Raw genomic sequence first — 144,179 nt, forward strand, 5'->3', positions numbered from 1 at the left:
TCCGTTTTAATATTCTTTCCGACTATAATCCAGTTCAAATCCAAACCCTGCTGTTCAGCTGTTACTGAAACATCGTCTTCAGAAACACCGAGCAGGGAAATGCTGATTTGTTTTGATCTCAGGGGAAATAATGTAACTTGACGACAAGCCCATCGACAGCAACTCTTAATACACAGCTAGACAACTTGCAGAAAAATCACCTTGCTGCTAGGCTGTGTACACATGTTTAATTGCTTTTAATTCTTGAACGCTGATGCAACTCGTTTCAGCTGTATGAATAGTAGGGATTTTTTTTGGCTCCATGGTTGAATCAAAGGAGAGGGAAGTTTGGTTTCCAGTTCTTTAATCCTCTTTGTTACGTGGCCCTTGAACACTCTTTTTATGGCTTTTATTATGGGCAAAAAAATGTAGTTTCAAAATGAAAAGCTGAAATGATTCATGCAGATATTTCCTAAAGATAAGTTGGAGGAGGGAAAAAAGGGTTAAAATGCAGCATTTGGGCATAACTCCAGTATTAGACTTTCAGGTAACTTCTGCCCAAACCTGCACCATTTGGGCTGTTAATGTGCATTTTGCCAGGCAGAACTGGAGCAGGCACAAACGCAAGGCCAACATGCACCACAATGACCTCTGTTTTTCCCCTCCCATAATCACAATGCAGTTTTCACAGTTATTCTTACAAACGTTGACTTTTCGGACTCTGTGGCCTCTCAGGGTACTAACATGACCATGCTGGGAAGAGCTTTCCTACAAGCAATAATTTCCTCTCAAAACAGGACTTTTCTTTCCAGCAGTGATTCCTAGAAATGCGCGGGTTTGACCGGGACTGATGCGCACTGTCAGCAGTTTACTGGGCTACCTGCTGGCCAGCCAGCTTTCCCAAAACAAAGTATTTATTCGGAACAAAAGCATTCCAGAACAAAAACTATTAGACCAGCGATGCTATACCCACCTCTCTCTGGAGGTGATCACCTCTCTTCTCCCCAAGGCCCAGCCAGCTGGTGGTATGGTTGCCTGTTGTGACTGGACAAGGGTTGATGGTTTTAAACTAGAAGAGGGGAGATTCAGGCTGGACATGAGGAAGACATTTTTTACACTGAGGGTGGTAAAACACTGTCCCAGGTTGCCCAGAGAGGTGGTGGATGCCCCATCCCTGGAGACATCCCAGGCCAGGCTGGACGGGGCTCTGAGCAACCTGATCTGGTGAAGATGTCCCTGCTCATGGCAGGGGTGGCACTCGATGGGCTTTGAAGGTCCTTCCAACCCAAACTATTTTATGATTCTATGGTACCGTCATCCACCATGAACCAATGATGGGACCATCATGTCCAAAGCATTTGCCATCCATTGGCTCCCCAAATCAGGTCAAAGCATCCTCCGCCATCAGGGAATAAGCCACAGATGGATTTGTTGCTGTAATTATTTGTGCCTTTGGGGAACTGTAGTCATTATCCTGCAGTATATTTAGTTCCCATTTGAAGCTTCTTCTAGACTATCTATTGCGCTTGAAAGTTAAGTCACTAACCCAAGGCAGCTCCAACGCCAGTTAAAGTCAAGGGCTGGATGCCTCCTGCTTCCACAGCACTTGTAACTGAAATGTTGGCATTTCATTGGAACAGTCCTGAAATACCCCATGGTGCCAGGGTCTTCAAGGTACCTTACTGTCCCCACACTGTCCCTGCTGCAGGCAACAACCCACCCTCTGGTGAGGGGCTGTGGGCCATCAGGGAGGAGACTTGGGAACAGAGATGAGCAGAAGGATGGAGGAGTTCAGGGGAAATACAGTGGGGAGGCTTGCAAGGGCCGTGGTACAAAGACATGAGCTGTCAGCAAGGTTCTGAGACCTTGGAGCAGCTTGCTACAAAAGGAGACTAACAAATAAAACCTGAATTTTAATTAACATGTTCTTTCATTCATGCACAGAATTAAAAACCCATCCATCCTCAATTACCATCATCTTTTATCTTTTCTTTTTTTTTTTTAATTAGGAGTTTCGCTGTACTAATTGTTACATTTGTCCATTTTCATCAAATCAAACTAATGACAGCCAGATGGTTGCGGCTCTCAAGATGCCTCGCTCAGGGCTAATCTGCGCCCTCGGCCATGCAGAAGCAAGGAGCAGAGTCTGTGCTCTTCCTCCAGTCACCAAAAGGACAGGATTAAAAAATACATAGTTAGTCAGCAGGAGGCAAAGATGGTGAAGATGACCATGACCAGCTCTCCCCACCTTGCCGCGGTTAGATTAGCCACCCTGTTCAAGCACTGTAGTCAAAAAACATGCACAGGGGTGGATGGGGAAGAGCACGTTAATGTCTCTGGAGCAGAAACAAGGTGGTGTGATCTCTTCAGTCACTCTGAAGGATGTAAACATTTGTACATGTCCCCTGCCCATGCTCTCCCCATGTACTGTGTTGATGCTGCAAGCATCCTCTTGCACACCCTCTGCCTCCTCCTTGGTCTGTAACCTGCACATGTGAAATTACTAAGGGCAAGATTTGTACCCACGTCTTTTGCTTTGCAGTAACAGTCTCGAGTTGTTGTTCCAAGCAGATCCTGATAATACATCCATATTAGTAATTACAGCAGTTTATTTAAGAAGTGGTGGGTCAAACCTGTTGTGATCACTTGAATGATACTTGGAAATTATTACAGGGTGCACCCATTGTAAGTTAGGATAATTAAGGCTGCTGTTATTAACACTCTGCCCTTCCTATTGCCGGTTTAATTTCCTCAAACATTTTTACATCCTACTCCTCATCCTGCCTTGGGGGTTTGTAGTAAAATTCAATAACCATTTTCCTTTCTAATCTTTCTATTAAAGCACCATCTTATTTTTCCATCACAACTCAGGAGGAAGTTGAGCCTCTGTGCAAACTCGCCTGCTGTTAGCGCATCCCTCTGCTTGGGGCTGATGTCCCAGCCGGAAACCGGGGAAGCTTGTGCAGCTCTTTCATCACATCCCGCAAGCAGCTGCTTTCAGAAACCCTCCCAGTTACTAGGAGTGTCTCCGAGGACTTTAAGGTAGGCTTTAACACCCACGGATTTTGGGAGGGTTGATGAGTCAAGCAGTGGAGCAGACTTTTCAGAGTCATCTCTCAGATAGGAGTCAAAAATTCCCCTGCTCATACAACATTTTCGTCCCCAGTGATGGACACTGGTGTCCGTTTGTCCATGTGTTTTTATTTTGGACAGGATAGCAGCCACTTGGTAAAGCCTGAAGGAGGGCCGAACTGGAAGAGATGAGGAAAACTGTTCATGTCAATACACTAGACTGGAGGTCACTGTTTTCTAGCTGCAGTTTCATAGTCTGTGTGACCTGACCTTATGGGTCAAAGGGCAAACAAAATTCAACACCGTCTTCTATTTGTTAGCTAATACTTAACCCAAAAATTGGAGTCGGCAGCCTTGATGAGCTACAGCTGTGCTGGAGATAACAGGTTTAGCTTCAGAAGGCATCCAATGCCTGAAACATAGAATCATAGAATAGTTTGGGTTGGAAGGACCTTCAAAGCCCATCCAGTGCCACCCCTGCCATGAGCAGGGACATCTTCACCAGATCAGGTTGCTCAGAGCCCCGGCCAGCCTGGCCTGGGATGTCTCCAGGGATGGGGCATCCACCACCTCTCTGGGCAACCTGGGACAGGGTTTCACCACCCTCAATGTAAAAATTTTCTTCCTCATGTCCAGCCTGAATCTCCCCTCTTTTAGTTTAAAACCATCAACCCTTGTCCTATCACAACAGGCCCTGCTAAAAAGTCTGTCCCCATCTTTCTTACAGGCCCCTTTTAAACACTGAAAGGCCACAATAAGGTCTCTCCAGAGCCTTCTCTTCTCCAGGCTGAACAACCCCAGCTCTCTCAGCCTGTCCTCACAGCAGAGCTGTTCCAGCCCTCTCATCATCTCAGTGGCCTCCTCTGACCCCTCTCCAGCAGGTCCATGAATAAACCCAGGGGACGTGGTATTCCCCTGGGGACATTGGGGTGGTGCTGAGCTGACCTACTTGGCTCTTTATGCAAACCTCCTGTGGCCTTGGGATGCCGATGCATTTCCCTCTGGCTGGTCCCAGTTTGGATGCTCACTTTCCAGCCTGTATAGCTGCAAAAACACCTGGGTGTTTAACTGTGTGTTGCAAAGATCTCTTTCCGCCTGCCAAAAGCTGGCAGCAGCTGCCCAGGCTAATTTCGCAAGTCAGGTGTTTGTCTCTGACAGGCAACTTTTCATACCTTTACGACTAGACATTATTATATTGTTCTTTCATTTGATAACTGCTCCAGTAATGGCTTCCATTTGCAGTAAATCTCTTGCACTGTCTTTTTTCCCCCTATTACACATAAGATGATAACCTTTGTGGGAGGCTGTGCACAGAAATTCAGAGAAGCTTTAAGAATTTGGGAAGGAGGGGAGGTGGGGGGGGAACATGGTCAGCACCAGCAAAGTGCCTAGTGGGAAGATGCTTTTGAAGAAACTAATTATACCCCAGGGCACTTGGAAGAACCTACCCAGCATACAAGTTGAACTGAAAAATGCATATTTAAATGGCTTTTCAAGTTAGTAAGTCTTTGGAAAGGTCGCTTAATATGTGGAAAATATGCCTGTGACACAATAACAGATGAGTCTGAATGTGACTCAACACAAATATTTGGCATTTTTTTACCACCACCACAGAGCAGAACGTGTCCCAGGTAAATGGCTTTGCAGAGAACAACTAAAGTACTTCAATAAGCTCTCCCAAGCACACAACCCATTCAGCTTTGTTTTCTCCAGTGGTGCAGCCCTTGTTTTGCAGTAGGCAATGCTGAAGCTTGCCCAGAAACCTGGGCTGAGAGCAATCAAGACACCAAAGCCATGAAAGAACACACCAAAGCCATGAAAGAACACCCCAAAGATCTTCTCTGCAGCTGCTCTTGGGTATGGCTCCTCTTCTTCCTGAGCTTTTTTATACATATTTTATACATAGTCACCTTGGAGGGTGACAGCACAAGGAGAGAACATCAACACCCAGCAGCACCAGGAGCTTTGCATTTTTCCTCCCCAGCTGCAAGAAGGTTTTGGTGGCCCAGTGGTGGAGCTCTGTCTAGCTCTGACTTATCTGGCTGCCCATTTGCTCTGGAGTTGAGCTGCAATTTGTTGGCAAACTGCAGTGCTAAGTAACTGAACGCATCCTTGAGAAAAGCAGCCAGCTGCACAGAGGTGTGCTGAGCTCAGACAAGTAACCACAAACCAGTGAGGGGTCTGGAGCACAAGTATGATGAGGAGCGGCTGAGGTACCTGGGGCTGTTCAGCCTGGAGAAGAGGAGGCTGAGGGGGGAGACCTTATCGCTGTCTGCAACTACCTGAAAGGAGGTTGTGGCATGGAGGGGGTTGGTCACTTCTCCAGAGTAGCAAGTGATAGAACGAGAGGAAATGGCCTCAAGTTGCACCAAGGAAGGTTCAGATTGGATATTAGGAAAAATGTCTTCCTGGAACGGGTTGTCAGGCACTGAAACAGGCTGCCCAGGGAAGAGGTGGAGTCACCATCCCTGGAGGTGTAGATGAGGTTCTTAGGGATGTGGTTTAGTGCCAGAGTTAGGGTATGGTTGGACTCTGATCTTTAGGGTCTTCCAAATAAAATGGTTCTATAATTCTACCTGTGTGCTGCAAAGCAGGTAACTAATGGGGTGTGCAATTGCAGGAGGAAGAGGAGAGACGGCAGCTCTGAATGGCAGCACTTTGGTACCGAGCAGCAGTTCTGTGAGCGTGTGTTCAAGCTGGACCATGCAGATGAGGTGTAACCCATCATCCCACGTCTCTAAGTCCCCACGAGTGACGAGGCAGAGGATGTGGTGGGACCGATGCTCCAGTGCCATGCGCAGCCTCCTGCACCACTGGCTGTAGCAGAGCAGGTTCAGCTGGGTGTGCAAACTGTGCTGCAGGGTGGTGGTGACGGCTTCAGTTTAATTCAGCGTTGATATCGGTATTAAAGCAGAGCCTGGAGCTCTTTGGAGGGAGTCATGGTCCAAGCCCTTGTGCACAGCTGAACAAGCTGGGCTGGAAATACAGGAAAGCAGGAAAGCCCCAAAAAAGGCAAAATCAAATGTTATTGGGTGGAGCCCCTAATTTGGGCAGCCCTTGCTGCCTCTCAATAGAAAGTGTATGCGTGAAAATATCTTGCAGGACTTGATCTTCTAATTTCTGGATGTGCTGGGGTTGCAGCCCAAAGGTGTTTCCCTGCTACAGGATTTCAAATTTGGGCTGCAGAACAGCCTCCTCTAAAGCACAGAAAAGGGCTTCTCCCCACCACTTGCCCACCTGAATTACCCCAGTTGCAAAAGGGCCTTTTACCTTCAGTCTGAAAATAGGATGGAAAATTACAGTGGTTATCTACAGCATGCTTAAGTTCACTTCAGACAAGGAATATTTTGTTGGCTTCCCAAGTCCCAATTAAATCACCATTTACACGCTATAATTTAAAGTGTGTACTCTGCTGGTAAAATCCATAAGAGCTATAAAGTGTGTGTGTGTGTGTATACAGTCATTATTGTTCCTATTTAGTTTCTTATCTATTTTAATACCTCGAATATTAAAATGGGAAAAGCAAAGTACTGATTATCCACAGATATGCCTAATTTCACATTGTGAGAGTATCTGCTAAAATAACACGTATAGAAAATAGGTAAATGAACGTTCACGGGAGACTAAAGCTGGAACACAGCAGTGATTCCAGAAATAATTGTTTCTTCAGGGGGAAAAAAAAAATACAACAATCCACCCTAAAGCTTCAAATAAAACCTTTTGCTATGCTTTTAAAAATAAATGCTAGCAACACATTTTAATTTCCCATGTGGTTAGATACACTGGTGTTATGAGAAATCCCTTATTTATGAAGCTCTTGGATAAACCCGGGCGCTGATCCTGGAAATGCCTCTATCTCTGGCGATTATTTCTTCAAAAATACAAAAATAAAAGAGCTTTTCTTTTTTTTTTTTTTAAACTCAGCGACCCTGTGAGCAGCAGGACAGGAACAGCTCATGCAAGGAAGGATGTCTGGCATTAATTGTATGGTGTGATTTGCTTTATTTGGGGAAAAAAATATTATATATATATATAAAGATGTGAGGGGAAGGGTGGTTCATCCCGCCTGTTGCTGGCCCTGGGATGAAACGTGTGTGCTGCGTCCAGCGGAGTTTCAGCTGTAGGGTTTATTTTCATGCCCTTAGAGACGAGGTGGTGAGTGAGAGTGGACGAACAAATGCGATGTTTTATATGGAAAAACATTTGGTCGTTATAACTTTGCAAATCGAAAAGTGCGCTGCCTGAAGGGAGAGGTGAACTCTTGTCCTCAGATACTGGTGCGCACAAACCCCCACTTTTTTAGGGGGTGAATCCTTGGACCAGTCGGATGCCACAAGCCAAGAACACGCTGTTTCAAGGCAGTAATGAGAATTCTAATTAACAATGTGCTGTTATTATAGTTTTCTGTATGCCTTTTCTATTTTTTTTTGTGCCGAAGCCCCATTTTTGCTGAAGTTCTCGCTGCTGCCGGGTGGGTCCCGCGGTGCCCTCAGCTACAGCGGGGCCTTATTTTTGAGGTAAAAATCCCCCTCCGGACCGGGGCGCTGGGCCCGCGCGCGTCCCCGCGGCCGCGCCCCGCCCCGCCCGCGCGCTCCCGACGTGTGTGGGGGGGGGGCGTGCGCGGTTTGCGCGTGCGCGTCCTCGAGGCGGGGCCGCGCGTGCAGCTGCGAGGGCCCGCGCCGCCCCAGGAGCGCCCTCAGGTCAGTGCGCGGGGTGGGGGGTGCGCGAGGCGACCGTTATGGCCGTTACGGCCGTTACCGGGCGCTCGCGCCGTGCTCCCCGGGCGACAGCGCGGGAAGCGGTGAGGGGGAGCCCGGGGCGGCCCCGTTGGGCCCCGGGCGTTGCGGGACCGCGTCCTGCGGAGGGTGAGGGAGCTGCCGCCCGCCGCGGCGCCGGGGGAAGGGGTGCGGCGGGGTGGGGGGCGCCCGTTCCCGGTGACGGGCGGGCCGCGCTGTGGCGGCGGCGGGGGATCCGGCGCTGGGGCGGAGCGGCCGCACCTGAGCGCCGGCAGCGCCGCCACGAAACTTGGGAAGAGGGGGAGCCCGGCTGCCGCTGGGGCGGCGCTGAACCGGCGGTCACCCGGCACAAAGAGGCCCTTGGAAAGCGGCCTTGGCCCGATCAGAATCATTATGTGTGTCCGCAGTCGTTTCGAGAGGTTTCATTCTTACTTCGTGGGGTTTTTTTGTTGTTTTTTTTTTAATCCCCTCGAGTGCGTTTTCTGCAGAAGTGGGCTGGCTTGGTCGTGTTACCAGGGGTGAATGGGCAGGATAAACCGCTTTAGCAGTCGGGTGTTTGGGGGTCAAGGGGGAAGGGGCTCTGTGTGTGGAGGTTGGCACTGCCACTTGGCCAAAGTCAAACTTCTATAAACCTGAAAGTTGTTGTTGGTCTTGTTTTTGTTTTTTGTTTTTTTTTTTTTCTGCTTAAAGTAATGCCTCTTTAAAAGAAGTTGTATTTTAAGTATCAGTTAAATAAAACTTCCTAGAGGGACAATTAATAATCATACCAGTTTGACATAAACACCACCTCCTCTTCCCCATGTTGATGACCAAACTTCCAATGTACATGTGTTTGAAGACCGAGTCATTTCACTTAAGGGCCCACCCACACCTTTACTATTTTCCTGTTTGTTTTGTTTTAAGAAAGTGGTAACCTTCAGATGAAGTTCATAAATTAATTTGCCTATAGCGTTTCCTGAGTGATGGTGAATCTAAAAATAGGAGAGAGTAGTGGGTTGTTCTCGCTTGAAGTACAACAATGTTTGAAGTTACGATACTTAAGTGTTCTTAAAATGATGATTACTAACGTACCAATGGAGACAACAAAGACTGGCTGTGTCTTATCTGAAGGGTGCTGGTGCGGGTTTTCTGTATTGTCTTCACTATACTTTGTTTTCAGCCTGTAGTCTATATGTCAAACTTTAATCTGTGTTCTGGGCTTTTTTTTGTGTGTGTGCGTGTAGAGAGAGGTGATGTTTGGTTATAGGTATACAGTACTATGTTTGATGCTACTTTAACTGGTTTGTTGGGCTTCAAATTGCTTTTATTTCAGTGGGCAATAACTGGTCTCACCATTTCCTATAGAAAGTAGGCACAGTATGTCATAACAGAGTATCTTGGCTTCATTGCAAATCAAAGTGTTTTGTTGGTTTTGTCTGTTTGTTTTTTAATCCCTCACATAAGTACACTGCAGCCAACTGCACAATAACTCCTTGTGTTTCCCCTCCAGTGGTTCTAAGCTCTGCCTTGAAGGAAACACCTTTCAGAAGTGATGTGGAATTCCTTTAGCTTGCCTTTTAAGGCTGAGAAAAAATGATGCAAGTTGCAACAGTAATTTTTATCATTTGGAGCTTGTGAGCAAAATTTTTTTCTAAAGTTAGTAAACAGTTGTTACACTTACGATGAGTACATCAGTGCTAGGGTAGGCTCAGTTAAACACAGGTCTGATGGTGATAGGCCGTGTGTTATGTTTTCAGAAGAAACTTAGGTCTTTGTCTGTTGTGTGAACTTGTGCAAATGACATTAGTTTTCGCAGCGGAATGATGTTCATGCCCAGTATTAGCTTTCTATGATAATTCAAGATAGTTCTTCAGTGATATTCTCGTTAGTAACTCCTTGAACCTCACAGGCTAGTGTTTTGTTTTACATGACCAGATGTTCATGTACCTGAGCTGGCATGGAAGCCCTGTTATGTGAGGCACTATACAAATAAGTGATAACCAATAGTTTCTGTCTCAAAGAGCTGGTAGATGCAACAAAAAAGGAAATTAGAGTTGAGAGTCTTGGAAGGAAAAGTTTAAAAGCTTTTTGTGGTGGAAGTTGTCTTCAGTTAAATTTTCTGCCATAAAGTTGAATCCCAATCCTGTACCTTAATTACAAAACCAAATTTGTATGTATGTAAGAAAACTGAGGGGACGAAAGCTTAAGTAAAAGGTCACTTCATTTGAATTTGCAAACTTCCCATTTTCCAGTCCTGGCTTGTCTTTTTTTCTGATCCTGCTGCCATATCTTGAATTTGATCACCTGGCAAGCTAGAGCAAAAGAAAACCAACAGAGGAGTCCATGTCTGGAAAGTGTTTGTATTTCAAAACACTGGTGAAGTGGTTGGTGATCTGTGAATGTCTGCTGGTTGCCCTGGGTAGGTAGGGTATAGATTTGCAGAAGACAGATTTGGAAGGCATCTTGTCCAGCCCTGTTGTTTGGATCCTGTGGTTACCTGATATCCTGAACAAATATTTCACCAGAGGATCATGTACCACTTCAGTACAGGACTGAATGACTTGTTGAGAACATCCTACTGTGACAGGATATTCGTGTACCAGGTTACACTCTGAATCCACTCTAGATGCAGTTTTTCCTCTTCACATCCAAGCTGATTTAAAGGAGTAATATTCTTCAGAAAACTACATTATTTGGAATTATGGCTTTGCTGCCTCCCTGTTTGCTGAAAGTGTGCTTGGTTGCAAGGGTTTTTCAAAGTAGGAAAGGAAAACAACTCTTTGGTCAGGTTGTGAATTTGTGCCCGACATGTAGGCTTGCAAGAGCTGGTGGAACAAAATGTTGATGGAAAATCTGATCCATAATATGCCACATGCTACTTAACAGCCTGTCACTTTGCCCACTTAGCGGGGGAGGAACGTGCAAGCCATACTCTTAAACGCTGGGGAAGAGCTGGAACCAGCCATGTATTACTTAGAGCAGAAGTGTATGCAGTGGCTTACACTGTCCCTATCTTTCAGTATTTTACCTTCCTTTGGAGTTCTTAACATCCAGTTCAACACAGAGATGAAAGAAATTGCTGCCCTGTTAGGCAGCTTGCTCAGGTTCTGTCAAGGAACGTAGGTCAAAGGAATACCACGTGACGTTAGGGTAATATAGTGCACTTTAAAGTACAAAGTGCACCAAGGTGCTTTCAGTTTCTTGGTGCTATTTGATTTTTGTTTTCAGTAATACTCTCCTATCAGACCAAGGTGATAATACTCCATGTGTATATGAAGAAAAAGTATAGGCTTTCATACTATATAAAACTTTCTAATACATAAAACTAATGCATATGTACATTTGTTTTCCATGCAGTCACTTAATTGTGCTTTTATGTTTGATTACTTGCTCCTTCCTTTATTGTTTTTTTCTTTTTCTCTGCTACAGTTCTAGTATGTCCTACAGTCTCTGAAACAGAGTTGCTGTGAAAGAGAGCAGGTGTTTAGGAGATCCTAACATTGCTAAACAAATAACTCTTAATGCTTAAAAGTATATTCTGAAACCAGAATTTTAGGAGTACGTGTATGTTCATCTTGAAAATTGATTGCTACAAAGTAGTTGCCATTTACTTGTAAAGAGGAGGAGAAATTAATCTAAATACCAAAGCATAACTGATCTAATAGGCAAGTGTGACTGAAATATTTGCAGCAAAGTAAATCTAATTTTCTAAACCAGTTAATATACAAATTTGGTAACATCTTTATCCCCCAGTGGAATGGCCATTCAAACAGCAGCTGCATGTGCTATGGCAGTCTGGAAACCAGGGCAGGTAACAAGATCACAGCTGTTAATGTGTGGCAAAGGAAGATTAATTCAGTACGGTGTGGTTGAACGGATGTAATGTTTGATTCCATTCCTTGAACTGGATGCAGCTCAGGTTAGCGGCAATCGGTGTCCCCTACCTAAAAAATGGGGTTATTAAATAATTGTAAAAATATCGCAAGAATTGTTGTTCAGGGCTTTTAATTCTTACCTTTGAGAAGTTGAGAGCCACTGTGTTTGAGAATTCATTTCTTACCAAATGCTGGTTTTGCCAATGAAATGACCTGTTCCTCTTTCACTAGCTGGGCTAATCTTCCTCTTTTGTAATTTAAAGTGCAGCAGAAAGAAGAAGCTGTACCAATTTTTCCCCTTTTTAAAACTAATTTAAAATACTCTTCCTGTATGATTCCAGGTATGCTCTTCTACTGCACATACAAGTGTGCCGAGTTGCTGATCTGCTTTGCATCTTGAAGCCACATGTTTTACATCTAGTCAAGTTTAGAGAACTACAAATTGGCATGATGTGGTTTTCCCATGACAGACCCTAATGATGTTTACATTACAGCACCTCACCAAGCTTTCCAAAAGCCCCCACCCTTTTTCTTAGCGTTGTTGGAAGGTACTGGTAAGCATGGCAGTCCAGGCAACTGAAGTTCGCAGGCCACAGGACAGGTGTGGTGTGTGTCGTAGCAATATCCTCTCCCCCTTTTTGTCCCACAGGGTACTTCAGTGCTATGGTTTGATGTGGTGTACATAGGTTATGTGCACATTAAAAACGTAGTCTTTGAATTATATGCCAACCTAATCAACTGCAATGCAGTCCCTGTGTGGATACCCATGGGGTAGTTACTCTTCTAGTGCCAGTGGCTCTTACAAGCAAGAACTCGCCGAGAAAGTGTCTTTTTGCAGACTGTGTGTAGGGAGACAAAGACATTTGGGAGCTGCTGATGTAAAGCATCAGATGTAGTCATCTTCCAACCTGTTCTTTATCAGAGCCTATATTAATTTAACTATTCAGTTTAAAAAGAATAGTTTCTGAGCCAAGCTAAAATTAGCATAAAGGTTAGTCTGCGTAGGCAAGATCTGTCTGTAAGATAGGAAGTTCTGTCTGTAGTCATCTGATCCTGATCTCTCCCTTGAAATAGGCAGCATGTGAGTACTAATTGTAGTGGTGGTTTTTCTGAAGTGCACCAAGATCACTAGCTTCTTTCTCACAGGGCACTGAACGATCATTAAATGCTAATGACTTTTGATTACTGTTGACCTCGGTCAATTTAGAATTAGTGACCTAGAGACGAAAACCACTGTATCTCATTACCAATTTCCTGAGCTATCTGATCTTTCCTTTGTAAGTCATTTTTGGTAAGAGGCAGAGTAGAATTAAAGTTGACCTCTGTCTTAGAAAAAGGCTTGAAGGCTTTCAGGTTTGCAATATCCTGTTTAGAAATAAATAAAAAAAAATGGCAGCCATTAAGAACAAACTTATTTTTTGACCCTGCAGATTGTCAAGAGCAGAACTCAACATGAGATGAGATGAGATGGACAAGCAAGACTAGTAGTGATGGGGAAGAAATGTATAATTTGTCACTTTTAAATTAGTAGAAAAACAATTTATCTCCTGGAAACATTAATTGAATTTCTCATTTTGTAGTTGCAGGCTTTCTCATCTCAGAGTTTGTTTCTGATTCTTGTTTTTACTTTGAACTATCACAAGGAAAATGAATGTTTATTCTATAAATTTCAATTTCTGCTCTGGGATATTTTCTACCTGTAGTTCCCAAACTATGACATTAGGGAATATGTCTCAGCAGGCTGATAAAATCATATATTTCATGTTGTAATGAAGCATTTCACATTATTTATTTCCATATGCACAGAAGAGCATGTTTGTGTGATAATTCAGCGTAACGGGATCAAATATGTTGTTCACTGTAGGTTGTTTAAATATCAGCCTTTATTTAAACGGTTGTGGTTTATATGGACTGTCGTTCGTGTAGCAAGCATCGTATTGAAATCATAATGAAAATACAAGATAATTTTAAACATTTTTTTTCTTGCTTGCTTTAATATACTTGCTGTATTTATTTTGACCCAGCTTGGAATAAGACCTTTAGTTTTAAGAACAAACCTCAACAGTGCAGGGAAGTCTTTCGTGTTATGTTGTGTTTACGGCATAAATACAAAGTTAATGAACCTCTCACTGGGCTTAAATTGAAAACTTCAAGCAGCTAAGCAAGAAAGTAACAGGAAAAAAATGTCAGTGGAAGATGTTGTACTTGTTGAAGGATTAAGTTCATGGTGAGCTAATACAAGTCCACGCCGAAGGAAAGTGGATGTTTATTCACAAGTAAACATAGGGCTAAATGTTATTCTTAAATATAAAGTTTTGGTTTGATTGCTTTGTCTCGAAAAGGATATTTCTGTAAAAAATCAAAAGGAGGCAATGAAAATGATTGCAGATTAAAAAAAAAAAACCAAAAAATTAAGGCTGCTTGGTAAGGAGACTAATAAGAAGGGACATGCAAAGACATAGCCTATATGCTAGCAAATAATACAAGAATGAAAGAGCAAAAGTCATCTGAATACTCATTCTTTGAGCTTCTGTTTTGTGTAAGTTTGTATTTATTAATACCTGTTGATTAGGCTGCTCAGGGCTTTCTGCTTATGTTTTCTTTAAAGCGTTAAGGGCATTTAGGAAAAAAAAAAGGTAAAAACTATCTTAGTGAATAATATTGTGCAAAATATTTAAATCTTTGTACTTTAAGTGCTAAGCAGAGTTGAGAAGAATATTTGCCAACAATTATGTTGCTAGTCTGGTATAAGAGCTATAGTAAAGTACAGTTCAGCTATTTTGGACTTTGGTTTAAAGCTTGTAGTGTTGATTCAAGATACAGTTCTACTCTGATACTTTCTCAGCTCTGGAATGGTGATTGGGAAGGATTTTTCCAAGTGACTAAATAATTCATAGATAGGTAAACAGATCTAGGCTCCTCAGCTCTGTGGGTTGGGTTTGTTGAATTTTTTGTTTATTTGTCTTTTGAACTCGTGCATTGCATTTTTAAATGAGTGCATGCAGTAAAATTGAATGGAAATCAGCAGTGGACAGGTAGATTTGTTAGATAGTAACGTTACGTGTTTATTTTGGTTAATCAAGGTGTATCATCTGAAATTTGTTTCTTTGTAATGGGAAATTTAGAACTTAAACAGAAAATGTTAATACATAGGTATAATAACCGCCAAGGGAGAGACTTGGCAACTTTACAAAAAAGAAATATATGCATTTTCTCATTGCCTACTTGGAATTTATTTCTTTATTCTTGATCTGATTGTAACAGACATTTGGGAATTTTAATGAAAGCTTGTTTTTTATAGAATTGTCCAGTTTGCCTTACTACATGAAGATCGGCCCTGTATGTGAGATACAGAAAAACACAACTTACTAGAAGGAGAAAAAAATAATAAAAAAACTTCGTTATATTTGCTATTGTGGCAGGAGTGATTGATGTAATGTGAGGAATAGTACTCATATCAACCCTGGAAATGAAATGATTTCTCAATTGGAAGTTACCTTTAGAAAGGCATAATTATAGTAGTGTCATAATATTAAAAATTGTACTGAGAGTTGGGCTATAATACAACTCCTGTGCCAACATTCACAATGGTGTCAAGGTATATTATGGTCCTAAGGGATAAAGGAAACTGGGATTGCAAGCATATTGCACACATTTGGATTTGAACAGCAAAATTGATGCTTCCGTTGTTCACAGTATTTAGTCAGGAGCTCATTTCTGAGGGCTTGTAACCTGTTCCTAATAATTTGAAAGGGGCATATAATTTGATGTGTAGTATCTCAGCCTCGGAATATAGTCCTTTGCTTAATTCTTCACCTCTGGTGTTTTGGATTTTCATTAGGCCACTGTTAAGATTTAAGCATGGAACTTCCTATACCATTTAATATTTCTGTTTTGACAACTTGCTTATAAAATAGAGATTAGTGTGTCTTTGAAGAACTGTATTTCCCATTTTCTAAGTTGTATATAGAGAGTTTGGTTCTATTAATATGTAATTAATGAATAAAAATGAGGGTTACTGAGAGAGATTAGGAGCACATTGTAATACTGCTTCAGAAATTGATAGATCCTTGGGTGAAAGAAGGTCGATTTCCATGATCCTCTTCCTGGAGACAGGCTGATTTGAATTTGGGATTTTGCCTAGTCTCTCAACAGGGGGTAGTTTATAGGTTGCTTTTACTGACTGCTAATGTAGTGATTTGTAAATTCATTAACAGTATATATAGCAAAAGAAGAAAACCGTGTTCTAGGAAAATGAATTGAAGTTGCTGCCAAAATGGAAATAATAGTGGGTACAACTAGCTCTAATTCTTTGGGGTTTTTTTTCCCCATTTCGTATGCATCTAGTGATTGGTTTAGGAGACTGTTCCTGAGCTGATGAAGTGCAGTGGGAGGTGGTATAAAGCCTGTAGCAGGTTTGTAGTTTTTTATAGGAACTTTTGGAACCTGTTGTGGAATAGGCCATATTTTCCAGTTATAGCAGACCAGATTTTGGTGTGTGGCTGAAGAACAGACAAAGATGGTAGTTAGGCTTTTCATTTACTGGGGTGGATTTTTATCCTGACCTCTTGTCTGCTGGGGACCTGACTTCTGGATTTGGGCAGAACATAATTCAGCTGCAGCTTCTCCCTCTTTTCCTTTCCCAAGAAAGCACAACATGCTATACATTCATTGTGTTTTATAGAAGTCAAGGTATGGTGAGCTCCTACCTGTTCATGTTTACAGTCGGTCTTTCCCAGACTGTATTGCATGGTCAGTCCATCTGTTGTTTTCTTTCTCTTCTGTAGACCTTATCTGATGTGAGTATAATCATTGGATCTGTACTGGTCGAATGATTTGAAAAAATGTGTGAGGACCTTGATTGTTAAATACTTTGATAGTCTATAAAATGGGTTTATTGAATGAAAATCAAATCTCTCATATGAATCTCCTAACCCCTGCTGTCTTTCGCCTTCTGCTAACTGCAGTGCTGAGAACCAGATTTTCTGAAGAGTGCATGGGTTTTCTGTTATCTCTAAGGGTTTTTCTGTACAGTGGCAAAAGGGTTATTCTTATAACTAGAAGAGCTAGAAATTTACATAAGGAAAAAGAACTTAAATTTTGTGCTGAGAATACCTGCTGTGTCCCTGTTTATACTTTCAGCTGTAAGCAGTTATAAACATCCCATCTGTGGAATGAGTTTCTTTTCCTTTACCCCTTCTTTTGCCTCTACAGTTAAATATGGCTTAGATTGTTAGTTTCCCTTCCAAATCAATCTGTTGCAGATAAAAAAGGAAGCCAAAGAAAAAAAGGGGGAAGAAAAAAAAAGGAAAGCTTGCTAGAAAATATTTCTTTGGAAATTGTATAACTTGCCTCTCAGTGTATTTAGAAACATACCTGATTTTCAGCCACACCAGGCAGAGTCTACCATTTTCTTTTAAATTACTGGTGAAGGTGATGCTGCACTAAGATGTTGGGTTGTGAAATGTAGCAGCTGAGGCATGGACGCATCCTCCTGCTTCCCTTTCATGAGCAGCAACACCAGACAGAGGGGACAGATGTGTGTCTAGAGATGGTATAATTTCAAACCACTGCAGCAAAGTCTCTAGGGGGCTGACAGCCAGGGTGTTTAGTTGGTGCTTAATATGGAGCATCTCCCAAGGAGACCTGGTAATCTTTGAAATATCTGCATTTAAGTTTACAGTTTTGGGTTTAAAGACATTCAGAGATTGCATGTTATAAAGCCATAACTGTGATTCAAGCTATTGTGATGGTGTTTCAAGAAATAGCCTGAATAACATTTCTGTGCTTCAGTTTAAGTCAGTGGCAGATTTCTGTCAGGGATTTCAGCAAGGTCAGACATTTCTCCACCAACCTTTGATCACTTTAATGTCACTGTTGTACTCTTGTCCAGCAGAAATTAATTAAGGCTAAAAGTGATTCAATTTGCTTGAAAGTAGAGAGAATTATTTTTCTTTAAAACTTGAAAATAATTATGAAATTGTATTTTAAGTATTCTTACCCCCCATATTCTAAGATATGAAATGTTGACACCTAATACCTGATTTTTTTATTTGCTTGCCTTTTTTTTTTTTTTTAACATGGCTATGCTTGCTTTGCTTTTTTTTCTTTTTTATTACACTTGACCTACTATTATGGAAATCTGATCTAAATTTAAGTTCAAAGTAAACTAATGACTGAAAATTAGTCTTCTTTCCTATTTAAATAGTTTTGGTTGACATAGCTTATATCCTGTTCATTTCCAAAAGTATTTGTGAATAAAAACGGAGTGTGTTTGCATCTCAAGGAGTGATTTATGCCTGAGGCTCTCTAAATCATTCGGACCTTTCATTTAGTGCTTTGAAATATCGATTAAATATATTCACTCTGGTTTGCTTTAATGTGATTGCACATCTAGAAGTTTTCTTCTGATGTGGTACAGCCATGTCTGGTGTAAGCTGGCATAATTAGCACTGCTTAGTGATTGGGGACCCCTGTCACAGGCTGTTATGTTATCTAGAAACATAAGGAGTTAAAACTAAAGCTGTGACCTCATCTCTATTCATGTTACACTGGAGTAGGAGCTGCACTGAAAGGAATTGTTTAACTGCATCGCTGTCTTTGCTGCTGCTAGCTGATTGCTTTAATTTGGTTCTGATAGCTATAGCTTGCTTTTGCTGAGCTGCTGTTATGGTAGGGATTTGTGGGAATACTAGAGACATATGAAGTCATGCTAATATCGACTGCCTGTGGAAGTAGCTCCCATGGAAATTTTTAGACTCAAATACGTCTTTCTGCCTGATTTCAACTTTTTATTGCTTCCCCTGTGAAAATTCAAGTAGCATCAAGGAGAGCTAAAACACAGATGCTTCTGGCCAGTCATGCACTTACACAGTGGTGCATGCCGCGTATTACTTTGTTAGTTAGCAGTAGGTATGGCATGACGAGTGCAACTGCTGTCGCTTTAATGTGGGAGCGGCGTACGTTACAATAGGTGTCACTGTGCGGCTGGCTCCAATCGCTATCGGTGACTTCAGCTATTGGCTCCAACGCTGGCTGACTCCATCTGCAGGGCTGCAATACCTACTCTGTTCCCATCCTTCAACGCACAAGTTCAGCTCGCCCAGCAGACTAGCAGCGCTTACTGCAAATTGCTAGCCCTCGTCAGAAGGCTGGTGCTACAGCCACGCGTGTACCGTCTCTGCAGGGTGTAGTGCTTTCAGGAGATTCCTGATCGGGAAATCTGGAAAGAAATGAAACTGGCAGGAATGATGGGGGTGTATTTAACAGTTCAAGTACTGGATCAAACTTAAAGCTGGTTTCTTACTTGGTGCACTGGAAAGGTCACCTTGTCTTGCTGGGAAAGAAGCAAACTCTCAGCTCTGCTGCTTTCAGTTTAACAGCTTCCACGTGCATTTCTTAATGTTCCTAGCTAGTTAGGCTATCTAGCTTTACAGACAAGTATACTCATGGTAGATGAGAAAGGAAAGAACATGAAATGTCTCACCTTCTTCTTGATGCTTCCAGAGACGGTCAAGAACAGATCCAAGAAGAGCTCTAAGAAAGGAAATAGCAGCAGCAGCAGCAGTAGCAGCAGCAAATTGCCTCCAGTTTGCTATGAAATCATTACCTTGAAGACCAAAAAGAAGAAGAAGATGGCTGCTGATATTTTTCCCCGAAAGAAACCAGCCAACACTAATACAACGGCTGTCCAGCAGTACCACCAGCAAAATCTCAATAACAACAACACTATTCCGGCACCTAATTGGCAAGGACTTTATCCAACCATCAGAGAGAGGTAAGTTCAGGGCAGTTTATTTTTGCTGTTTGAATGGAGTGGTGAAAAGTAGCAAAATGTTTGTAATGCATATGTTTAGTTATGCATTTATTTACTGAAGAAAACACACTTCTCTCTCTTTTTTTTTTTTCTTTCCCCCTCCCTCTGTGTGTGCAAAACAAGTATTTTGGTAATAGAAAATAAGTTAATATCTGTTTTCCAGGCAGTGCAGCTGCTTGTCTTGAATACATAAAAATGTTGCTGGAAGCAGCATACCCGTAAAGATTTCTTCTTAGACTATAGTAGGAATTTTTGGTGATACATGGTCTTGACTTTGGTTTCCACTTTTTGAAAAGTTCTCCTAAGTTTGCATTTGGGCTGTGTGTGTGTGGTGTTTAGATTTTTGGGTTTTTTATTGCACACACACACTCACCTTCCCATCTCTGCTTACTTTTTTCTTTGGTATATGATGATGTGTAAAGTAGCTTAAAACAAAGTGTGACCTGCTTCTCTTTACTAACATGCAACGTAGAGTTGTTAAGAAATCTAATTTTTTGGGTAGGGGGCAAGTACAGTGTTACTGGGTGCTATAATTAACATGCTGCCTCTGTTTGTAGAAATGCAGTGATGTTCAACAATGACTTGATGGCAGATGTTCATTTTGTGGTCGGGCCACCAGGTGGGACCCAGCGGCTGCCAGGACACAAAGTAAGCAACAGCTGCATTATCAGCTCAGGCGGGGATAGCCAGAGAGAGCTCCCACGGTTACGCCAGGACGTAGTGTAGGAGACTTGGCTCTTAAGGGGCAGGCATAATTCTGTATTTTAAAAGGCTACATGTAGTGGAATAGTCTGTCCCTTGCTTTCGTTTGTGGTTTTGGTTAAACAACACACTTGTGGTAAGGCAGTCATTGTAAAGTTATGAATATTACTTGATGCTGCTGATTAATATTACTCTTGAGATTTTCTAGAAATAGTTAACTTCTCAAGTAGATAAGAGCGTTTTCAAGTAGCTAATGTATATATGCCCATGAGAGTAAAATGCAGGGAAAATGTGTAATTCAGTTCTTAACTTTGATTTTGTGTCTTACTGACGTGTGTCTATAAAGTCTGTCAGTGTCCAGTATGCTTGAGTAGCTCTCCCACATTGTTTTTTTTGGCAGTGCTTTCAGTTTAAAGCATGAAATAAGATTTCACTTTCTCAACAGTATGTCCTGGCTGTTGGGAGCTCTGTATTCCATGCGATGTTTTACGGAGAGCTTGCTGAGGACAAAGATGAAATCCGTATACCAGATGTTGAGCCTGCTGCTTTTCTTGCAATGCTGAAGTAAGCATCATTCATCTGCTGGATGTGTTTTCCTTTATGATGTATACATACACTGGTAATGTCGTAGTTAAAGCATTAGCCTTGCATATAAACAGAAAGAAAGCAGTTGCTGAAAATATTCCAATTTGTGTTTCAGGTATTTTAAACTTTTACCGTATTTTGCTCTCCCCCTCTACTTCCAGGCATGCATATATTAGGCTAATGTAGGCAGTTATAAATAATGAGTTTGACAGGGGATCTTTGGGCACGTTGTATAATGTAATGCCTATTGATCTGATTTGTCACTACATGTTACACAAAGGAGTGAAGTTACTAAAAAGAATTGTCAGCTCTAATAAAAAAACCCTATTCTACTTTGCAAGCATAGTGAAAAGTTAAAAATACACCAAAAAAACCCCACCAAAACCTAGAACTGCTGTGTTTGTGTATTGACAATATTCTAGCTCTTTTATAAGCTTGCTGTATGCGGGTCTTATCTTAGAAAAACAACTCTAAGTTATTGAATATAGTCTCTCAAAAGTAAATTTCTCCTTATCTATCACATTGATGCATTTGGAAAGTAATAAAAAGGCTGTTGACATTAATAGGGGATTTTATTCTAATGGGGAAAATCAGTCAGTTCACATGATCATTCTTTTTCTTCTAGCAAATTGCTTAAGACATGCTGTCTTTTCCTAAATGAGCATAATGAAGCAGCTTCCCTGCTGAGTTGTCCTTGAATGTATCTATAAACTCCGATTGTTAAAGAGAAATGTCCTATCACAGAAATGCTGTGACTTTGAGGATTTTTTTTCCCTTCAGCTTTGGTAACTGCCATTGCTTTCTGATAAAAAATGTACAAAAAATACATTGGTATCTGACAGTGATCCTTTTAATATGCTGCAGATTTTCTTCCATGTAATGGTGTGATCACTAGGTAGCAGTGTATTGTGTTTGGTAGATTGTTTTAACTAGCTTGTGATTACAGAGTGGTTTGTGTTTTTTCTTTTACGTTTCAGTGGCACTGTATATGAACATTCTAAGTCGCATCTAGAGTTTGTTGCATAGAGTTTTTATAGGTTATCATGAACATCAGAAATGTTCTTTGCAAATATCAATAACTGCCAGGAAAAGCTGAAATCACACAGATGTTCTGTAGACCTGGAATATAAAGTTAAGATATGACATTATGTAAGTAGGTGTGTTATGGATACCTGCTTTGGGCTTTTCTGGTTCTGTGGGTGTATTCTGCAGAACTGAGACTTGTGCTTTACTTTAATGCAGAATTTTACAAGGCACGTGGATTCTCCTGCCCTCCCCTCCCTCCACCCCTTTGAACAGTGAATCTGTTACACTGTGGCTAAACATAATTTGCTGTATAAAAACTGAATGATTTTTGAATTTACAATTAAGAAACATGCTAAGAGAGCAAACCTAGAAAAGAGAGTATCAGTACTGACATCTAGGTCTTGGCATATTATTTTAGCCTGTGGCAGTTTAGGAAACTGTCTCTAAGAGTCTGGTCAGAACCATGGAATTCTTCACTTTTTCAGTTTTTATTTAAAAAAATGAAAGACCACAAGAAGTTTGTGGTCCTTGTGGGTGTTGAGCTGACCTTGCCAATGCCAACTTCAGCGTGCCTGAACCTGCAAGGTGTTCCTGTGCCTGCAGACAGCCCTGGCGTTCGCAGACATCAGGGTGCAGGGAAGGGATGTTGCTCGGCAGTGCAGCGTTCCCGTCATCTCAGGGTCCAGTGCGTCTGCTGCACTGGCGGGAACTGGGGGGAGCCACAGTCCCCTCACTCCTGTCTCCCTGGGAAATCATTCCCATGAGCGTTGCTTGCAACTACTGTGAGCAGTGGATGGCAGAAGACTCATTATACTGTTGCCACACAAGGAAAAGACTTCTTACCTATCGCAGAGCAGCCCTCTCCTTCATATGCTCCTCTCCACAGTCAGGAAAGTTGCATCACGATCTTTATAAGAAAATAAACTGAGTTTGATTATGCGTGTTTTGATGGGGTTTTTGGTGTTGTTTTTTGCTGGGGTTTTTTTGGCTTTTTTTGCTGCATTTTCCCCATGGACAGTGAATTCTTACAGCATAAATATTTTCTTTTACCGTCTAGTGGGCATTCTGATAAAAAACATCAGATATAACATAGAAAATAATACCTTGACTGATAGATACTGATTATTCTCCCAGTAAAATTGATTTGGCTCATCTCTACAGTTTTAAGAATAGAGTTAAATTCCTAGTCTAGCTGAGAGACTGAATTGGTGGTTTTAATGTATCATATTTTACCTTAATCTTGACTGTTCAAGTTAGATCCATGGTCTCATCCCAGGATGAATGTGTTACTAAACAGTCAAACCTTGTGGTCTAGCAGAATCCTCCTTTTGAGAACAGGGTGAAACTGGAATATCAGTAATTGTAGCCCAGAGTCAAGGTGCATTGGCAGAGTAAAAATTGTGGAATATTGCTGACAGCTGATCTGTGCTGTCTGTTGTAAATCAGTGGTATTAATTCTTCACTTTCATGAATATTAAACTAGCAACTTTTGTACAATTTCAATTTAAAACAGATGTCATCAGTCTCTGCTGTACTAGCAGGTGAAGAGAAGTAATAGAAGGAAGAGTTGGAGAGCAATGAAGGGGATCATAAAATATTAATGAAATGATACATTGAAAATTTTTTGGACAGTAAAGGAGCTAAGCATGTAACCAGTGATATATACATGTGGCCTTTGTTGTTACAAATAGCCCAGCTGAAACCAAGTAATAAAGGCATTAAAAAAAAAAAAAAAGGTTTGGGTCTATCTAAGTATTTTTCTTTCTGTAACCTATTACATTTCATTATATTGCTTGAGCAATATCTGCTCTGAGCATGTTTTCTGAATGTGGCTTGGAAGGTAGTACCCTACATGTGCAAAAATACAAATAAAGATATTTACAAGTAAGATCAGTGTAGGTCTTAATTCCACTTTATAAGCACATCTGTTCTGCAAAAAATTCTTTGTGTTGGGAAACCTTCTAACTAGAAAATTTTAATTAGTACAGGGTTGCATGCAACTTCAAGTTTACTGGAGGAAGATGCTTTTATCAACTATAACCATCAAGAGTTGCTTATCCCTATGAAGAGGAAAATTGCATTTGGCACGGTTTTAGCACTTTGCATTCACCAGCTGCAAATGGGGCCCTGAAGCATGAGATATTAAAAAGAACAAACTGTACAATGCTTCATTTCTCTGAGCAATGAATCCCAGCAGTTTAGTGACATAAATAGAATTTCACCTTCATCTCCTCTACCACACTAGCATGTCAGTAAAGCTTTTTTTCCTCCTTATGCAATGAGACTGAGAGAAAACACTGTGCTAGTGGAGCTAGGATGTTGTAAGCATTAATAAACCTGAAAATTAGAATTCTGTGCCTTTCTCTTTTCCTATATGCTTCATCACCCTGTTAAAAAAAAAAAAAGCCCCCCCTAAAAAAGTCCCACAACCAGGTAGTTATGAAAATGAATAGCACCTGATATACTTCCATAGCATTTCTCTTGCTAGACTAGCTATTTATTACCAATAAACATATTTGCATTTCTCTCTTTATATATACACCCCAATAAATAATCATTCACCGTCATAAGACGTCCAGTGCAAGTACTCTTTGTAACGTGTTCCAGACTGCTGTTAAACCAAGTAAGGTTGCCACTGAGAAGCTGCTGCCTGGGGCAGATAGCCTCTCGTTAGCCAAAGCATGTATGGAAGGAAGGCAGAGCTGGAGGTGCCATAGTTTGTAAACATAGCTATTATTTAGATAACATGTACTCCAAATGTCAAGTTTTATTCACCTTATATCTAAGCTTGTTATTTTTCATGGTCTTACATGAGTGATGAATTTGGTTTGTACTTACTTTCTGGATTAAATCAAAGTTCCCCAAAAGCATTGCTTATTAATTTTAATGTGGAGCCATTTATATATTCTTTGTTTATAATTTTCACATGTTGTTGACAAATTACATTTTTGCATTAATCAGCAATGTTACATGCATGTGTTTTATTTCAGATACATATATTGTGATGAAATTGATTTGGCTGCAGATACCGTACTGGCCACTCTTTATGCCGCCAAGAAGTATATTGTCCCTCATCTTGCCCGCGCCTGCGTCAACTTTCTAGAGACAAGTCTAAGTGCAAAAAATGCCTGCGTGCTGCTTTCCCAGAGCTGCTTATTCGAGGAACCTGACCTGACCCAGCGCTGTTGGGAAGTGATTGATGCCCAAGCTGAGCTAGCTTTGAAGTCTGAGGGATTCTGTGACATTGATTTTCAAACACTTGAAAGCATTCTCCGAAGGGAGACTCTGAATGCCAAAGAAATAGTTGTTTTCGAAGCAGCTCTGAACTGGGCTGAAGTGGAGTGTCAGCGACAAGAGCTAACGGCTACCATAGACAACAAGCGCAAGGTCCTCGGGAAGGCTCTGTACTTGATACGCATCCCTACCATGGCACTCGATGACTTCGCAAATGGCGCTGCTCAGTCTGGGATTCTGACTCTCAACGAAACCAATGATATCTTCCTCTGGTATACGGCTGCCAAAAAGCCAGAGTTGCAATTTGTAAGCAAGCCCCGGAAAGGCCTCGTTCCTCAGCGATGCCACCGTTTCCAGTCCTGTGCTTACCGCAGCAACCAGTGGCGCTACCGGGGCCGATGTGACAGCATCCAGTTCGCTGTTGATAAGAGAGTGTTTATTGCTGGCTTTGGGCTTTATGGCTCCAGCTGTGGATCAGCAGAGTATAGTGCCAAGATTGAACTGAAACGACAAGGAGTTATCCTTGGCCAGAACTTAAGTAAATATTTCTCAGATGGTTCCAGTAACACTTTTCCTGTGTGGTTTGAATACCCAGTGCAGATTGAGCCTGACACCTTCTACACGGCTAGTGTGATTCTGGACGGTAATGAACTCAGCTATTTTGGACAAGAAGGAATGACAGAAGTTCAGTGTGGGAAGGTGACTGTTCAGTTTCAGTGCTCTTCGGACAGTACAAATGGCACTGGGGTACAGGGAGGGCAAATTCCCGAACTCATATTTTATGCTTGAATGGAAGTGTGTGGAGACAAAGCATTTTGCTATGAAGAACCTATCTGGTTCAGGCCTACTGACGCTTAGCTTTTTATCTGCAGATATGTGATCAGTACAGGTAATACGTAACTAAATGCTGTGGGCAAGTTACTGGCTTGCTATACTCGTAGCATTGTTGGTGATTAAGTGTTAAATTTAACTTTAAACTGGAAGCCCTTAGGAACAAGAAAATTTTAAAGGCTTTGTAAGAGAGGTGCCTGTTTGCTGGTGGTGCTGACCCTTTCTGTGATGCACCTGTGAATCACCAGAGGATGTCCCCCTCTTGTATCTCGCTAAACACTGTCTTCATTGATCCATTTTCTCTTTCTCCGTTTCCTTTTTTCTGCTTGTAATTATTTGGGGAGATAGGGGTAGAAAATGAAGAGCCTTTTCTATAGCTCTTTCTTCTGTCTGCTCTTCAGACTTAAGAGATGCCAATAATGAGCTGCTTTTGATGATGTGAACTGAAAGAAGGACTTCAGCTGTAAGCAGAAAAAGCTTAGGTTTAAACCTTCATCCTGTGAGGTTCTCCTGTGGCCAGCTGTTCGAGATGGCTGCGGGGGAAGACAGAGAGAAGCAAGCAGTTTTCAGGCAGCTACGCAGCATGCTGACCATGTCCACAGTGCATGGATATGTTTACAGCGAGGGGGAAAATGTGGGCTGAGCAAGTTATCCTCAGAGTTTATTTTCTAGGAATCCCACCTTGAAGGCAAGGAAGTACTAGTGCGTGTTCAGATTGCATATGCAGCTCTTGCAACTACTCCCATAACATAGTTTTTGCTATGTTGATTTGCTGTTTAAGTGGCTTTTATTTGAACCCTTGCTAAATAAATGGGAACGGATATCTGTGATCCGATGCAGGATAACTTTTTGTTTGGTTTGCATGAGGTTTTTTTCTTCCTCCTAAACATGGTAGAGGCAGATTATAGAGGAACAAAAGAATGTAGCATTCCTGACTTGGACTTTGTTCTGTAATATGGGATTTCTTCTCTCTATTACCATACATTATCAGTGGAAATTTAGACAAAGATGGAAGATTCCCAGCTGTGGTCATATTACACTTAGTGTACATCATCAGGTAACAGTGAGGAGTAGGAAGTCTCTGATGTGTTAGTGTTGGATCTCTTGCAACTGCTTATGGTTACACATCAATGAGAGGATTATGTGGTACAGAATATTTTCCTTGTCTGATTTTTTTTGTTTGTTTCCAAATTTCCTGTTATACGTCTGTATCAGTTTTAGAAAAGTATTCAGGATTGGGACTCCCTTTTTCAGGGAAGGCAACCAGTATAAATAAGAAATACAGGTAGTATTTAAACATAAGAAAATCCTTCACCATTGCATTGGGACAGTGGCTTCTCAGAGACACACTACCTATGGTAAAGCATCTCATTCTTATTTCACCTCTGAAGTGGATTCTGTTTGTTGTGTATATTTTAACAAAATGAGAGGACCAAATGATTCTTTAGACACACTGAAGATTAATATTATAGTATATCGATGCATTAATGTAGCATAACCCTAAATTCACTTGTCAGTTTTGTAATAAAAATGTTTTCCTCATATGATTTCTTACCAGTTTAATACTATTACTCAAAGTGTTTCTTGATGGTTGGAATCCTGGCCCCTGGCCGTCCTAAAGTGCCAATACATCTTTGCAGTGTCCAGAATACCATCTGAAGTAAGGAAAACTGGAGCATAGACGTCAAACAGTTTATGGCCAAAGCCCAGATCTTCTCTCTAGGTAATAAAAGGAGAGCCAGGTAAAAAATTGCCCTGCAAGATCTATGCTTTTCACCCATTTTAGTATTTAATGTTTTATATACATACATACCTATATGTGTGTGTACGCAGCATTCTTTCTGAAAAGTAAATACCCTCAAAATACATAGAAAAATGTTTTGGTTTTTTGTAACAGATGTACATAATCCAGACTGTTAGTGAAATATAAACAGAATGCTCCATGGAAAACTCCCAGCAAGAGATTTTAAAAAGCTCCAGTTAATTATATTTAGATCTGCAGCCTAAAATAGACAAGAGTAAAAATTGTATGGACTAGAGGAAGAGTTGTTGAAGAAACTGGAAAAAGGAGTTCAAGATTGTGATGAGGTAATGGTCATCTACTTTTAGACAATATCTTAGCAGCAGTTCCATTTATTTAAATACTTTTGAAAGCAGAGAAAGATGCTAATCAGCTGATTAAGTTTTCTTACAGCGTTTCATGTAGATATAATTTCATCTGAGTGATGATCAAATTGGCAAGTTGCTTGCAGTTGCAAGCTGCATTTTGAGTTGTTGGAAAAAAAAAATCAGGTGCCTCAGCTGGTGGGACAAATCTAAGTACTGCATTGATAGAACTAGACGTGGGTTCTCACTTTTAATTTATTTTTGGGTTTTACTCATTTGCAAATAAAGGTGATGTATCTACTACATTGACTGGCTGGAACAGGAATTAGATGAGAATACTGTGGAGCCGTAACATGTAGAAAATGAGCTATTATTTAATTATTATTTTTATGTGCTATTTTTATGAAACCTTTTGACAAAGTATGATGAAAGCTACTTCTAGCTTAATTCCTCTGAATCCGTTCCAGGTTTTAGGAGCTGGTGCATGTAAAGTTTTTCAATATGGATCAATAAACATCAATAAACGAAAGCACCCCCAAACACATTTTGATGCTTGATGCCAACAAGTACTGATGTATAACAAGGCAGCTTGCACCAGTCACCTTAGGTCATCAAGGCACTTAAATAGGTGTCTAGATGTGGATTTGGTTGGTTTAGCGGTGGCATCCAAGTTTGAATACATTGATTGACATTTTGCAAGCATCAGCTCTATGTTAACCTGGAATGTAAGCATAATGTCAGTAGAGATCCTTTTGTAGATTCTGTCTTAAACTGTACTGGGCCATCTTTGCTACTTGTATGTTTGATTTTCCTGGTGAGGGGAATCTGTGATAAGAGAGTATAATGTAATATACTTTCTGCATATCTAAAATAGTATTTAAGTAAACATTTTAATTTCTACATACTTATTGCACTGAACTGTTTGGTTTGTTTTGCTTTGTTGGTTTTTTTTTTCGTTTTTTTCATTTGTTGTGATAAACTCAACTAACTTCAGGTCCCAGCACCCGTTTGTGCTGGAGCAGTGTTTGACCTTAGCAGGCTTACAGCATTATTTATAAAGGACAGATATATATAAATATGAAGTACCTCATGTTGAATGTTATTGTACTGTATCTTTAATGTCACAGTGCAGATCTTGTCAGACTCATGAATGTGTATAATTGCGTTAAACATACAAATAAAAATGGTTCTTAAATGGTTGTTTCCTGCAGTATCTTTGAAGCATGAACTATGAAAGCCTTTACTTAGCTATCTCTTTTTGCAGTTTCTATTGTTGTACAGTTATGCACAGATATTTGAGCTTATGTATTCAGAGGTCTTTTTATCTCCAAAGAAGTAGAAGTCTAAGGAAAAAACAAGGAAGAACAATGAAAATGTTAATCAGTTACATTGTAAAAAGGTTGATGGTTAAGCTAATGAGCTAGAGTGAATTAATTCATTTATGTGCTTTGTGAAAGACCTTGTCTACTAGCATTAATATTTTAATGTTCCATTAATATTACTAAGTATGTGGAGATGAAGGGGGAAGGTCTCATGTTTATTCTGAAAGACAGTTGGCATGGGAAAGGCCGTGATTTTCAGTTTCTGATACAGCAGAATAAAGGACATGGTGAGTGCCAAGAGGTTGTTCTCTGCTGAAAAGTTAATTACATAATATTATTCAAAATTCTGACTATTTTCTTACTTAACAATTTTCTTCCAGGATTTGAAACTTAATTTCAAATACTTTTATGGTCAGTGAAGCTGATGCCCCACTTCCATGATGTCTATCTCCAAGACCTTTCAGATATTGCTAGCTAATGATAAGAAATACTCCATAGTGTGGTAGAGAGACATGGAAATTAAATCGAGGAAGTCTTCCCCAGCAGAAACGGTACCTTCGGACTTGATCCAAAATTCTGATTAAAGCATGTTTACAGGCATCAAGCTTGTCAGTTTTGGTAAGTTGTTTTTGTAGAATTCTTACTGCAATACTTGGGACTGCGTTGCTACATTCTTGATCCAAATTCCCTTATGTGTCTAGTGCTTCTCATTTGTTTGAAGCTGGCTTCAAACAGGAACTGTCCTATGCCTTGTTCTCTTCTAGTGATACCAGCTCCTAAATGTGTGGTAGATACAGGTGTGATTTGGTGCAGCAAGCACCACAACAGCAGCAGTATCCCTAGGTGTGTTACAGGAGATGAGTGCTGCTAGCAGCCTTGGTTTCTCTGATAAATGGTAAGAGCTAAGTGGACAAGATGAATAAAGGATGACCTGTCTCATCCAAAGAGATATTCTCTATTTCTGACTGAAATCTGGCAGAAGTGTGAGGACACTTGCTTTGGAAATTGATGTTAGGTAGAGTTTGTGTCAGTCTCTTGCACTGTGTTCAGTGTTGCAGAGAAGCATGTGTGTGTTTACACCAGAAGAAAAGGAGTTTGAAGTGGAAGGAAATAGGATGTTTCTGGGTTTGGGAGGAAGATGACTCCAAGAGCTGAATTTGGTTGTTTGTCTCACAGGTAAAATCCTGCTTTGTGGAGAAGGACTCTCTGGTCCCACTCAGTTGGAAGCTCCTCAGGAGCTGACAGCCACTGCCTGTCATGAAGGCCATGTCCCATCTAAAGCGGACTCCTTGTGAGTGCTTAGCTCTCAGGTGTAGGAACTCAAGATTTCTTGGCCTCTGACAGGCAAGCCTACTTATCCTGCAAGCCTTAATGTCCTAAAAGAGCCTGACTAGGACTGCTGTAATCAGGAGGGTGTTTTTAGACCTCCCAAGCTCAGCACTCAGTGGAAGCTGAGATCCTGAAGCTGAGAGACACCAGCCTATGGGCAGTATTTGGCCACCATGAAAAGCAGCAGCATTTAAACCAGCCTATTCTACCATACTTGCAAGCAGTCAGTGGGAGGAGGAATACCTGCTGATTTATTGAAGGCAATGAAAGGAGCTGCTGCTTCACGTGGCAGTGTGGCCATATTCAAAATAAAATTTAAAAAGGGATTTTTGGCAAGCTGCTTCATTTCCAGAAGTCTGAATTTATTTTCTCAAGACTTCACCTTAAAGTGAGACCCTGGCCCAATTGAAATCAGTAGGAGTTACCCTGGTGACCTCAATAAACCCAGGATTTGCATTTGCGGTGTTCAGTTTGTGTGATTATTCCCAAAACACAACATAAAGCTGCCCAAGAAAGGGAAATTAATTTTGAAATCCCACTGTAATCTGATTATCTAAAATACAGGTAGAAACCTTTCTATTAAATCTTACAGAACTCCTGCTCATCAGATTTTATATGACTACCCCCAAGCTTTTCTGCTAGTACACTTAATCTTCGGCCATGAATCTGTAAGCAGAACAGTAAATCTGCATGAGGTTTTATGTAGATTTTTACAATCTGTGTATGGAATTCATAGCATATAAGATACATAGCCAGGATAAAGTATATTTTAAGATTAGAAGGTGCGTGTAAATTGCCCATGGTCTATTCAGCGTGAAGGAAAAATAGCTATTTTGCTTTAAGGCACTGGTATTTTGAAAGAACTTCTTGAAGTCTGCCAAGATCTGGATAGCATCAGAAATGCATTTATATTAAGCCTTTAATTGTAGCATTTTAAAATCAGCTTTCTAATTGTTTGCTATAGACAAAGATAACATACTTGGCCTTCAGGGATCCTCCATCCTGCTCCAGTGGGGTTTACATTTGAAGAGATACTAGCAACTGCAATTTTAAAGATCTCATTTTAAAGACTCTTCACAGTTAAATTAAGTACTGCTTGGGGAGTGTCAGCATTTCAAAAATAACCATGGCTGGTTTTAGCCTAACAGCAAACACAGGCTTGCATGGGGAGATATCTTCAGTGGTGGCGCTGTGGGTAGGTTAAGAGGAAAGATTGCTACTTCCCTGAGGGGAAAACACCTTGTTTTGACTTCCACTGACCACAACCATGTGGTGAACATCCTGTGTAACAGTTCAGCCATGTAGAACTGGAAGGCATAAAATGCACTGGGGGACCACTGTGTTGAAGGCAGCTGTGGGAGCTCCTGGATGCAGGGCTGTTGTGAATAAGCTGATTTCATGAGCCAAAAGAGCTGGCATCCTGTATCGTAATGCTCTCAGTGGTGCAAAGTTGTAGCTGGGCTGCTGAATGGCATGTGATTGTGATTTTTCACAACTGTCAATTCCATTTTGCCTTTTTTTGTTGGTTGTTTGCTATTCTGGGAGGGGCTCCAGCTCTCCTCTACCCTGAACTGCCTATTTCTAGCCTGTGCCAGAGGTTTGCACATGATGGAAGCCCAGTGATTCTCCTTGTGCCTAGGCTGAGGGGACTGGGAGCACCTGGTGGAAATGACTGGCTGAGTGAGGGTGGGACATCCCAGTGCTTTGGTGAGCTCCTTGCAAGCTCTCCTGGATGTGCTGAACACTGACCTACCGTGGCAAGAGGGGGCAGGATAATTCTTACATATGTGTGTGGATGTATGTATTTCAGTGTTCCTTAGCTTCACTTTCTATAGCCAACTGCTAGTTGTGCTTAAAAAGGCAAAATGAGCATTAATTCACTTTTTTTGTCAGGTCTAAGGATTGTGATTCTGCAAAGGCTAATTCATGCACCTGTCTTTACAAAGTCAACAGTTCCAGTGGGCTTAGAGGAGGTAGTTGGGGACAGGACTCATGTCTACCTCAAAAGCATACATGGAAACATCTGTTTTCTTCTCTAATGCCTTATTCTTAGGAAGTTGTGACCCAATAAAATAAATTAATGGAGAGCTGGAGCTTGGCATATCTGGCTTGTTTCTGTAGCAGGACTTTATATGATTAAAAGAACAAGAAACTGTATTTAGCTTAGAAACACGAAATCCTGCAGAATTTCCAGGGCATGGGGGTAGCACAAAGAAGGCACTTCCAGATGTTAAGATATCGCTTGTTGATTGCAGCCTTAAGCTAAGGTGTGACATATTCTTTTTTTTCCTACCCACCAGGGCATGCTAGTAGTGGTATTCGCATCAGACACCTTTAGCGCTTAGGGAGAAGTGATGCTGAGGGAGAGAAATGAAGGTGAGAGATCTGGAATGCAGAGGAAAAATACCTAATCAGAAATAAGAGCTCTCATCAGGCACAGACAATAGACAGTAAACTGGCTTCAGGAGAACTCTTGAGGCAACACAGGAGCCAAATCAACAGACAGAAGGTAAGAATACAGCCATGGCAACTATTTAATTCATTTTTTTAAAGTTGCTTATGCTTGAGACTGTCCTAGACCCTACAAAGAGAGAAGTTGTTTTGCTGCCTTGGGATAAAGCCCATACATATTTTTGCCTTTGTTCTCCATGCTTCATATTGTATTTTCTTTACAATATAAGCTGCATAAGCTGTTTTTTCTCCTCAGTGTCAGGGCATGAGCAGGCTGGCAGACCCTGCTTAGGAAAATAATCTTCAAATATAACCTGTAATTGTCACATGAAGCACTCTCCTTCACCCCTCAGTCTTTGTTGGCTTGTAATAAGGTGGCAAAGAACAGGAGTCCGAGACATAGTTGGGAGAGGAAGCTTTTCCTGCACCCCCAGTGTGTTTCCAAGGATGGCAGTAGCAGTTTATCAACTACTCGTACCAGTTTGATGTGAATGAGGCATGGGCTCAACATGATGCCTTTCTGGTGAATTAACTGGGGCATGCAGGATGGCCTTTGGAAGTTCTGTGATTTCTGTGTCACCTTTCTGCTAGCTGTGGGGGGGATGGATGATCCCAGATCTGGCATAAAGCCTGCCAATGTTTTGAACAAATACGAACTGACGGAGTGAGTTCATACTGGGATGGCATTTCATGGCATTTCTGAGCTGATATTAGGAGCTTGACAAATCACTGAAGTGTAGCATGAGACGTTTAAAAGTTGGAGTTCCTACCAGCTCGTGGTGGTCATTTTTGTTCCCATTTTACAAGCAGAACTCCCCAACAGAGCAGTCACAGTGATCATGGATATCACTAGCTCTGGGGTACTGGAAAAGGGGAAGAGGCTTGAAACTGAAAACTGCAGCTCCAAAGGGGAGTTACAGAATGGTCAGTAAAATCAGCTGAAAGATTCTGTGTTCTGATTCCTTCCTAGGATTTCCCAGTAACTCAGTCTGCACTGACAGGATTCTTGTCACTGGTTGAAGGTGGATTTCATGTAATGAAGCAAGGCTCTCAGGGGCTGAGAGCAAACACCTACTGTTTCCCACCTAGGAAAATTGGCATTCAATACTCCATATCTGCCTTTGTAAAGAGAGTTTCTTTTCAGCACTGCCAAAAAAGTGAAATTAATTGAACTAGAGCTTGGAATGAAATGTGTGTCTTGATCTGGGAGACAGGCTTACAGAATGAAATTTGAAAATATGCAACACAGGAAGGAACTAGCACATTAGGTTACAGTAGGACTGATTAATTAGTAAGGATAGTCTATCCATAATTTCAGTGATCTGGGACATGTAGGAGTGAGGAAGGTATGCATAGAAAAAGCAATATCTGAATAGTCAGGCTGACATCAGGACCCTTCAAAGGAAAAAAGACAGCCAAATTAAGGGAAAAGAAATCTCCTACCCTTGCTTTCTGCTATTTGTCATGCTGTTCAAGTGATTGTGTAGATGATGTGCTTTTGCTGAGCTCCTGTTAGGACACCATAGTTAGAGAAATGAATTACTCCAGAAGGCCAGAATGAGGTCTTTCAAAGGTCATTATCAGAACTGGTTTCTCATCAATACACTACTTGATTGGAGGAAAAGACTCAAAATTGCATGGCTTTGATTGCTGAGGGGGAAGCTTCTAACTGCTTCCTGCTGTTCTGTCATTTTGTGCTAACCCCAAATGGCCCCATTAAATTGATGTCCTGTTTCCCATTCACTGCCCATAAATCACTCTTCTCCAGTTAATATAGGAAACATTTATACATGATAGGAATTGGAGTGGCTAAACAGTAAATCTTAAAGCCAGTCAAGAGCTAAAAAGCATTTACCTAGTGGTCAAGGTGTTTGGTTTTTTTTTTTACACCCTCAGCACTTCATAATATTCAGTTATGAACTTAATTAAAAAAATACAGAATCTCATGCCTGCATTAAGAGAATTTTTGCACAAATACTCGTCCCAAACAATGCAATGTGAGTCATTCTGGTTTCTAAGTGATAGCTAATTTCTTGCAGCTAATCAGAAGATAAAGGCTGAGAGCGATGCAGCTGTTTGGCCAGTCGGGTGTAATCGCTGACACTGTGTGATGCTCAGTATTGCTGCTGTGGCTTAGATCAGCAATGAAAACAGCACAACAGCTCTGTTTTCTCAGGACAGCAGTCCTAGGAGAGACTGCCTGGAGGCTTTTTGACCTGAAGACGAGCTGGCAGCTGAGCTCCAGAAAGGTTTTTCTTCATTTTGGATGTCTGAATTTACAGTCTTACAGATTTGCTCATACATATGCTCTTCCATCCAGAACTGAGTCACATCTCATGTCCTTCCATTGACAGTGTTTTACTGGGTAGCACAGGAATCCCCTAATAAAGGTCTCAAAGTACTTTGATGTAACTGGAGAGGGCACAGTGGGTGAGCACTTTGTAGACTATGATGGGTTTTGTGAGCACAACCAAAGAATTAACCCTTCTTCTGCTGTTGCCTTCACTCCTCCATATCTCTGTTTCCCCTCTGCTAAAATGGGAGGGATGAAATCCAGCACCACTGCAAACTGCTTTGGTAACTGCTGATCAAATCTGCTCTATAGGCAGCGGGTATCAGGACAAGCATGGTAAAGCCTCGCTTTCCTCAGGCAGCCGAAATCGCTGGTGTGCTCTGTCACTGAATGATTTCCAATATCCTTAAATGTCACTAAACTGAGAAAAGTAGCATTACTGAAAATCAGGATGAAAGTGGCCTCCGATGTGAATCCTTTCTAAAATCTTTGTAATCCTCAACTGCTTTAGTTCCAACAGATTTTCCCATAAAATGAACTGCCAGCTAAAAGGTAAATATAAATGTAAAATATCCCCAAAGCAAACATGTTACTGGCTTTTAAAACAAGTCCATTTAAATAATGTGAAAATACATTAAAGAAACTGAATCTATTCAGTTTTATGTTTAAAGATGAATTAATGCAAATATCACAGGTTTATCCTGTGTTACTCCCTTAAGAGGGGTCACTGGGGAAGCAATTTGTTTCTTTTAGCTAAGACAAGGAGCTTTGAAGTTAGGCGACTTGCAGAGACAGACAACTCACTATTTAATCTTGAAGGAAAGTGTCAAATCCAAGTTGGAGTGAGTTGTTAACTGCTTGTGTGTCTGCATTATTTAAAGCTCTGTCAAGAAGAGATCTTTGGCATGCCACCAACCAGCAGTACAAGGGACACTGGAAATGGCACAAGGAATTTCTGGAAGAAATTTTTTATTGGCTATTAATGATGGACATGCAGACCTGAAGAGCAAGTGTCATGAGGAGGGCCTCTATGCCTTTATTAAAAAAAACAAAACAAACCCCAAACCTGATTGCTGCTAGGCAAAGGGCTCTCAACAATTGCTTTTTGGTGGTAGCAGGTGAGGATGGTTTCAGTGAGGACAGGTTGCTGGGAAAGCCACTGCAAGTGTTTTTTTTCCACAAAGACAATCTCCATAGTTGTAGGGATGTTCACACACTCCTGTTCCCTTGGCTGTGCTCATGAATTGCTTCTGGAGCTGTGCTGTAACTGGATTAGGTAAATGACCTAGATTTATTTTCTTTTAATTTCAGCTTGAAATAATTTGCTGATTTCATGTATAGAATCACACTATGATCAGGTTGTTGGCACAACTGTGTGGGCAATGAGTTGCGACTGGTTAGGTGATGAAAGCAGGTACTTCTTACAGGCTGTTACCCTGCACAGAAAATTCTCTTGTCTGGTTTCAGAATTTTCCAGTTCATAGAAAACTCCACCTTCATCCCAGAACTGTTTTCCAGAAGCCAATTCTTTTTACTGTTTAATTACAAATCTGACCCTCAGCTATCAATCAGCACAGCTCCACTGAGCTGGTATAGATGAGATCTTCACAGTGTCAGCTTTTAGCCTGAAGATACCAGCCTTGGGGTATCAACTGCAAGGAATATCTCTGCAGCATGAATGGCCTATAAAGCAATTCAGGGAGGTCAGTATGCATCTGAAGGTACCTCTAAACAATAGCTAGAGGGGGAATATAAACTGTTTACTACAATTGGATTTGCACTGAAATCTACTAATGCAAAATTCATAGCCAACGTGAATTAATTTGCTCCTGATCACTTCTTACAGAAACTCCAACTTCTCCCCCCTTTCCCTAATGATTTCTATTTGACAGCTGTGGATTTGCAAATAAACTGCAGTAGCAGAGTAGACATTAGCATTTTGAAACAGCACTAAAAAACATGAATTGAATTGCCTTTGAAACTTTAAAGTTGCTGCTAGTTTATACTGAATTAACCTTGTCATGTTTTTACGGGCTATGCTTAATTTTTGAGCATCTTTTATCTTATTTTCACCTGTGTGTGAGAGAGAAGTATTAGCCCTGTTTTACAGATGGAGAAATGAGGCACAAGGCATCTGAGAAAGTCCTGAAAATGATTCTGCTCTGTAGCACAATCTTACTCACAGGAAAATGCTCTCTTACCCTTTCATGTTAGTTGGATCAGCTGCAAGATCTCAAATATTTCCTGGTGTGCCACAGAATTTAGGTCAAGTTCCCACTGGGGACCAGGCAGTGAGTGAGGTGTGTAATCTTTCTCCTGGCTTGTACCACCACCTCTGCAGGAGAGAAGAGTAGGTAGAGCATTGCGTTTTTGGAAGATTCTGTCTCTGTTCCTCTGAAGAGTGAGCAAAGGGCTGTAGCTGAGTTAATGGCCTCTGTAAATGCACTATAAAGTCAGTTTATGTAATGACCTGGAATTTATATCTTTGCTCATGAAACAGGAACTGATGGCTGTTTTAATGACTAGCATGTAGTATAAATACAATACTGAGCTAAAAACTTTTCCTCAGATAGTCCACACATGCTCGTGAAGTCAAGGAGAACTGGGCTGGTATCCAAGGACAGAAGCTGGTTGCTTATCTACTTAGGATTGGTTGAAAGCATTAGGAAAGAGATGTGAGAAAAGTAAATGTGCCTATTTACCACGTGGAAGAGAGCTGCCTCACAGAGTGTTAGCTGCAAAATGAGTAGTTAAGGGTTGCTGTCAGTTGTCCCTCACAAAATTGCAGGCTCACCTGCCTTCTCTTCCCTCATCAACCCAGGAATGAGCTCTAGGAAATACCTTAAAAGGACAACTCTCCTGTAAGGAGGTCTAGTCCAGTGTACCCTGTTGAAAAGGTCCCTTTTGTCTCAGGAGCTGAAGATACCTGTTATTTGTGTAAAGAATTACAGTAAGAAGGATTAAATAGTTCATAATATTTGCTGTAGAAACCTCTAAAAAAATGTTGGAAGGAAATGAGGTAAAAAGATGTTCTACTGATACAGGGTTTTTTTGTTTGTAGTTTTTGTTTTGTTTTTTGAAGCCTGCCTTGTTCTAGAAGCTTATGTAAGTAGCTCATGTAGCAGAACATCCTGGTGCTAAATTCTGACTTTGTTTTTGCTTTTTTGGTACCATTAGCTTTCAGTGCTACTGGAAGAGGCCCAGCTGGGTTTACTATTGAGTTCTGGTAAGCTAGAAGAAAATCTATAACACCTGGCTATGAACCCTGCAAAGGTGTGGACGGGAAAGCAGGGAATTTCAGTGGTTCCTTGCTTGTGTGCAGGATGTGACCAAAAATGAGGGCTAGTTCTTCTCAGGCTATTTGCAAAGAAGCAATGCAGAGGAAGATCACCTCCAAACACAGTTAGAGTTGAGTACAATACATAATATCATACAGAATCTTGTACTCCAGAAGTAGGATATCAGATGTGATGTAAGTTATGGGGCTGGCTCAGGACTGAAAATAGTCTACATTGGACCATGGGATCTAATACAAATTGTCACTACAGACCAAAGTCTAATTCAGGTTTAGAAATCTGTGCGGCATGAATTATGTTGCTGTAGTTTACCATTTAGTAGAGAGCTATTATATTAGTAGCATAAATCAGGCACTGTGCAAACTGAATGGGAAAAGAGAGCTCATTTCTCTTGGCTAAAAGAGATCCCTCAAAAAGATCACAGGAGCTGTGAGGGGAAGAATAGAGAGTGGTAAAGGGCTGCAGCTGGGCGGAGGCCTTGTCAGCCAACGGACCACCTTCTGTAAGTAAAGCCTTCACAGCAGAATTAAACATACATCATGTCTGAGACCTTAATAAGTGGTTTCCAAAGAAGACATGGCAAAAAGAGGTCAACAGAACAGGCAGGTCCTGCTGGCTGAAGTGGCTGCAAGCCAGGAGCAGCGGGAGTGTGGGTCTGCACTTACGCTGTAAAGTTACAAATAAAGGAATGGTGGGAAAGGGAAGGTGTAAATGACGAAACAGCCAGAGTTTGTTTCATGTTTCTCAGGATTTAAAGCTAATCACAAGCTAAGTTTACCCTCATGATTCCTCCTCCCACACCATACCTCCAGGATCTTCTAATTTATAGCCTACCAGATTCCTGTGCTTTTCACAGGCATGATGTGCGTGAACGGAGCAGTCTAATATCTCAGTGGCTCCAGAAGCCTGACAGTGTTTTCACATTGCTTCTCACTCTAATAAATCAAAGCGTTTAGAACGACGGACTGCATAACCAATATAAGTCCTGTGGTAGGGAACGGCGGCTGTTTATGCATTTTTATGGCTCTGAATCTCCTGGATGGCATTCCTGCTGACTGGAGTGCCTTGCAGCAGTTATATAATTGCAAGTAAAAATTTCACTGGTTCGCCAAATTACTGAACCAGAAGGGTTTGCTTACGAAAGGACTGGAGGGAAGAAACTCGAAGGGAGACATAACGACAAGAAGCTGTATAAACTGTTGGGCTGTGATCAGCATTTTGATCATATTAGGAATTTGTCAAAGGGGAGAGGGGGAAAGATGTGTGTTGAGAGACGAGTGAAAAATTAACCACATATAATTTAGTCAATGAATTTTGCTGATTGGGGATTATCTACAAATGGGTTTGTGTGTCAAATATTATTCAGCAGCTCTTTTCAGTGAATAATATTTGAGTTGTAGCTTTATCCCGAGGAGTTCATTTGGGTATTTGATAATTAAATACTGAGAAAGAAGTGAGAGTACTCGCACACCAAAAAGTAATCCTATAAATGGTGCATCTATAGTGTCATTGACTTCTTAAGGTGTAAGACAGGGAAAGTTTGTTTGATTGGATGCTTGATCACTGCCTAGTCTCTGAAAAGGACACTTCAAATTTTGAAAGCAATGAAATTTGAGGCGTTTGGAGTGAATTACCCAGTCCCATCATCGTGGGATAAACGCGGCTTTTGAGGATCTGAATACCTATCTCCCTGCACATGATTATGTGTATGAAACACTCATCTACAAATCTGGTACAGACAACTAAGCTTATCTCTTTGCCTTATTACTACAGTTACTCTTACTTCCCTCTCATCCTTTCATTAAACTGCTGTGCGCCTCCTAGGTTACATTAGAGCTTATTCAAAAAGGGCAGTTTCTGACAAAATATTTGCAATAGAGCCTATGCATCATTCTCAAATTTAAACATCTTAATAATGATCTTTATTATTAATTTCCAAGGCTCTGAGGAAGATGCTGATATTCTTTAACCTCCCATCCTGTGTAACCTCGGGCAGATCAATTGCTTAGAGAACTTTTGTTATCTCCATCTTACAGCTAAAGCCCGTTTCGATGAAAAAGGGACTTGTAGTCATGAAGCAAAAGTCTCAGAGACCTGCACCCCTAAAACTGCAATAGTAGTGAGGGGAATGTGTGCTCCAGGGGTCTACAGTACGTCGATCCGCAGATCCAGTGCCATAGCAAAATACAGAACGCAATGAGCTGTGTTGATGAAGTAAAACTCCAAGTCCGAAAAGGAAGAGTACTCATTGTTTAGGTGAAAGTCTTTACCAAACAAGATGTGGGTTTTTAAGGACCAGCTTTTGTGGTGACAGGTCAGTTGCGTTTTACCTGTTTAATTTAAATTAGCATCCACAAGAAACCTCTGGAGAGCCCTATGCAGCTCAAGCCATGACAAAAAAATTGTCCTGAATTCAGAGTACTTAGCATTGCTTTGTTTCATTATTAGTGAAATAGATGGTACATTGATTCGTGAAAGCAGAAGTTTAAAATAAAATAGAATTCCATATTCTAACTCTATTTTGCCTTGTAGCTTTTTCCCCATGGAGTTCACACTCCAAGTAGCACAACTGGCTTTTCAGAAAAACACGCTCTGCTCAGCTTCTTTGCATGTGTTTGCAGCTCACAAGCAGATTGCTAATGTTCTTTTTTTGTTTGTTTCAGTGCTTTCTTTTAGTAGGCGATGCTTGTGACAGTTTGATTACTTGGAATTTGAGGTGAAAATGCCCAGCCAAAGAGATCAAGTTGAGAGAAAGATCAGTGGCACATTAAAATGGGAAAATCAGGCTTTTTGTGAAGAATACAATTGCTTGTTCGCATGTTGCTGAAATGCAAAGTTACTTTTAATAACGCTTTAAACCTCAGCTTTTTCTAATAATCTTCATAATCCTTCACCTAGTATTGCCAGGGAGTAATTTGTGGCTGCAGTGTGTATGACAGGGAGAAAAGGAAAGCTGCTTTACAGAACATCAAAGGTTGGTGCCACTGAAGTTCTATGCAGCCATTGCTAAATCTTTCATGCTTGAAACAATGATGAAAAATGATTGTCAGCTATGAAACCAAAATTATATCAATCTACTGCAGGGTTGTGGTTTTTTTCTTCATTTGAAAACATGACCCAGCCTAGCACAGTTCACTTACCAACCTCAAGTGTTCTGTCAGGATTGAAAAAAAAATAGAACTGAGTCAGAAAGGGTGAATGTATTTCACGCTTCACAAATATATGTTGGGGGTGGGAAGGAGAGAATGCTGAAAAATAAAATCAAGCAGGTCAGTGCCCAAATACCTCGTTCTGATTGTCTTTATATAACACGTGTAACAGACAAAGTAGCTGCTCTCTGAATTTCCAAGGGGATTATTCAATGTAGAACAGCTGAAATGGAAGCTAAATGTTACTGTAGGCTTTAGTTCTACCACAATACTGCTGCAGGTAACTTTTCTAGCTGCAAATAAGGCAATCCTTAAAGCTGGGTGCTGAGAAACAGAAGCTTGGGGGTGATTGTGCTTTTCATCTCTATCAAAATCTGGTCTTAATGAATATGTCGTTAGCTACTTCCATACCAGCTCTTTCCTATGCAGAGGCTTCCATTATGTGGTTGCACACCCATGGCACAATGGGCTGTGGTACTGGGGTTGCTGGAGGAGTCCTGTGAAAGAGAAGTCCTCAGTCCTAGAGGGGGAGAAGACAGGTTGATGCCAGCCTGTTAGGACTGAAGCACATTGACCTGCTGTTGCTGTGCAGAAAAGCTGAATCACTCAGCACCTTGCTGCTCTGTGAGGCTATTTGTATGGTTCATTTTGGGGACTTGCAAGACAAAAAAAAAATCCCTTCACCAGTCATGGCAAGGGGACTGCTCTGGTTTTGGCTGGGATAGAATTATTTTTCTTCTTAATGGCTGGAATAGTGCTGTGTTTTGGATTTAGTATGAGAATAATATTGACAACAGACTGATGTTTTAACTGTGCTAAGCAGTCAAGGACTTTTCGGCTTCTCATAGCAGCCTGCCAACAAGAAGATGGGGAGTGCATAAAAGGTTAGGAGGAGACTCAGCTGGGACAGCTGACCCCGACTGGCCAAAGAGATATTCCACTCCATAGGATGTCATGCTCATTGTATCAAGCTAGGGTAAGAAGAAGGAATGAGAGAGGACGTTTGGAATGATGGCATTTGTCTTCCCAAGTAACTGTTATGCATGATGGAGCCTGGCTTTCCTGGAGATGGCTGAGCACCTGCCTGCCGGTGGGGAGTAGTGAATGAATCCCTTGTTTTGCTTTTCTTGTGTGCGTGGCTTTTGCTTCGCTTATTAAACTGTCTTTATCTCAGTCCACAAATTTTCTTACTTCTTCTGATTCTCTCCCCTGTCCTGCTGGGGAGGTGAGTGAGCAGCTCTGTGTCATGTTTAGCTGCCTGCTAGGTTAAACCATGACAGAGACTTTATCTAGACAACATCTATTCAGCATTGCAGGTAATTTTTTGTGGTTGTTGTTGTTGGGAGGAAACAGGAGAGATGCAGCCTGGCTGTTACACTCCTTGGACATGAGGGAGAGGTCCCATGGGCACAGTGCTTTCAGTGATCCCTCTGCAAAGGCTCTCCCTCCCTGGGCTGTGTGCTGTCCAGCCAGAAGCTGAAGGGAAACAGATTCTTCTCTCCAAGCTCTGTTTTCTTCTCACTGATGAATATTTGCTGATTTTCTCAGCCGTTTGCTTAGCAAAGTTGTGTTCTAATATCCTGATTATAATTTGAAGCTGATTAGCATACATGCACACAGGCAGCTTCAAACATATGGGAACCTTTCAGAGATTATGTTAATTCTGAGGAGATGCTACTCGGCGATCAGTCACAAAGTCTCCGGTATAAATTGGTATTTCTCTCTGCCTCTGCTCTCCTTCTCATGGTTGCTGCATATTTTCTGTACCACCTCTGGCAGAGTAGTTGGAGGTCAGACAAAGAAAGAAATGAAATACACTCTAGCAAGAAAAGGTTATAAAGATAAATGGTACCATTCAAATGTGAGGCACTTGCGAATGTGCTGCACAGTAAGAATTGCTGCATGTTGATGAGCTGTGTCACCTCACTTGTTTGCAATGCTTCTTCATCTTCCATTGTTTTGCTGTGGAGCCAATGATAAAGATGACATTAAACCATGTTATCCTGAAAATCCAACTGCTTAATTTAGACAAGGCTTGTCCTGCTCTTTGGCTAGAGAAGGCAGCCCTTGCCAGAGCCTTGCAGAACTCTTCTTTGAAAAAGAGAATCCATTCAAGCAGTTAGATTGGTGGATATTGTCATCTCAGTATTAACTCATCTGTTCAGGAAAAAAAAAAATCTCTACATTATCAGAAAATCTCTTTGCTCAGGAGGCTCCCTTGGTAAGATCTGTCTGCTGCTCCTTCAGGGACCCTGTATCTTGGTTGTTACGATGAAAAAAATCAGCTTGTCCCTGCACGTAGCATCCTTCAAAGGTGATGCCCATGTGGTGGGGGTGTGCGTGGCGAGAAGCAAAGAGGTAAAGCAGTGTGACAAGACCAGAAGCCAGCAGCTGGTATTATTTTACTTGTGCATCTGTATCGTAAGGTTTTATATGATTAAATTGTTCCACAAGGTAGCTGTAATGAAGTTATAAAAAAAGTCTCATTAATGTTCCAGCTGGTAGGCAGCAGAATGTGAGATGCAACTGATGGTCAAATGTACACACTAATCAGTCATGAAAAATTATATTTCATTCACTTGAGTTAACTTGAGAGAGACTTGAAAGGTTTGGTCAAAATACCCCCCAAATTTGAAACTTTTTTTGGCCTAATTCCTAAAATCTGAATACTCAAGAGCTTCACATTTGACATTTCAAGTCAGAACACAGCTGATCCTCATGGCTTAAACCTCTAATTAAACAAATGAAGTAACAAAATTATCTCCTCTACAGTGATACTCCTTTTATCTCCATAGCTTTCCTTGGAAAGTACTATAACTTTAACTAAGAAGCTTCTGCTTTAAGTCTCAAAGGGATTTGCTTTTTTCTTCAATAAGATTTTACAGAAGATGTGACTCGGACTTTTTTTTTTAATCTTCCTTACAAAATGGCTGATTTTTAGATATGTCCTCTTTCTGTATCACCAAAGATTGGTGCTTTGGACAGCATAGCTTCCTGAATTTACTCTTGGTGAGACATACATTTTCATAGAGAAAAAGACACAGTCTTGTGCATGTTGTGTGTGCACCAAAATGAGGTACCATGTTTCAATTAATAAAAGGTGTTTTTTTTATTTTTTTATGAGGTGGAAGCAATCATGAGAATACTTGCCCTTCAGAATATTAGTTTACCATGTTGTAATTTGTTTGTGCTTCTCTCCTGGTAGTTTTTAGGGATCTTGCATCCTCCCCTCCCCAAGTACATTGCATCCCCTTGATTGCTACCCCTCACCCTGAGTTCAGGTTCTGATGTTCACCATTGCTTTTATGACAAGTATAAAAAGGTGGTGGAGCATCTTTCAGGCATATGGGAAAGAACTGGTCTCCACCTCGTGTTCAATGGACGTAATAAATCATGGAAAAGTTTTGCTTCTTACTGTTGGTCTTCTCTTCATCTAGGTTTAGTTTTGCAGGGTGAGAGCAGAAGAGCACACCTAGAGATTTGATCCAACCTAACTTTGAGACAATATCCTAATATTGCGTGGACAACAATGATACAAGTCCTATAATACAGTGAATTTCAGGCCATTCAGCAGTGTGATGAAAGAAAGGAGCTGGGGAAAAAAAGAAAAATATCACCACTGGACGATACAACATTCCTGAAGTGATTATACAGAACACTTCATAAAAAGAAAAAAAATGAGGTAATCTGTCTTAATCAGGTCTTGTGCTCAATGTATTGTTAAGTCCTTAACTGAAACAAGTTTTCTTTCCCTTCCATTATACTTCTTTTTATCATTAGCTATTGTTACTGAATGTTGTTGCTTCTATAAAATCAAGTCCTTCAAATCTAGTTGAGTCTTTGGCCACAATTACATTGCAGCAGTGAATTCCACTTAGAGTTTTTCTCTCCCAGTTTTTCTAATTACCAAAAATACCTTCTTTTAAAAAAAAGAAAAAAAATGATATTTAAAAAGATTTTTTTCATTTAAGAAAAATTAATTTAAAAATCCAGGGTGGGATCTTCCTGTACTGTCTTTTCAGAAAAATTCAGATTGAAGAAGATGCTTAGTTTGGAAGATGTTACACAGAAAGATAAAAGCCTTGAAAATCTATTGGAGTTTTTATTAGAAACTGGTTGTGATTCTTAGAGAACCAAACAGAAATAAAGGATCAAAGACAGAGCTTCCCTCTGCTAGACGTCATCATATAAGTTGCAAAACTGGGGTAGGAATAAAAGGCTTTGCCCCCTCACTGTTACATCAAATTCAAGGTTAATACTCTGAAAAGGAAATAACAAAAATAAGGAAAACTATCTCAAAGCAAGGAAATTGTGCAACAAAGGATATAGAAAGACTGGAAGCTCCATATCAGACAGACGTATGGATTTTCTAATTCAGTATCGTATCTTTTAGCAGGGCCCATTCCAGTCTTGTCAGAAGATGGTTCAAGAAACTTTCCAACCTGTACAGTGTTCCTGGCCCTTATTGTGTAGAGCTTGCTTTCTGCTGTTCCACGTGTTATATTAAATATGTATGCATGTGTGCACACATACAAAACCCCCTCTAGGTGTTTTGGTTTGCAATGCATTATGGGTTTTTTCACGCTTTTTTGGAAGCCAGCTAAACTGCTGACCTGTTTGCTATTTTGTAGCATAAAATCCTCAGGCTAATAATACACTGTTGAAAAGAGCCTCTCCTTCAGTCATCTCTAAATCAGTTGCCTTTCATTTTATTGAGTGCTTTCTCATTATTATTATAGTGGAGGGTGTCTAGACATGCTCATGTGACCTTCATGAATTTTTCATATTTGTTTCTATTTCCAAGCCATTCTAAGAAACTGGTTTTTACTTTTTCACTTCAAATTTTTCTGTCTTGAGTACTTCAACAACCGATTGAAATCTTATTGAGAGACAGGGAGGGGAAAAAAACAATCTAATTTAATCATATCAGGGTCAAGCAAGTTTATTTTTTCAACCCAGAGAACTGTCTTCAAACTCATCCCTGGTGGAAGGTCCGTGAGTTCAGCACTGCAGGTGAACGATTCCAGCCCAGAATGATTTCATCTATCTAAAAAGGGAGTTAAGTGTTTGTCAGTTTTGTCTAAACTGCCAGGTTTTCCTAGAAATAGTGTTCCAGGTTTTCATAAGCCTGGAGACATTTTTGTCATTTCAACCTCGTTTAGCTTATTATATCCTGCCAGCCATGTCTAGATAAACCGCAATGAAGGCTCCTGCCTCCAATATAAGCCCACAGCTACTCTGTCAATAAGCCTTCAGTACCATGACCATTATAAAAGCCCTAACATTTGATCTGCCATTGATGACAGGCAAGTTTCAATTTGTGGTTGCTAGCCTGCAAAGATGATCTACAAATGGCATGTTGCAGGCTATTATTTTGTATCCTGCAGGATGGTGTTCACGTTCTTTCTCTTCCCTTCAATGTGAAGGTCATTCCTCCAGATCAGAAATTACTATCGCTCTTAAGTGACATGGGGAACTATACCAGAGGCTTAATTTAGAATAAAAATACAGGCAGTAGAATAATGTTTCGTGCCCATTTCTTTTCTGTGATTTGACCAAAATACTAATTTCTCACTGAGCTGGAGATAATACCGATTCTTAAGAGTATTTGGGAATATGCTGCTTTATTGTTCAAATTGGTGGATCAGTCCTCAAATGATTCCTGCTTTATTTTTAGTAGGAAATATTCTCTCTTTTCTTCCATTCCCTTTTTTAAAGCAGCAGTGTGCTTACCGACCACCTTTTTGCAGCTTTTATTTTTACCAAGCTTTCCTGAGACTGTAGCTGTTCAATATTTCAGATCCATGTATCCTAGTATTGATAGATCTGGCTCTTGGAAAGTGTGAGTTACAATGATTAGTTATCTGATTAAACCAAGAAAAAGAGCTGCCTTGAGGGTTTCAAACAAGTGCCCTTCGGAACATTTAATTTCATGATCTCCCTAATCAGTGTTTTGTAAGTTCAGTGTACATCCTATGCACATATTTTAAATCAGTACAGATTGCATATTGGTTTATATTGTTATCACAAATTAGCAGTACAATATCAGTTTCTCTGATGCAGGGAACTCTGAACGGGAATCGCTTGCATTTCTGTGTGAGCGTCCTGGAGACAAATATAATGAAATGAATAGCCTTTTAATTTAATTGGCTTCCAATGTGAGTCTGAGAATAGAAAGCACAATACATCACACAGTTACTGTAGAAACGGTTGAGGTCAAAAGCTCAGCATGTAGACCCTACATCAGTCACCACTGCTCTTGTGCAGTAATTTTTTTTTAATTCTCACTGCATCTCCATCAGACCCCAGGAAGCCAGATAATTTGGCGTTAGTTTTCCAAGTGGAAGTGCTGGGTCATCTGTCACTGGTCAGATCATGCTATGGAATCCATTTTTAAAAGGCTGACAAAATGAAAAACTGCATTGTATCAGTGCTCTTATATATCAGCCACAAGAATAAGATCAGGCCAGAAAAAAAAAAAAAGAGAGGGAAAATCTCTGTTTCCTTCTTATAGAAGAAAAAAAGAGACAGAACAAGGCAAGAAAAAGTGGTACAAAATGGATAATAGTCTACCAAGAAACCCTTTTTGAAAAACATCTTTTTATTACAGATTACAGACAGTTAAGATTTATGTACTATTTGGTGGAGCCAGCCTTCCTGAATGCAATGAAAGCAAAAAGGGAGATAACATCGTGCTAATATTCAAAACTCTACACCCTTTTGACTGTAGAAATAAAGAGATACAGCTCTTGTAAACCTCTAGCTAGCCTAGTTCATCAATGAACACATAAACCTTTCCACACAGTGCTAAATGTAGAAAAGGGATTTCTTTACTATTTTTGGACTGGATTGTGCAAGATCTGTGCTGCTTCAGCTCAAATTCATTCATCTGTCTGCAGAAAAGTTCAGGACTCCTCATGTGTGTCTGATCCCATATGCTTATGCCGGTACAAAAACCTGACACAAAGCGCTTGCATATGTAGCAGACTCAACTGCACAAAGAGGATCGGATTAACCTCCCATTTAATTTTTGGATTGTTGATTTTTAAAAGCACACAAGTTCTTTCTAGGAGGTCTTGTGTGAAGAGTTGTTGGCATTTTTAATATTTCTTATTGCAACACTAAATTATTACATGTAACTGTATTATTATTTGCTGAAGGAAACGGAGGAGGTAGAAATTTCTAATTAAAAATATCCTACTGGTCAGTATTCTTTCTAAGGGCACAAACCTATGCTTGGGTGTTTTTTTTTTTTGTGCTATCACGAAGAGATTGTTCTGAGAAAACGTGCTATTGTAGGTTTTGTGAAAGTTTGACAGCTCATGCACCTGGATGTGTCCTACAAACATGGCCCACATTGTCCACTGTGGAAACAAACTCTGCCTAACTGTGGTCAGGCTGCTGTGAACAGTTGTCCATAAGGTGGACGCATGCAGGTTGACTTCTCTGCCTTGAGTTTAAACCCTTGATTACTTTGAATTGATTTCTCTCAAGTACCTTCATGTAGACAACCAACAAATCAAAGGGATTAGCCTCCAGTTTAACTCTATTGAAAAAGCTAATTGAGGAGAAAATGAAAGGAAAAAATGAAAAAGTGGGTTTTTAAGGGGAAATTTTCAATGCCATAGTGAAAAATAACTGTAATCTAATGTGAACTTGACACAAATGAAGTGATAATGTGCATGGTAACATTGCATAGTGTCACCTGCCTTTCAAATGGCTTCTGTATCTGTTAGGTTTACCAAGTCCGAAAAAAGAAGTATCTGTCACTATAAAACACAGTATCACTCCTAGTAAAATTGTGTATTTCTCCCTCTTTAGTAACTTACATTGCTCAGATAATGTTGGAACTGGAAGCAAAGCTTTTCCTTTTCTCAATATTCAGCTCTAGCTATCAAGAAATTCTGATCTTCTGTTGAAGAAGCCAAGCTTCACATAGGCCTATTTCCCCTAACCTCAACTAGTCCCCTATTTCTAAGTACTCTGCCTTTCAGAGGAAATCCTGCTGTAGTGACCTTCGGATATTTATCAAGTGGCATAAGGTAGCTGATTGTTGTAGCCCACCTGTAGAGAAATGCTCTCTCTAGAAGCAGACTTGATAATTATACACAAAAGAGAACTTGTTTTCTTGTAATGTAAAATGATTCACACCTGGCCTATCCTCACTCCACAGTATGCTAAGTAATGCATACAATTCTAAAGGATATTAAAACATGGCTGTAAAAATGAAACTGAGGGCAGCTCATATAATGTACTACATTGGAGGGGAATCACTAAGTATAAATGGATAAAATGGCTGTGTTAGCCCTCATGGAAATAACCCATTTTCTTCATAATCTCCTGATACATGGAACAGGCAGTTCCAAAGAGCAGCTGCCCTGATACTGGCTTGAAAACAAAAAGAGGCTGAAAACCTGTAGAGCCTGCTAGCTGTAATCTGCACAATACCTAAGCATGAGGGGATTATTCCAAAGCACAAAATGCAGTGGTGTGTGCATGTGAGGGCAGCGAACAGTCAGCAAGGAGGCCAAAGGTGATGGGAGGATGCTGGTTCTGCAAGGGTTAAGAGCAGAGTGGGGCACTTCTACCAGGACCTGCTGCAGACTAATGGGTAATTTGCCCAGGTGCAAATCTCACTTAACTATTACCACCTGGGTGATTGAAGAAGTTTTCCGTACCCCTTCCTCTAAGTCACCCTGGGGTTTTTTGTCTTGTGATTTCAGATTCCTGAATCCAGTCAAACTACACCTCTTGAAAACAAAACAAAACAATATGGGCAGAGAAATACCCTCTTCTTGTAAAATCAGCTGTAAACTAGAAGACAGCACAACTACTTTATTGTGGTAAGTCTCAAGGCAATGAGTGGAATGGCAAGAATTACAGTGGGATCTCTTTCAGGCAGTGGGATGCATGCCTCTGTAATCATTGCTTTGCATGTTGATATTTATTTTTGCTGGTTTTTGTCTTCTCGTCCTTCCCTTTGTTAAGTGCTTCATTCTCTTGGCCTATCAAACTGCATTTTTTAGGATTCCTCTGCAGTTTCATAGGCCTTGGGATGATTTGCACCTCTTGTGTCTTGGGGAGCAAGGAGGTTCCACAGGGGTGCTCTTGTCTCTGCTGCAAGTTTAATACAGGTTGGATGGCCTTGCTAGGAGGTGTTGTGGTGGTTGTGCTTGATTGCTGAGGACTGGGTAGCAAGAGGAACAGCACAGGACTGTGACAGCTATGTCTAAGTGGGGTTGAATATGAGGAGTAGAGCTGAAGGGTAAGAAATATGGAGTGTGCTTGCAAACAGGGCAATACATTGGTGGTTTTGTCAAAGAGTAGCTGTTGGTAGGAGATTGGATCAATGAATGTAATCAATACCTGCTATGCATCTTTTATGAGTGATTCTTTCTAGCTACTAGGTAGGTTTGTAGGCTACTGTTTCACTTTTTTAGGAAACTTGTCTATCCTGTCAGGTATGTCCCTTTCATGGAGTATTTTTATTGCGTGGAGATGTAAAAAAAATAATCATACCAGCTCATGTGTTAAGAGTGTCCAGTCATGCTCTGTCTCACAGCAGGAATATGAGAGGAGGGACAATGAAAAGAGAAAGAGAGCACCTCAGCTTCCAAACACACCACTGAGGCTGCCTCTCACAATTCTAACATAGTTATTTGCTGAAAAGGACAAATTCCGCCTTCCTGGTTTTGGTGCTGTTCCCAGGAACAGGTGCTGCAGCTCCATTGAATGAATGTCCATGTTCAAATTTGCAAAGTATCCTGTGTCCCATATGACATATATGAAATCTGTAAATTTCATCCTGAAAGGGAGGTGAAAGATATAACGGGTCTAGCCTGTAGTGTAATCAAAGATTTATAAGTAGCCATGCATCTTTAATGCATATCAAGTAATAAGAGCTGTACAGTAAAAGCAGAAATGTGACATTAAATGGTTGCTCTTGCCAGTTTTCCACAAGGTATTATCAAAGCACCCTTTCAGCTGCAGGATTGCAAGACTGCATCCCCTGACATGGAAACAATGGCTTGATCAGGCTCCAGTTAAAGCCACGAGCACCCTGTGCTTGAGGGCCTGGCTCAGCTTCTCTTGCGTAACTTTAAAGAAGCTCAGCTGGTCAGACCAAATGGCTAATCAAGAGATGTTTTGTAACACATCCTTTTATTTCCTTCCCACAAGGGATGACTTCAAAGCCAGTATTTAAAATAAATAAAAAAATAAAGGTGGTTGTGATCAAAGCGGAAAGGAAGCATTGGCACAGGATGGATCTGTAACCTGCTGGCCTGGGGTTACCGCTTGTCAGAGAAGAAATCTTCAGTCCCTTCTCTTCATATGTAACTTCTAGTGTATTAATATTTTTTCAGTGTTTTCTTTTTCCTGAGCATCCCACTTTCTCCTTTTGTAGTTAGCTGCCAGAAATATGTATCTTCCCTTACAGTTGCATCAGAATTTCCTAAGGTTAGGGGCACTGTTGCTTCTGGGGAATTACTGAATGCAAGTTATTTGGCCATACTTCTTCCTGCTTCAGCAAACCTTGCAGGACAGCTAAGGCGTATACCATTTCATTTTCTGGAACATTCAGGTCACCGATTGGTCTGCTAGCCTGCCAGTGTTTAATTTTCAAGTTGTATATGAATAAATTTAAAGATCTGTGAGTATAATAAAATCAGCGTGAAAAGAGAAAAGGTTCATCACAGGATTTCTTGCAAGTTAATTGTTGGAAGCATTGGCACAAATCTGGTTTGCTTATCAAATGGATTAAAATGTTTGTTTTAGAAATGTAACAAGGAAAAAGTAAATGTAAACAGCTGGTATCTTGCCGTTTGGTGACCTGCCTGAAATGGTGTGTTTGGAGAATCCTGTTGATAGGAAAGGTCTGCTATGTGCTGCTTTGCTGAATGCTGCTTGATACATTTTTTTGTGGTGGTTCATGTGGCCTAAATGAAGTTTTGGTTCAGCAGTTACAATTTGGGGAACAAATATTGATTATTTGGTGTCCCAAACATGCAGGATATTTTCTAGGTTTGCACTGATTTCTACTATTCTATTCTTTGCTTTTACGTTTTCAGTGATAAATGTTTTGGAGTAGCTGCAGTATCAAAATTGTTAATTTTCTGCCACTCAGAACATGTGCTGATACAACCTTCAGCTTTTTCTCTTTGGGGTCCTGGCATCCTGCTTCACTCACGTGTTTCCTGTGAGAGAACCAAGCCTGCCTGCATGGCCCTGGCTTGTTTCTATTTGGTCTGAGAAGCTAATCTTCATGATTATTGTCACCAATTCAAGCTCATCCAAGTAGCTGGCTTTGAGAATATTTTAAATACTGCTGCTACTGTTTCAGAGACCCAGATGTACTAGCTTGAAACATTTATGCTATTAAAAGGGCTGTGAGAAATTTTGGATGAGGCTTTTGTTGACTTTGCAGCCAAGATTTCACCCTTTCATTATAGGACTAGATTTCAAACTTCTGATCAAGCCATGGACTATCAGATTTATCTCTACCACCCCCCAAAATCTGATTTGCAAATATAATCTTCAACCTGAGACTCAGACTGCAATTGCTGCTGATTGGAATAGTGTGAGGGAAAAATCAGGCTGTATAATTCTTTACTTGGTGTCATTAAATGAAATGGCAGCATTAGTTAAAATATCCACTAAATACCACAGATTTATACCTGAAGTGCAGTACTCACAAATTGTTCCTTGGTGTTTCCCTGAGGGTGGAAAAGACTTTAGTCAGAGGAGAAGAAACAATGGTCTGATCAATCACAAACTCCTTGAATTGCAAATAAGAATCAGCAACCAGCTCAGTAAACATGTTCCCACCAACCTCTGTAATACTGGTCTGTTGAGCTTTCTGCAGCCCTCTAATATCATTCTCCTATGATTCTTTATATAATGTACAAGCTGAAATCTTTCTCACTGTGTTTATTTGGTGTTTTGTTTTTATACTGCCAGTAAGCACATGTAAGAATGTGTGAAATTGAATGTAATTCATCCCCAGCAAAATGATGCTTTTTTTATTTGAAGAGGCTATTGAAACAGAGATGTTCTGCCTTCTTATGTGCACAATGCCTGTCACATCAGAGCCAGGGTGACACATCACTGACAGAAGCCCCAGCATAAAATCTTTATTGCATCTGAGTTACCAGCAGTTATTATCTTCTATATTACAATAAGTAACTAGTAGTGGTCTACAAGATGACGCTAAGCTGCTGGTGTAGTCAAGTGCCCAATGTTTTTACGACTATATTGTAAGAATGTGAATATGCAGCTGGGTATTATCTCCCCCCATCTGCAACTGGCAAACAGCAGTACAGCTTTACTGGGATCTTAGCGCTTTAGTGTTGTCAAAGCCTCTGTGACACAGCTGTCATGTCAGGAGCTGGCAGAATGGACTGCAGAGAGACACTACTGGGAACATCTGCTGCTCCCCATGGTCTCCTCTTCCATTACAGGGAAATATTAGATGTTCCAGGCACAGAACAGCAAATAATACCTTGATCCCCCAGGGTTTACTTTTTGCCATCTGAAAAATCATTTAACAAGTTTCTGCCATGCATTTGAAACAGAAGCATTCAGTGAGTTGTGTGAACATTCCCCCCTTTGTCTCACTCTCATGATCTGACTGGGACTGAACCCTTTCTTTGGAAATATGCCTCAGACAAACCAAAGCCATTGAAGTCCTGCCTGGATTCCTGGTGGAAATGTAAAGTACTGGGAGAGATGCAGAGACAGACAGGATAACCTCATCTTCTGTCAGTAAGCTGAAAAACCTGATGTAACATTATGTGAGCTCCTGCTCCTGAGCAAGGAAAGCTTTGTTCCATCATGCTTTTTAGTTAGAGATGTGCTGCTGATGGTTTTGATTCTGTTGAGATCTGGCTGTTGGAAAGGGCCAAAATGTTTTATTACCCTGGTCTTGGGTAAGGCCATGTATAAATAGAAAGCCATTTGGGAAAGGACTCTTCACCATCCTTTATTTTTTGCTTTAAATGTTTAGCAAAATTGTATTTTATTGTTGACTCAGCAATAGGTAAAGAATAAATAGCAGTTAGCAAGTTGTGTGTAAAGTGACTGTAGTTGCCTAAAGACTTTTCACGCAGGTGTCTGTTATAACAGTTTAGTTATGCTGTGCTTCCTGATCAGATTTTCCTAGAGATCTCCGCTGTATGCAAACATAAAAGAACTTGGAAGCTGCTAAGCTTTCCAGAATGTTAGTGTAAACGTGTTACATATGTAGGACTAGGCCAAATGCATATCAGATTGTGATTCAGTAATTAATTAGCTAATAATCAATTGCTATTGGTTTTAGGCAAGCCTGTGGCCTGTGAGTTTAGTTTTCAGTGATCGTTTAGAACTTTTACCCTCTTCAGTGGAGGTGTCTCCATCTGAACCGGTGGCTGGTGCTCTATTTTCAGAAGTGAGCAACAAGGACTTCTGAGGAACAATTTCTCTGATTGTGGGCAATTACCATACAAAAATACTTAATGATCTAACAGAAGCAAACCCAGACTTCTGGCTCACATCTTAAAACCTGTGTGGATGAATTCTGCCTCTGATGTCTGGCAAGACTGCAAAAGTACAAGTACTGGCAGAATGTACCCATTGATAATACAAACATTAGAAACATTTTTCTTCTCTTCAGCGTGACTGAATCATCTTTTGAGACTAAATTTTAATCTTCTGCCCAGTAGTGTGGGAGACCATGCCTGGGGAAGGCTTCTGCAGGAGTTGAGTTCCCAAGTAATGTGTGTTTTACATGGAAATAACAACAGGGCTGGTGCCAAGACGATTGTTTCAGGCCAAACTAACCTACTTTTTTTCCCTAGTTCATTCATGGTTGAGACTAAAACCAATCATATCTGGGATAGTTTTGTGAAGTTTCAGCACAATCCCTCTTAGCCATTTTGCTCAACTGTTGATCTGTGCAGCCGTTCTTTCTTGTTTCCTTGCCAAGTGATATAATCCATCATTGCAAGCAAAGCTGCACTGCTATGTACTCATTCTTTAGTTTGCTTTGGTGTTAGGTCAAAGAAAACAAAAGGCAGTATGCTATTAATATTAGAGAAATCATGTAAGCCAGCAATTAATAATATTGCTCATACAAACTATCTTGTGTCTTAAACTTATCACATAATTTAGATTATATGGATGGCCGCAGACTTTACTTTGAGTTTTACTTTAGTGCTCCTTAACCTTCCTGTGAAAATACAGCTCTTAAATGACAAAAATAAGAACATACTGAAGGAGGACTGGGACTTCTCGTTAATATCCAGTTTTGGCATAATACAGTGTGGTATTAATGTCATCTATGATCATGTACAGTTGTCAGGGCCTTGCCATATCTGGACATAGCAGCATGACTTTTATAACCTTGTTACAAAAAGCAATTAGGGGCAACCTCCAGCTCTGCAGTTAGGTATCACACGGAGATGTAAGGAGCTTCCAACAGTGAATTTAATTAGCAGCAAACATGGAGTACTCGGTGTCCTGCAGGGCAGATAACACGGTTCCCGTCCGGTAATATCGTTCTCTTCCTAGAAAAGGGTATCAGAACGCTCTGATGCCAGACCCATGCGTAACTGACAGGCTTCCAAGGGACTGCAGTTGGGAACTTCCAACCTGGAAGGCTGAATCAGGAAATGCAATGCCAGTAAATCCAACCTTTTACCAGGCAACAACAAGGGCAGCTTTGCAATGCTGAGGAATAATCCTGGAGTGGCTATGTGCTAATACCAGGAGTTGGCAGACGTTTCTCAAGAATGTTTAGAACAGATTTTGATAATCAAATCTGTACTGCACAGAATAACAAAGTGAACTGATGCTTCATATGCATTAGTACAAAACGGTCGAGTCGTACAAAAAGGAGAGTCGTGACATACAACTTTGCAGCCAACGCACAAGCCCTCAAGACTCCCTTTCATACAATGAAGTAATTCCTTACTTGACATTGAGGGGATATTAAAAATTAATTAAGCCAGACCTGGTTTTGTTAAGGTTTGTAGTGCTAACTTCCAGTCCTTTGAAGTGTCTGAGGTTACAAAAGAAAGCTTGTTAGTTACCCTGCATCTTTCTCAAACCAAAAGAGCTGATAATTGAAGCCATGCTGAGTTGGGATGTAAATGAGGAGGAGCTGAAACATGCTTTCGCAGGATGGGAAAACTGTAAATGTCATAGAATAACTTAGGTTGGAAGACACCCTCAGGATCATTGAGTCCAGCCACAACCTAACTCTAGCACTAAACCATGTCCCTAAATGGTTTGAGGCTTTAACCAGGGTAGTATGTTCTTTACACCTTTAACCTTGGCCCCAGTGAGGCAGCACTTCCCTCAGAAGTGGGTCAGGCCTGCATGTAGAGCCTGCTATTCCCTTTAGAAAAGGAGTCTCCTGCGATCATAACCTGCCTTTTTTGCTTTGCGGGAGCTCTTTTTGATGAAGGATGCAGGTTGACCCTGTCACCTCTTACCACCTCCCTCAATGTTGTAGTTTGGTTCTGCTTGCAAGGCCTCACATCTATTCAGCAGGTTCAATTGGTCCATTCCTGTTTGGGGACAGATCCTCCTAATTCTCAGCTGGGCATCTCCACTGTAAAGCAGGCCTGATGTTGTTTGCGCTGCCCTGCAAGGGGCCAAGCAGCAACAAGAGAAAATGTCTCTTGGTATTTCTATAGTCCTGTGGAAGAAGAATACCTACCATGAGAATGGCTGCTCTCGTTGCTGGTTTTCTCTCCTGCCCCATGCTGTATGTTTGTCCTGAATGTCTGTTGGGTTTCACAGCATCGATGTGGTCAGGTTTTCTGCCTATCTAAATCTGCTTATACCCATTTCTGAACCTGGCTGTGCCTCATACCCAACTTAAAGCCACTGTGTGTCTTAAAGCTGTGATGATCCTGTTGAGATGCTTGCAGGGGGTACTTGAGTTTGACCTAGAATAAGAGCAGAGATTCTTGGGACTTTTCTTGAGTGTAACCTAAAATCTTGAAGCAAGAGGTGCAGAAGCAGCTGGAACTGAGCTATATGTGCACAGAAACAAAAGAAACAGGATTTCAAATAATTTATTATTTAATAAAGAAGTTTATAATAAGTGGGTTCCCTAATTCTCATCTAAACTGACGTTAATCAGAACAACTACCCCTCGGAAATGTAATTCAGCTCACTCACATCAGGATGTGACTTACTGAGGCTTGGCACTCTCTAGCAGCTTGAGAGCAATGAATGTTTGAGGCCATAGCCTGTTTTAGGGCACTTCAGATCTATTGGTTCACCTCCATCCTTTTTGCACCACCTCAGGAAAACAGGGTAATTAATACGTTCTTAGTGTAATTTTCAGCTCTGTGCTGCAGCCAGCAAGTGAAAGGCATGAGCCGGCCTCGCAGACTGCTCCCAGGTGCAAACATTAAGCTTTGGAGCTATCTATAGATGAATGCAAAGAGAAGGATTCAGGTCTTTGTCCTGGTGTAGGTTTGTTCTGTGACACTGAGTAAGTAACTTAATTTCTTCACCTTCATATCCATCTGTAAAGGTCAGTTGTGGGCCTTCCTCTGCTTGGTGAGGCTGGGGTGAATATTGCCAGTTAAAGCTTGCCCTGACCCACCCTTGGGGAGGACATGTGGGGGCCTGATGGAGGAGAAATGGGCAGCGAGGCATTTCTTGTTTGGTTTTAGTAGCGCTTGGCTGGACTCATCTGTCTCCCAGTGGCAGGAGGTGTTTGCAAATACATATGTGTGTGAGTGCTGGGATAAGGTGTGTCCTGCACCATATGTTATGTGCAGATGTATGTTGGCAGGTGTGAACTGTGTAACTATATTTGTGTGCATTGAGGATGGTTTTGGAAGAAGAAAGAGGTTGCTGAGAACTCTGGCTAGGTACTCACTTTTCTTGTAATGTATTGCTTTAATTTAAATTCACTTTACAGTCAGTGCACATGAGAATTATTTTGAAGGTTTAATTTGCTAGCTGCTGAAAGCAATAAGGTGGCTATCAACAGAGAAGAAATAGCTTGGCTGTTTGTAATGCTCTTGGGTTGTACTGTAAGTACTCCAGGCAGCTGTAATGGTAGAGGACCAAATAAAGCCTTGTTGCTTTTAGAATCGTTTGTTTTATCGTGTCAATAGTTTTCTGTTTCTAGATATTTACGCATAAAGTACTTCCTGGGGCAGATAGCTGGGGGAATCTCTGTGGATTTTCAAAAATATTCAGATGGAAAAGCTGTTAAATCATCTAGAAAACATATCGTTTGGTCTCTGATTAGTGGCAAAAACTTCATTACATTTATTATGTTTGGATTGGTGCTAATTTTATGGCCATTTTGGTCAGCAGAAACTGTACTGAATAGCCTATATTTGTACTGGGAATTTAGTTTCTTAGGATGGCAAGATTTGATTTTATCTGCTGTAAGCAACCATCTGGAGTAAGTTTATTTGTGTTACATGGCCTGCATGTATTTATACTTCAGACTGAGATCCCTTAAATTGAATTCTCTGAATTTTTACATATCATATAAATGACATTTGCTTGCAACACAGTGGAATGATTACAGTGAATACTAAAATGGCAACATTCTGCAGTAAAAAAAAAAAATACGGTGTAAAATGAACATTCATTTACAACAGAATGTAAATTTATACTCTTTAATGAAATGCATTCACTGTGCAGTGAAATACTTCTTGTCCCTATTGAAATAAAATTACAAAGCACTGAAACTTATAATATTTTACAGAGACATTCTGTTATACAGTAAAAATTGTGTCATGTTTGTTAAAATTATACTTGATAGAGTGAAATAAACATGATCTGTGCATATGTTTGCTTATCTATATAGATAAAATTTAAAAATGATATCATGACATCAATCTGCTATAAGACGAGAAGTCCTATACCTGCCCTTATTCAGTATTGGTCATGTTCCACCACACAGCGGTACATCATCAGTTTGCTTGTGGTTGGGGAGTTGCATTCTTCAGGAGGGGTATGAAGGGACATGGCTTGTCAGGGACTGTGATTCGGTGTGGGAATTTCTGGGGCAGGTCTCATGTGACACATGAGCAAATGCATTTAGCTGGTGGATTAACCTTCTCACCCATCTGCGTGAGATTGGTGGGGCCAGGAGACATTCATGCATCTCTTACAAGGAGAAAGAGATGGACCAAGAGGTTGCTTTACAAGCAAAGTGAACAGTTGCGTACAAGTTCTCTCTAAGTGGTAATAGAAATCTTGGGATAGATGTTATTTTGCCAGTATCCAAATAGAATAATTTGTGGTACTTGGCAATAAAACTCTCTTGCCCACATGCCGCCCTTCCAGCTCTTGCAGAAATGACTGCGACAAGGAATGGTTGTGGTGACGTGGCAGCTGAGGGCTATGTTATTCACACAGGTGCTGGAGATGGCAGCATGAATAGAAAGTTTATTTGTTCTAAGCCCCAGTACCATTCACTGCCGTGAGAGAAGGCTGATGACACAAATGTGTTTGTCCTCTCACAACTCTGCTTTCCACATACATATACTGAGAAAACGTGTATGTTTTTAGATAGATTCAGAAATGTTTCTACTGGTATATGCCTGGTAGTTGCACTGATTCGTTGGGCCATAGTTGTGCTAGTGAGATTACAGGGTCTCTGGTTAGGTCTTTTTGGGGTTGTTCTGGTTGCAAAACCTGCAAAAAAACAAAAGAACCTGCCAAACCTGCTCATGGCACATTGCACCTCGGCCTCTGGAGAGCACTGGAGCGTGATTTAAGGTCTCCTCATAGTGGTGGTATGCAGATGTTCACTCATGTTGCTGGGGTGAAGGACTGTGCTCTGTAATCACTAGTGCTAAATTAATGTATTTATTTGCTTGTGTCAGTTAGAATTTTTACCTTTCCACAGACCCCAAAGAGTAGGCAGGTTCTCACTCCAGGACAAAAGTTTAAACACCCCAGATTTATGGTGCTCATTGTCAAATAGTGCAAGATACCTTTTATCATTGCAGATTCTGATTTGCTTTCTCTTTGTAGCTGGTGTTAAACTCCTGGCTGAAGATAATCACTTATTGTGGTTTACTTACCCATTTCTATTTTGCAAATGTAAGGAGACTTGGCTCTCGTGCCATTACATTAAAAGTCATTACATTAAAAAAATGCACTAAAGATGGAGCTGGCCATTCCCTCTCTCCTTTTCAAAGGCCATCAGCTCATTATGTTGCCAAATAAAATGTTAAGGTTCGATATTCTGAAATAACGAAAATCTGATTTCGAGTTGCCCCTTTTATATTTCAAAAGAGAAAAACTTGCTATTTATTCCAACCGAAATGTTCATTGAAATTGAATGGGCAAGAAGTTGCCTGGGTTAACTTGTGGCTTTGCTGCTACTGTTTTTCTCCAAGCAGCCTGTACATTGCATAGAACAGTTTGCCAGTGCTCCCCTGCCTATTCTTTAGGTCCAGATGCACAAAGATATTTGCTCTTTGCTTTCAGTTAGTTTTCCATTTCACCTCAGTCCCCAGTGCCTCTGGTATATATATTCATTATATATTCTCAATAATGCTGGTTTCAAGGCTTAATGACCTCCCTGGCTGTCTCCTTGTACAGAGCATGAGGAATGCGAAGCAAGGGAGAAGGGGAGAACTCTGGGGAGGCGACTGGGATGGAGCTGATAAATGGGAAGGGAAGAGTCAGGGGGAGAGCGAAGGAGCTGGGGGAGAAGATGGGCTGGTTGGAGGGCACAGGGTTCCAAAGGAGGGCGAGAGACCCTGAGAGGTCATGTGGCACCCAGGGAATTGAAAGATGGAAGGAGTTCGGGGGGAAACCCTGAAACAAAGCTAATTTGAAGGAAGACAAATCAATAAGAAAGGTAGGAAGAAGGGAGGAAGAGAAAGTGATGCAAAGGCTGTACATGGATCTGTCATTTCCAGCCTGCAGCTGGCAAAGGGAAGGCTGCAGGGGGAGGGCAGGGGTGTGATGAAACCTGCTTGCAGGGCAACAAGAGAAGAGCAGAAGCATCGCAGAGCTCAACTCTGCTTACCTTTCTGGCTCCCTCCCTGCCCCCACTCTGCCTTGCAGCTAAATTTATTCTGCTCCTAGTCCCATTTCTGTGCTGAACAAACCAGCACTGTACAAATTAACAGGACAAGATGTTCAGAAGTGGCACATTAACACTTTTTTTGGTTGTTGTTGTTTTCGTAGCACATAAAAGCAAATTTAGATTGGTGGTTGGGAGGGCAAACTTGGGGACTGGGTTAAACGGCACAAAAAAGTATTTCGGTACTCAATGAGCTGAGTGCAACATATCAAAGCAGCTTATAAATGAACCTTTGAATTAACAAGGTGGGTTGCAGCAGCACTGATGCTAATAATAAATGGCAAGTTTCCTCCTGTAGAGACCTGAGCAAAAACACGCCTTGTCTTGGGACAGGTCCCTTTTTAATTATGATTACTATTTCCGCAAATGCGAAACAACATTTCCTAGCAACATCTGACCACTGTGTTCTCCGTTTCTCTGGATCAGATGGCATTTAGCATCCTCTGTATCCCTGTTGTTTTGGCCCTCTGAAATGCCTTTTCTGGCATGGGGTGCAGTAGCTGCCAAACAGATGCAACACAGAAGGTCAGCCTGGGTTATTTGACAGCAGCTTGGGGCTTGGTGGTTGCTTTTCAAACCAGGGACCTGGTCAGTGCAGCTAGGAGCTGGCTCTGGTTTGTGAGCCATTCTGTGGAAATGAAGAACAGAAGAAAATCTGTTCTTTAACCTAAGCTCTCCCTGAAGAAATGACCAGGAGAACACATCTGGCTGTCTTCTACAAAGCACTCACAGGGCCCAGATTTTTAAAGTTATGCAAGAGCCCTTGAGGCTCAGATTGGAAAATCCCTTCTAGGCTGAAAGTACCAGATTTCCTCATTCCTTGATCCAGAGGGGCTTCTGTACCCAACTGCTCCTGTAAATTCGGGCTCAGACTCCTGCAGCTGTGTCATAGCTGTGGAGGGTGTCTGCTACCCCCTTTCCTTCTCTGTGGCTCAGTAAGGATGACATGGTGCAATGGTTAACAATTCAAACAGAGGGAAAAGAAGTCTGAATATGCTGCTGCCGATTGCTAAGTTTAATAAAAAAAATTCTTTTGACCTTATTTTTCCAAGGAAAGTGGCTTTTTAGAGGAAATGGTTCAGTGTTCTTTTAAGAGGCAAGAAGGGAGGGGAAACCCAAACCTATTTACCATGTCAAATCCAGCAAGGTTCACTGAAAGGGTTGTGGGGGGGGAATTGAAACCTCAAAGTTTCACATTAAGACTTAAAATTCAATCATTTTTCAACTGGAAGCACTACCTTTTTTCCTCATTCCAAACACGAGCAAGAGTTGACCTTGCACCGCCAGTGTGTTGTTCTCTTGACTTTCTCAGCCATCTCCAGCGACAACTTTCTTTTTATTAAAAGGGAGCAAAGAAGAAAGGGGTCCTGTGAGAAATCTGGAATTAGACTTTGAAGTCCTCTCTCCTTCAGGTTTTTCCTTCCAAGTGCTAGAGTTTCTTCAAGGGAAGGAGTGTGAGTTGATACTCTCCCCCTGATGAACAAAATCTCTCTTGTCAACATAGCAAATACAGATGCAGTGCATTGTCATAAATCCAGCCCAAGACTCTCTTGCAAAATAATTACACGTCAAGGAAATGTTAATCTCATGTTAACGAGACCCCCTACAATCTTCGTGCTCTCAGTCATATTAGAAACTGATTTATAATTAATGACAACTGCAATGCCACTACCTTTGCATGAGAGAGATCTTTAGCTATCTCCTCAGAAGGGTTTGAAAAAAATGAGAAGTATGAGAGAAAGGTTTAATGGCTGCTTTGCTATGTTAATAATAACAAGTAGCTCTCACTCATAAGTACCTGGAAGCATAGAATACATGAGCAAGAAAATAATCTTTGTACATAGAGCATTCAAATTACAGTAGAAAGGTAAACCAAGAGTGTATAGAAGGTGGCATAAAATTTAAGAACGGTGTTTTGCCTATAGAGAGGTGATGAGGTTAATACTTTGACCAGGATTTGACAATTTACAGAATTTGTGTTCAAGATAGGGATGTTTGCAGGATAGATGTTGTTAAGAAGGCTGCTAGATATAGGTTAGTTTAACATAGAAATTTGTTGTTGTTATTCTTGTTGCCTTCTACGTTTTTTTTTTTTCTGCAAGATTTACTAAATAAATAGGTCCCTAATGTATCTGTGTTCTTCAACAGCATTAAAAAAATCGGGTCTGATTAATTAAAATCTCATTATCCATCATAATTGCAGTAGGTATGCAAAAATATAAGATTTAGCATTCAAGGAATTAATGCATTTTTAAAACTCTTTGGGGTTCATATGAGAGCTGGAAATGAGCACTGTAGAATAATTTGTTTCAGGAGAGCTAATTAAGTCAGTTCATTTATTCAGTTATCTAAGCCTGGTCTAATCCCATATACCGCTAAAACCTTGTGATGCTCCCAACTTCATTACCGATTTGAATTAATATAAGGACACAAACAGAAAATGTTCCTTCCATTTTGTAATGCATGGGAGGTGCAGGCCTGAACCCCACGGCGTGAAGCTGTAGCCTGCCAAACTGCCCTTCCAACCCAAGATCTGGACTCCTTTTCATAGGAGAGTACCTTTGGTGCAGCCAGAGTCTCTTCAGATAAATACAGCTACCTGCGTTGCAGCTTGCCTTTGAACCCCAAGGGGGCCAGGAGGGAAAAAGGGGGTGTATTGGTGTACATTTGGCATTTGCTTTGCACAAAGGGTCTGCGTTGTGGGAAGAGAAAAGAAAAATGAAAAATCAAGTCCTTGTGGTCATCTTTGTCCTTTTCTGCCTGGTGCCAAACGCTGGTGAGTATACACAAACAAGGAGAGATTCCACCTGTCAATAAACAAAGGGTATTTGTTTAAGATGAGGATTAATTTTGAGTCCATCTGACAGTTCTGTGTTTGAGGATGCTTACTGTGAGGACAGGGAAAAGGCAGTGAGATCCATTATCTGCTTTCTCATGCTGAAAAGGCTATTGGTTACTTTAAAACATTGAACCAAAATACCCTTAAAAACCCTGAAACAAATTATTCTGATTGTCTCACTCTAATTCTAGGGACTCTTTTTCTTTGCAAATATCGTGAGATAATAGATGAGTAAAAGTTAGGTGACTATTTGGTGTTTACAAGACAATATCAATGTTGTCCACCCAGCTCTGTTACTTGGAAACATGCTGAAAAGGAACTGTGGGCCACAGTCTCATGCAGCGAAACCACTGGCTGAATTTCTCTTTTGAGGTCGGTTGTTTTGCAATGATGGCTTAGTAGATTTAAGAGTTATATACAAGATACCTGAGTGTTTATTCCTTCTATTAGGGTCCTACTCTATTTTGCCCCAAAACTTTCTGCTCTAATGTAGGCAGCTGAATAAAGGCTATATTCTCCTAGCTTGGCAATGCCACCAACACACTGGCAGCTTCCCAGAATACAAAGATGCCTAAAAAGTTGCTTACCTACCCATTTGGAAATGGAACTCTGCTGAAATTGAGCTCCAGGAAACCTGTCTTGGTATGTAAAGTTTGGAGTTGTTATTGGGTATCAATGGGGAAAGCTCTGGAGACTTCAGACCTCATGCAAAGTGGCCATACGAGGAGCCCGTTGGATTTCATAGAACTGTGCCATAAAACTAATATCTAGGTCTGAAGCTTTGTGAGTGTATTGTATGCTGTTTCTTAAGAAAATCAAAGGGAAAAACAAGTAGCAGTTCTGGAGAATTAGCATGAATATATTGCATGAGGCAAGAGAGATCTACAGGAAACCCTTGTTTTGCCAAAGAGGACTGAAAAAGTATTTCAGTCCTTGCATTGCTGTAGTAAGGGAATTATTTATTAGCAAGCTGATATAGTAGAGCAGTGGGAGTTCTGAGTAAACTGACTTAGAATTTGCTAGTTTGCATACAAGTCTGCAGACCTCTTTTCTGGTAAACTGAAGGTATAGCATCATCAGAGAGATGAAGTAATGTTGGCCTTTTCAAATTCTTAGTGCTTTGTTTGTTTTATGTTGGGTTTTTGGTGGGTTTTTATGTTTGTTTGTTTTTGGCTGTGCACAACTTCTTCTACATCCAGTTCATTTTTTGCAGCCCTGGATGCTACAGCTTGTGATTAACTAGGGTTTGAGTTTTCCATTCTTTAAAGAATCTCCATTATTAGAAGCTGACACCAATTGATTATCCCACTTTATTGCATCTTCTAAGAATACATAGCCAATTAAACCCCTCTGCCTTTCTAAAGGTGAACAAGCCATGTAGACTCCTACTAGTCCCACCGCAGCATGCTGTTTCTTTGTTACTAAGGCAGCAATTAACAAGTTTTTAATGGAACAAAAGCTCCTAGAGACAAGCACAGCATGATAATAGGAAGGTGTCTACTTTTTTTCTTCTCAACAGGGCAAGATCTTGTCTAACCCTTCCTCCCTTCCCCCCTTGGCTTGAACAGCCCTGTCAAGGTGCTCAGTGTGGGATTTTTATTCCTTTGCTATCTGCTGCAGTACATCTGAAAATAATGATATTTAAACATGTTCAATTATTAAAGGGTTCTAAAACATAAATCTGAACTGTAGTCCTGTTAAAAGCGAGAGGTGTTTTAATGTCAGTAAAGGGGAAAAGAATACCTTTTCTTACCAAGATGATCTCTGTGGTACCATTGAATTCTGCACTGTCAGGTTTTTCTGATGGTGTAATTGTTTTTTAAAGCATTTTTTTTCAGGTTTTAATGTCATGTTTACTCAAATTAAAACACAGCAAGAGAAAAAGAGACCAAGATGGAGACTTGCCATCTTTCCAAAAGGATCTATAAGATTATTTTTTAAATAAAAGTCTCAGTTGGGAAATAATTGCCTCTGTGCATGAAATTAATAATAACTAAGTAATTTGCTATCGTTTTTCATTAAGAGTGTTGATTTTTCAGCTGAGCTATTTAAAAAAAATCTAAAAAGGTGCCTCCTGAAATTCTGGCTATTTTTAAAGTAAATGAGATGTTCCTGGGTACATTATGGAATGCAAAACACATCTTTTCCCGCAGTGAACTTCAACCTGTCTGGGCTTAATTTTGTGCTTTACATGCTTGGTGGTTTTAGATCTGAAAGAAGCAGGACTGATAAATCTGCGTTACTGGGGAGCCCTGGCATCCTGGTCTGCTCTTCAATGCCCCTTCTGCATGGGGAGAGGATGGGCTGAGCTGGCGGCTCGCTGCGAGAAAGGCTGGTACAGGGCTGAGATATCCAGAGTGATGGAGGAGTCCTGGGGCACATCACCAGCCTCCTCTGTATAATCCATGTTGTTCTTTGTCTGTTTTGAAAACGCAAATTTAAGAAGGCTCGGTCTGTCTGCCACTGAGTGGCTGGACAGCGTCTACCTTGGTCTCAGGATGTAGGAGTAAGAAGGAGGAGAGCTTGCTAGTTTGTGGAAAATGGACATATTCATGGTCATTAACTTTCCCAGTGGAAAGTAATGTTTCTGTCTAGGAAAGTGTTTTAATTTTTAAGATGTCAAATGAGATGCACGTGGGTGTTTGTGGTGTAGCCATTAGTCTGTGTCCTTCAGAAAAGCCTGTAACTGTTAGATCTGCACTAACACTGGAAAACACATCAATGTGACTAATTTCAGGCTGTGCTGTGAACTTAGATTGTGTTGGGAAGCCGTGAAGATAATCTGTCCTATGCTTTGAGAAGATATTTCAAATTAAAGGTGTGCATGAATATGTGCTGAATTCATGCATCTCCATTTACACCTGGATCTGAAAGGTGCTGCTTTGATTGTTTCTGGTTTATTTCTGGAGGAAGTCCAGTAGGGAGCTGGTGCAGTTCCTCAGCTCTAATGTGTCCATTACCTAGAAAACAGCAAAAAGAATTTGGTGAAAACTTTGGCCTGCAAACTTGGGCAAAATTTAGGTTCACTGTAGAAGCTTGTGACTTTGAAACTCATTACCTGCAGTTTGTTAAAAATGTAATGGGTGAGCTGATGTCTGTCACTGCAACTAGTCCAGAGTGGGGAGAAAACAGGGACTCATTTCCTTTGGATCTGAATGTTCTCTGTGTGGGGCTCTTGTCTTCATAAGCAAATGCTTCATCAGTAAATAGGAAAAAAAGGCCTTGCACTTCAGTGCTGTCACTTTGGAGTGATGCTTGAAATGCTTTAGCAGTCATGTAGCTGCAGCAAACAAAATGTTAGTACAGTGAGAGACTAGAATAAAACATAAGGTATAATCACACCCTTGTAAAATAGCTGATGATACATCCATCTTCATTGGGAACTCGAGCTGTATTATCTCCAAAATAGTATGGTACTAGAGAACAAGAGAGGATGTGGAGATGTGAATTTTAAATGGAAATTTTCTGTCTGTCTTTAGCCTTAGTGATGAAAAAGTCAGTTTTAAGCAGGAGATGTAGCAGGGGGTGTGTGTAGAAATATGAGTGACAGAGAAGGTGCACTTCTTCCTGCCCTTGCTCATAAGATATTAAGGAGGAGTCAATTATACTGGAGGATAACAAATTGAAATTGAAAGGAACTGTCTGCACCATTAACCAGTATGATTCTCCAAGATGGTGTATGCAAGTCTACAGAAACTATAAAGAAGAATAACCTTTTACATAGGTCAGCAGATTTATCTGGCAGTATCAGTCCCTTGTTCTGTAGGACTGGGTATGGTGAATCAAGCACTCAGTGACAAGGTACACCAGAAAACTCTGTAAACTGATTATTTTGTGACTGCATATCCATGTTTCTCACCCATAAGAGCTCTGCCTCCCTGCAGTAACTGAGTCTTGTAGTTCCTGCATTGGTTTGCAGCATAGAGTGGCAGTACAACTTCAGATCATCACGATGAGAGGGCAGTGAGAGCCGATGATCAGGCTAGTCTTCTCCTATAGCGCATGCAGCTTGTATGGAAGTCAAGTAAGTTGACCTACCATGAAACATGCATGCAAACATGTGCTCTGCAGCTTAAAATGCCTCCTTGGGCATCCCCTGTCACAGTTTTTCCATAGTCTCCTGTGCAAACAGAATTGAATTGGGTCCCATATTCACAAAAAAACAACAGACCTTTGCCCCTAAACAGAGCGCTGGCCCACTGAGCACATGCAGTGGAAAGTGCGAGTCCATGGGCGATTTGTATCAGATGTTCCACTTGCAGTAACAGTATTTGAGGTCGCTTCAATAATTTGATACACCTGCACTTTTCTTAATAGGCAGTTAAACCATTTCGAACTGTCCAAATCTCCCTGTGTACAATGGAATATACAAAATCATGGTAATGCAATTTCTGAGAGGAACAAACTGCTGTCAGATTCCCCTCCATAATCTCAAAGAGCAAGTGTACAATTGCAAATCCATTGAACTGCACTCCATTATCTCTTATTAATGGGAAATTGTCCATAAATTGCTGAGGCGTGACTGGTTTCTTTTCCCCAACACAGCTGCAGTCTCTTTATCCCACGATATTCCAGCCCCTCAAAAATAAAAAGAGAAAGTGGTGTGTGGGGGTGGTAGGGGCGGGGCTTGAAACCACTCTCAGCAGCATCTTCCAGCAGTCCCTGGCAAGAGGAGCATCTTTCCTGCTGTTGAGCTGGCCCAGCATGGGACCATGGCTGGGATGGGATTCCCAGCAAAGGGGTGGAAAAGGGAGATAAGCAACTAGCAGGGAGGTACAAAAGTAGGATCAGGAAAAAGAATTTACCATGGCATGGCAAATGTGAGGTTATATGGAGATAAACTGGTGTGTTCATAGCACTGTTGTGGACCACAAACACATTGGTGGGCTGCTCTTTCAATAATGGTGGCTTCCCTTCCTCCACCTCCCAACAGTCCTGCCCTGCAGAGAACTGAAGGTGTGTACGAGCTCTGACAGTGACCCAGCGCTTTCCAAGAGCTGTGGAAGGTTCCCTCTTTTACATCAGATCTTGTAGCAGCTAGGAATAAGAAGCCAGGTTGATGGTTGAGTTTTCAAAAGGGCTTAGTAGTTCTCAGAACAGAATAAGAATTTGCCATGAACATCGCATGAGATGCTGAAAACTGAGAGCATTTAAGTGTGGCCCAGGGCTGCTGTTATCAATGGCTCAGTGCTGCTTGAAGGGGGAGGATGGGCTCTCAAACTGGGACTACAGCACCAAGATATGTTGAAGTTGGGTCTTACAGCAATCACCTTTGTGATCCCAGTTCCTTCTTTTCATTTTAGAGCCCCATGAGTTATCTACCCAGACTTTGTGCATCTATACAGGCAACAAAAACGCTTCTGAATAGCGGATACACAGGGCAGGGCAGAGGTCCAGGCGCATTTGGTGGTTGCCCTGTCCACATGGTCCTTTTCCTCCTGTCATGTTAGGATGAGGAAGTGAGCTGCTTAGTGTGGCGAGTAACAAAAGGCCACACAGTTTTCTCTGTGTTAATTATAATACAGACTGTTTAATTCTGTAAACGAGCTGCTTGGCAGGCTTTCAGAACAATTACACAACTCTCTCTCCTGCTCTCTGCGATAGCGTCAAGAGCAGCTCGGCTGTGAAGCCGATGAACCTCAGCACCATCCACCTCATGGTGGACATCTAATGAGAGCCTCTGTCCTGCCAGTGTGCAAAGCGGGGCCACCCCGCAGGGACCTCGATCTTATACAATGGATTGGTGGGATTAAATTGTGTGGAAGAGAGAGAAGACAGGGGAGCTGTGCAGTGCAAGGTACAGGCAAGTTAGGGAAGAAAAAGATCTGATGGGATGCACAGGCTAGAAATTTTTAAACCCACGTGTTCAATTAAAGGCATGTTCGCCAAAGCTATTGGAGGAAGTCCCTGTTGGGGCAGATGTCGAAGTCTTTAAGGGACTTCTGCATCACCCTTGGTCATCAGCATATGGCAGAGCACGAGCAAGTCATCTGTTTGTCGCTCGGCCTCTTCAGGTGTTGAAAGGAGGTAAGGATCCCAACCTCTTTGCAGAGTGCTTTGGGATCAGCTACAGGTATCATCAGCATTAAGCAGAGAAAAAAGACAGCAGCTTCCAGGAGTGACATATAAGGGACCTCAGGTCTTGACCAGGCTTGATAGTGCATGACCTCTCTTGAATAAAAGGTCTGTGCTGTTGGAGGGTACGGCCAACACAGCAAATTAGCATTTGTGTAATTGCATAGTGAAATATGATCAGGACATGAGCAGGAGTATTGCTTCCATGTTCCCATGACGACTTTTCACAACAGTAAATGTTATAGAACACAAGGTACTGCAAGCGCAGCGTTGCTCACCCACTAATTACTGTGCTCTGAACTTCTTGCCTGAGGTCTGCAATGCAAAACATACTGGAAAAAAGTCTTTAATTTTTTTTCTTTTTGATGGACGAGTACAACTTTATGTACATTGAGCACCAGGCCTTCTTTCTGCCAGAAAGGTCCAATGCACTTTGAGAGCTAGCAAAATAGATCTAGTCAGCCAAACTACAGTAGAAAATATTAGTCTTTTATGAGGATGCTCGGTAGCAATGAAAGGATTCTAGAATTTGTTGAAGAAAGGTATGGCATTGAAGAGAGAAGTGGCTTTTAGTCCTATGATACATAAGGGTTTAGAATGCAATATAATAGAGGCTTTTTTCCCCAAAGGACATGTGAATTCCATTACATCCTATTACTTGCCATAAATTTAATATAAAAAGTCCTTTATTTAGAATGACATGTAGAGATGGATATTTATGAACTAGATTCTTGGCTGGTTTATATCAACATTACATCAGTTGAATGTTTGGCCCTTAAGTGCTACTTATTGATTTTTTTATTTTATTTTTTTTTTATTATTATTTCCCCCTCATTGTCTGTTTTCTTTCATATTACATATGGACTTTCCCTGTGCTCTAAGCCTGGCTGGAGACTGGTTGTGGGGAGATATTAAGTAATTTAATGCCTGTGATGCTAGAAATCAGGGCTTGGGCTGATCCCAGCCTTTCAAAGACAACTGTCGCTTCCCACTTGCGTTTTGTGACATATTATAGAACACTACTTCTCTGTGCAGCAATTTTGTCATTATTCAAGATAGAAAGAAAAATGGGAAATCCATTACAAGCCAGACTTTGTTATGACACACGAGAAGAATCCCCTGGGAAGTTAGATTAAATTTTCTTTGAAAATAAAATAAAATTGCCACCATGCTTGACAACATTAGATTTATTATATATTTATATCAGGAACTCTAGGTATGCTCCTTGTCAAAGCTGCTTTAGATGCTAAGATACGTGAGACAAAAGAAATCATTACTTGAGTCACTGAAAGGGAAGTTTATTACTGAATTGGAATTCAAATATTTGAATAAGAACAGAAATCAGTGTTTTCATCACCTAGTTGGAGGCTGACTCGTAGCTGCCTATCTGAGCCACTTAAAATAACTCAGCTGTGAAGCCGGTGTGTACAGGCAGAGGTGAATGCTATGAGTTTGCTATGTTTTACAGTGTTTTAAGCAAAGATGTTTTATTCCGCAACTGGAGCAAACTCAAAGGGCAGCTCAGTTAACAGATATGGCTCATCTAACAGATGGTAGCTTACTATACCTTACTAACTAAATTGCTCTTGATCGTATATCTATATTTTGAAACAGAAAAGTGCCACGTTGTATGATTAAATCCCAGGGATGTTGCACACGTTCCAAGATTTTTCTACAACTAGTCCCAGTCCTACAAGGAGCTGGGCATGTTTATCTCTGATTAACTCATGTTATAGGTGCTGGGCATATTTTAAAATTACATTGCAGGCCTGAGAAATTGAAATGAATGGAAAGACTTTACTTTCCTCAGATATGTGTCTCAAAGTACTGGCTGATTCATCTCCCATGATCTGCTCCTAGAGCTTAGGTGTATGCACATGAGGAAACTGGAGTTGTCATCACAAGTGAGTGAATTTTCTGCAGGAAAACTTGCGGAAGGAATGGGCAACGAATTGCAAATGGCATCATGTTAGAAAGGGGAAAACAAGAATAGTCTAAGAGGAGTAGACATCATCTGGAGAAGATGCATCCATGCTGCATATCTGGTCTTTCCCATGAGCCCAGGCATGGCAGGGATGGATGGGCAGAAAGTAACTGCCTATGTAAAATATAGCTACAAAAATGGAGATTATTTGTAAACAACATGTGAATATATACTGGATGCTAGGAGTGTCTTTGTAGTCAACATTAGCAGAGCAGATAGTTCTTTAGATCTGTGGCAAATCTTTGTGAGATTGTCAGTTTGACTTGCTTCAAGGGTGTTAGTTGTGAGCCTCGGAAAGCAGGGGAGCAAGAAGGTTTTTCTTGCTTTTATGGCATTTCCACTATTCAGGAACAATAATGCCAGAAAACAAAACTCTGTTATTTTATGATTCCCAGATGCGTCTATAGAAGGCCTGTGGGGAAGAACAATACATGCAAATATACAAACTGTAAGTTCCAGAGAGGCAACTGTGAAATACAAGGGAAAGAAAACTGTATGTTCATTGTAGGAACTGGTGTATTGGTCAGAAGGGAAGAGGAGTCGGGGGAATGGAGGAGGAAAGTAAGGAGGTTTAAGAGAAATCTGAAGACAAGGAAAACTCAGGGGTGGTCAAAGAGGCTACCTGTCTAAAACAAAGGAGAAAGAAGACCTAAGGCTTTTTAAAATAAAATACTTCTATCCCCAAAGTTTTCTTCCTGTACATTAAAAAGCTTATGAAAGATTCTGGTTCTGTGAATTTAGCTTGGAAGTGTCTGACTCTAGCACTTTGAGGGAACATTAAGATTCATTTAAAGTCTTTTCTTCCTTTTGATGCAATAAAACCTATATAGTACTTTCCTAAATGAGTAACCATTAAAGGGACAAAGCTATGAAAGAGTCATTTCCTACAAAATATGAAATCCAATAAGGTTTATTGCCTACCATTTAGTGAACGACAGACGCCTATGAAGTATATTAATAAGTTTCCAATCACCAATTCATTTGTCTCCTAGAAGATGTACAGCACTCAGTATATCCACCTCTTCCCCTCCTCCCTAGGTCAAACATAGCATCAGATTTGTTTATGCACCATTTAACTGATATCTTATACGTCATTATAACTTTGCCTTTTATCTTCCTGCCACTACTGAAAGGACAAATTAAAAATAAAGCTTGACTCTGTGATGCTCCTGGCAGCCAAGCCTCCCTACATGGTCTCCAGCTCCAGAGGCATTTGAGGGGGGCAGCAAGCCAGTTTTTATTCTATTGCTTCTGTTTATTCACCACTGTTGATTAAAAAGCTGTTTCCTCTTTATATAGATATGTAGAAATTGACAAATATGAAATATTAACGAAGACTCTACATACAGCATATCAAATGGGCCAGGTGCAGGGGGGCGCTGCCGTTTTTGATTGCATGAAAGAAGGGAAGCTGCCAAGGTGGTGTTTGTTGGAGGTGGCAGCCACGTCATGGGTTTTCTGATGGCGGATGTATTAGGGATGGGTGCTCAGAGGGATGGATCAGAGGAAGGCCATAAACTTGTGTAAGGGCTGGTTCTCCTCCTAGTCTTGCTCGAGCGAGAATGGTCTCTGTAGGAGACCGATGCTGCTGTCTGGGGCCTGAGGAACGTGACACACATCTATCCCTAGATCTGTGGCCGGGGCTGGTTGTGGAATGAGGAGCTAGGGGGATAAGAGTGGTTGTGTGACCCCCTTGAGAGCCAAGCTGAGTCTCCAAACTGAGATTTCTGGTACAATGGTGGAGGCCAGGGTTTTGAGAAGCAGAAGGATCGCTGCTTCTGGTGGCTAAATTCCCTGCAGGATTTTCAAAAGGGTGAAGCAGATAATTGCTGGTGCACCTCCCTTTCATCTATAGAACAGGGAAAGTATTACTTCCCTGACCTGTAGCACTGCAGCGATGATATTAATATATGCATGAGAGATATTGCAAGGTCTGAGATACTGTCGTAGCTGGGAGATCTACACAAATCTTGTTTGGAATGAGCCGTTGTAAGAACAGCCTGTCAGCGCAGCTAGAGGGATATTTCCCATGGTGTTTGTAACTTCACAGAATCTTTACCAAGTTACCAATTAGAATTGGTGTTGGCACTTAGCATCACAAGCTACTTTTTAGTTGCTTTTCTGGTATAGAAAGGGGAAAGTATTATAGGATTGACTTTTTCTGTCTTCTTGAACAATGAGATTAAGTGAAATTGAAAGCTGCTTTCTTTAGACTGAAAGTTGTCCAGTGCCAGAAGATAGACAAACTCTAAAACGTCACATAATAGCATTTTTGTAATTAAAAAAGAAGGCAGAGGACTTCTAGTGTTGCTATTTTATGTAATATTTAAGCAATAATGTTTAATTCTTTACTTCAATGTTGAAAAGGAAAGAAGTTATAAAGACTTGTGGATAGAAAGGAGGACAAAGGACTTTGTCTCTGAAGCTATTTGGAGCTGACTGATTCTGATTTAAATGCAGAATTCAGAAGGAATCTGTTTTCTGGAAGTTTGTACTGGAGGAAAGGATTTGAAATTTTTCATCAGGAAATTACATTTTGGGGGAAATGATTTTTTTTAAATGAAAAATGATGAATACAATTTTCTGATATTTTGCAGCATATTCCATTTACAAGCTGCTGCCCAGATGTGGACTGATGGGCACTTTCTGAGAGCTGTGGGACAGAGAAAAGTGGGGTTTTTTTGATCTCACTATTTCAAGAGGCTGTTTAAAAGCAAGGAGATACATAGTTCTGCACCTTTATTTTATAGAACTGTCCTGATTCTTGGTTTGGTTTGTTTGGGGCTTTTTTGTTTGGTTTGTTGGTGGTTTATTGTTGGTGGGTTTTTTGGGTTTTTAAAAATCTTTTAATCCTGGCTTCCTGCTTTGATCTCTTAGGGAAAAAGAATATATTTGCGTCAATTCACAACTTAGGCTGCTGAGCAGGGAGATGGGTGGACAGTCCATTCTCACCTCCACAGGCCCCTGCAGAGAAACTCCTGCTGCTGTTAATGGCAGCTGGTGACACGCATAAAAGAGAAGCTATTTCCAGGTTGTTGGGTTCTTTAATTTATTTTTATATTTGAAATGCTGTTGTCAGACAATGCAATAAGAGGATTTGCATGGTAATATGATGGCTGATGGATTTCTTACAATAAAATCCAACAATCTGTTTTACGAGGTGCTTTATATATTTCTTATTTGTATTATAGAGGCAGCAAGGAGCCTGAGGGTATGTCTCTGCTGTATGAAACTCTTTGCATATATGTTACAAACAGTCATGCTCTGTGTATTTTCTGTCTGTTTGGGTTGGTTTTCTCGTCTCACTTTCTGTGAAGTAAGCACATAGAAAGGCAACACAATTTGCATGGGTGTTATTCATTGCTGTTTGTCCTGTGATAAGTTGAAAAATAAAACCATATCAAAGCTACATGTGAGCACATTTCACTCCTGATGGGAAAGACTCAAAAAATGGATGTCATGTCATAAATTGACATGAAAAAGGAATCAGATTTGAATAATAAAATACTTCTTCCCCCCTCCCCCCGCAAAGCACTGATTTTCACACTAATGCAAGTAAGCCACATGTGCAGGCATTCAGCTCTCAGTCTGCTTGCCAGGACCAGGGAAGGTGTGATAATTTTGTCATCTGTGCCGCTTGGTTTTCCTGTGCATTAGCTTTGCTTCTAAATTAGACTCCACACTATTAATGGCTCAAAAAATAATGTGGGAAGTCAGTTAGCTCATAATTTTAAGAGAAAGAAAAGCAAACCAAAAAAAACCCCAGCAGATTTAAAGGTAGTCCTGATTCTTAGCTGTGCTACATCTGCACACCTCCAGTGATCTTTTAAAATTTGATTTTTTTTTTAATAGAAATTGATGGATTTTCTCTTAAGACAATAGATCTATTCTGATTTACGTCAGCTCACAGTCTGGCTCTGAGTAACTTCTATTTTGCCGTAAAGCACTGTCTGCTTTATTTTGCTTAGAAATGTCAGCCCTGTTGAATTATATGAACAGTAATTCAACAAACAGTTCTGGGAAGAGGGTGAAGTCTCTGTAAAGAGGGGGAAATGTGGTTTTGAAGCATGATCTGCCGTCTTCTACTTTCCTGCCCCAAATATGTATCTTTATGTATATTATTACTAGGAAGGAAAGAATAACAACAGATGTAAAAAAAAAAAAATGCTACGGAAGGTTGTATGATTATCCCAATGGGAAACAAATTCAATTTATGGATGAATTATGCACATAGCGCTGCATTTAAGAAAGTAAATTTTAGGGAATTATGAAATTGAGTGGGCCAGGTCCACTGGGAGGAAGCAGTGAAAATAAAAGGGGTTGGAAGAAGGCTGGAGGATGCAAACTGGAGCAGTAATTAATGCAGAACAGGTCTTAGTTCCTTTTGGAGCAATGGAAATTAGGGAAAGGAGGGGGGAAAAAAACCTGAAGAAGAAGAAAATCCACGAGAGAGGAGAGTAACATTTCACAGGGGAGTACTCTAGAGTTGAAAGCAGAAAAGCAAGTGCTGGGAATTGAGAAAAGTTGGCAGGGAAATAGGGAAAAGAATGAAATTGAAAGCTTGAGTAGTCAAAAAGCAGAGTGAAAAGAGGGCGAGAGAAACGGGAGATTTCATCATCATGCTCCGAGTGGCTGTTGGAGCTGCCAGGCTGTGCCTCAAACACCTGATCTGGTACAGACCCTCCGTGCACACTCAGAGCCTCCAAAAATCTTTGTTTTGTCCTGTCTCTTTACCTGTCCAAGGAGGTGGTGAAGGAGCTTGTAAGCGATCTGCTGTTTTACATGAAATGTGGAGGGAAAGGAGAGCGCGCAGGCTGTGAAGGGGTAATCAGGGACCAAACCAATATGAAGTGAGCACCTAATGGGCAGACAAGGACTTCTTTCAAAAAAGGAAGCACTGAGGCTGCGTGCAGCAGCGTTCCTCCTGAGGCTCTTTTTGAGGGCTGAAGTTGAAAAGGCTCAGTATCAAAAGTAAAAAGGTGCATCAGTTTTTAGGTTCTGAGTGTGCATCAGGTCTGTGAGCTGCTCTGCACAAGGTACATATGAGTAAAAATAATTTATTCAAAAAAAATCAAGCACCTTGACATGTATATATCATAAAAAAATACATATAGATAGGAGGGTATAAAAAAAAGCAGTTTTAAACCTCTCTTACAAATCAACCAGAGCCCTAATAAGATAACTGTACAAGTAATTGTTCTTCCCACATCCAACAGTGTTGTGCTTCCTTTGATGTTTACCTCAGTTTCTTCTTCACCTTTTATTTGAGTCTGCAATTAACACCTATAATGAAAAAGAAGATGACGTGCTTTTGAGAATATTTGGTGTTAATTAAAGTTATTAACAATTAGAGAAAAATAAGTAAGGAAAAGGAGGAAATAGTAAGTTTTGTGCAGTTTTTTTATAGTTAAGGTGGACTAAAGCACAGCAACTCTGTTTCTAAAGAACTTACTTCAAAATTGATTATGAAACTTCGCCAAGAGAAGTTACAGTGAAATTCCCTCTTTTTAGGACGGCTGGCACCCCCCCACGCTCTCTTTGACAGCATTTAGGTTTGCCAAGGCCTTTGTTAAGGGCTGAATTTCATTTCTGAATGAATTACCCTCATTTACAGAAGAACAATAGTGGAAATGAGCTTTGGCAACAATAGAGAAGGAATGGAAGTGTGATTCATCTTAGGAGAGGGTGCATTTGGGATGGGATGAAAGTCTTATTCAGAGAGGAATAATGTGAGATGGCCCTGGGTTTCTTATGAGGGCAGTTCAGCCATCAAGCTGTGACACAGTGCTTGCTGAGAACACCACAGGGACAGAGTTAGACCTCATTTGTGATCCTTCAGGAGCCTTGTGAGCGCTTGGAACTATCACTGCTCTTGCAACCTCAGGCATTGAGATCCTTGCCTAAGGCTTCCACCAAATGGGTGTTTGGCACCTAAATATCCCCTTGGACGCCAGCCCAAATCTGTTTTGACAATGAGTGTTGGCCTCCCGATATGACTACAGTACTTCCAAAAGTTTTACCTGCATTGTGTAAAATTAATTTTGAGGTGCTTTTCAAGAATATGCTTGAAAAAGATCCAGCAAACAATGCTGGAGAAGAGAGGAGCAGTGATTGGGGTGCACAGAGAAAGTGCCAACCTCTACCGTGTCCTTCTGCATCCCATGGAGCACTGTCGGCATCTGATAAAGTAGCTGTTGCTTGCTTGGTAGTATTTCTGGGTTCCCCATCCCTCACACACAGGGTAGAAAGCTAAGAAACACCCAGAAACCAGTACCTTGGGATATTAGAAGGAAACGCTTTGGAGTGATATTTCTACAGTCAATTTCCTATCAAAGTTATTACATTTGCAATTTTAGAGAGTATGACTAATTACCGTCTAAAGAAGCTATTATTCAGAAAGGATCATTAGTTTCCTGCTCAGTGTAGATGCTTGGACATGACATGGAAGAAAGGGCTATTGCTTGGTCTCAGACATCCTTCATGGCTTTCAAGATATTACTTGCAGTTAGACTTTCCCTGGGAAATCCCATAAAACAAGCTTTCTCGAGCTGAACCGTACTGGAGTTTGGAAGAGGCTGTTAAGAAACCCCGGAGAGGTTCCGGGTCTCTGATTTTAAGTAATCTCTGCAGATTCTAACAAGTCAAGCTAGTGATGAAAACCACGCTGCTTTCCCAAAGAGGGCTCTCAAAACTGTGCTGAAGCCTCTTGGGGGCCGAAGATCATTACCCAGTCTTATAACTTTAAGACTCTTGGGGATCAAGAGAAATAAGCCTGACGCAAACCGTCTGACCCAAAATTAATTGCAGTGGATGGAAGCAGAAAAATCTATCAGAGAAACGAATCCTACAGATATATGACGTGTTTTTTTTCCCTCCCCTTTACTTAGCTACTGGGTTTGTTTCTACTTTATAACACGTTAGCTTTTTTATTCACCTTTGTAAGCTGTTCTTAGTGACAAATTTTCAGCTTGTTTTCAATCTAAGTAACCATTTTCCTTCTTTTGGTGTCATGGCATCTTTCACTTAAGAATTAGACGTGACTGTTGAGAATTAAAACCCTAAATGTCCTTCCTTTGAGACCTATAACTTGGGTTTGAATTAATCATTACTAAGTTGAAAAATTCTTCTTCAGTAAGAGTTCAGGTAAGGACAAGAAAAATCCTCCGAACTTGAACATTTCTCACATCAGCAAGTGAATTACTCGCCTAATCTTGCCAGATCTTGCTGATGAAGAAGGACATTACTGAAGAACTGAAAAACTCATAATACCTGGTGTCTTAATCCTCATAGTTTGCAATAGAAGTAGAAAGTTTCTTTCTTTTTTCCTCAGGCCAGAGCCTGAGTAATGCATTCCAGGTCTCTTAGAGAACTGGGATTTAAATTTAGGATAGTTTAAGCCTAGGATCAAGGTCAGTCCTATTGCTCCATTCTTCTTTTTAACATAATATTTCAGCTTCAAGTGTCTTACTGAGTAAGTGTGGCTGTGGAAAAAGTTGTTTCCATGATATTTTAGAGCTGAATAATTAGAGAGGAGGAAAAAAATAGAAAGAAAATGCATACTTGATTGTGTGGACTTTTCTCCCTACCCTTGAGGACTTTATAATTTCTCAGACTTGGAGGTAGATGCAAGGACAAGTGTTTTCACCCCAGCTGTTCTCATAGGATTATTCCAGAATACCTTCCCTGAGCATCCTCTCTGGGAAGGCCATGGGGATTGCAGGTTCTATGTGCTATGCTCTGTCGTCTTAGATTAATTTAGGAGAGAATGATGCAAAGACACTGAGAGTATTGGCCAAGTAAAGGGTGGCTGCTGGACCTGATGTACCCTTACATGATCCTGTTGTGTCTTACTGGACCAACATCCTCTTCTGGACCTCCTGGTTCTGGTGGAAAATGTTGTGGTGATTAGCTGGAGGTTTCAGCCTTATGCTTTTGGGGCAGAAAGCGTGGTGTGATGACTCCCTAGCCTGCCGCAGTGCGAATGTAACCCAAGGCCACCTCTGCTGGGGCCACATCAGGTCACTCTCAGTGAGAAATACAGTATTTTGCATCTGTAACTGCGTGTAAGTCCAAGGCACTGATCTGGCTGCTTGCCAGATGTGCTTCATGTATATGTACTCATTTAACCCAATATAAATATAGGGAAATGGTGGGAAGGAGCTGTCAGTTGCAAAGGAAAGGGGGGGGATTTAGTGAGGCTTGGTGGCACTGTTGACAGCCTAGCTAAAGAGCTCATCTGCATTTCCCCCCTGCCCTGATTTAATACCATTTCTGAGCCCTGCCTCCGCAGGATGATTTCTGCTTCGTCAGAGGCAGAAGCAAGGGAGGCTTCAGCTTGCTTTGCATTGTGCTCTGAGCCAAAAAATAAATAAAAATAAAAGAAAAGGGGAGTGCTTGTCAAGCTAATACCTTTGTGTGCTATTAAGGATGATCTGGCAGATGCTGTGTGGGAAAACCACCTCCGATAATAGAATTTGGGTGGGCTCAGCTAAGGTTATAGGGAAGTGTGGGAGCTTAAAGAGACTCAGTAAAACATAATAATAATAGTAATTAGAGATTTTTCACAGACTAGTCTGTCCCGTATTTGTAAAATAATAGCTTTTTCTACCTAGTCCCTCAGACAAGCAAGTTCAAATGCACATTGATGCAGATACTGATAAATGAAATTCATCTTGACAACATATGGAAATTTATTTGTCATTTCTGTCTCTGGGCTGACAGCCTTCCAGGCAAGTCGCTTACAGCCACCAATGAGCTGACAGCATTGCCTGGTTCTGCGGTAACACTAACGTGCCAAAAATGCCCATGGCATGGCTACTTCTCCTAGGCAGGCTCTGGGAAGCACCACTTCCCTCTCAGGGACTGGGAGGGTTTGTCACAGCAGCAAATTGTCTCCCAAAAATTCCCACGTTGTAGTCTCTTCTTGCCCCAAAATAGAGGAAGAGCCCAGAATAGACCATGACCCAGAAAGTGAAAAAATAACGTTAGCAAGGAAGGTCAGCCAGCTGAGATATACCATGTTTGATATAGTCTTGCCACTAAACAGTGTCTATATGGCAGGTTATTGTGCTGAAAGAGGTTATTCCGCTGGCCTTTGGGTAGGCTGGGTTCATGAGGAAATTCAGTCCCAAATGCTAACCTACGGTAGGGTCAGTGGCTGGATGGGTGTAGCCATAGGGTATGAGTTGCACAACTCTATACAGTTGTATAGACTGTAGCATGTTTCCAGGCTCTGAAAAAAAGCCAGTGCATACTCAACAGGTTTTGTATTTATTCATCTACAAGGACTGGATTGGGTCATCCTTGATCAGTTTTGACTGAAGTATCATTCAAGTGAAAATTGCTTTTTGTGGGACAGGAGAAGCCCTTCAAAATCTGGCTCATTGCTTGAAATGTGAATAGCTGATTTATTTTTATGTGTCCTGAAAACTCAAGTTGTTGTGACAGAGCTAAGGGGGAAGTCCCCTAACTGGCCTTTGCCCTTGCAAATCCATCATAGAGAAAATTGATATTGGCTCAAGGGAGCTGTACATTAGTGAAATGTAACGTCAGTTCAGATTTCATCACGTCATGCCATAAAAAAAATCAATAAGTTACTCACATCAAATAAAATGGAAAAAAACAATAGCAGAAAGCTGTTCAGACATGAGCCATCTGGAGGGGAGAGGACGTAACGCAGGTATTGTTTGCTTTAAATCTCTATAACAGCTTCTCTTTTATTTTTCTACAGTTGTACTCTCTGCACTTTGCTCCTTTTGGAATAGCAATTACAGTATGTCTAGAAAGAATTCATGACAACTTAGGATCTTGCTTAATGGTTGTTTTTTTATCGATGAGGCTAGAAAAAGACATTAATACAACTTCAGATCTCCTGCCAAGTCCCAGAAGAGATCCAAGCTATTAATATAGATGCATGTCTAAGACATGATACACTGGTCTCGATCTGCTGTTGTTATCAGAAGGGCTTGTAGTGATACCTGTAGCTGTCTAACACTCTCCATCCTTTATTGTTAATCTTCCAACAAGTCTACTGTTCAAGCAGAAATTTCAATTCCAAATGTTTACTTCAGGTGGTTGGTTCATTTTGGAGGAGGAAGGAGGCAGAATTTGGCTTAGCAAGAGCAGCCTGGAGGTTTACAAAATAAAGAAGGTTGCCCACTAGTGAGACTGCATGAAAGTCACAGACCCTGCAGAGGTCCAGTTGGGTATTTCTGCCTTTGAGCACTAGGACTGGGCAGTACCAGTGGTGCAGGGCACAACGTATGGAACGTATCCCACGTCATCCCACCAGGCCCAACTGGCTGAAGCGCACGCCTCTGTGACACGTCACACGTGAACATCAGGTGACAACCAGGGACCTCTTCTCTGCTCTGAGCTTGCTCTTGGGTTCAGGTACATGTTCACCATGCTGCTATGAAGCTGCTTGTGAGCTGCTCTTCAATGTGAGATGGCATCAGGTCCCTGGATGCAAATAGCCTGCTTATCCAACTGGGTTTTGTGGTAGGACATCTCCATGCATAGTCTTTTCCCCCAGGCTGCACAAAGAGAGTCATTGCCATGGCAGAAGGCATCAGATGTGGTGAAATCCCAGACCTGAGTATTTTGTTTCCTATCTGGAGCTGAGAAGTTGAGGATTCTGTTGACAGATTAAATATTTGAGAGTCAGAAGGGCAATCAAAGCTGGGAAGGCAGTGGAAAGAGGGTAAGGTTTGCATCTTGCCATAAGATTATTTTATTATTATGCTTAACTCAGATCTGTGGTCACTTTGTGTTTCTCCCTTGGCTGAACTTCTGAGTAGAAAAATGCAAAAGCTCACAATGTGGCTAAAGGGGGTTTAATTGTTTTTCATTTCCCCTTCTTGATGTAATTTCAAGGCTGGACTGTTGTAACGAACACTGAAGGCTCTGAGCACTTAACTCTGTCATCTTTCTCCAGTTTGAAGTCACACCTGAAAACTCAGATGCCTTTTATGTACGCTTACAAGTCCCAGAAACAGATGAGTGGCACCCAAATATCAGCTTTTTTGGATTTTGAACAGACAGTAAACCTACATTAAGGGCATAACCAATTTAATTAATAATACAGTGGCTTTTTTGCATCAGATGATCTGAAGGCTGTTAACTTACAAGCTGAGTGTTACCTCCCACTTTTCAGCTGAGCGTAAGTCATACGCAACCCTCTGGAGCAGAGCACACAGCAGCACTGTAACATGGCTTGTGGTACAGAGCAAACCAAGACTGTGCTCATACCCCATGGGAAAACTCTACGTGAATTTGCAGGAACAGAACAGGCTAAATAAATCCCTCAGGCAGCTCCGTCTCAGCAAAATTACGTCAGTATTTAATAAACTGGAGGAGCTGCTGTTTGACCGGGGTACTCTGTCTCAGACCCCACTGCTTGCCGTATATTGCTGTTAACTGAGAAATCCCATCTCCAGACCAACACTGCAGAGCCTGGGAAGTCTTGTGAGCCTCTGAGAGTAGCCTCAACAATTAGCAAAGTAGCAATGCTTAATTAAATTCCCTTGTGCGCTTAAAAGCTGTAGGAAACCAAGCCAAGATAATCCCCTTCCTCAGAAAAGCAGCTTTGGGTGCGATTCCTCTCTTCCAAGAGCCAACTTAATTTTCATGTTTCCCACAGCAGCTTGTGTTACGAAAGGAGTCTTCTCCTACCATTTATCTGGCTTTCTCATCATTCTGTACTTTCTCCCTACTCCAGCATTTCTGACTCTGCCTTCTCTAGTTTCCACGGGGGAGGTTTTCCACTTTATTTTCTGGCAGTGGTGCTGATTTCTGAAAATACTTATTATCTCCGTAACCTCAGACAGCCAATTTCCTGGGATATTTCTCCCCATCTTTTTGAGAAGCCACTTATGCAATTACAGACAGCAGAGTGGGTATTTCAGTGTGGTTCTGCCATCACATGTGCTCCACAACCCGCCTCCCGCATACCACCAACCCCCCTTAATTGCAGTCTCAACCGTAGCTCAGCTAAATTATCTGCAATGCCTAAAAACTGCACCTTTTCCAAGCCCAATTTTCCAGCTGTCCTTTGTGGGATGTAGGACTCCTTGGAACTGCTCCCTTTGAGAGGCTGGTGTTCACTTCATTGTTGATAACAGTCGTTTTTCCAGAGCAGGGACACAGTGAGCCAACTTTGACCTGACCCTGAAAAATCCAGTGTAACTTCTATCAGACTTCATCATCATCGTGCTTCTTGATAATAAGTCAGTGGCCTAAATTATCTAATTCCCCTTGAAGAGAAAAGAAAAACACCTGCATCTCTATACAATAAAAATCTGGTCTTCTTTTTTGTGAAAGCAGGTGCAGTGACTTTATGAAGGATCCCTGGGGATCCACTTTGTGCCCTCTCAAACCTCTGCAGCTCCCAGAGCACAGCAGGGGCTTTTAAAAAAAAATAATTTTAAAAAATCTGTTTCTCCATTATTTTGAAGATACTGGTGAGACAGATATGGGAAAAAGAGTCCCTAGACAGGCTTATCATCTCTAGCCCTGCTGCCATGTTTCAGCACAGGACCACAAGGACTGAACCATCTATTTTCCACATCTGTTTATTTGGAGGGAGTGTCGGGTTTTCAGTGTTTTTTTCCTCTGCTTGCCCTGTCTGCCAGCAGGGTGTCGCCTGTCACTTCCATGTCTCTCCATCACAGGGTGTCTCTGTTACCCGATCTCTGCTCATCTCATGGATATTGTGGGCATTGTAGTGCAGAAAGGTTTTATAAAATTTCCAGATCCCTCCCAAGAACAAAATTTCCCATGTGCTTCTGAAGTGGATCTTGCTCTTGCCAGGAGTGAGTACTTTTGCAATAGGCTGAGTACTTTGGACTTGCAAATGGCTAAACAAACACGTTTCCTTTACCTATAGCTCAGCCAGGCTGCTTGTCACTGCAGCACAGGATCCTAATGAACCCCAGGCAGCTACAAATCCCTCTTTTGATTGTCTGGCAGATGCAGAAAGGCTTTCCTGTCAGACATTGCGGGATTCATCCCTGTCACAGTAGATGAACAGCAGGAAAAGCGAGGGCCTGTTGCTGCAGAGAGGGAGGGGTTGCAGTCCTACCTGCCTGCACCCAGAGCTGTGTTTCTTTCCCACACGGTGCAGCCATCAGGGACAGAATCTCTGTAAAAGCAGCAGTGAGGAGCTGGAGGCGGCTCGCACAGGCACGTCAGCACATCTTTACTGCGTCAGAAGGGCCGCATCATCTGAGACACGCACGCCCTGTCCTTCAAAGGGAGAAATTAATCAAATTTCATCACTCTTTTTCATTTAAAGGGAGAGGGTTGTGCAGATTTTTTCCTTTTTCATTTAAGTAGTAATTACTGTTCTCTTTAAAGTGCCAAGCAGTCTGCACTGAGAAGAACTCAGACATAAATAGTATTGTGCAGACGGTGAAGCTTAACATGAAAAGATCTGCAGGTCATGGTCTGCCTTACTTCCAATGAGAGCAACTCTAGCACGTGTTGACAAAACAAAATGTTATGCATGTGAGCACGTTGCAATTTTTGAGTAACATTTACTCGTGAATGTGCTTGTATGGTGGTAGACTTCTTTGGAAAGTTTGTTTTAGCAGATTTATGAGTAATGCATTTCAAACCCATTCTCTCCTCTGTTAACTAAGGGACAAACATTTCATCACGACCAGTTTCTCATTTTTTTGTTCGTGAGAGTTGCTGTTTCCCACACAGTAAGACTATTTTATCGCTCATACAGAAGCTCATTTTATTTCTGTTTTGAAAGTCTGATCATGTGCAAGAAGGGGAAATCCTTGCCCTAACTGAAAAGATACTCACTAGACTTTGTCTTCATGAGTGGCATGAAGCATCACATAAGAGAACTGAGGGATTCAAAGGGAAGGGTAATACAGCCAATGAAGTAAAATGCCTGCGTGCAATGACAACAAAACACAGGGATGGAAGCCTGTCCTAGATGAAGCAGGTCAGAAGTCCTGCACACAGGGAATGCAGCAGGAACTTGGTGCTATCATTTACTTAACACAATTTTATTTTACAGAAACTGGGGTTTTATAGATAACATGCCGCATGTGCTATTTGCTGTTGAATGTGCCAGCACCCTGCACGTCATTGTGGCAGATGACAGACCCCTCCATAGCCGGAGGAGTTTGCTGATTAGCCTTGTGCACATCACAGGAACGAAAACCAGCCATTCAGCACCAGGAGTCACAGGGCATTTAAATTTGTGGTCTGTAAGCTACAAATAAGTGTTCAAGGTCTGTTGGATTTGATTTATGGCTTATAAATGTGGTCCTGCTGACCTAAATGCTACTTATTAGTAGCTTTCCTTCGTATGGAGAATGGTAAGAAGCAGGAAGCCAAATTCACTTCTGCTTTTGAAAAAGCAAGCTAAAAGCAACAATGGTGGCAGGGAAATATTGCTCACTAGCCAAGAGGAGCCCTTTTCCTCCTGCCTTCCTAATGCTTGAAAAAAAGGCAGGGAAAACCAGTCTTGCCCAGGATCTGTGGGGGACACCCATCGCTCAGCCCCTTCCTGCCTCAGCGGGAGGAAGGAGAGGAACTGCAAACGAGCCCCTCTGTGGGACCTTGCTATTGCTGCCCATGTCTAAGCACTCCCAAAACCTGCACCACACATTAAACTGCAGCCTGTTGGCCCTCTAGCTATATTGAAGTTGTAAATAGCTCTGTGCTTACACATACCTGAGTCAAAACCAGCGACTGATTCAAACAAAATAGCGGGATTTGAGATTTCTGTTAAAAAAGAGCCCACAATGAAGGGAGCTAAGCTGATCTCAGTGCCTCTGAAGCGCTTGTGTCTGAAAGGTGGCAGGAGGATTTTGTATTTATTGCTGAATCAGGCTGTTGGAATTTAACCTCCCACCTGCAGCTCTGTGGCTTTTGCAGGCTCCTCTGCACAGTGAAGGTGCACCTCTTCATCAGGCCATGATCCTATTGAGCTTGAATTCATTTCATCATGGTCTGAATCAATCATCATTACTTCAGAAGAAATAAGCATGGGCTTATTTCAAAAGGGTTTTTAGCTTTTACAAACAAATAAAAAAAAAAAACAAACAAATCCCCAGAACCAAACGAAAAAAAAACCTCACACAACAAAGGAGTGGTTTGCTAGTTAATCCGTATGTGCTGGAAGTTATGTGTAAATGCCTCACTACAATTTTTCTGGCTGTGTATTTAAAGTTGCAAGAAGGCTCCTGTTTAGCACAATCCAAACAGCCACACTTTTCAGCTTGGTGGCAACAGGGAAGTGAGGATGTCCAACTGCACAGGAACAACCAACACAGTTAAACTGCACAAAGAGGGTGGTGCAAAGGACAGCGCAGGCCGGACTAGTGAGGTAAAATGCGGCATGGTCAGTACAGGTGAAAAAAAAGGGAAAATAATATGTGAAGAAGGACTGATAAAAGTTGCTGATGCATACCTAATGCTTTGTTTGGAGAAAGCGTGAGGCTGGCAGGCTCCGCTCTGCTCTCCTCAGGTGATCTTCCTGCAAGCAGTGAAGCAAAAATACATTTGGCCAGGAATGGAAGGACACATACGCAGTTAAAACCACCAGGTGTCTGAAAAATACTTCACTTAATAGGGTCTACCGATTGAATACAAATTCAGATATTGTTAAAAGCAAAATTGCTAAAGTGTTGAATTGAATACACCAAATTTTTTTTGCTAGGCACAGCACATTGAATGAAAATATATCTGATGGGTTTCTTTTCTGTCATTATTACACAGTGCTCTTTCTTTCATCTGTGGATGAGATCTCTGCATTTCACTCTAACAACTCTCCTGAGCATTGATCTGCTGCTCTTAAATCCAGTCTTTAATGCAATTAAGTTTGCGCAGAGAATCCATGTGGCTGTGAGTACCGAACACTGCGGAGCTTTTAGCTGACCCAGCCTGTGAAAGTGTAAGATTAGCCTGTTTGATAAGAGAAAATCATCAGGAAAAGGCAAAAAGTGTCTGTAAGCAGAAGAGAAATGGCAAAAAAGGAAGAATTCTGTGATGGCTTAATAGGGTACATACACAGGCACCCTTGTTTGCAAACAGTTCCCCTATCTCCTGGGTGGCTGCCGTACTCACCAGGCTCCTCAGTTAATTGGCTCTCTCTGATTTCTCATTAGCTATAGCCGCCTAATTATATCCAGGAATGGGACTTTGTCCCACTCTCCTTATCAACGTTTCTTAACTATCTGCCATAGCCACTGTCTTTTGTGGGCTTCCCTGTATGTTCTGTCAAGAGCTCCGACATGTGGATTGGAGCTATGAAAATTATAATAGCAGGTACCAAAAATTATGTATTTCAGCACCTGCATCTCTATGGACCCACTCCCACATGTTTTCACGGGCAATCTTCCATATTAAACGTGTAGTAAACCTTATCCAAACAAGGGTCTTCATGGTAATGTGAAGAAAACAGCAGGATTGGTTTCATTATGAAAAGAAAAGATAGAAGGCCCCTTGAGCTACATGATCAGTGATTATTTATACTGATCAATAGCAAGGGAAGGCTGCCCTAAATCGGGGTGAGCTTCTCTGCAGTTTGTAAGCAAATCTTTCCTGGCTCTGGTTTCTTCCCTGGGTCATCACTACTGGATCCAGAGCGCATGCCAGTTGCAAGCATGTAGGAAAACATAATATACAGATAAAAAGTACAGCAGCCTTTTGGTTGAAAGACCAAGTTGCTCTGTCACCTAAAATTACAGTAAAAATGTAACTTCTGTCAAAAAAAAATGTCACACTGTCAAAATGAAAACATCCAGAGTTTATTGTTTCTGATGAAATTTCACTTTGAGGAAATGGAAGAAGAAATGGAGTTAGGTGTTTTTTTTTTTTTCTTGTTATCATCACAATGAGACATTTTAACTAAGAAAAATGTTTTGTGTTTCTTTAACATTTGTTTGTTAGAAAATTTATTTTAGCTGAGCCTTGGTGGGGCAACATCCCACTGGTGTTGAAATGTTGGAGACAATCCTATACCAGGGCATGTCTATAAAGCGAACAGCTGTGCTAGCAAAGCAGCATTTTGTTCACACCTGTATTTAGTATTTATTACAGTGAAGGTCATGGCAATGGTGCCTCATTTTGACTGATTATTTTGTTACTATCTGGGTTACACTGAAATAGAACACTGCTCCTTTGAAAGAAACCTCCCTATGGAGATATGTGCCAGAGTAATGAGATGAGAACTCAAACTAATTGAGTTATTTTGCTTCCAGAGCATGCACAGGCAGGCCTTATTGTTACAAAGTATTCCTACACATTAAAAGAAGTGAACAAAATTTAGGGATTGATCCTTCTTCCATAGAAACTAGTATTTGTTTTTTAACTGGTTTAAATTTAGCAACATTTATGGTTTAAAGAGCAGTTCTTTGCTGTTTTTTAGAGAGGAAATAAAGGACACAGAGGATCAAAATTCCCTGATTTGTCTGTGCAGATATTGCCTGTGTCTATATGCCTTCTTTTGCGGGTTGCAGATGTTTCTATATTTCTGTAATATTCTGCTATAACCTTACAAGAGCATGCTCCATTTCTAGTGGTAATGAACTAATTAAGGGACTAAAATCAGCCAGCTTTCTTCTAAAATAAATCAATTTAATTTGAAATTTTAAAATACACTAGCATTCTCCAGATATTGAAATTGCACTCTTTTGTGTTCTTAATACATTTCAACAAGATCAAGTAGCAGCAACAAAATATTCCATTTCCATGGAAATCAGTGTAGTTTTCTTTGCCTCTAATCAGACCACTTTGCTGAAAGCCAAACTGTTTATTTTTAACCTCTCAGAAGATGAAAGCTTGCTGTGCCTTTTATGTCAGGAGTGTGACTGTTCTTCTCTGCTTTATTAGGTCTTTTGGCTTCAGTCTCACCTGCAACTGGGAGCTGGGCTGTGGGACAGATGTGTAGAGGATGCTAATAAATACCTCTGCCCTTCTTCCTTCTCTTCGCTGGAGGTTTCCATCCCAGTGCAGTGGGAGTCTGCATAAAAAAAGGAGATCTAGATATAGGGCTGGCTCCTGTCTGGCTGCAGGCTGGGACAGTGAGAAGCATCAGATCCAGGATCTAGGGGGGAAAAAGCAGGAGATACCCAAAGAGCTGGGATATCTTGTGGAAATGCATGGAAAAAAAACGCTTGTCATTAGCCCCAAAAGCAAAGGATGGGGTTAGAACAAAGCACAACGGGTAACCCATATGCTACTTTCCAATCTAGAGGGTGCAACACTTTACAGTTTCTCCAGGACTGCACAGCTCAGTTTAAAAGACAGTTTTGTAACAATTACCATTGTAAATGCAGCAGACATTGAGAGGTGGGTGCTTGGAGCTGAATCTGCAGCCTGACGGTCTGGGCCTGAATTGCTCTGTGGTGCTTGTGCTCACACACCATCATTGATGATGAAGGTTCAGAGGCTGGATAATCTCCTGTGCAAATGCCATCCACTTCTGGTCTCATAATCAACTGCTCACAGGGATTTCTGTGCATCCTACCTGGCTCTGGGAGAAAAATGGCAAAAATAGGAAAGGTGGAGCCAATACACACTTTCAGCTCTTTTTGTATGATGTTTGTAGGTCACTTTTATTTTTTTCTAAAAATAAGCTGGTGCCTTAAATCTTAGTTCTAAACCAGAAGCTATTACAGTAAATTGTCTTGTTTTGTTTTATAGAGGAGCCTAGTTGCTATAACCAAGCTGATGTTTATTCGCACTGATGGAGAAGCACAGGGCGGCAGATAGCGTGCAGTCTCATCAATGCACGTATGTGGTTAGGGTACAGCTCTGCATTTGAACATAAAGAAACTCCTGCCAGGTAACAGAAGTACCAGGGAAGGCCACTGCTTGTGTATCATGTCATGAGTTACCTCAGTGAGCAAAACAGCATGGCATGATTAGGTAAGGAAGTTTGAAAAACCCTGAGAGAGAAAAAGAGGTGAGAAATGGCAGCTCCCAGCACCTGCAAGGAATGAAGTCTCCATTAAGGATCCTGAGAGTTACTGTCTCCTCTGTGGAGACTCAGCACTGCACCAAGGCACTTTCCAGGTGACTGATGTAGGAAGGAACTAATGCTGGAAAGAGAATTCAGGTGGAAAAAGGAGCCCTCAGGTGAGGGGAATGGCCAGAGGGAAGTCACTGGTAGATGAGCCCATAAATAGGGTGTAGGGCAAGGGAGTAGGGAAGTCAACAGGACTATCTGAAGTTCATCTTTTTTTTGTCTACACCTACCACCAAGGTCTCCTCTGTTGCAGGTATGTTAGCTTGGTGCTTGTGAGCAGGACAGCAGTGCCTCGGGGGAGGTAGTTTTGTTGTTTCAAGTTTCTTGGCAGGATCTGAAGTCAGAAGTGTTTGTAGATCACATGCAGACTGAGCCCGTGAGCTCTCCTGCCAACAAAACCTGCTCAATGGATCACGTTGGATGTATCAATCTGATAAGACTGATTTACTGGGGATTTTTAATCTTTTTTTTATTCATGGCCCCAATAGAGAGTAACTTTCTGATGTATCTGTCTGGCCTTGATATTGTTAAAAGCAATGTACATGAGCATAGTTTAAAATTAGCCGTAGTGCTTTTGCTTTCTTTGTCTTATTTCCTTGTTGGTCTAACGGTGTTAAAAGCCACAGCAGAGATGAGTAGAGCACTGGGCCTGAACCTCAGAGGGTAAGAACAGATATCAGCTCATCAACTAAGGGCCTGAGCAGTTCCCCCTAATTACTCTCTGGTTGGCACAGCAGAGACACGTAGGCATTATTTACCTCTGCTGATGACACACAAGGGAACTAGCTCCTGCTCCCCTTTAATAGCTCTGATGCTTCTACTCAGATAACAAGAGCAACCAGCAGTAAAATTGCCTGCTTGCCAGTAAGGTCAGTAGCTGCAGCTCCAAATTCACAGGGGAAAACGTGCAGGAAATACCACTTCTGTGCAGTCACTCTTCGCCCTCAAAGTGGCATTGAACTGCAAGCACAGTGTCTCTGCCAGGTACGGAGGGAGAGACAGAGCCTTTCTTACAATGCCAAAAATTTACTCCGACCCCTACACCTTATATTTAAGTAGCACCAGGGTTGACTGGAGGAGAAAGCATCGTAATAATCAGAATGACCCGATGTGAATAAATCTCCTCCACTTCATGTTTTATGTTAGCATTCAGATAAGATTTTAATTAAGTTTTTTATCTATTGCCTATTGATCTTTGATATTTATTCATGGCATTTTTTTTAATTGATTTGATCTTGCTAGATAGGAATTAAATACACAATTAGGATAACTGAAACTGAATAGTTCATGTAATGAACGATTCGCTGACAGTACTAATTGCTCAGTTTGCTGATAGACTCCAGGAACCACTGCAAGACAAACTGATATTTATAACAGGTGTCTGAAGCTGGCAGATGTTTAGGGAGAGGAAGCAGATAAGTAGGACTAGGGAATTTCAGAAAAAGTTAACCTTTTTCCTTTCTGCGCCACACAGGCCTCACCTGAGGCGTCATTGCTAGAAAAATGAGGCCGTTGTAAGATTTATTGGCTCAGCAGAGGGTTTATTTAGTGACAGTCACAAAAGGTAATTGTGTGAGCATGTGCAGCCTGGAGTATTTAATTGCCTCTGTGCCAGAGCTCCCGTGCGTGTACGGGGAAGCACTTCCCCAGTTGTATTAAGTAGTGTCTTTCTCAATATATGAAACACCAGGAACATGACGTTAACAAAACTGCAGCATTGCCACAGCAAAATGATTGTGTGCAAGGGAAGGGGCGGCAGAGCCCTTGTTTGGTGCTCATTTTGTCCCTTCACAAAACATCTCTTGGGAGCATCGTTTCTGGTGACTCCATCCTGTGGAGCAACAGCCGTCAGCAGCAAAACAGGCACCTACGTGCCTGCCAGAAGGTGCAAGTCAGCGGGACCAGGAAGAAAAGGGGGTGGGGTGGATGTGTTTGTGTGAGAAGAGATCAAAAATTTCAGTTATTTAAATCCCAGGTGATTTCCCTTTTTCCTTTAAAAAAAAAAAAATCACAACTTCTATTCTGTTCTTCCTGCCTGTTTTCCCTAGAGAGAGGTAGCTTTTCTTTCCCAGTTTTCCTCCTTTATAAGCACACTTTTTCCTTTTTGGCACTGAGAGAATAGGAAGGAAAGAAAGTACGTAGGAGGAAATGAAGGAAAAAAGGATAAGCACAGCCTGAAAAAGCATTTAATTTCTTTATTGCTACTTAAAAGTAGGAAATGGTTTTAAAATAACTTTTATATAATAATATAGAGGTCATTCAAAGTAATTTTTCAAAAAATGCCCACCAGCTTGAGCAATTTCTTCTTCATCTGTCATATGAGTGAGTAACAATGAGGTGATTAAAAACTGGCTGCTGTCATAATTAAAAAAAGTGATTCTAAGTCACATCACTTTTTTGCTTTTGTATAGCTTCTCGATGACACATTGTGATGCTGCACACTGGCTTTGTTGATGCCTTCTGCACTTTGGGTTTAGAAACCTGTTACTGGATTAAACTGTTTGACCCGAACATGGAGCCAGGGAGCAGCGGGGCGTTTGTACCCCTATGAGGAAGCAGCACCCGTTGATGGAGGCAAGCCAAACCCTCACCCAGCTTCCTTGCCCTGCAAGGAAAGAGCAGAAAAAGGCTGGGGTTTGGTGTGTGTTGGGTTGTTGATGTTGGTTTTTTTTCTTGGGAAGGGAGCAGGTTGGGATGCTAGGGCTTGGCTTGCTCTGCCACAGCCTGGCCAGGAGGGACAACATGGGACCATGTCCGAAGGAAAAGTGAAGCTCAGACTTCTGAGGACAGCCGTCTGCAAACTCTGCTCAGGGTGGGCATGGGAAAGCTCAGCATACCAATAATCAGAAAGGATCTGCTTGAAGGGCTAAAATTCAAAGCTATGTATTGCTGTAAAGTGCCAAGTCTCATTTTTCCTGTGACACGTAGGATTCATTTCTGGGCCTTGCGGTTTATGAGATAATGGACTGTGTAACTGTTCCTCATCTCTGTGACTAACGGCTCCTTTTTGGCACGCATCCTGGAACTCGAAGCAGTGTAATTTTTAATTCTGGATATCACAACTAATTATACTATTACAACTAGCTGTAATATTACAACTAACATTATTCATCTTAGCCTTGGTTGTCCTTTCACTTTTATAAATCCTACTTCTGCACAGATTAAATTCTGAGGCTATTAATACTTTGATTACGGTTTAGTCATATTAAATTATCCCTTGGTAGTAAGGCTCTCCTGTCAACCACTATGATACCTTCAATTAACTGAAAGATAACTGGTAGTTTGATGCAAAGGCTGTGCCGGAACAGGATAGCAACCCCTGGGGAGCCTGGTGCAGGCTCAGGTGTACCCTTCCTCCTTATTTGCAACAAGGCTGGAGACAAAACAGGGTCAGGCTAAAAATGGGAGCAGGATTTACACCTGTAGCAGGGTTGGGTGGCTGCATGCTGAAGCATAATTAGGTATTTAAGGCCTCTTGGGTGACACAGGAGGGAGAAATATTAGGAATAGGGAATTGAGTTACTTTAGATCTATTGCTTAAAACTAGGTCCCCATCCCTACATGTTCAAAGGTCTTTGGGGAAACCTTACAGCCCCAGGGAACAAAAATCATGATGTTTGAGTGCTTCAGCCCTGATATACGATAGCACTGCCCATCCATGCGTGTGGCCTTTCAGGCCCCATTTTACCAGGGTGTTTAGGGGTCCCTGAGGGCTGTGTGCCACAGAGCCTCCTATTACCAGCCGAAGGGCTCTGGGGTAATTTCCAAATATATGTCACCCTTGTACTGAGCAGTTCCATGGATAATTGCCTTTATGGCAGCTGTTGCCCATGGCTGGGAGATGCTATGGAAGGGCTGCTCACCACAGACTCGCTGTGAACTGCACCTGCGTTATTTCTCCTCCCACTGGGATAGACAATGAGCTGCTATTTTCTTTTCCATAATTATTGATACAGTGGCTGGTAAATGCTTCCTTGTCTTCTCACCAGTCTCAAAGGTTAGCTTCTTAACGAGGAGGTTTTCAGATACTCACCACCAGCATTCCCTTTGGGGGGGAGAGGGGTGTCTTTTAATAGTTGTTTGATGCTGTTCACATGGGCAGGCAGCAAGATAACGAGGCAAATGATTGTCTGCTTCGCTGATCAGAGTGTGCAATAATCACTCGCTTGGTGCTACACGTTCAATTCCTGACAAACCAAAAGACATTTGCCATTTTGGCTGATGCTATTTTTACCCCTGACACATACCAGTTGGGTATGGTTTTGTTGCATCTAATTGCAAATGATCTTTGATTTTTTTATTTTCTCTTACGTCTCCAGAGGCATACTTTTGGAGTTCCAGCAGCAGGCAATACGATTTCAAAGCATTTGGGAATGCCAATTAAGGCTTATTTATGTGATGATTGCACTGCCTGAGAGCTCAGTGCCCACCAGAACGTACTGTGGCCTTAGACTAAGGGAATTTCCTTCCCTGCCTACATCTGATGAGATGGGAGGCTTGCGTGATGATGGCTACTCTTCTCTGTAGTTAAACCCCTCAGCTCAATTTTTTGCACCTGCAAAAAGTAGTGTGTCTATCCTTACATGGCATTTTCGTCTTGATTTTTTCTGTGCTAATTTATGCTATTGCTCATAGAATACAAAAAAAAATTGCAAGTATCTCCTAAAGAAAAAACATTCTTTTGTTTTACTAATATCCAAATGTAATAGCATCAATTTAGGTGATTTGTTAGTGATGATGCTGATTTGTTAGTTCCGCTAAACCAAACTGAGCAAAATTAATTTGTGGCATGGGTGCGTTTTTGTTTGTTTGTTGTTGGTTTAGTATCGTCATTATTATTATTTGGTGGAATTTTATTTGACTGTAAAAGGGTGGGACTTAAGGGCTGTGATTCCAACATTAAATATCCTGTATTTTGGATCGATGCTGTTCTAGCCTAGCAGGAAGGCGTTGCACTTCTTTCTAAATTACGCAGTCCTCGGAGGTGGCGGAAGGATGGCTTCTGCTGATGATACATCGGGATCTTCCCTCTGCTCGCCTTCCTGCCTGGTGGGCCCAGAGCTCTCCAACTTTGCTAATCAGCTGTTTCCCTCCTACTCATGTTCTTGTTAGTTGTTACTGTTCCCAAAAATATTCTTGAATTTAGGTTAAGCTGGGTCCTCTTGCCCTCTCCTGTGTGGCAGGTGAGCACAGCAAGCCTTTGCTCTTAGAGGCTGAGAGAAACTGTTGGCCATGCTGCGCAAAGCCAAGTGAGGCTTCGTCCTGAGGGATTCAACCCGATGTATAGGGAGCTCACGCATTCTATAAATAAGCAGACTGCATATGTTAGGGCACAAAAGTAGGAGGACAATGTCAGAAGATATTTACCGCTTGCCTGAGGAGCAGTCAGCTTAGATGAAAGCTTTGTGGCCAGACTTTTCCAAAGAGCTCACTTGCTTGACTGAGGTCAGCTCTCATTTAGCAGCTAAAATTAGCGGTGGGGCTTCTAGGCAAACTGACTATTTCGGGTGCTAAACAGCTTTGACAGTCTGTCCATAAACATCCCAGAAAGTGTCGCTGAGTGCTAAAAAAGAGAATCTATTTTTTATGGGGTTTCTCCAACAATAGTGGACCTCCTCTAGAAAGTTCCTCACACTGCCTGCTCAGGTCTCGAAAATGTACTTTTGCCTTGCACACAGGTAGTACAAACTCGGAGATGTATACCAACACATATAGATAGATACGGATACATAACATACACACAGAGCTGTAGAGCTCCTCAGCTGAGTGGCTGCTAGAGCTGCTGAGTGATATCAAGTGATAGAAGATTTAATTCAAGCGATCAACATTGTACACCAGTTCGCAGTCATAAAAGAAGCAAATGTGACTACAGCACTATATTCTCTGATTCTCCCCAGGAATGGCAAGGTTTTCATTTAAAAGAAAGAAAAAACAAACAGAAACAAAAACAAACCACCAAACTTTCTTTTCTTTTTTTCTCACTCCTGGTTTTGTTGTTCTTTGTCTTCTGGTTTTAGCTTTAAAAGCCTGGAGTTTTCTCTACAATGAGTTGGGTGAAATGTATTTTTAGAAGACAATAAGGGTCTCATGAGGCTAGAGCTGGATCTAATAAGGAAAAGACTAATTGGGGTAGGGCAAAACCCAAAGGATAGTGTTTCACTTATTATTATGAAAATTTTGCATGAAGAGGAAACAGATGGGATTAATATAAAGGTCTCACTTGCATTTTGACTTCTTGAAGTCAAACATAACAAGAAATGTTTATAAGAAATGAAAAATTGAACTACTATTTTTGAGTTTTTCATAAAAAAACCCACAACTTTAATCCATTACATGAAATATCTAAAATATTTTCCAGTGATCAAAGCTGTAACTAATTGCCAGCTAGTGTAGGTATCATGTAAATATGCAGTACTGAAAGCAGAACTTTTGACAGAAAAGCTCCTGGAAGGCTGTTGCCTGTATCTGTAGGAGAATCTGCAGGCTCATTAATCACTTATGAAAATGAGTTTTCTTTTTTTTTTTTCTTCATGAACTAGAAGATATATTTATAATTAAGACAAATGAAGAAAGGGTGGTTCTGCAGTTTTCTTTATGACAGTAATGGAAAGTCAGAGCTGTATCGCACCATCCATTGGGAGCTGAAACAGGCACTGAGCGATAAGGCCATGGCCTTTGATCATCTGTCAAAATTAAACCTTGCTGAACATCCTCACTGGGTGAAATCCAGCCCTTGGATATACAGGTAGTTCTTATTAAAGACATGCATCTGAGAGCTAAACATAGCTATAGGAGGCCTAGCCAAAAAAATCTGATCAGGGTATAAAAGCGAATTTTCCCTGTCACAGTTAGATGGAAGGAGTGGTATTGTATCAGTGAATGAAATCCTGCAGAGCTCTGATAAAAATTATCTTGATGAAAACTATTAAATTGGGTTTGGCTGCCTTGGGTTGTTTTATTGTTATTATATCTTTGTCAGCAATCACCCAGAACAAAGTTTTCAGACTTTCCAGGAAATTAACTGAAGATCAGTTACTGTGCTGTCTTCCAAATTTATGGCTCTGGAACTAACTACAGACCCAGACATACAGTGATAAATAATCTCTTGTGTCTTCTAACCCATCAAATAGAAATCTGCTTCCTTGGCAGTAGGAAAAATGAAATTGGTGCATTACAAACAAATTAATTAAAAGATGTGTTCAGTCTCATGAAACATGAGGAATCATCAGTGCCTAGTAGAGAATGAGTTTTTTGTGTGTGTGTTCTTTTGTTGTTGGGTTTTGTTTGTTTGTTTCTTCCTCTTTTTTTGAGTATGAATATATCAGAGAAACTCAATCAGAGGACCAGCATGGAGTAAGTTTACCTCTGAATGTCAAAAGCAAAGGCCAGACCTGGAGCTGATTAATGGCTGCATAATCTATCAGTTCAGAATCAAGGAGCTGCAGGTTGTAACTAAATTATTTGTAAGGTAATTTGGTTTGACCTTAAAGAGGGCTAAGGTCCCACAGACTATGGAAAAGTCTATCAATCTCTCTGACTATGGAAGCACTTGGGGGTTTCTCATGTTGTATCATTGCAAATGTATTTGTTGGTTGTGAAATCTCTAAGCAGATAATATATTTTTTTTAAACTCTTTAATAAATAAGACTATAGAAGCAATGATGGAAAACATTCAACCTGGGATCTGATTGGTATTTCTACTTTATGTACTGGTGGGTATCAGGTACCCCCAAAGCTTTCTCAAGAGCAGCAGTGAAGTGTTTGGCGCTGAGAGGAGATGAACAGGGTGACAGCAGCAGCATTACTGGATGGTGCCCACCCCGCTGCTTGAGCTCATGGTCCAGGATAAAGCTCAGAGGTCACTCCAGTCATGAGAAACAGACTCCAAATCAAGATTTCTATTCACTCATTTACTTTAATGGGTTGTGGTTCTAAAATAGTTCTGGAGTTTTTTTATGATGTTGTTCTGAATTTTCTTTTAATGGTAGTGTTACTTAGTCTGGCAAGATATTTTAGCTGTTTAGACGCTTCGATGTTTCAGGGAGTTCTCTTATTTCACAAAGAAACTAATGTGTTTAACTCATAGCAGTATCTTTTGCAGCCTATTTTTAATGGGAAAAACAAAGATAACAAAGTAGTACAAATCGTAAGAATCATATACAGTGTCAACTTCCAGCCTTCTTTTGGGGCAGACCTGCCAGCCGATGTTACATAGAGCTCTCTGGTGGGAAAAGGCGATGCAGAAAGTGCTGCCATCAGTCTTTGCCTGCACTTAGCTAGACATGTTGACATTCGCAGAGTGTAATGGCAGGAAAGCTTTCTAAAGCCATTTGACTCCAAAAATTTGAGTTACCATCATTGTCGCATCTCAGTCTGGCAGGGAAAATGATTTGTTGGTGAAAACATCTTGTGAACACACACATTTGATTCAATTTAATCAGAGGCAGTCCCCCACTCTGAATTCAGAAGGCTCATCCGCAAGTGAAGGAGGAATGAAATAGCGAGTAATTCACTTTGGCACCACCATCCCGTTGGCTCTGGATCGGTGGGCAGGGATCAGTACAAATGCTGGTTGTTCTGGGCAAGGGAGAGTCTCCCAGGCTTTGGGAGCAGGTCCTGGGCTTAGCCAGGACGCGAGGTTTGTGCTGGGGTAGCTGGTATCAAGCTCTGGGGGTACCTTTACCATGGGGGTTGGTAAGGGAACCTGCTGGAAGGGAGAAAATGCAAGTAGCCCTTTTTGCCTGTATGACAATGGTTAGGGATGGGGCTGGCTCAGTGCCAGCTTGCTGTAAGCAGGATCTCATTTCACAACCACTTATGGGCCTGAGTAAATCTACTTGTGCTAATGGCCTTATTAAGCTCAAGCCTGTATACGTTACAAATCTACACAAAGAGAAATTAGAGTCCCGATTAGTTTAGGCGCAAAAGGCTGTGAACATGTGGCTGTTTATCAAATTGCACACTGAATTTCATTTTTGTGTAACTTTTACTGATAGCGATTTGAAGGCTGTCATTAGAGCCATCAGCTTTTGAATGAGAAATTTCAAGGGACACTTCAGTATAAATCTGCTCCTCTGCTATAAGAAATTATTCCTGATTTGCTTTGGGCTATGGAAACCAATTACATGAATTTTGCACAATAACCTGTTTCTCCCAAACAGGGGTAGCACTTCTGGCCATAAACAGACATACTTCTAATTAACTGCGTGGGTATGTAAACATAAGGAAAACTGCTTTTTCAGCTTGAATTTAATAACTAGAAAATAGTTGGAAGAAAGAATCATTTTCATTAGAATATGAGACTTTCGCTATTCTTATTCCCTTCTATTGCAGGCCAGCTGGATTTGTGAAAACAGACATACCCTTTCCCATTAAATCATAAATACTGCAGGCTTTATTCCTGACCAGCTTCTAGGCTCCAAGATTTAGGAAAGGATGTGATACTAATTTTCAGAGCTAAACTTCACATAACTCACAGTGCTCTGGTTTTCTTTTAAACTTGAGCTGTGTTTTTCTTCTATTCCAGGTATTTTAGAACTGCCTTGTAATCCCCAAACCCTGCTAAATTCACGCCCTGGTGATAAAGAAACGTTAAAGGGATGCAACTGGTAATTCTGTCTGGCTGTTAAACTGCCTTGTGTCAGCCTGTTTCTAATGGCTGCTTTCAATGTGTATGTTTTAGCTCTTCCAAGCTATGGTGAAAATGCTTTAATCTTAGTATAAAATTAAGGCATCACTGATGTTTAAAGCAATTGTTTTCTACTCTTCCTGCCAGCACATTTTACTATGTTAATATCAGTATTTCTAAAACGAAGCTTTTGTACATATGAGTCAGGCCTCCTGTGTCATTGAAAATCCTGAGAGCATTTTCTTAAATAAAAATTGGGCAGGGAAGGAAGAGAATCTTTTCTTATTTACCTTCACATTTCCATCCTTTAGGACTTTCTTGTGGGTGTTCTCAGGTTGCTGCTGCAATTAGAAAACTTAATTGGTTTTAAATGAAAGCTGAGATTTCTACTATTCCCCAGGAGCTGGAGTTTTCATTAAAACCACCACCCAATATCATGAGACTTGCAATTAAATTTCTGAGTTGCCAACACATTTGCAAAATGGTTTGTAAAGCCAGGGTGGGAGAAATACATTAGGAGAGCAGGATGTTGGGTGGCATAAGCTGCTGCGACTGCTTGTGCTTTAGCTGAGCTCTGGGTATTTACTGAGAGGCACAACACTGCTCAAACTAGATCTAGCCAAATCTTTCACCAAGCTGGGGCCAGGACAGATGCAGCTGCAGGGCCTGGCTGGGAGTGGGAAGAACAGACCATTAAAGCTTCAGTTTTGCAAAGGTTAAGCCTGGTGCAAAGTAATAGTAGTGTTGGGAAGGCAAAAATAATAACACATGCTGTATCTCCACTCTCCAAACTCAGTTGAGTAGAAAAGAAGTCCATCATATCAACTTTTCTCCCAGCTGCTTGGCTTGGTTTTGTGATCTTAGTGCAACACAGGAGAAGTTGTTCCTTCCTGGCTGGGATGTGGACTGATATCTGACCAGAAGGGAAGAGCTTAGGATTTGGTCACAGGGAAAAGAGGTTTTCCTTTGTTAAGTGCTCTTGCATATTGCACTGAGAAGAGCAAAGTTGGAAAAAGAGCAGCCTAGAAGAAAAGTGCTGGTATAGAGAGAGTATAGATGCATGAAGCTCTGATCCCCATAGCTAGGTGCATCTTCATATGATGTGCTACTGAAGGGTTCAAGCACAACCAGAAGTTCATTTGAAATCTTGGCAGTCAGAAGTGAGGAACATTGGTAGGCCAGAAGGAAGAGCCATCAAGAACCAATTTTTGCTATTTTGGGATGTTTTCTCCTTCAGTAGCTTAAAAAAGTACATTGTAGAACTGAAAGCTCTTATTACCACCCCTCCAATTGCAAATAAATTCTTTCATTTCAGGATTAGGAAAATCAAAAAATGCTTCCAGGTTTTGATGAGGAGAGAAAGCTGTGCGGGGCTCTGCGGTCCTCTCCTGTTAGCCCTGGCTGAGAAGGTGCTCAGGCAGGTCCCTGTCCTTTCCCCCAGCTGCAGCAGCCGAGCTCCCATCTTCCCATGGGCGCTGGTCCCAGTGGCTTTGCCGCACAGAAATTTCACAAAGGTGGGATTCTGTCTACCGGGTAGTTGCTGCTTTAGGTGCTAGAGAGAGATGGCTGCTCCTTTGTTTTTTAAATAAGACCAATATTTTGAATAATGTGTGATTTCAGTTGTAAGCAAGCTTGGTGTGAATATGTAGCAGGAGCTGCTGGAGAACATAAAAAGCAATTTATCTCACAGGTTCTATCTCTAGGCCTAGCAGGCCTGGAAACCAGGCTTTTCTGGGAGGAACCACCATTGGAATAGCAGCCAGGTTTTTCCTTTCTTTCTTTTTTTTCCCCTAGAGCAGTGCTACTTTTCTAACATAAAAGCAAAACCTGTTCCTTTGTCATGCGAGTCTGCAGAGATGCTGTGCAGGAAGATGGGCAGAGACCAGGAGAACTTTCATCTTAACGTGGCTCTTGGTGTGTGTATGTGTGAACATCCCGCACGGAGCCCTCTCGGGGGAAGAGCTTCAGAGCCTGCGGCAGTGTGCAGTGCCGATAAGAAGATGAAACAATAGCTGCAACACCAAGAGCCTTTGCACAATTACTTGGTGAGGATGTTACAGAGTCAAGTACTTTGTGGGTTTGCTGCATGGAGCAAATCCGCCCACTCCCAAGTGCTTAACTCTTTCTCTTCCTTTACTGTGTAATTTAATGCACAGCTTTTAGGGGCATACAAATTTGGGAATGCTAAGGAAATAGTGCTTGTGTTCCTTGTTACTGGTTTACATTTTGTTGCTTCCAGGGCCACTGAGACACCTAAAACACTGCAGTGGAGCCCAAATCCTGAGCCTATGTGAAGGTGTAGTGATGCATAAGCCACACTCTGGCAGAGGTGGGAAACCTGAGATGTCCTCGCTCAAGATACAGAAGTAGAGCCAAGGAACTGTTCCCCAACTTCTTGTATTATTGATGCCTCGTTTCCTCGTTAATGCCACAAAGATTTATGTGAAAGGACTTCCACAGTGCTAATGGAATTACCCACCTAAATCTCCCCCATGCTGATGGCAGGGAACGCTCTGGTTCTCTGCCCTCACGTTTAGTGCCTGGTGAGTAATTGAATTACTTGTTAGGTAGCAAAAGTAAAAATTCTTTCCTTTTAGGTTTGATTTTTGTTGGTAGTGTTGAGGGCTTTTAAATGTATTTTACTTAAACTTAAGTTATAATTTGCAATATAAATTGAAAACATTTTGATCGTTTTTCCCATTCCAGTGCCAGTAATGGTCAGTGGTTTCAAGCAATTAGCTCTGCATTTTTTTGTGAACAAAATGCTGTCCTACATCATTTCACCTACCTCTATTTAATTCACAAAATCTGTCTAAAAGAGCCTCTTTGAAATAGATAAGTTTCCCATTAGTACTAATAGCACTTACATGCCTGCACTGGTGAAGAAACGTTCTTGTACTTAATCCACCGTTCCTCTGTATGGTGTGCGTCACTGGTTGAAGGTGAGGAAGACTTATATTCCAGTGCTTGGTAAATCAGCCAAGAGAAGGCCAACAATATCTTTAACAGTCAGGCAGACACACTGTTTCTTGAGGCTGTAGCAAAGGCAGGGCATGAAAAGACCCTCCAAAGGGGACAGGAGTCTCAAAATGCACAGAGGTCACATAGGCAGAGGCTGTATCAGAGGGATGTGGGCATTTGATAGCTGCATCAGTGCACAAAACTGTGTCAGGTGAGTTCAGGGAGGATAAAAGTGCCACTGCAACTGCTTGTGCTGAGCAGGACTGACTCCTGGTCTAGCAAAAATGTCTGTGAAGGTGTAGAAATAAATCTGAAAGGAGCTACACTTAAACTAAGATGGAAGGATTTAGCAGGGACTGGGTTGCCTATTGTGTCAAATTGCTTTTGCTAACCACGTTGAAATGTGTGCACAGGCAGCTGGCAGTGATTTATTCATTGTAAAGGGCCTGATCCTGTGAAGCTGCAAGTGTTACCAACAAAGGTGCCTGGTTGGCTGCTCTGTGCGGTAGGATGCATCTATGGGAAAGAGAAATAAAGAGTTCAGGACATTGGAAGTATGCGACTCTGGAGATTAATGATAGGAAACTACAGTGTTTGGGGAGAGGAAGGTAAGCAGGAAACAGGAGTCTAAATTAAACTTCAGCTCCCTGGGCAAAACACTCAGGTTATAAATATTCTGGTATCATCTAGAGCAGGGCTGGCTGTGCTGATCGCTCTTCACTGTCCTTGACAGTATCGCTGCGTTATTCATGCTAGAATTCTGCTTTGCTGACACAACTACCCGAAGTGTCTCAGAGGTGTGGGAGGAGGTCGTGCGTGGGTTTGGCAGCAAGACTCCAGAATGTGCCGATGAGCAAGACGTCTGTGCCCTGCTTTCCGCTGCAGCCCAAAGCTCTGCGGGACAGGAGCGGTGGGTTGGGTTGTCAGCATTTCAGTGTTTGGCTGATGTCAGTGATACTGGTTTTAAAGGGCATCTTCTCAAAGGAGCCAAACCTTTACATGTGATCACTGAGTCATCTTGACCTTTGATTGAGGTGGTACAAGGGCTTGAAAAGAGTCATCGCTGCTCCTCCCCAGCCCCAAAGCTGGCAGCCAAGGGAAAGTGAGGCATGAGGAGAGTAAGTGGGGTGCTGAGGCCCCAGCTGGGTGGAAGAGCTGGGAGCAAAGCAAGAAAATGCTTTTCAATGTCAGGTTGAAAGCACAGCAGACTTCAGCCTTCAAAATCCCACTGCAGTTGCTCTACAGGAGCGAAATAGTTACTGCTCCAAGGAGTCGGTGCCTATGATGAGGTCCAGCTTTCCCTCCCTCTTTGTCATGGCCGTTTCCTCAGGAGGACTGAGGTGCAAGGAGAAGTCACCAGCTCCTACAACTTGTCATAAACAAGACCAGGCACTGGTCAGTGGTTTCTAGGTTGCAATTTATGAGGTCACTGGGAACTGCTGCATTGCTGAATGCAGTCAATCCACTTAACAGCACAGCGTTGCTTCTAAAGGATCCCAGCTGGCTGCTCTTGGCTGCTGCGGCGCACAGAAATGAAAAGTGCCATCCAGCCTCTGGTTCAAATGAGAATTCTCTCTAATCTGGAATAGGTCTGCCCTGGGATGTGCGTTAAATATGATAGCAGGGCTGCTGTGCTGGGGAGTATGCTTTTTTATTTGTAATTAAAAGAACTTTATTCCTGTCATTAAAAAGTTCAGTGCACAAAGTTAACTAAGTTAATGCTTTTAGAAGCCGAAAGTACAAGGAACTCAAGTAAAAGGCAAGTGATTTTTTTTTCTTTCTCCCTTCTTTCCCCCCCTTTTAAAGCCCCTGGGAATTCATTTCCTGATGTCATTGTCATAACTCCAGACCTAAGTAATTCATTTGTATTCGTATCAGTCCCACGTATGCTTCCATAAGTATTGCATGCAATTTGAACTAAATGGACAGTTAAATTAAAGACAGTACTGAGCAAATCAGACTGCAAACCATACATGTAGGCAGCAATGTAGCCCTTTGCAAGAGCACCACTGTACCATCATCTTTTCCCTGCCTGGCTCCAATGTTTTTCTTGGATCATTTGTACGAAGAGTCCACTTTGATTTTTTTGTTTCCATACATGGCATATTGTGACACCAGTGCTGATGTCCCCATGGTGCCGGTTTAAGTTCCGCCTCTTTCTCTAGCTGATATATTGGACTGATATATTTGCCATGTATGAAGGATACATGGAGCTGGGACATGCAGCCCAGGCTCCAGCCCTGAAATTTTAAGGGCAATTGCTGTGAGCTTAAATGTGCAGGGTAATGGTGACCAGAGATGGAGCATGGCTGGTCAGCCAAGTCTGATATTGCTCAGTCTTCTCTGAGTGGGGAATGTTTTGCAGACTTAGATTACGACCATCGCTGTGGCAGTGATTGTCATCTACTTGATGGCAAGCTCACCCATGCATGTTTGTCCAGTCTGTGACTTTGGTTGTTTCACAGCAATATGAAGGAAAAGGAATTTTGAACCCTAGAACTGTGTGAGCTTGTTTGCAAAGAGGATGTGTATAAGTTAACTGTGTGTACCTGAAGCGTTTGCTGTTTGCTTGGGATTTTTAGCTTCGGTAAATGAACTCGCTGAAGGAATGGAACAGTGCTTTCTCCTGCTACCTGACCTGCATCTCATTTAATACATTAACTTCCATTTTGTTATTTACATTTCACTCTGTTAATGCTGCTGGACAAAACAGTGACCTTAACCAACAAGGCTGAGTAATTTAAGGAATATTTTTCTGGTACCCTCTGCCTGCTCATTCCCAGTTGTGGCTGAACTCTATACTGAGCAGGGAGCCTTAATGTCATTCCAAAGTAAACAAGTTAAACTCTAGGTTTTGTGTTAATAAATCAATAGCCTCTCAACTAATCCCACTTTTTAGCCAATTAGGACTTTAAAGCAGGCTACTTCTGTAAAGGAGCCAGAGTTTTCTGGACACATCTCTTTGCAAGGTGATGCAGGAGTTACTGTATGGTTGTGATTGAGTTATGGTTATTTTTAGGGTTGGTGTTTGTGCTGGGAGAGCAAGAGGCTAAAGCATGGGTGGGAGTGGGGCTGTGAAGGGGTTCCAAAGGGAAGTGTGGGCTGCAAAGGGACCTAGGCTGTGAGAACCTTTCTGGCTGGTGTGTTATAGTTGTCTTGGCCAGGGTTGGGGAAGGAAAACCCAAATGGGTACCTTACTTGTCTCTGACTCCCTCTTAATCACAGCTGCTTTGGGGGGCAGATGCATCCCTTTCCTGGCACACAATTTCCAGCTCCGAGGAACCCATTAGCAATTTTACTTAGAGTATACTTTGAAATGTATCATCTATTCATCATTATCTTATTTTGAAAGAAGCAGGCTGTTTGTGATTTTTGAAATCACAAGCTTTAATGATTTCTCTCTCCATGAGAATTCATTAGGCTTTATTTCATCAGCTACCTAACACACGCTATGATCTTTCCAAACAGCAATTGCAATTGCACAACAGGAAAAACAGACTCTGTGGACATGAGGAAAAACACCCTGGATAGCAGTCTAGACAGTTCAATTCTGCAAAATCAAAAATCGGATACCGATAGTTTAAGTAAATTGAAGCTGAAAGAAAGCAAAATCACTTTGTAGACCCAGGACAAATGAAAAGCCAATCTGAACATCAAATTGACCCTGCTCTAGGGCAGAATAATTTGGCATATGATGTATTTGCTATCTTCGAATGTGTTGCTTACAGACAAATTAAATTGTGTGCCTGGAAAAAACAGAACAGCAGGTGAACATAAAGTTATGAGGAAATAAGGGTCTTGATCCAGATTCAACCCTGAGATCATTTTGGAGCTGATACACTTCACAGGGAAAGCAGCACTGTAAGCCGCAGGGTTTTTCTTAGTAGGAGTGTTCCTTTATGTGGAAATTATACAGCTGTTGACACCAATTTTAGCACGGCAGCTCCAGGACAGCATTAATGAATACAGGGCAAGTAGGAATGAGTGTATGAGAAATGAAGAAAAAATACCCAGTAGAGGGAGTGGGTAGTAAGAGGCATATCCTGGCTTTGGTGAAGTTGCTGGAAATTTTTGGTGAATGTCTGAAAAATGAAAAAATGAGTGCTGGGTTGGTTTTTTTTTTTGCTTCTCTGTGTTTTTTTTAATAGTGGTCTTGTTAAAGTGCTTCTGTAGCCAAGGAGCCTTCCTCAAATCCTTGGAGTAGCTGGATTCATCACTGAACCCATTGCCCTGAGAACCAGAACAGGAGTGCTTTCATTCATGAAGTCTTGCTGCCGGGTCTCATTAGTGAAGTAAGCGTGCTCTTTTCTCCTAATTACCCGGTGCAGACATCTCCGGTGCTGTTCAGCTTCAGTTCATGGTCCCTTCAAGCTAAGTGCAGCTTCATAAAAAGCAAGCCTGTTTTTCAGATGTGCAAGGTAGGAAGGCACAGAACTGCTGGGTTGGCGCAGAGTGTAAATGCAAGGGCTAAATGAGAAGGTGGCGTGGCAGGAACAGGAGTGGGAGATTGTCCCTGTTAGTTACCAAAACTCTCAGGGGAGTTTTGCTACCAAATTCCATTAAAATGAGAGTTTCAACCTTTAAAAGTACAATTCAGTAGCTTGTTTCGTTAAATAAGCTAGCAAAGATTGTATATTAGTGTCTGACAGGGCTACATTTGGGTGAAAACCATGCTGAATTATTTATGTTGTCATTAATGTCACACAAACCACAGTAAGGAGAATTATATGGGCTGCAAAAGTGAGCAGCGCTAAGTCAGATTCAAACAAATGGAATTGTTATTCTTCAATACCAGTCACAGGTTGCAGCTGCCTAATGCATCCAGGAGAGGATGAGAAGTGAATGGTAAATCAATGGAAAGGTTCACACCTGACTGACAGCCTTTAAATATTGTAAAGGGTCCCTCAGCGCAGGGCAGGGTTGTATAATACATTAGCATTTAAGACCAGTGGAAAGACATGCAGGGAAGTGTTTCAGAAGTTTTGCCCTTGTAGCTGCAAAGCTCAAATAGCTGGAGAGGAACATACCTGGAAAATGGGGTGGAAAGCTCAAACCGTGACTGGAGAATGGGGAAAAAAAAAAAAAAGAAAACTTAAATTGGCCAGACTAAGTTTTGTTGATACTGACCTTTGGTAAGACCAAAAGGGATTTGTGGTGTGCGGCACGGAGCGCTCAAGGGAATGGTGCTCGCTGCAATACTGGAGGCAAGGAGGTGAACCTAAGGCCAGTTTGGGAGTGGAGGCTCAGTCCTCTGCAGTGCCACACAAGAGGACATCTCTGTGAGCCACACTGGAAGAGTTCCCAGGACTCAGATGCTCTCCCTAACTCCCTTTCAGCAGCTGTGGATGTACCATTCAGGGCATCCTGGATGTTTACAGCTGTGTTCCTTCTGTAAAACAGCCCTTATTCTCCTGAGTAAGTCAAGCAATTGGATGAGCAAAATTGGAGCTTGCATGTAGTGAATATGGTTGCAGGTTACAGTCATATTAAGTATGTAAGTCTGTGCATTATTTTATATTTTCTTTGGACATGTGCGCACTTTGTCTTGCTTGCATGCATGCTCTCTTTCGCAATTACGGAAGGTCTGAACCTTGCATTTCTGATCCCAGAAATGGGTCATAAGTTGGTCATTTATTTGTAGCTGTTTGGTGTTGTCAGAAAAAAAAGTTGTAAGGGAAAGAGTATAAACGTCTGTGAGCAAGCAGGTGGACATACCTCCTCCCCGATCCCTGTGAACATGCTTTTGATCTACATCTGCTAGATGATGACCAAGACCATAGGGAAATTTTTGATCTCATTATAACACTGGTGGTGATTTCACAGGCTTGATTATAAAGAATTAAAACTTTTCCATTTATAGAGAAGCTGCCCACAGAAGGTGACCCATTAAGATGTTTTATTCTTGTGGCTTCACATTAAATATGAAAAACTAGATAAGGAGAAAGTCTGCATATGTACGTTTGTGAGTGTGTATTTATATATATATATATATAAAAGTATGTGGCTGGTATTCTCTTCACTACTCTGCTTTTATATTGTTGTTGGGCACTGTTGAATGCACACAGCCTCCCCAGCACAGCTGTCTATTGACATCCTCTACTTACCCAAAGGTGGTGAGTTTGAGGCACATCTGCAACCCCTGCCCTCCTTGTGGAAGTGTCTCCCCTCCACACATCAGGCTGGGAGAAAATGGGACTTGGCAGGGATGGTATTTGATTTCTGAGCCAGTGGCAGACTTTCTGTGGGACATTAGCTGTACAGCGATTTATGCAGCTACATAAGCTATTCAGTTTTCTCTTGTGTCATCTATCAAATCAGGAGAAGTAGCCTGAAAATTATGTAGCAATGATAAATACTTTAGTGACTGTGTGGTGCTGAGGCATAACTGTAATAAGGTAACAAGACTGTGAAACTTTGGTTTATTAAATTCTTTCCTACTTTAACCGTTAAAGTTTATAACAACATTTTCAGAAATACATCTGGGTTTTTTCGAGAGGCTGAGCTGTCTTTTATTCTACAGTGAGAAACAACAGCCAGGAGGAAGAGAAAATTAACTTTTCAGGCAATTTAAGTGAGGATGTGCTTGTCAATTCATTACGGTTGACAGAGTTTTGGTTTTTTTGCATGTTGGATAGTCTGCAGCGGACCAGGAGGGTTATATGGAAGATTTCATGGAATAAGCTGTGTGCTGTAATGACTGGATACAGCTTTTAAACAGACATGTCAGTCAGAAGTAACTTGTGATAGCCAGGAACAGGGTAATGAAATTAATTGCTCATATTTCTTCAACAATAGAAAAAGTTTTAATTTAAGAGTATGAGGGACAAAATTCTGATTTTGTTCATGAATACTGCTAAACAAACCCCTAATCTGATAGCACCATTTGTTATAGTATCTTTAGACATTCCTCTGAGTTCTCATAGAGCTATGAAAAGTCTCTCCTTTCTTCCTAGGCTTTCTTCTCTTTTATCTACGACCACTACCCTCCTCACTTGATCTCATTCTCCCAGCTGGATGCTCTGAAGTTTGCACTTGGGTTTGGTGCCTCCAGGCCATGGGATAGAAGCAGCAGCAGTGAGCTGGGTCCCTGGACCTTTTCAGCAGCCCCATGTTCAATGGGAAGAGCCAGCGGACAGAAGCAGGAGAGTCTCTGCAGCTATTATACCTGTCTGGAAATCCAGAGTAGCTCACTTTAACTATGAATTCAATGTGGCAATTTAAGACATATCTCCACTAGCAGCTGCCTTTCACTGGATTTACTTGACGGGGCTTCATTGTTATTTATTGTCCTACTAATTTCCACGTCTCTGTGTGCATGTGTGTCATACGTCATGTGTGACACATCACTTGCTGTTATGTTGATGTGTTCTTTTTTCCCACTAAATCATGGATAGAGCTATGGAGCAGCATGGGGGCAAGCTACAGCCCACAGAGGCCTGTCAGAAATACTCTAGGGGATGAGGATTTAATGGATCACCATTCTGTTTCAACAGCTGTCATTTAGTCAGTTTTGGGGGAGAAATATAGCACATAACAATTTGATTGTGCCCTGTGAACCCACAGGCAGAAAAGATGCGTGATGTACAGTTGCTTTGTTCAGATAAGGTGTGATGAAGGAAAAACATGAACTTTGGAAATTATTGGTGTTTTAGAGCAAGAAGGATCTGCTGTATAATAAGAGGCCAAACAGAAAATAAGGTATCCTACAAGCTCATTAACTAAGATTCCTTTGCAATCCTCTTCAGTAATGCTTTTGTTTCCCCTGTTGTTTTTGCTTTCTTTTGTCTATGTGTGCACTTAAAAAAAGGTCTTGAAAAAGAAAAGAATACATATGCAGGTGGGTAGATGTTGAAGGATATTTTTAGCCCAGTGTTTGACAAAGATGTTGTTAGCACTGCCAGAAACAACGGAAGGTGAGAGTAGATCCATGTTTCCTGCAAAGGAAGCTGCTCCGAGGTTGTGGTGATCCAGACTGAAAGGCTGCTGGATGTTTGCCTGGGCTGTCCACAGAATTTGCCATCAGTGACTCTATTTCCTTCTCAAGCTGACTGTGTCCAGAGGAAGGGAAGGAACCCCTCATCTTTTGGCTGACCGCTTTTTTGCCTTTCACAGAAACGATGCTTTTGTGGCAAAAGTCACAAAGGTTGACACTTGCTGATGTCTGGTTGCACAGGGGTGGGCTGAGAGCAACCTCTGCCTTCACCGGCAGATTGCATTGTTCTGACTCGGAGTTAGCCTGGTTCTTCACGGTATATTGGAGACATTTACTCGCTCTGAGAAAACAGATCTTGCTCTTGCAGGTGTTCAACTGTTCTGGCAGGAGCTTCAGCAGTGGGCAGCTCTGCCGTTTCTGTGTCATTTCAGTGAGGCAGGTGGAGAACACTGAATATTTTTCCAGTTTTCCAATTTAATATCCACATTGTAAATTACAAAGCGGGGGCAGGGCTGTTCTAGAAATGAAGAAGATGCAAGAAATCACCTATCACTTCATGCAACTACCCTCAGGTCTGATCACACTCCCTTTGAGGTCAGCTGAGATTTCCCCATCGTTGCAGGTACTCCTCAATGTGCTTATCTCTTTTTCCTGGCAAGCTCTGGAGCTGTTCCTAGGCTGTCTGCAGCTGCAGCACCTGGGGCAGGTTAGCTGTGTGTGTGGATTTGCAACGGTCTTTTGGGGAAAAGCATGCCAAATCCCAAAGCTCGTGGGCTTGGTAACAGCTACCATGATGCTCAGAGCTCTGGATTAAGCCCTAGAAATACTGGTAATCATCTGAAACTGGAAACAAACCCAGCTCATAAAACTGACTGTCAAAACAGGCCTGATGCATTTTGCTTAAAATTTGAGCAATTGTCAGTGTTGCAGCTTGACAAAGTTTTTCATAATATTGTCGGAATCTTCTCCTTTGGGGTTAACTAATGGAAAAAAAAAAAAAAAGAAAAAAAAAAAGAAAAAGATGACTCCTTCAAATAAAATTCCAGATGAGAAAGAAGGAGACAGGACCATATGGCCTTTTTATAAACAAATTAAAACAAAAACACCACCAACCAAAGAAATCCACCCCAGAAGAGAAAAGCTAAAGTATCAATGCCTTCAATGCCTTCATGGAATGCTTGGCCAGCAAAGCTCCAAAGCAAATCATAATCCAGTAATTGGTGGCTTTCTGCACCACCAGTTCTGTTTCTTGAAGCAGTAAATTCATCTCTGCATCTCTGTTTAGAGAAAACCTCAGGGTCCTGCCTGCCTTTACTAAAGCATGAGTAACAGCAACAGGGAATAGCAATGCAATGGCATCTCCTTGGGCAGCGTGGGCAACAGACCTTGCGCAAGGTCTTCTGGGATGCTCTGCTGAAAAAAAAAAAAAAAGAAAAAGAAAAATCCATTATTTCTGCTTCATTTGTTGTCAGCACATAAAGATAAGTTGGCGTAAGGCCGTGTTCAGGAGTTAGCTTGCCAGTGTGAGCACATTGCGGTTACCCTTGATGTACTGAAGGTCAGGGTACGATTTAAATGGAGACAGAGATGAAAGTAGAAGCAGGTAAGCCCTGCTTCGTGAAGAGCCTTATTCCCTGAATGGGGCATTGGTAGCGATACATTTCATTTTACAGGTATTGAAAGTAGGGCTTGGGAGGAGGTATTACCCTGACCTTAGTCCGGAATTCATGGACACCAGTGCTCTGGGTTAGGACTTGTTCTTTTAAGTGTATGTTGGCTTTAGCAGGATCTGTGCTGGTACAGTAGATCTGCCGATATTTGATGTTATGAGTATTTGAGATTGCAGGAATAAGGTTAAGAATAGTTTCAGAGTTAGCGTTGAGCCAAAGGCTGGATAACACTTTTGCAGCATATGTTTTTCTTTTGGTCAATGGCAAGACAGAGTAGCATGTGAGGGAATGTCAGAAATATATATTAAAAAAGTTATTAGAAAGCAAAGCAACAAAACCCAGGCACAATATTTCATTTGTACAGAGAATCCTCCAAATCTATTTTTGACTGAATTGAACAGCTTCATCTTGTAGTCGAAACTATTTTGAAATCTGTTCTTTTTGTTTCAGCTGCTGCTAGGGACCCAGCTCTGTAATGATGGCTGGGTTTCATCTGCATGATCTGGGGAGCCAAAGGGGTTGTGTTCTCCACTGGCAGGATGCCCACAGAAAGTGCTCTTCATTTATATTCCAAAATCAGGCTGGGTTAAGGGTAGGGTCAGGGTCACATTCCCTGGCTTTGCAGCTGTGGCTGCAGCCACCTCTTCCCCAGGACAGGGGAGTCCTGCCAGACCTGGGGTTCGAAGATGCCCCGTACTTGCGTATGATGTGCTATATCATAGAGTCACAGAACAGTTTGGGTTGGAAGGGACCTTCAAAGCTCATCCAGTGCCACCCCTGCCATGAGCAGGGACATCTTCACCAGCTCAGGTTGCTCAGAGCCCCGTCCAGCCTGGCCTGGGATGTCTCCAGGGATGGGGCATCCACCACCTTTTTTGGCCAGAGTGGGGTTGCTGCCTGCACCCCTCGGTGCCTGCATTCCCATAGTCCCTGCTCATGCTGCTGCACTGTTTGTTTTCTTGATGGGAAGAGTAATAATTTTGTGACTTAAGGTAGAGCTTCATGTCAGCAGCAGCAAAAATTACTCTCCTTTCTGACTAGTCCTTCAAGGAAAATCTTTCAGAGCTGACTCTCCGGGGGCTGAAATCAATGCAGGCGTTAAGCAACGTGGCTTGGCTATTTGGATAAAATAACCTAGTTTTGATTAGGTAGGGAATCGGAGGATAAAGGGATTTCGTTTTCTCAGAGTTGGGCAAAGAATAGCAATGTAAAAAGCTGGCTCAAATAGCTAAAGCCAATACCTTCCCCCTGCGGCTTTCTTTTGGTTTCTTTGTAGCACATCAACTTAAAAGAGACTTAAACTCCAGTTTCTGAAGGTTGCTGAGTGGGAGGGTGAAAAATAAAAGAAAAGGGAGTTCACAGCTGCAGCCTCTTAGGAAATTGTGGTAACAACCTGTCATCCTTGGAGTTGTGGCTGATAACGCTTCTGTGCGTCCTTGTGCCTGTTGGTCTTTATCTGAATTATCTACTGGCACATCTGAAATTTAATGATGCCATATGACACTTGGTACAATACAGTCTGTTTAGCGTGTTCCCACTCTCCAGGTACTCAGGAAGGCAGCATGGACAGGAGGAAAAACAAATGCTTTTTCACTACATTTTGCTCCTGATGTGTTAATTCTCTTCAGCTCACTGAGCTGCTCAGTTTGGTGGCTACGTTTGGGCATTGCAGACTGATAAGCTAATGTGTATACTTTCACATGCCCGCAGACATACCTGTCCTTGGGTATTCTTATAACTTAAACCACATTTGGTGTTGAAAACCTTATTTTAACATCTCCCATGTTAAGGAGCTGTTTCCACCGAGTTGGCATAGGGATATGTGCTGCTGTTTCATCCAAAAAAAGATTATCTTTCCTGTGAAATACCTGCAATTTGCTTCCCAGAGCAGGGCGCAGCCATTCACAAGAATCACAAATGGGACAAGATTCCTGCAGCCCCTCCACTGCATTATTGCGCTGCTCGCTCTCTGTTTTGCTGCTTTTATTCCTTATTTTTCCATGTAGCAGCCAGGCCAAGCACAGAGGCTCCGGATGGGTGATGGGGTGGGTGGACAGAGCCTCTTGTGATGTGACGGGTGGCAAACCTGACCCCATGTGATTTAGGGGACAAGTAAAGACCCTGCCCTGCACCCACAGAGCGGCCCCCAGGCACCAGCTCTGACTCCAGCTTCTCTCCCACTTCTTCACCGATTTGCAGTAACTTTTTTGAGCCCTTCATGTTGCCTGCCTGGATCTTAATTTGATTTACAATACACATGCTTCCAGGCTACCTGAAATATCTTGGAAAAAAACCAACACAAATAATCCTCACAGATGTGACAACAGAAGAATAGAAAAAGAAATAATTCCCTTAAAGAGCAGAAAAGAAGAAAAAAAGGCAAGGAAAGAAGGAAGACATGGATATTTTGTCAGGTATATTTGGTGAGGAATTTTTCAAATAGCTTCTTGTTTTAATAATGTCTTTGGTTAAAAGGAAAAACTGTTTTATTAATAGTCCTACTTCTTTTCTGTAGAATTAATATTCACCCATGAAAAAATAGAGCTTCCACTTTGCATGCTAATTTAGGCTGCTTATTTCTATTCCCATTTTGTGTGTGTGTGTGAAATTATACCTGGGTTCCTATAATCCTAAATTCAACATGAAGAAGGAACCTGGATGCTACTGCAACTTCTGCTTGCTGATCTCCAAAATATCTTGTGCAATGTATGACTTGGAGAGAAGCCACACTGCCTTCAGTAAAAGGAAAAAAGGGCAAGATTTCTTGTCCCCCTGCTTCCAGAGAAAATCAGGAAAATCTAAAGGCTCCAGTTAGAGAAGATGTATAATGAGTAAATTTTTAAAGTCTTACTGTATCTAAATAGCATCCATGGCTTTGGCAGTTTGTTTCATTATGTTGTTGGGTTGGGTTTTTTGGGTTTTTTTAACATTAGCAGCTGATGGCAGTGAATTGTATGTATTCTGCAGTTACACTTTGTTGTGGGGTATGTTTCTACAACAGGAATGGACTTAAGGCTTGTGTGGGCTCTCTCCTTAGCTCACATCATTAGTTCACAGAAGATGGGGCTTATCGCAGGAAAGCTCTTGGGACACCCACTGGGCTCGTGTCACCCACTGTCCCTGGCACGGTTTCAGGATACCCCCATCACAGGTTAGAAATGGCTCCACGTTCACTGGGCAGGTTGTTGGTCTCTTTATTTACCATCAGGACACTGTGCAAAAGGCACCAGGCAACCCCTGCCCACCTCCCCGGGTGCGATTTGTCTCCCTGGGGACATAACAGCCCTGGCTGGGAAGAGCAATCAGATGTACATCGGTTGTGACATTGTGCTTGAATCAAAGCCAGGAGTCAAGAAGCATAAAGCAGTTTCTGTCACCGCTTTCCCTAGGAGAGAATTTTTCTCCTGTTTAACCGCCCCACACCTTTGCAAACCCTTTTGGTGCAGGCAGGTTGTTGCTCTCTCACTAGCATAATGCATTTGTAATGAGCTCTTCTACAAAGATCATGTGCTAACACTGAATTCTTAAGCAGAGGCCATTAATTTTTTAATTATCTCTCTAACTTTTTTTTTTCTTTTACTGCACAGAGAGAAATGCACTACAGCTCTGAGCAATAGTGACAGGGTGATCCTGGGTGAACACAAGATGAATCAAAGGGTAAGCAGCTCCTTTAAGAGTAAAAAAGGTGTTAAATTAGTCAAGCCTTGTGCTGCTTTGAAGCTCACAGGCATGACATTTTCGGTCTTTTTATTACATTTTTTGTGTGTGTTTGAGCTACTGCTTAGTCAAGTAGATAGTGTCAAATCCTGATAAAGCAAACTCCAGCATCCTGAAGTCAAATGATGATATAAAGCAACATGCACAACCTGTGAGTTGGGTTTTTTTTTTCATTTTCAGTCACTTAGGATACTTTTAATACATCTGAGAATTTAACCATGTCTCTCACTGCAGTTTAAAAACAAGCTGAAGTAGGTAGCTAGTTAATTCAAAGTGATTAGAAAGGATGAAGAAAAGTTGTGATTTCCAAAGCCCTATATATGCAGGAGAGCCTGTATTTCAATCTGAAAAAAATTTGCTGTAGTGTTCATAATCTTCTCCACATTTTGATGGAAAAATCAAACGATTTTGATAGTGTTTCAGGTGAGATATTGCCTTTTCAAATAGTGTAATTTCAGCTGTATATCAAAATGTAAAGTTTTATTATTCTGTCTTGCTTAGGAAAATCTCTTCTTGCCTAAATTATTTCTGTGCCACATCTTCTTGAAGTATTTCGAAACAGAGCAACATGAAAATCTCATCTTGAAGTGTTTGGCTTCTGCACTATAGACTTCTGAGCTCTCATCACTACAGGATCTGAGCACCTTCCAGCAGCACACTGAACACCACAACTAACATCTGCCATGTTTTGTTTGCTTTCGCATCCTCTCCTCTGGGGAAAAATGCATCTGCAGTGGGATGCCCAGTTTTGGTAAGGTTTCTCTGTATGAGATTGGTTTTGGGTTTGTTTTTTAATAAGAAAGATGCATTCTTCTGAATTTCAGTGAGAAAAGTAAGATGGAAGAAAGACGTTGCACTTGGAGTGGCGCGCAGAAATATTTGCAGAGGTCTTTATGTGTGTGGGCGGGCGTTGTTCAGCTTTCTCAGACTAATCTGGAGGAACTGTTGACCATACTGGGATGTTTTTTTGTGGGAGAGAAGCAGAGGTGAAAACCAAGAGCAGGGTGCTCGTTGCCAGATTGCAGCAGGTGAATTCGCAGCCTGCTGGATCCCAACCACGACTCAGGGACTGCCCCTCAGCACACAGCAGCATTATGCCCTTGCTACAGCACAGGCTGAACAGAAGGGTTACTTCTAGAAACTGCTGTGTGAGAGCTTGAGGCTTGGATTCACACTCACAGAGGTTTGTGGTTGTCTAAAGGGAGAATTTTCTGCCTGAGAGGCAGCAAAATTGACGCTATTTTGGAACTGCTGGTCCTTGTGCAGGAAGGGGTTGACTTCAGCTTTGAGGGAGCCTGACACTTCAGCTCTGTGCAGGCCCCATCCCGTTCTGCCAGCTCTGAAGCCGGCAGTTATGTTTTATCTGCATTGCTAACTATTGTGATTGCTCACTGTTAACTCATCAAATGAGATGAAAGGATCTCATTACAAGGAGCAGGCTATCTATTACCAGTGCTGCTGTTTGAAATGAGACTCATTTTGTGTTGGAATTTAACAGCACCGAACAGACTGGATGGTGTCACAAATAGTTTAATTGTCCTGCAAGTCAACTCAATTTGCCAGAGGAATGAGGATCTTTAATAGAGTCGATGTTAAACCACTGTGGCTATTCATCTTTGCTGTGTGTGAGAGGTGGCCAGTCCTCCAGCCGCTGGCAAATGACTGCAGAGCTGTTCTCACGTCCACCTGCAACATTGTGTTCTTGTACGGAACTCATAGCTCGGTCCCTCCAATGTGACAGTCAGCCACTGGCATTGCTGTCCTGTGAAATGGCATGACACGCACATTATAGTCATAATAACCTGGGCTCATTCCTAGATCCGGTGCTGCCTTACTGAATAAATTGGACACGAATTACAAGTGTCTTTCATCCGTTTCAGAATCTCAGACCCAGCTGCCAGTACTCACTAGTTCTGGAATTATTAGTTCAGAACAACATTTTCTGAACAGTTCTGCAAAAAGGCAATGTACTAAGTAAAACAGTTCCCTGGTTTCTGAAACTGGGAGATTCAAGCTTCCTAAATTCTCTGTGCAATGTCCAAAGCAATTATTTTATCAGGATCATAACATCTTTATTTTTATTTTATTTCTCAAAAACATGTAATGACTGGATAGCTGGAGATGACGGGACAGAAGACTGTATCAGCACAGTTATGAGGAAAAATGTGGACATTTTTGGATAGGTAGTGAAAGGAGGAAGAGACTGCCAAGGGCAGGGAACCCTTAAAGACAGGGAGGAGAGACAGGAGTGAATACAGAGGGTATGCAGGCACAGGTAGAATTTGGGATCAAACTTAACCATAAGATTAGCAAGTATATGTGCACTTACATTGCATGTAATGCACAGATTGAGGATGATGTTGGCAACCTCCTCTGTAGGAGCAGGAACGTGCCGTCAGGTTTTGTTTTCTGCCTCAGGGGTCACCTAAATGTTCCCAGAGATGCCTTATGATTTCCAGCTGAATAACACATGCTGAGCTTTAACTGACTCCCTTGGAGTGACTCCTGCTCCCTCTCATAAATGCTTTAGTGTCTATTGCAGAGCTTCCTATACTGCACTACAAACAATAAGTGGTTAAAAGCCAATGAGGAAGGAAATTGCTGGTTAACTAATGCTGGTCAAAATTGTCCCCAGATGATGTGCAAACTCTTTGGTGCTGGGTACCAAATTATCTTTCAAACTCAGCTGTAAATGCTTTTTATGTGCCTTCCTCTTTAGCATTTTCATGTGCCTGTTATTTCTGTTGCTGTTTGCTACTGCAGAGTCTGATTGTTGAGGTCAAGGGACATTTAGTCACTGACTGCCACATCGACAGGTGCAAGCTTCAAAAGGTTGGTTTTATTGTTTCTTTTTTTTAAAAAAAAAATCTTTATTAGTAGAAAAAGAAGCTAAATTTGACAACAGAGAATGATAACAGGTGAATCACGTGTCTTTTGATCATGATTATGCGATCAGAAGCACATTAGCATAATGAAGGGATAATTACTAACTGTGCTGGGTTCTGTTTTCACACATTTATGACGATTAGGCATGGGAGTGGGCAGGTTGTCACTGATTTTAGGCAGAGCCCTTTAACAGGCATGAAGAAGCTTAAACAGAGATAGGAAACAGTTCACCCTTCATAGTCCACCTCTGCATTTCCAGAAGGATTAAATTCAGTGATCAGCAGCAAATGCACAGCATGGAGTTGCACAAGCGGTTTCCAGTCATTGTAATTCTTCATGGTAGCAGAAGAAGCAAGACAGTAAGTACTAAAATACCAAGTGCCTCAAACCCAGCAGCTTCAGTATTGGAAGGCTTTGTATCAAATTAGCTGCCTTCTTGCACATGCACACAGAGCATGAAGTCTTTTGCCCAGATTTAATTTGTCTTTGCTTTGGTTCCTGTACAGTGGTGCCATGCAGATCTGTAGTTCTCTATCAGAAAACCTCCAGTCTGTGATCTGTTGGCAGGAGAGCTTTGTCTGAGGGACAACAGTGGGCAGCGATGCTTCCAAGGGATAAAAGACTTTCAGTGCTTGCTCTGATTCCAGCTCTTTAACATGATATTGAAAGACACATCCTTGTGCTGCCACTGAGCAGACTTGAAGGCCAGGGACCTCAAGCCCACATCTTCCTGCACAACCAGAGCCTGATTTTTCAGACCTGTCATTAGCACTGGACAAGCCTCTTGACACTCAACTGAAAATGTGGGTGTTGTGGTTTTTTTTTCTTATTATAGGGGTTAAAACCATTGAGGCTGACTATTTTCAGTGATTCAAGCATGTACATCCCATATCTTATGGGTTTGCTCCAGATCTTGTTGTGCTAATTACCATTCCAGGTGGCTATGAGTTAATTAGTAAGCTATGTGTTTCAGGGTGCACCCGCAATCGTATATGAATAAATTGTTACTGAATAAATAGTGCATGGATATAAGGTATTTGATGTGACAGAAATGCTTTGGCTTGCACAGGACAACTGAAATGTATGTATTATTAGTGACCATATGCAGGTCTTTTCCTTAATTTGCTTCATCTGGGGTTTTTTTTTGGAGGTCTGGGGATAAAGGTCTTGATCTGGAGTCATTGGTTATTATTTAAAATGGCCTGATTTTCATTTCCTTAGTTTTCAGGTCAGCCTGTGCTTTCTGAAATACAATGATCTTCCCTCAGATGCTAAAAAGGAACCTGTTTGGGTTTAGACATCTGGGAAAGATGATACAAAGCCAACAAGATTTACTGTTGGTAAGGTGCCACCAATATCTTCTGGCCTTGAGCAAAAAGTCCAGTGTGTCTCAAATGTTTTCCTCAGTTTGTCACCATCAAAGGTTGCCTTAGCACACAGATGGCCCCCATTCAGTGAAGCATGGAGGAAGGCAGCCAGAATGCGGGTGGCAGCCATCCCCGGCGGTGTGTGACAGATTGAGATTTTTGTGTCACCACTAAGCAGGAAACAAACCATGCGCTCTTTGTTGCCACCACCAAACCTGCAAGTCCCTTCACCATGGGGTGCCTGTCCCCTCAAGGGGTCTGTCTGGGTCTGAATCTATTGGCTTTTCATTCCTCTCCTGTGTCCCCATGAGGCCAAGTTTCAGTGCTGCATCCTTCACTTGCAGAGCAGTGCTGGTGCCTCGCAAAGACCAGGATGAAGGAGGCAGAGAGGATCAGCAGGATGTGTGCAGTGACTCGTACAGAGACAGTTTGGCATGTTACCACCCACACACACCCACCTCAGAGGGTTCAGGAGCTCCCTGTGGACCAGCAGGTCTGTACAGCATCAGTACCGTCCATCCCATCCCTGCAGCCAGGTTTCTGACCACAGTGGTACGTTTCTGAAGAGCTGCAGAGAGCTTTCTGGGGTTAAAGTCTGTCTTGATGACGTATTTGTTGAGATAGTGCCCCACTCAGCATCCAGAAGCACAGCCTGGGACTATTAGCACAGTTCATAATTGCAGGAGTCCTTATGAGTCTTCAAATTGAGCCTATTCTCTCACCAGAATCATCGTTTACTTCAGCATATTTAAAAAAAAAATCATGCCCTCCCCCCACACATACACACAGACCTCACAGAGATTTTCATGCATTTAAATGAAAAAGCTGAACAGTTCTCTTTTCTCATCCACATTATGCAGCATTGCCCTTCTCTGTACTTTATCCCATTTCAGAGCTGTCATGCAAACAAACCCAACCGAAAAAAAAAAAGAAAAATCATTAAAGAATGCATCCTATCAGCCTTCTGGTTTGGCTCCTTCTCTCACTGTATGTGCAGGGAGAAATCCCTTCTCCTGCTTGTCCTTCTCTTTCAGGTGCTTTCACTTCTTTCCTACCTGTGATCCAGTATCTCCATGGTTCCCCAGAGCTCTCTGGTCTGCTCCGGTTGCCAGTAAAAAAGCCCTAGGCCCTTTCCCCCCTTTCCCTATTCCAGGACCATGAAGCTACTGTTTTCTAAAGCATTTTAATATTTGTTTGATTGTTGTTTTTTTTTCTCAACTCCTCCAGAAGTGAGAATTTTCCTGTTCTCTAAAATCTGTCCTGTGAAGCACCCTGTACTGCCAGGGCACCCTGTTCTCTTTATCCACTATATCTGGATTGAAGCAGTTAGTGCATCGTTCTCCTCCATCACTGCAGCATCTCATTGGTTTTAATATTCTTTCTTGCTCTCTTTTATATCAAGTATGATTGTGAGTCTAGCTTATCTAAGCCTTCTTCATCATGCAAAAAGCCATGCTCTGGTAAGCCTGCCCCTTCTTATGTCCCTAACTTTTGATGGAGGACATTTGGCTATGCTGGAAATTCATTCCTCTGCAAGGTAAGCAGCATGGGTTCCCATGGGATTGTCACACTGGCCACAGAAAAGTCCTCTTTACCAGAGACTAAACATGGAGAAGGTGCATCCAGCTCTGGGGTTTACTGGTGGACAGTTGCTGGTGGCAGGGGGCTGTCAGCAGGAAGTATTGTTTGTTGTTGTTCTCTGTACGAGTGTGTGGCACATATTATTGGCTCTCCTGGGCAACAACCGTAAACCCAACTCAAATACACCTTAAAAAAATCTCTCCTAAAGGGGAAAACCACAGGAAAATGACCAAAAAAGCTAATGAATATCCCTTCTCCTGTAGGATGAGTATCTTATTCTTTCTGAAGCTGCAGCTGTGTGTGAGAAGATGTGCATGTTGAAGTAGCTCTAGTGAGGAGCTTGCACTGATCCACATAAGGAGAGAGACAGAGAATCTGGAGCAGGTATGGGGCAACAGGTCAAGGCTTTCACCTGTAATTCTCTGTTATCCCACAGAGACCCCTGAAGGCCAAGAGAGTGCCTTTGCCAAAGAGGAGTATGTCTTGGTAGCAAGACTTCCAGTTTGTGGTAAAAATAACTATTATTTACTTCACAGGCACACGGAAAAGCACCTGCCTGGACAGCAGGAGACCAGCAAATCCCAGGTATGAAAGTGGATCTGCCAACTTTTATGTAGAATGTCTATTAGTGAATTTAGGCTGTTCCATCTTCACACATCCCTAGAAAAACTTGGGATTATCTTGATTTTTATCCACACATGCAAGGTGAATTCCTCTAAATCTTAATGATTCATGGGATCGGGCTGCTTCTCAGTTTCAATAAATATATTAGTCTCTTTGTCAGTGAGGAGTAAAGAGCTGTTTTGAATTCACAGTGCGTATTTAAAGTTTCTTTCAAAGATTACTTTTTTTTGTTCCTCTCATGTATCTCAGAAGAAACCAGCCTGCCAAACTGCTCCATGAAGCTCTTCTGAGACAGAAACATCCATCTCTGTGTACGGTCTGTACTTGCGAAGCAGAGCACAAAGCCCTTTTTCCACTTAATCCATATTAATTATCTCTCTACAGCTCTTCTATAGTTTCCACTCAGCCCAGGCACCAAAACATGTGCGATTACATCTTGAACAAACCAGAGCCTTTCACTTCACACCTGGTAATTCAACACTCTAAAAATAAAAATAAATAAAAAGGTTTACTGCTGAAGAAGTGAGGCTCTCCACACTTGAAAACTGAATGCCTTGGGACTGTGGACTAAGGCAGATATTTTTAGTGCCATCAATATCTCCTGGAGTTGATATCTCCCAAGACAGATGGTTGTTTCCCACAGAACGTTGTCAAATGTTTGCTCAGCCAAGATCAGTTTTGTTCCAAGTCCTTTCCCACCTTCTGGTGAAATATATTTCACTTGCCAGACAAAAAATTAAAGAAACAGTATGAAACCGTGTCACTCTAGAGGGTTCTTATTCCCACAGCTCCCCTCCGTCCTTTAGCCGTGTGACTGACATCTCTTTCAGTGCCTGAGGAAGAATAGATGCAGTCACGGTGGAAGCGCGACGCCAAAAAACGAGGGTTCAGGTCTCATGTCAGAGGCTGATTTCCTCTGAGACCTACAACAACTCACATCTCAGTCTGTCAAAGGGTCTTGCTGCCACACTTTGCTGTTTGATCTCCTAAAACCAAACAAATCCTGAGCTCTTATCCTGAGAACCTTGAATCGTTCTCTTAAGAGAATGAAGTGGAAGGAGGGACAGAAGTGGTCCTGAGGAGGAGGTGACTGAAGGAGGCACAGAGAGGCTGGGTCATGTCCACTGCTCAGCAATAACTGCAGCATTTCTTTTAATTACAAACCCAAATGAGGCTGGGCACATGGAGCCCATTGACAGAGTGTGGCAGCACACAGGACCAGGTGGATTTTGAGCTGAAATTAGAGGAGCAAAGGACTTCTTAAAGGGTGGCATGGAATGTATTTGCAGCGATGCCTTATTTGTGAAAAATCACACCATTAAAAAGAAATGTTTCGCTTTTCCTTACTTGTTGCTATTTTTAGCAGAGCCTGACTTGTCACAGTGTAAAAGACAGAGTACTTTCCAAAGGACAAGCTCCTTTATAATGCTTAATCGTTAAAAGTGAGGAATTACAGCAGCCTGTGCCAGTTGCAGTTTCTGAAATCGTATGATGATTCCTTCCTGTTACACTTTTTTGCTTGTTGTGGCTGTTTAGGCTGAAAATTGTTAATATATGGTTGTTTTCTAGCTAGGACATTGGCAATCCAGGATCAGTAGGGTATCTCTCCTCTCACTTCATACATTAAAGTGATTCTGATTTAGTTCTGTAATTCTAAATCCTTTTGAAAATGCTTATTTTGCATATTGAAAGGTAAATTGGATCATCCAGAATATTTTTTCCATGTTGATCCATAGTCTGTTACAGTTTTGGAGGCAGGTGAGGCTCTCATTGGAAGGGAAATCAACACTATGATGCCCAAAAATATTTTTCATCATTAATTTAGTTGTGAGAGTGATATGTTCACACCAGCTCAACTTTTTAAGCAACCTTCAAATGGCTTTTGTGGAAGAGGATTTGGGGTGGAGGAAGCCTGCCAGTCTTGGTATTGTACCTCTTGTTTGGGATTTGCCTGGGATACATTAATATTTCACTCCTATATTTTCTTAAGGATTATAGATTCTCAATTTTCAGCCTCCTCCTGCTAAATGAGCACCTTCGCTGTTTTCAGAATACTATGTATCTACAAACATATATTACATAGATAAATACCCAACTTATTACTAAGCTGTTAACCTGCAGAAATTGCTTTCTGTTACCTGGCAAAATCATGTGCAAGCCTCTGTGTAAAGCCTTTTCATATGGGAAATTTAATTGCCCATATGGATTTGATTTTTTTTAATTTATGGCAACCTCTCAACAGAAGCAAGGTTTGCAGTGTCACATTGGCTCCTGGGAGAGACTAGATGTGATGATCATCATCTGGTCTGCAAGTGGGTTTGGGACAACCAAATCCCTACCCTCTTTTAAGAGGCATACTTGTACAAAGAGAAACAAGGGACATGCAATGATTCCATATACAAAAATCAGAAAGAGGAAAACTGCACACACATGCCAACTGAGAGGGGTTGATGGTGTTAATACTTAAGCCTTATTTTACCTCTATATTCCTACTCAGAGGTTGGCTTCCCTTCTGCTCTGTTTGGGAGCTTTCTGAGCTGCTTTAAGCTGTAAGAAGAAAACCTCTTGCAAAGGCCAAGTGCCAGCTCTTACATCCTTGCTCTGGAGTTTGTCTCCCAGATGCATTAATTCATAGAACACAGGTGGAACATGCTTATCATTAAGATCCAAATCAAGCTGCCTATCCTGTAAATGATCCCCTTGCCTCAAGCAAAATGGAACTGTTAATGCATTTTTTATAAACAATGCCATTAAAGATATTTTGTAAATATTAAAGTATATTAAAATACCACTTTTTTTTTCCTTACTCCATAAAACATAGCACAAAAAATCTCCAGGTTAAATTCCTTCTTGTGCAAATTAAACCTGACCCTTTGATTTCCAAAGTTTTTTCCATTTCCTTTGCTATAGGATTACAGTTTCTACAAGAGCTCTGAAACAGCCCTGGTGGGATGTTCGCAAACGTGGCAAGTTCAATTATGGAACTGTGCAGTAGCCAACTTATCAAAACACTTGCATGTGAACCGAGCAATGACAGAGAACATTTATGAGTATTTAAAGAGATGTTGTAGTCTCCTAAACCTGCTCCCTGACTGAGGCTGTGGCAGGTTGAACATGTGTGGTGCTTTGCTTGCTGGTCTCTTGTAAGCGATGCTGGCCAGGGGCTGGGTGCAGGCCTGCTGGGCTGTTATCCCATCTAGTGGCTGCAGTCTGCCTGCTCTTCCTTCACACAACATGCTTGTTTTTTCCATGATGTTGGTGAAACAAATCAAAGTTTGATATATTACTTCAGTTAGCAGTGACTGTGCCTTCAGATTGCTTAGTCAGATGGTCGAATATGTGCCCTTGCCCTAAATATGTTACAGCAGGGATGGGTTTCACACTCAGATGGGTGTGAAAATTCTAAATTCATACATCAAATCTAAATCTGTACATCAAATATAGATGCCTGTCTAATACAGTCAACTTTCCAGTGTAAGTACTCTGTATCACTCTTCTTACTTATGTTTGAATCTGGCTGCTTATTTGGCCACACTGAGATAATGTGCATAAGGCCTTTCCTCCCCCTGCTTGTGGGACTGGCTAAAGTTCCCCCACATCCCTAAAGGCTGTCACAGGAGTGAATTTTATCTTCTCTGCTGTCCACACACAGACATCCACAATACACCATCCATCCACCTCCCCATCAGCCCAGCTCCGGTCTGACTGAAGCCAAATGTAAAAATTCCATTGCTCTCTGAAGGAGAAAGGTTCAGAACAAAATTTTGAGTTTAATAGAAATGTGTTATGAAAATAGGGTGGTTTTTAAAAAAATTCTACTACTAATCTCCTCGATTCACGTGAAAAAAAATCAATTGAAACATATTTTGATAACAACAAGGAAAGAGAGGACTTGCCAAAGCACTGCAAGAAACTTCCTGCAGTTGGACAGGAATAACATTTGTGTTAAGCCTTCAAGAAGGAGTTCACCTGTGAAATCTTTTATTGCTTCCTTCCAACCTTGCTCTTCATCCCTCTGTTTCTATGCCACATTTTGCTCTGTTATAACTTTCTAAAAGTTGGGATTTCTCCCCTCTTAGTTCTTGAAGTCCCTGCAGCCCTTAAATATATGCATGACTGTCATTGACAACTCTTTAGGTTGTTTTCTGTACTTAGAATAACCTCTTCATTCCTTTTATGATCTTTTTTCCCTTCTTTTGATGTCAGTCTTGTTTTGTGGGACTAAAGAAAAAAACAAAGGTGAAGGCAGCTAAAGTTCCCAGCAGGTGCCTGAAGAGTGTCCACTGTGCACTGCAGAGCAGGAATTTAATAACAAAGGTCCCCTCACTAAACTGATTATCAACCTTCATCTCTTCATATGGAATACATGCCTCTTCTTCAAAATGCAGAAGTGTAAGAATTGTGTTCATGTGTATCAAAAAAAAAAAAATCACATTGATAGAAAACAAAAAACATTGTTCTGACCATCATTTTTACTAAATGTATTTAATTTCTTTTTCCCTAAAAAAAACACCACACAAAAGAAAAGGATTTGCTTCAGCCTACTGGCGTTTATTTAAGCGTAAGCATTCCCACCTGTGCTTTCTCTCCCTGGGTACTGGAAGAAAATTTTCCCTAGAAAAGTGAAAAAAGGTGCAGGAAGCTTGACATATACTTTGTTTTTCTTTTTCTCTGCTGTATGTTTTTATATATATGTTATTTGGTGATGAAATGCATTTATCATCAATACGATACTCAATTTGACAGTCAGCTTACTCATGCGGAAAACCTATAGCTCCCCTCTCCAAGAGCTGAGTGCAGCCTGGGAAGCTGTTTCCCCAGGCTCCCAATTAGCTGCCTACCCAAACTGTCTTTTCAAACCAGATCAGATATCCATGATTCCCTTCACATGTCTCCCCACTGCCTACCACACTTTAGTTTCCATTTCCAGCGGTATCCTTTACAAGCAGCTTGCCTGCCTGGTCATACCACGCAAAGGTTTGCTTGGCTGGTGGACCCATCACGGGGTACAGATGCTGAAGCTTCTACAGCCTCCAGCCACCATAACTTCACAGAATCACAGTATCACAGTATGTTTAGGATTGGAAGGGACCTCAAAAGATCATCTAGTCCAATCCCCCAACTTCTTGTCTCTAATTTTCCTAGGGCTGTGGGATGCTCACGTGGTCCATGGACAAGAGGTGTTTCTCGTGGCACGATGGTACCTGGCTGCAGTGGTGGAACCAGAGCAGAGCTGAGTGTGGTGGTGGCTTCCCCCCCAGGCTACAGGTCAGTGTCAGGGCACAGGCGTTCCTGGGCAAAACATTAAAGGAAATTGGTTCTTACATTTCTACTATTATATTCCACAATTTTTGTTATTTAAGTCTTGCAGGCAGCCACTCAACTATCCAAAACTTATTTCTAGACAAATCCTGGTAATGAACTCCCACTTAGCTGATGATCAGCTTCTAAAAATAATCACTTTGGGATTAATGATGCAGGGTGGGTTTTTTTGTTGTTTAATCACACTATCTATACACTTAAGTACACTGGACTTATCAGACCAACTCTTAACAGGATCATTTGCTGCCTCCCAATAATTACTGTAGTCTCGGATCATAATCCTCAGACTAAAATTAAAGCACCCACCTTAAGCCTGCAGCAAAGAGCAGCTTCATGCCTCTGGCAGATGATGCTCTGTGTGCATATTTGGCCCTGTGTTTTGGAACGTGTGAACTCTTAAATGTACCTGAAACTCAAAGAAACAGACAGGAGCGGTTACTTTTCTCCCTTTGCTCAGCCTGGAAGGCAGAGGGAAATTTCTCTTTGCACTCAGGAGTTTCCTGTTCTAGTTTCTCTCTAGTAAGAAACTGGATTATAAAAAGGTTTTTTGCTGCTTTTAGTGTGCTTTGTTTAAGGAAAGAGAATTTGCAGGATCCAGGCACAGGAGTTAAAGCCACACATAATCAAGCTATTTGTATTTTCGTTAACAGACAAGGAAAACCATTGCAGTTCTGAAGCATTCTGCTTTCATCATTTGCATAGACCACATAGCTGGAGATAACTAGGGAGATGCATGAGAAAAGGAGCAATTACAGTTAATCAATAATCCTCAAATGGCAGCAATTAAAATTCTAAAAAGAAAATATTAAAAAGAAAGCAGGCAAGGAAACGGCAAATCATTCATCAGCCATTCAGAGTGTTTCACAGATCTCAACTTGAAGAAAGGAGGAGTTTTTAATTAAATCATCATCTGAGGACACCATTGATCCTTCATGTTAGATATTTTAGAGCGCAAGAAACAGCTTTGAATGGCCATAATCGTAAAAGATGTGTTTGTTTTCCCCCCAAATGAGACCCTTGCCTGGCTGTTCAAAAAAGATTATTCTGCTGAAACAATATGGGAGAGCTCTCTGCTTTTAAATGATCTCATTTCCATCTCCTTAGCTGAGTTAATTTAGTGCAGTAACATATGTATTTGTTTCCAAATAGATAGCATTTTCTATATAACTTTGTCCCCTGTCCCAAGAAGATAAAACCAGCAAATTATAGTTCAGTAGGGTTTGTGTTTGTTTTGAGAAACATGGCTGATTTGGGGTGTTACCTTTTGGGGTTGCACAAGTGTCCCACTCACTGATGATGAGGAGGAGGGGCTCCCAAATCACCCACCAGCTGGACAAGGCTGGGGGAGGTGGAGCTGGGATTGGACTCAGAGCTGCCCAATCTGGCTCGTTAGGAGACTCAAGTGGGTTCAGGTGGTGGGTTGGGGTGTTTGCAGGTTTTTCTCTGGGTGAGAGGAGCAGAGCATCTTTTCTGCAGAGGCTAGAGAGCAGGGAGCAAGCCTGAAGGCGGTGAATTTGGTATGGTTTTTATTACATTATTGTTTTGGGGTGAGTATTTTTCCTTTTGTGTTAGTGGAGTTGATAGTTTCTTGCATCAGAGAGTATCAACTGCTGTGTTTGGTGCCTGAAGTAATGTTAGTGGTTTGCCAAGAAATGTGAGTGTAACCTTCTGTTTGTTAAAACCAGAGGGAACTCAGCTCTGCTGGGCCTTTGTATAACTAAAAACGTGGTTTATGTCAGGTTTGGTGGTGGAGTTATGCTGTAGGAGGGGGTTGGCTCAGGTGGGGGACTGGGATCTCTGTCCCACGTTCCCCCAAGTCCCCTTGGAGGCAGACAGCAGGTTAGAGATCTTTCATTTATTTAATATCTGCAACTGTATTGAACCTGCTGAGACTGATAGTAGGAGAGATATTAAGCATTCATGCAAGTGTTTGCAAGGTGAGGCATTTGACCTTTCTCTGCCTGATTTCCCTGCCTGGCTGTACAGCAGAACAGTTAACATGACCCGTTTGTGTTAGAAGGCAAAGAGATTTGCAGTGTCTATATCTAGCTAACTTGGGGCATCAAAGATAGGTACCTTTTGGGACATATCTTCTAGGAATCTGCACCTGTGTTGGATGCTGGGAGCAGCCAGAAGGAGATGTTATGAGGTGCCACATCTGTCCCCTTCCTTCTTGGTGGCCTAAACTCACTGCTGCCAAGCTTTGGCCAGGGAGCAGGTCCTGCTGTTGGGGCAGGCAGGGATTACAAACCAACCATCTACTTTTCCTTTCTTTGTCCAGCTGCTAAATATCTCCAGCAACTTCTCCTGCAGTGTCCGTTGTGCTCAGTGCTTGAGCTGTGGAGCTACTCAAGGTATAGTCTTCACACCAAAATCAGCACCCCTGAAACTCTTACTTCATCAGCCCCAAAGCTTTACATTCGATATATGCTCTGGGATGAGTTCAAGCGCTGCATTGCTGTTCATTCTCTGTTCCTTTAAAAGTAACTATGTGAAAAACTTATTTATTTGAAAGAATAAGATTATCTAGTGGTGAGAGAGCTAATTAAGAACAAGTTTAGTTTTTCCATATTGTATTGTGCTTCTCCAGTGAAGGATATCTATATCAGCCCTGTGACAACAAAGCAACAAACTAAACCTCATGGTGCAATGGCAGATATTTGGTAAGAGTTGACAAAAAGGCATCATTTTACCTTGGAATGCTAACCCTGTAATGGACATCAGGTCTTGACCCGTGCTTAGCCTTTTGCAAGTTGGTTCTGAGATCGCAAAAACATGTAAACGCAAGTTTAACCTTAAAGAAACAGAATAAAATCCCTGAAATCTGGGGTTTTAAATAAGTTTAGGTGACTTGCTTTGATTATGAATCACTAATGGCAGTGAAGCAGGAAGGATGTGGAAGGGCTGGCTGTAATGTGTCCGTGGACTCGACCTTATTGGAGGAGCTGAGTCTGGACTAGAAACTTGGAGGCAAGGACAGATCCCAAACAGAAGTAGATGAAGCCAAGAAAGCGCTGCTCTGTGAGTCTGGTCCAGGAAATCTCTGGAACTAACATCATTTTGGAGTCCTTTAAATGCCAGCCCCTTTGGCCCTGGAACAGCTAACTGGAGAAAAGCAAGAGAAGCATCAACAGCAGCAGGATGCAGAGTGTGTATGTGCATTTAACACTTCCCAGGACTTAGTCTTGCTGATATAAAATTGAAATATGAGAGGTTTTTGTGGCTTCTAATTTAGCACTGAACAGATGTGGAACTGTTGAAAGTAAAATGTGCATTAAAATCACTATATTTCTAGTGATCCACCAGAACAAGATGACTTCCCTCGTAGAGCACTTGCTTCATATACACAACTAAGGATGCAAAGGCACTGTAATAAGCAGACTGTAGCAAAGGAGCTCACGTTTGTCTCCTCACTGCAGGTAAAACAGCGTTTCAAGACCTGCCTCGTGTCTCTGCAGTGCCTCCCTTGCAGCGGGATGGAGGCAGGCTGCTGAGGAGCTCCTAAATCCATATGCAGTTGCTTCCTCAGTTCATCCTTCCCTCCTTTTGGAGGAGGGAGAGACCATTTGGCTTAAAGATCACCCAAGGTCTCCAGCTTGAACCTCCCATGAAGGGAGAGCAATTCTCAGCGTATATAAATCTGTCCCCACTTGCGTGCATCCACATTTGCTGATCCAGCGTGCTGGCACGGCTGCCTTCTGCTTTCTCCAGAGAAGTTCACAAAGACCCAAAAGACATCAGAAGAATGATGGCTCTTTCCACTGTGCGGGGTTTTTTTATCGTCTCTGGATGAAGCCAGAGATACACTCTCAAAACAGCATCAGCAATGCTCCTCAGTTTCTCCTCTTCCTTTCTGATGCAGTGCAAAGGTTAAAGCAAGTGCCAGTTTTGCTTTTAACAGGTTTAAAAAGGAGCAAAACTCAGAGGGAGCCTTGCCAGCAAGCTTTGCTTTCCCACCCAGCAGGGATGAGCCGTGTGGCAAATTGTTTGTTAAATTGAATCTCGCGTTCTGCGCTCCAGCAGAAGCAAAACAAGAGGTGCCACAATTACAGCTTCATTCCCTGATTACCTGGCTCAGCGTGGCAGCAATAAGCATTCACAATTTGTCGCTGCATGGCCAATTCATCTTTAAGCTGAAACAGGGCTTCTTAATTGTATTCACTAATAGTCAACTTCAATCAAAAATCACTCTGAGTCACTCTAGCTAGACTAGCTGGAGCTCCTAGCACTTGTTTTTGTTGGTTAAGAGGCTCAAATGAGATCATTGTGTTTTTATTTATGTATACAATCAGCAAACAGGGAGCACTGGCAGCCATACACACTCTGGGGCATCTTTATCACTTGGTGTTAAGCTGGGGAGACAGGACAGCTGGGATTTATGGTTCGGTGCGTGCGACTCCTTTTTGTGGCTTTTGCGTTATTTAGGCAGAGCTGGGCTTGCGGATGGCAAAACTGATGGAGGGGAGGGGTCTTGGGTTTTAATTTTGCAGTTCCTTTTGATGACAATAGTAATAAATGTCAAGGTGTTTTGTGGTGGGGCTTCAGCTTTCATTTACTAGTGTTGAGAATCCAGATGTCAGCAAGCGGAATAAGAACAAATCCTTTTTCCAAGGCAAACGTTTGGATCAGAGAGTGTGCAAAAATTGTCTGATGGAAGTTTAACTTCTTCCCGTTTTGTGACAGACTAAGATTAAACCTGCAGACTTGCAGGTTCAGCAGCTGGGCATGGAATTGAACAAATTTGCTTATCACAAGTCCCATGGACTTTTGTCTCTTGTGAGCAGAGCTGGTGGTTGGGGGACAGCCAAGCTCCCCAGGGCACCAGGGGTGAAATCCAGGCAGAGGGCCCAAGCTGGGGACCCACAACGGTGATGTGGTGGAAGCAGGATAGGGCCGGCAGAGCCTGTAAGCATGAGGTGAGATTTAGCAAGTTCTTCCCTGCCCTAGAGAGGGACAAAATGTGCCTCCTGTACCTGCTTTTCCACCCCATTAAATCATACTGTAGATCGATAGCAGATAAATTACTCTGGTGGCCAGTGGCTAGTATATGAGATTTTTCTTTATTACCGCTTCAGCTCAAGTGCTACCATGGAGGGAGAAGGATGAGACTAATTTAATTTCTCTTCTGGACAATAATTACCTGGGCATGTAAACCCTGCTGCCAGATGTACATCTCCACTAGTGTGAAAATCACAGCTTTTCGGTTAAGTTTGTCCTATCAGAGCTTTTCAGATCCTCCTGCAAACTCTTAACTGTAAGTACAGCTCAAAGGCTTCAAGATTACTGTAGCAGGGAAGAATATAAAACAGGAGTTAGAGGGTTTGCTGGAGGAGATGGGTCTGTGACTCTAAAAACTGCAGCATGGTGCTGTAAGGCATAGAAGAAAATGGCAGGTGCTTGGGGGGCCACACCAAGCTGTTTGGCAGCAGGAGACAGGCAAAACTGGGCTCATAATTCCTGTAGGAACCTTGATGTTCTTTCATATCACAAACGATGTTTTGAGACCTACCAAAGAGTGTTTTTCTTGCTTCTCAGCATGCTGGAAGACTTTTGCCAGCTGTTCTGTTGACCTCTTGAAGCAGGAAAGACAAACATTTCCGTACCATCTTGCAGGCTCAGGACAAGCTGCTTTGCTTGAACTGGAGTGTGCAAACACCAGCGTGCACTGCACGGCCTCTCCCCAGCTTGGGGTTCCTGATAGACATCTTGTACAGCTGGGAAGTCAAAAGTACTTCCACCAAATAAATAAAGCTGCTCTGAGATTTCCTCCTTCCTGTGTCTGCCAGCATCTCCGGGGGACAGATGATGTTTAATAGCTCTGTTCTCTGCCGTTAACTTCACTCCTGCTTTCTGTGTGTTTGTATTTGCGTGCACTCCATTTTCGCTGTAGGAAACTCTTTTCCATGCTTCCACGTGTGTTGCCCCTTGCAGCTCTGCTTCCTTAGCTCTGAGCAGCTGTATCCTCCCTCTCTGCTTTTTCTTCTTTTCCCTATACTCATTAATTACTTCATACAGCATCCAGCGCCCTGCTTTCTCTGACCTGCCCATGGCACAAACCTACAGCCTGTGATTCTCACTTCTTGCCTCCTCCAAACCTGTTTCCTGTTGCCTCCTATGCCTAAAACCTGGCCACTTATCAGCGTGTGAGCACTGCCATGCCCAACCCAGTGAAATATTATAATAGACAGGTTTTCTGTTAGATGGTTGCAAATACACTAATACTGGCACAGATTCTGATCATTTCACAGAATGGTTGGGGTTCGAAGAGACCTCTGGAGATGATCCAGTCCAACCCACCCATAGCAGCTTCACCAGAGCAGATCACACAGGAATGTGTCCAGGTGGGTTTGAATGTCTCCAGAGGAGGAGACTTCACAAACTCTCTGGGTAGCCTGTTCCAGGGCTCTGGCACATCAAAGTAGAGAAGTTTCTCCTCATATTCTGATGGAACTGCCTGTGTTTCATTCTGTGCCCATTGCCCCTCATCTTGTCATTAGGCACCACTGAAAAGAGTCTCGTCCATCCTCTTGATACCCACCCTTGAGATATTTATAAGCATTGATAAGATTCCCTCTCAGCTTCTCTTCTCCAGGCTGAACAGCCCCAGCTCTCTGAGTCTTTCCTCAGAAGAAAGATGCTCCAGACCCCTCATCATCTTTGTAGCCCTTTTCCCCAACAGCAGTATCGCTTGAGTACTCTTGAGGTGGTATCAATGGCTTCTCTGTTCTTAGGGTGCAATTTAGGCTCTGACATAACAAAGCACCTTGTTAAAGTTGATCAGAAGAGTAACTCAATCCCTTCAGTGACTGCACTTCAGGGTGGGAGCCTGAACTGCAAACACTGCTTTGGGAAAGTCGTGAGCCAGGCTGGCTGAGCTGCTGCCCCGTGCACCATGCAGCTGTCTGTTTGTCCTTCCCTGGGGATCCAGCCTGGCAGGGGCTGCAGTCGTTCTCCCACGGCTGTCGGATACCGTGCACAGAGCTGAGTGGGGTTTCACTTTTGGGCCAGCAGTATCCTTCAGCTCGCAGACTCGGGGCTGAGGTTCAGCCTCTGGTGCTTTTTCAAAGCAGAGCAGATGAAGGCGCGACGATACACGAAAGGCAAAACAATTTCGTTGCCTTATTTGCATGTTTCTGATGCCAGACACACCAATAAACAGAAGAAATGTTGGATAAAGACCAGAGGAGTTTGCAATTAACACATTAAACGGATCTACTGACTGTAGGATCAAAAGCAAAATAGGAAATGTAACATCCATGCAGTGTGACCGTGGCTCTCTGTCGATGATTTGATTTATGCTAACGGCCCATAGGAAGCTGATGTTGCCTTATAAACTCCCTTTCCTTTCATATAAACTGCTTCCTACAGTCTGGCACCAAACTGATAATTTCTCGCTCCTTCTTGTCTTTTTATAACAGCGTAATCTACAGGATCTGATTCCTGCCTTTACTGTGTACTCGCTCACTGCTAAACAAACTTCTGTACACGTGCCAGGCAGTATTTTGTTGACAAAAATCACTTTGTCACCAGAATTATATATATGTGCCTGATGAAATGCCTTTAACTGTCAGAATGCTTTTAGTCACATGAATTTACTCGACTAAATGATATTAGGTGGATTAAACCAAGAATTCTGTCAGACTCTTTCCTCTGAGGAAAGAATTTCATTGATCCTCACTGAAGTTGGAGAAACCTGTGCAGTCAAATGTATGTATTTGATAAACAAGTCTGCCATGGTCTTAAAATTGCTGCAGCAGGACACAAAGATTTAGGGGGAACTTGTATTAGAGCTCGATTTGCTCACTCATGTGGTGAGGGTTCAAGACTGAAGTTTGTCCGTGAGATGTAGCACCATGTGTGATGGGTTTTGGATCCCGTGTCTCTGATTGTCATTGCGATGGGTGAGATTTTTTTCCCCTTTTTAACTTTCACGATAGAAGATTGGCAAAAGAAAAAGAAAGCTTTTAGATATTGTGAGGAGGATGTCAACAAAATGCAAAACCCAGAATAACCAAATATTGCAAATATATTGTTTTTTCTGCCTTTTGAGAGTTTTCTATTTCATCATCAGCTCTCCTGAACATTTTCCTGTTGCCGAGTGAGCTGCTGCTCTGTGAGCAGCAGGTACGTGCTCTGCTTCTGCAGCACTTTTAACTCTCTTGCTCAGTGGTAGAAGAAATTTGGTTTGGGGGAAGAAAGGAAAGAAACTCTTGTTCTTTGTACTCGGAGAGGTCATGGAGACTGAAAACGCTGCTTCCTTTGAATATAGTGATGCCTAATGATACGCTGTCATCTCTTCTGCCATCAGAAAGCCTTGATTTTACTTCTTGTGTCCTTCTACAGCTGGATGATGGGTGAAAAGGGACCCCCCAGCATTAATATCTGCTGGGAGCTTACATGCCGCTCTCATAGTTAATAACAGTGACCCGAATTATTATTCCTAGTGTGTCTTTAGCAGTCTTCAGATGAGGCGGTGAAAGCCTTTTACATAAGAGGGATAAGAACTGATCCCTTGTTCATCAAGTTGCTCTGCTTTTCCCCCAGGGCACCAAGTTCAGAGAAATCAAGGCACAAGCATTATGTGCCTGTTATTTCTTGTGTGGCTGCAGAGCCAGGACAAAAACACCAGTAAATTCATGTAGGTGATTACACCCCTTCCTGAGTCACACTTGGAATAAAGAGCATTAAATTCTGGCTTGTGACTTGCTACTGCTGGCTCTAATAAGGTCCTGTTTTTCTAACTGCTTTTGTTTGGTGTTTTGGTCTAGGATTTAGTTGCAGCTCCCTCCGGGTTCTTCACACGGACCCCCTTTCTATGCATGGGCTACTGCCTGTTTCCCACATGTTCTTCTGCCCGGAACACATGCAGAGACTTTGCCCCACAAAAAAAATCAGTGCTGCGTTATTATCTGTTCCCTCTCTGACCCGTGAATCAGTATTTTTAAAATTAAAACTGCCATCAGTTATGTTTAAAGTAAAAAAACCCACTAATTTTAAGTCTACTGTTGAGTAAAGACAAACATACATATATATATATATATATATATATATATATGGTGTTAGAGCTGGTGCTGCTCTCTGTTAGGATTTTTTTTTCTCTTTGCCAACCGATTTATCTCTAAAATAAACAACCAGTGTTGAAATTAAAGCACATTAATAGAGCTGATTTGTAAATAAAAAGGAGAGTTAGACAGACAGAGTGGAAACATAAATAGAGACCAAATGTTATAATGAGCTCCTACTTAGAAAAATACTGTAATTCCCCTGCATGCTCATGGTAACAGAGCGGTAGGCACATGAGCTGGTAGAATAGCAGAAATGCCTTTCCCTAATACTGCAAATGTTGAGATAAATCTGTTATTTGAATACTGATCAATTACAAAAAGCATTTTGAAGGTCCGTGGCAATTACTCACTTCAAGGGTTTTCCTGGAAACACTTCTCAGAAAAGCTTATTTTGCTGAACTGCTCTGCAAATCTCCTGCCAAGCCCTGGGACAGGGGAGAAAGGAGTGGAAACCTTCCTCACTCCCCTTAAAAAATACCCGAGTGCACGGAGGTGGTTCGAGGTTTTAATAACTCGCAATACAGAAACTGAGAGGTTATGGTCACAGTCACGTAATTTAGGGGACGTGGCTGAAAGTTGTTGTTCCCCTATAAGGAGAGCTCATGGATAAATATTAAGATAGAGAATTATTCAGTACAATGCACTTGAGCCTCACAGGGAAGGATTAATCGACACATAGATGTATTGGGGGTAGGGACGGTGACAACATGTGATAAATGAAACACACAGCAGCGAGAACAGATGTATGCTGGAAGGACAGCATGATAAATGTGCATCTTGATATTTACAGTGCCTGAGCAAACGCTCCTGATCTGATACAGGTTCAGTAACTGCAGTCATGTTTGAGTACGGTGGTGACTTGATTGATTTAATTAGCTCTCATTAATGGCATTGAAGATAGTTCAACAACAAGCAACGGAGAGTCTTGCTGAAGTGTTGCATGTTAATTGCTTGATGATTTGTGTTATGGGATGGCTCTTTTGCGTAAGTACAAATTAGACAGCGAGTTGTTTGGAAACACTCATGTCTATCCTTGCTGGGAGAGGCGAGACCGCTGCCCGGGCTGGCTGCATTGTGCACCTTCCACGTGCCAGCACGGGTTCTCTGTGCCCTGCCAAGGTTTAGAACCTCTAAACAAGGCTCTGGCTGCAGCCAGCAGGGCTCCTTTCCCCATCGCCTCACTCCCCGCTCGCATGAGTGGAAAGGACCTTGCAAATCAATATCCTCATTAAAGCTTATAAATTATTCTTTTCATCTACATTGACTCTGAGGAGTGAGCGAGCTGGCCCAGGGAAAATTAAATTCTGCCTCTGCCTAAATCTACTCAAATATTTATTTTTAAAAAAAAAACTTTTCTCATAACAGCATTTTAAAATTCAATTTGATGCTCTCTAACTGCACAATGATAAAGGTTGGTCAAAAAAGCAAATTTCCTTCCTATATTTTTCATGTTATATAAGAAATAACTAAACTTGATATTGCCTGACTTAGGTGGGAATTACCTGCCTCTGCTCTGGACTTCACTGCTGGTTATAGCTCTCCATGTCTGACCTGGCATTTTCCATGCCCATAATCTGCCTCGGGGTGAACTCTGTGGAGATGTCCTCTCTGTCTCAGGGAGCAAGATAAGGGCAAGAGAGCGTAGTTTGTCTGTGTAGTTAACTGGTAGTATGAGGTATTTATTTTCCCCTTGCCTGGGTGAGGAGGAGGAACCAGGCTGAGTGTGAGTGTAGAAGACAGAAACATGGGTTGTCTCAGGGGGCTGGACATGGGGAGCAGCAGGAGCTGGATGGTGTTGCCTGATCCTGCTGCACCTGCGGGGGAAAAACTGGGGTGGAAGATGCAGGTGCGGGCACGTCCTTGCTGGGATGTAATCACCAATGTAACTAAAAGCTACGGGCTTTGAGTGGCCAGTCATAATTCTGGCATTGTGTTTCTTTTGAAACTTTGCTTTGGTGACCTTGGTACTCTTAAAGGGGATTATTTGTGGGTGTTGTGTGCTGCTAACGGAACCCACAACAAGAGCTCACTCCAGCAGGGGGATTCCCATGCAAGGTGTGTGTTGCCAGATCACTGCAACTTGGAGCAAGTGCTTGTGGAGATGGTACATTTGTCCTTTAAAGGAATGGTAGGGCTTCATTTTGGTCTTGAGGATGTTTAAAAGAACAGAAGTTAATCGATGTGTCTTGTGTTTGCCATTTCTGTGAAAAACAACATCCTGCATTTGTGCATGTTTAGAGGAGGTATGTTACCACACCTCTTGGGAACCATAATGCTTGATAGCGTTGTAGGAAGATCTGATGTTACAAGTGGAAGGCTGCCTTTGCCTCCAGTTCTGCCAGCTGCAGACTTGCAAGGACAGAAATGCACAAGCTGGTTGGACCTGTCTTTCACAACGGGATGCAGCTCAGAGACGCTGTATGCTGGATTACTGTGCTGGGTGGGATCTTCCCTTTTGGAAGCAGTTTAAGATACCATCTTCCACAACCGAGGTTTCAAGCGGTCCAGCTTTGGGCCAATTGGGAGCCGTTGGTGGGCTGGGCTCAGCGTTCTTTGCCTACATCAGATGTGCTGAGTGCTCTCTTTGCCCTCACCAGCCTCTGCCCTTCTGCGAGACAGTAGGAAATCACACGACTACTCGTCTTCAACTGCAAGTCAGCATCGTACGCATGTACTTGGGAACGGTTCGTGTAGAAAATTTAACTATACAGCTGTCCTGACTGGAGAGGGCTGCTTTAGGAATGAAAAGCAGTGTTTAGGAGCTCGCTCAGCTGTCTCTTGGCAAAGCTGCTCACTGTGAACAGCACACGCTGCTGGAGGACCCTAGGCAAAATGCAAGCTGTGCTTCTCAAAATAACCACTTTTCCCCACCTTTTTTTTCACCTTTCTTCCACACCCGACACTGCGCTGAGAGGTGGTGGGAGAAGTAAGTTGTGTGTACTGGTGCGTCCTCTCCATGCTTCTGGCAGACCAGGGCTTTCTGGACTGGAGGCTGCATCATGTTCAGATCTTGTCTCCTTGGTGCTTTGGACCCTGTGGATTGTGTAGTTGTTTTGTCCAAGTTATTAGGGCCAAGGCCAGGAAACCTGGGCTACAGTGACAAAGCTAGTGTGTGCTGCTGAGGGGCGTTTTGGAGTCACCCCCCTCCAGACCCAAAGGGACAATGTCTTTGCGTGAGGTTTAGGAGGAAGACAGGCTGCTGCTTCAGTGTGGCTGAGAGAACATAGCTGTTTCTACAGGCAGGAAGAGATGTGAAAATCAGGCTCTGCGTTTAAGGATGCAGTGAGTTTTGTAAGTTATACCTTCTGATTACACAGGTCGCTGAACTTCATTTAACCTGTAGCTTTGGGAACACGATGGCATTAAGAGAGGGCTGAGAAAAGAGTTTCTTTCCTTGAAAAAATGCATAGATGTTGACCTTCTATTTTACCCTGAAGTAAGGCAAACAAAGATGAAAACGGTGAGGTTTTGCAAAAGCAAAACCTGCTTTGTTTTCAATTTTTTGTAGCTTTTTTTTTACTCCAGCAGATTGTTTTGATACCAAGATTAAAGTGATTCTGATGAAATAAATTCCACAATTATTTCCCAGAGGTTATTTCTATTGAGTGCACTTTTTCAGAGGAGAAACCCATGTGACTGGGAAGCTTTCCACTAGATCTGGAGACTGCCAGGTTATCTGTGTTGGGGAGGACAAGAAGGCCCCAGCACTGTCTCCATGGCTGCCCTTGCAGTGTTCCTACATAACCATGAGCTAAGTTTTGGCCAGCGAGGACAACTGACCAGCAGGAACTAGGATTCTATCCTCTTTTACTATTTCAAAGACTAAACGCTTGAGTATTGTTAGGACATTCTTGTATGTTTTTACAAACGCACCTTTTCTTGTGTGAAACAACAGGATTTCTGTACAAAATCCACTCTGGGGAAAAAAAATAACACAACTGGATCTTTATGAGTAACACTACTGAGTTCCTGAGGTGTGACCCTTTCGCAAACAATTCTTTTCTAAAATACAGTCCCTCGGTTTATAGATTTTGTGAGGAGATAACTGCAGATGGCTGCTTTACGTGCTGTGCCCTTTCTACACCCAACATGAATGCTGTGCTTTTCCTGAAATTGTCTCCAGTCCTCTTCAAATTCTATGGAGAGCTTATTTTAATAATAACTTGTCTAGAGAAACAAATTTCATTATATAAGAACAAAAGGGCCTCTGGCTTTTCAAATATACAACCTGCCTGTCTGCCACACAAGGAGCAGGAAGGGCAGGAATCCTGCAGCTCCTGACTTTTTTGATGTTTGAGAAAGACCTCGGCTTCTAACACCGCTCAAATACTGGTATTAAAAGCCCTGACTTGATGTTCCCAGCTTAGCAAAATACTTGGTTACTGTTGTGGAGGGAGATGTTGCTCATCACTTTGTCAGCTGTATCTGGGGAGTTATTAGCTGTTTCCATGAATTTAGGATAAGCAAGTTGCAGTGGTCCAAAGATAAATATCAAACAGAAGTTGTTTGAGAACTGATATAATTTTTTTTTGTTGGATTGCTGCAATACCTTAACTATGGAATGTGTTATAACTTGATAGAAACTCAGTGCACAAGCTAGCATGTGTGAATGGTGCTTTTTGACTGAATTGGTAAAGTTCTTTAGCTGTCTGCAGATGAAACGCATAAAAGAAGCCTGTCTGTCTAATTCCCTTAATTTCCATCGGTATGCAGAAAAACATCAGGCAACCAAAGGCACATATGTCTGCATGGCCTCCTCTCTGCTATAAATAGGAAGGCTGTTATCTGCAGCATGCTCTGCCCTTCAGAAGATGTCAAGACTTTCTTTGCCTTTGGAGAAAGAAGGTAACTGGCCTGCTGAATGAAGGTGACTTATTCCAGGCTGCCACTCACCTAGTGCTGAGGTTCCACAGCCTGTTTTCTTTCCTTTTATTTTCTTGGATAATGAAAATACAAAATCCAAACTTTGCAGTAACCTAGCTCTTGCTTTGATATGTGTGAATCTGGTTACAATGAGGACTTGGAATTTTTTAAAATGCTCTTATTTGGATGCATTTTGTTGTGGTTGTTGGTGTTCTGTGCTTTTGCTTTGGTTTTGTTTGGGTTTTTTGTGGTTTGGTTTTTGTTTGTTTGGTTTTGTTTTGTTTCCCCCCCACCTCATGTTCCTGAATTTAGATGATGATGATGTGGATGTGCTTTCACAGTTTCCCATGTGAATGTGCTCCTAACATCTTCACAGAATTAATAATAGCTGAGCATAGAGGCATATGCTCAGTGCAGCACAGAGGGAGACCAATTGAAGAGGGGAGAAAAGCTAAGAGCTGCAATTCTGCAAAATAAGTTCTCCCTGTACACTGGGCCCAATCTTTTTCTTGGGGCAAAGCTTTTCACTTGCTACAGACAGAAATCTCAGCTAATTCTTGCTGCTGCGCTACCAATTTTTTTGCAGCAGCAGTACTGATGGAATTGCTCAGCAGTAGGGCATGTGGCTTCCCACTGGCATCTCTGCCCCAGCCATCAAATACGCTTTCCCCTTCCTCCTCCCAAGGCTTGAACCACTTTACAAGCGTCTAAAAGAAACTTGTGTGTTGTTGAGCTTTAATAGCACCAAGGCTGCTGTACCTACCCACTCCTTCCCTTGTGTAAGTGAGAGCTTTTTGTGACTGTGGAGGAAAAGCAACAGATTTTAG

At 41.8% G+C, this 144,179-nt stretch overlaps 1 protein-coding gene across 8 annotated transcripts; it reads left to right on the plus strand.

The window, feature by feature from the left end:
- The first annotated feature begins 7,702 nt into the window (after nucleotides 1–7,702).
- BTBD3 (BTB domain containing 3) lies at nucleotides 7,703–118,198 on the plus strand. 8 transcript variants are annotated; one of them, XR_014183691.1, is made up of 12 exons: nucleotides 7,783–7,916; nucleotides 19,148–19,418; nucleotides 20,015–20,105; nucleotides 20,605–20,723; nucleotides 24,761–27,923; nucleotides 29,644–29,881; nucleotides 32,893–33,101; nucleotides 45,219–45,463; nucleotides 50,505–50,624; nucleotides 116,195–116,350; nucleotides 117,515–117,584; nucleotides 118,146–118,198. XR_014183691.1 is itself a non-coding variant. In XM_082048863.1 (5 exons), exons 2-5 carry the CDS (start codon nucleotides 19,276–19,278, stop codon nucleotides 25,791–25,793), a joined length of 1,386 nt encoding a protein of 461 aa, XP_081904989.1. In that variant the 5' UTR covers nucleotides 7,703–7,751; nucleotides 19,148–19,275; the 3' UTR covers nucleotides 25,794–29,134. The 8 variants fall into 8 exon arrangements, 4 of the variants coding, with proteins under 4 accessions (XP_081904989.1, XP_081904988.1, XP_081904986.1 ...); XR_014183694.1 differs by having other exon boundaries at nucleotides 116,195–116,341; nucleotides 118,146–118,178; XR_014183692.1 differs by lacking the exon at nucleotides 45,219–45,463 and having other exon boundaries at nucleotides 118,146–118,197.
- The last annotated feature ends 25,981 nt before the right edge of the window (nucleotides 118,199–144,179 follow it).

The sequence above is a fragment of the Streptopelia decaocto genome, assembly GCF_964273445.1.
Source record: "Streptopelia decaocto genome assembly, chromosome: 3".
Lineage (NCBI taxonomy): Eukaryota > Metazoa > Chordata > Aves > Columbiformes > Columbidae > Streptopelia > Streptopelia decaocto.

Bases quoted from the DNA above. Each gene is read 5' to 3' on its own strand.
- BTBD3 (XM_082048860.1), top strand. From the start codon at position 7,790: ATGGCCGTTACGGCCGTTACCGGGCGCTCGCGCCGTGCTCCCCGGGCG. The intron at 20,106-20,604 runs GTAAGCAACAGC...CTTTCTCAACAG, and splicing joins AGCGGCTGCCAGGACACAAA to TATGTCCTGGCTGTTGGGAG. The intron at 20,724-24,760 runs GTAAGCATCATT...GTTTTATTTCAG, and splicing joins GCTTTTCTTGCAATGCTGAA to ATACATATATTGTGATGAAA.